The sequence below is a fragment of the Bombina bombina genome, chromosome 3 (assembly GCF_027579735.1).
Source record: "Bombina bombina isolate aBomBom1 chromosome 3, aBomBom1.pri, whole genome shotgun sequence".
NCBI classification, from domain to species: Eukaryota; Metazoa; Chordata; class Amphibia; order Anura; family Bombinatoridae; genus Bombina; species Bombina bombina.
Genome location: NC_069501.1, coordinates 258,601,790 through 258,745,968, shown reverse-complemented (window position 1 = coordinate 258,745,968; position 144,179 = coordinate 258,601,790). Strand labels below are relative to the sequence as shown.

The window sequence follows — 144,179 nt, the reverse complement described above, 5'->3', positions numbered from 1 at the left end:
ATCCTTCGGCATCTGTGACACAGCCCTTTTGTGGCTCTCTTCCTACCTGTCAAACCGTACCTTCAGTGTAGCCTTCTCTGGGGCCTCCTCTGCCCCGTCACCACTTTCTGTCGGAGTACCGCAGGGCTCTGTCCTCGGTCCCCTTCTCTTCTCTATCTATACGTCATCACTAGGTTCCCTAATTAAGTCCCACGGTTTCCAATATCATTTGTATGCCGATGACACCCAAATCTACTTCTCTGCACCAGAACTATCTCCTTCCTTGCTAACCTGTGTCACTAACTGTCTTTCTCACATCTCTTCCTGGATGTCCTCTCACTACCTCAAGCTAAATCTCTCCAAAACTGAGCTCCTCATTTTCCCCCCTTCTTCCAAAATCTCCACCCCCAATATCTCTATAACTGTCGACAACTCCATCATCACCCCTACCCCGCACGCCCGATGTCTCGGGGTCACAATCGACTCAGATCTTTCCTTCACTCCTCACATTCAGTCATTGGCTAAAGCCTGCCGCTTTCACCTTAAAAACATCTCTAAAATTAGACACTTCCTTACACAAGACACAACTAAGATTTTAATCCACTCTCTTATTCTTTCCCGCCTTGATTACTGCAACTCTGTCCTCTCTGGTCTCCCCACCTGCCGCCTAGCTCCTTTACAATCCATAATAAATGCCTCTGCCAGACTCATCTTCCTTACACGTCGCTCTTCATCTGCTGCGCCTCTCTGCCAATCCCTTCACTGGCTTCCTCTTGCCTCTAGGATCAAACACAAAACCCTCACTCTGACATACAAAGCACTCAACTGCACTGCTCCCCCCTACATCTCAGACCTTGTCTCCAGATACTCTCCCTCCCGTCCCCTTCGCTCTGCTCATGACCTCCTACTCTCCTCCTCTCTTGTCACCTCATCACACTCCCGTTTACAGGACTTCTCCAGACTGGCTCCCATCTTGTGGAACTCTCTGCCTCGCTCCATAAGACTCTCTTCTAGTTTTAAAAGCTTCAAGTGCTCCCTAAAGACTCTACTGTTCAGGGACGCATACAACCTATGCTAACCTTTCCTAATGCCAGTTCCTCTCCTCCACTGCAATCCCCTGAACCCTCTTAGCATGTAAGCCTAATAGTCCAGCTGTTTGTGGATCACCTTCTTAAGAGCTGACTACAACAGTGCAACTCTTGGCAGGGCCCTCTACCATATAATTGTTTTGTTGTACTCCCCCTTTGGTTATAGCGCTGCGGAATCTGTTGGCGCTCTACAAATAACCGATAATAATAATAATAATAATATGATCGATACCTGTAAAAACAAAATTCACATAGTGCAATACTGATAAAATAATATAAAGAATATTAGGAATAGGCTTACCCTATTTGCAGACTCGAGCAGTGACTGTCTATATCAATGCGTTTCGGCCCCACCCTGGGCCTTTCTCAAGATGTCAACTGCTGGTGTTATTAAGACTTAAATAGCCTGTAATGGCCAATCATAATCAAGATTTTTTTCCCGCCTTGAAAATTCTCTTATATATATATCATTAATTCGGATTTTTACCCTTAGTCAAAATGGTGACTTGTTAGATTGGAACCTTTCAGCCAATAGAAATGCAAGGGACGCCATCTTGGATGATGTCACTTGCATTCAAGTTCCAGTTTATGGCGGCGACCGTATTTAAGAGGAGCTCCGCGCCGGATGTCTTCAGGATGGACCTGCTCTGCGCCGGATGGATGAAGATAGAAGAGGCCGCATGGATGAAGACTTCGCCGGATGGATGAAGATGGAAGAGGCCACCCAGATAAAGACTTCTTGCTGCCCGGATGAAGAATTCTTGCCGCCCGGATGAAGACTTCTTGCCGCTCGGATGGATTCTTCAAGCGGAACTTCAAAAACTGTAAGTGGATTGTCAGGGGTTAGTGTTAGGTTTATTTAAGGGTTTTTTGGGTGGGTTTTATTTTTAGAGTAGGGTCTGAGCAGGTAAAAGAGCTAAATGCCCTTTTAAGGGCAATGCCCATACAAATTCCCTTTTCAGGGCAATGTTTTTTTAGATAAGCTTTTTATTTGGGGGGGGGGTTTGGTTGGTTGGGTGGTGGGTTTTACTGTTGAGGGGTGTTTGTATTTTATTTTACAGGTAAAAGAGCTGATTTCTTTGGGGCAATGCCCCGCAAAAGGCCCTTTTAAGGGCCATTGGTAGTTTATTGTAGGCTAGGGGGTTTTTTATTTTGGGGGGGGGCTTTTTTATTTTGATAGGGCTATTAGATTAGGTGTAATTCATTTTTATTTTTGATACTGTGGTTTGTTTGTTTTCATAATTTAGTGGGGGGGTTTTGTAACTCAGCGTTTATTTTATTTTTTGTAATTTTGTGATTTTTAATAGTAGATTTAAATAATTTGAGTAGGGTTAGGGTTTTTTAATATGCAATATAGTTAATTTAATTGCTAGTTTAATGTAATTTTAGTATAATAGTTAGGGTATGTGACGGATACCCCGGCTACCCCGACTGGGTAGCTCCGCCCAGCGGGTCCTGCTTCCTCCCTGCCAACTGCAGCTATGTAGCTGGCAAGTGACCACAGCTTTTAGCCACCCCTGATGCCCGACAGCATCAGTACCCAGGGTCCCACCCTGTGACAGACTCCAGCTACCCAGGCTGGGTAGCTCTGCCTGAGAATCCTTTATCTGCCTTGAACAGGCTGCTATGTAGCCCAGGAAAAGTGATTTTAGCTGGAGCTCACCTAAATAACTAGACAGACTAGCATATTCAGGTGAAACAAGAACTGCTTTATTGCACAGAAAACACAGCTTTTATATATTTCGAACACATGGGGGTAGTTACTACACAAATAGAAACAAATATTATACAATGAGACAAACATCAGACAATGGTTAGTTAAACAGATGCTAATCACATCCTGACTTACAAAAGGACAATGAATGACTCACACAATAACAGAAAGACACTTTACACCTAGACTAGATAACAACAGGGGTGAGGTTATAGGGGGTAGGGGTTTATTGCACATAAAACACAGCTTTTATACATTTCCAACACATGGGGGTAGTTACTACACAAATAGAAACAAATATTATACAATGAGACAAACATCAGACAATGGATAGTTAAACAGATTCTAATCACATCCTGACTTACAAAAGGACAATGGATGACTCACACAATGAACAGAAAAACATTTCACACCTAGACTAGATAACAACAGGGGGAAGGTTATAGGGGGTAGGGGTTTAACCCTTGCAGTCTGGTATCCGTGACTCTCCCCCCCTCCAGTTCGGCAGACCCAGCTAGACCCTTAACGGGTCAGCCTGGGGCTGTCCGATGGTAGCCCTCCACTTCTCCGTTGCTGGGAGAGGTTATCCCCTCTGTCCTGAGCTTGGGGCATCCTGGGGGGTTCCTGCTGACGTTTATACCCTGCACCCTAGGTGCAGGGATAGTCACATAAGGCAATGTCCCGAACAAGTTTTCTAAGGCCGGCTCCAAAACAATTGCTGTCCCACAAGTTCCAGTGTCCTTAAGTTCTATGGCCACACTGCCTCTCTCTGTGACACTCTGTGACCCACCCACAAACAAAGCTAGTGTCGGTTTCCCAGCTGTATTCCCACCCCAGACTAGAGGGGGAGGTTGCTCCTTGGTGGGGCAGGTAAAGCTTGGGTGCCCAAACATGTGGCACCAACTGTATACACTTTTATCCTCCTTGCCCAATGCAATGCCTGCCCCCTGTGAGAAATACTCTGGGACAAGAAAAGGGTAGAGACCCTGCCAAGCTACTGAGGGGAGAGTCCGTCTGTCTCTTCTCCCAAGAAGGAGATCTACCGCTGGGGAGGGAGGTCTGCTACCTTCGCTCCATGGGAAACTGTGCTGCCGCTGGGGAGAGAGACCAACTGTCTCCTCTCCCAGAAAGGGATTTGGCCGCTGGGGAGAGATATCGATACCCGTCTCTCCCTGCAAGGGCTTCTCTATAAGGGGAGGGAGGACGACTACCTCCGCTCCCGAAGGATGGATCTGCCGCTGGGGAGAGAGACCGACTGTCTCCTCTCCCAGAAAGGGGTTCTGCTTACAGGTAGGGAGGACGACTACCTCCACTCCCAGGGGATGGCTCTGCCCCTGGGGAGAGAGATCAACTGTCTCCTCTCCCGGCTCCTAGATCTGCCATTGGGGAGAGAGACCGACTGTCTCCTCTCCCAGGAAGGGGTTCTGTTTACAGGGAGGGAGGATGACTACCTCCACTCCCAGGGGATGGCTCTGCCGCTGGGGAGAGAGACGGACTGTCTCCTCTCCCGGCTCCTGGCTCTGCCGCTTGGGAGAGAGACGGACTGTTTCCTCTCCCAGCTCCTGGCTCTGCTGCTGGGGAGAGAGACTGACTGTCTCCTCTCCCAGGAAGGGGTTCTGTTTACGGGGAGGGAGGATGACTACCTCCACTCCCAGGGGATGGCTCTGCCGCTGGGGAGAGAGACAGACTGTCTCCTCTCCCAGGAAGGGGTTCTGTTTACGGGGGGACGACGACTACCTCTGCTCCCAGGGGATGGCTCTGCCGCTGGGGAGAGAGACCGACTGTTTCCTCTCCCGGGAAGGGGTTCTGTTGCTGGGGAGGGTTATTGACATCCATCTCTCCCTACAAGGGGTTCTCTGTAAGGGGAGGGAGGACAACTTCCTCCTCTCCCTGGTTTCCTGGAGCTGTTGCAGGTGCTGGACAGAGGCTGGCGGCTCTCTGCCCGGTTGCCAGCGCTTCTGCTAGGGTGGCCCCCTGGTCCAAGACCATAAGCTCGGAGCCAGATTTCTGATCAGGATCCAGCAACTCTGCATATGCCACTTCCAGTTCCCATTCCTGGACAATCATAAAATTCAGATCAGCTTCAAGCCAAGGCACTCCCGAATGATCCAACAATCTCTCTCGGTATCCGTGAATTTCAGCCAGTCTTTCGTCAGTCTTATCCCCAAAGTCGGGGTCCTTTAGCATCTTTTCAAATAGTAATCCAGGGCTGCTAAAGCCCTCTGTTGGGTAGACCTCCTCCAGCCATGACCGCACATGCATAGCATACCACTGGAGGGCTCGGTAGCCATCCTCCAGCACCATCTCTGTCTGGACCAGTCCATGTAAGGCAATCAGCTGTTCCTCCCTAAGCTGCTCTCCCAGGAAAGGCATTCGTAAATCTAGCTGGAGCCAGTACCTTTCCGTATCAGTGGGGAGGACCTTTCCTAAACAGTCCCGTTCCTGTTGGAGAGCCTTCCTCCAGAGTCACTGACGGAAAAAGTTCCTCTCTTCCCTTTCGTTCTGTGCAGAATCAGGACTATACAGTGGGGCCAGCGCCTCTGTCATTCTCCATCGGAACTCGGCCTCCATGGTTACCGGTTACTGTGGCACTTCTCCTCTGTCAGCAGGAACAGTTTGGAAGAAGCAGATCCCACCGCTGCCAGCCAATGTGACGGATACCCCGGATACCCCGACTGGGTAGCTCGGCCCAATGGGTCCTGCTTCCTCCCTGCCGACTGCAGCTATGTAGCTGGCAAGTGACCACAGCCTGTAGCCACCCCTGATGCCCGACAGCATCAGTACCCAGGGTCACACACTGTGACAGACTCCAGCTACCCAGGCTGGGTAGCTCTGCCTAAGAATCCTTTCTCTGCCTTGAACAGGCTGCTATGTATCCCAGGAAAAATGATTTTAGCTGGAGCTCACCTAAATAACTAGACAGACTAGCATATTCAGGTGAAACAAGAACTGCTTTACTGCACAGAAAACACAGCTTTTATATATTTCCAACACATGGGGGTAGTTACTACACAAATAGAAACAAATATTATACAATGAGACAAACATCAGACAATGGTTAGTTAAACAGATGCTAATCACATCCTGACTTACAAAAGGACAATGAATGACTCACACAATAACAGAAAGACACTTTACACCCAGACTAGATAACAACAGGGGCGAGGTTATAGGGGGTAGGGGTTTATTGCACAGAAAACACAGCTTTTAGACATTTCCAACACATGGGGGTAGTTACTACACAAATAGAAACAAATATTATACAATGAGACAAACATTAGACAATGGTTAGTTAAACAGATTCTAATCACATCCTGACTTACAAAAGGACAATTGATGACTCACACAATTAACAGAAAAACACTTCACACCTAGACTAGATAACAACAGGGGGAGGTTTATAGGGGGTAGGGGTTTAAATGTGTGTGCCAAATGTGTATTCGGAACATCTGTAATGACGTAAGCATCGATCTGTGTCGGATTGAGACTGGCGGATTGTATGTTACGTCACAGATTTCAACTTTTTGCCGGTCTGTAGGCTTTGATAACTCTGGCCTCGCTTCCATTGAGTCGTAATTCAGTTTGCGTGCACTCGCAAACCGATAAATATGCTGTCGGAAGCAATATCGTTTATCGACTGTTTCCAATGGCGCGTTATACCTCGATATCGGCAGCCGGACTTCGGCTGCCGAAAAGATCTTCGCGTCCCATAGAAAGTAATAGAAGCCGTTAATCGATAAATTATACCAGGTTTCCAATGAAAGCGCTAACCGTTAATACATTGTCGGAGGCTGTCGATACATTGAGATATATTACCCCCAGCTCAGCTAGGTGTAAAAGAGGAAAATTGTGCTTTTTGAGACCTATTTTCTATTGAAATTATAAAACTTGCAAATAATGCAAGTGTTTTAATGTAGAAATAAATTGTTATAAGTAATATTTATTGTTGTCTCATGTATAGAAATAGTTGAACTTATATTCTAATAGAAATATCAGTATATATTTAAATATAATAATATATGCAAGAACATATCTACAGAATGCAAACTAGACCTATGCCTAGGGCAGCAAGAAATATTACTTATAATTATGAAGTGTTAAATATAATTATATTAGAAAATAGTATTTGATTATTAAAAATATGGATAAGTGTTTTTTAATTTTTCTTGAGAGGCGATCACAGGTAAGAAGCACGGACGTTAAACGTAAATTCTATAGCGTAAGGTCGGGTTACCTTAGCAACTAATTAATTTTCAAGAAATCCGACGTCAGATGGAAGCGTTAACACAACGTTAACTTACAGCTACACGAAAAGAGCGACTGCGCGCAACACGCTAATCTTTTCAATGGAAACCTGGTACTAAAATGGAGCCGTAAATTACTTTTAGCTGTCGTCCGCTTCAGTAGCTTACGGCTCCATTTTTAACGACTCAATGGAAGCGAGGCCTAGGTCGGATGAAGCTTGCCACAATTATGCTGCAGAATTCCAGCGTATTTGCGGTTGACGGCTTGATAAATATCCCCCAAGGAGTTTACTGTCAGATTTTAATCTATTCTATTGCTATATTATTTTTTTGTCCTTAGCATCAGCGGTAAATACAATTATAAAAAAAAGAAAGAAAGGAAAGTACTAAATTCTTAATAGTCAATCTAGAATACTAAAGAGTATAATTTTAACTTTGCAGATCAAAAGAATGGCCTCATCCTCTCTTCAGCTTCATGTATAAATTCAAGTGTGTATTCAGATCTTTTAGAGACAATGAATAACATTCCTAAAGATAAGAAGCCTTTACACTCTGTAAATTATATTCCACACGATTAACAAATGGATTTTAAAAATGATCATTTGTTAAATTCACAGCAGTGACAAAAGCCTGGCAATAATTAACTACTGAATCCCAGTAATAAAAAATATAGCTGTTAAAAATAATGCTGCATTCCTTGTCACTTCGAGCAGTAAGTAGTTTTTTCTGTTGCACGTTCCCTGCTGTGACCTAGATTTCCTTCTACGTACTAATTTCTGTGATGTGTGATTCATAAAGCACTAGCACTTTACTGTATGCGTCACACATACTCCGTCTGGAATCAAACTGCAGTCTAATCTCCAGTCACAATGCCAAAATAAAATAATAAAAAAAAAAAAACATCTGCTGTCCTTTTACAAGTGAGCTAAATAAAAGGAAGAAAGACCTCGTAATTGATTCTATGGCCCCTATTTAAGAAAGTCTGACGGACCTGATCCGACAGTGCAGATCAGGTCTGCCAGACCTCGCTGAATACGGCGAGCAATACGCTCGCCTTATTCAGTATTGCACCAGCAGCTCACAAGAGCTGCTGGTGCAACGCCGCCCCCTGCAGACTCACGGCCAATGGGCCGCCAGCAGGGGGGTGTCAATCAACCCGATCGTACTCGATCGGGTTGATTCCGGCGATGTCTGTCCGCCTACTCAGGCGGACAGGTTATGGAGCAGCAGTTTTTGTGACCGCTGCTTCATAACTGCTGTTTCTGGCGAGCCTGCAGGCTCGCCAGAAACACGGGGCATCAAGCTCCATTCAGAGCTTGATAGATAGGCCCCCATAGGTGATACTATCCATGTTGAAATACCGTGAATACCTGATGAGAGTTGCAGGGGTGAACTAAATGCAACTTTGTTTGACTCTCAAAGTTAATTTTTCAATGGCAAATGGTTTTGCAGCCAAGAGTTCATATACTTTTGTTGGCTATTCTACAAAAAATAACTGTATTTAGTTTTTATGCTCTAGGCAATGGCAAAGTGTACTTCTTGAGCCTCACATATTTTCCACAACTGGGATCATGCACTTAGATTTGAAATAAATTAGTACGTAAAGGGCTAGATTACAAGTGGTGCGCTAACATTGGCCTGCGTTATACTGAAATATCGCACCCGGCGTTAACTTGCGCTGATACTATAAGTTGAAAGTAAACGTGACCTCACATGCGCAGTCTAAATTTGTACTTGTCGGGTTAGTACCACTGAAGACCTTGCGTAAAGGGTTAGGGCTAAATAAAAATTTGCACCAAACACAACATAAATACGTTAAAATAAACAGTTACACTGATATATACACTATCTAATAAAAAATTATTCACATAAAGATTAAAAACAAAACGTTTTAATGGTTAAACGTTATATGGTATATGACAAGGTATTTGAATTGAAAGGGCTATAATGTATATATGCATACAAATATATTTTTAAATATGTGTATGTATGTATATATAGATATGTACTGTATATGTGTGTATACATGTGTATATGTGTATATATGTATGTATATTCATATATACACATATAAACACACATACAGTATATACATATGTTTATATACTTTGGAGCCCTTTCCACTCAAATGTCTGAAAACATGAAAATTATGTTTTATTCAATTTTAATATTTTTTAATGTCTATTACTGTGTATATACTGTAAATATTTAACATTCAAATGTTCTTAACATAGGGGAAAATGTTCTAAGTATTTTTAAATATTTATTGCTATATATCTGTGTGACGGACCCCGGATACCCCGACTGGGTATATCCACCAAAAGGTCCTGCTTCCTCCCTGGAGCTGTATAGCTGGAAAGTAATTATAGCAAGTAGCCTACCCTTATAAGCAGACAAGACCAGTATTAAGATGAAACACGAACAGAGTTTATTGTGAAAAACACACAGCTTATATACAAAAAATGACAAGAAGAAAACAGCGCATCCACGAATCACAGCAGCGTTTATTCAGGTAAATGGCACACACAGAAAATTGCACACTTACAAGATGACAGTAATGTATGAGCGGTAATGCCCTCTGGCTAGTTGTCTTTCGCCTGTAGCAAATCTCAGCGGGAACACCTCAGACGCCGACCAGCAGCACCAAGAGACTCACTTCCTGTCACCTACGGCAGGTGCCAAAGAGAAACTCAAAAGAGCAGCAGTCCTAAACACTTTGATGGTAGGAGTTAGTTACCCTACGCGTTTCCTCTGCACACGGGCAGACTTCTTCAGGGGTATATGAAAATACAAGCCCCTGAAGAAGTCTGCCCGTGTGCAGAGGAAACATGTAGGGTAACTAACTCCTACCATCAAAGTGTTTAGGACTGCTGCTCTTTTGAGTTTCTCTTTGGCACCTGCCGTATGTGACAGGAAGTGGGTCTCTTGGTGCTGCTGGTCGGCGTCTGAGGTGTTCCCGCTGAGATTTGCTACAGGCGAAAGACAACTAGCCAGAGGGCATTACCGCTCATACATTACTGCCATCTTGTAAGTGTGCAATTTTCTGTGTGTGTCATTTACCTGAATAAACGCTGCTGTCATTCGTGGATGCGCTGTTTTCTTCTTGTCATTTCTTATACAGCTTGCTGCAACGGGATACACATAGCTGGAGTTCCGTGATTCATCAGCTGCTCCTGTAAGGATCCTTCAGCATATATTCCATCAGACCAACTGGACATTACCACGTCGGATTTGCCGTGTATGCACATTTACTGAACAAACTTTGCCTCCATCTGGTTCAGCTAAGTTAACACACCAATCCTGCTACAATCAGTCTATATGCTTTTTGTGTGACTTAAACCAGTTATGGTTTTGGGACTGTTTTATTTTGGGACTGTTGTATTTTCACATATCTGTTGTGTACGTCGGTGATTGTATTTATGTCCCATATGTTTATACTATAGGGGATTGGTTGTGTGTCTTCTGAGAAACAGATATTAGATACACCCCGTTTTTACTTTTTGATTATTTTTTTAAAGGGGAAGTTCTACGGGTGCCCCACCTGATTCAGTGTAGCGCTGTCATTATTTTCTCTTGTTTTTGTTTCTCACAGCTTATATACACATTCTTTTCTTGAGAAGAGCCTTATCTGGCCAAAAGCTTGCCGCCATTCCCGCCCCTCCAGACAAGCCGCGCCTCCATAGGAGCCATAGGAATGCAGAGATCCCACAATATCTAGGTCGTAGTTTCAGGGTGATCCCGAGGGAGCAGCGACTATTCCAGGGTGTCATTAGAGAGCTCCTGGTTCCCAGATGCCACAGTCCCAAAAGCGACATGATCCTGCTGGGGCCCAGGGATATCCACATAATGCCAAGTCCTGTCACTCAGTTCCCCAAAACAGGATTCAAAATCAGACCTCAGAATATGTGCCCACCCCCAAGCAAGCCTCACAGAGTGGACTCCTCACTCTCCCATGAAAGGCATCTGCCGCTGGAGAGAGTGGCTGATTGCCCATTCTCTCTTCAATCTGGCCAGCCACTGGGGAGAAGGCAGGGTATCTGGGGCTGCTGTAGCACAAGGTTGGGGACCTGGGCCGACTGCCCAGCATTCCCGAGGTTTACAGGTGGAGGCTGTAATCTCAATCACCTCCACTAGAAAATCTTCCTGGACGGGCATCCGCCTGTCCGGTTGCCAGCTCCACTGCTCAATGGACCACAGCTACTATTCCAGGGCTGTCCCTTCCTGGCTCTGGGATGCATAATAGTAGTAGGCAGAGGCCAGCAGCGCTCTGCCCCGCTGCCAGGTCTTCCACTGGGTTGATATGGGGACCACCTCAGCCTCCTCCAGGACCACAGGAACATACTCTGGCTTTACAGTTTCCACTGACTCTGCAGTAGAATCCAGTGGGGTTGACCATTGCCACTGGGGGGTAAGAATGCAGACCTCCATACCCTGGATCATGCCCAGCTACTGGGGAGTGGGGTCGGCTACCTCCTCTCCCTGGGAACCGATCTGCCGCTGGGGAGAGAGATCAGCTATCTCCTCTCCCTGGAACGGGTTCCTCTGCTGGGAAGAGAGGTGGGTTACCTCCACTCCCTGGGAATGGCTCTGCCGCTGGGGAGAGAGACCAGCTGTCTCCTCTCCTAGGAATGGGTTCCGCCGCTGGGGACAGGGGTCGGCTATCTCCTCTCCCTGTAAATCATCCTGCCACTGGGAAGAGAGGTGGGCTACCTCCACTCCCTGGTAATGGCTCTCCTGCTGGGGAGAGAGACCTGCTTTCTCCTCTCCCCGGAACAGGTTCCGCCACTGGAGAGAGAGGTCGGCTGCCTCATCTCCCTGGAAATAATTCTGCCACTGGGGAGAGAAGTGGGCTAATTCCACTCCCTAGGAATGTCTCTGCTGCTGGGGAGAGAGATCGATTGTCTCCTCTCCCGGGAACAGGTTCCGCTGCTGGGGAGACAGGTCGGCTACCTCCTCCCCATGGAAATCATTCTGCCACTGGGGAGAGAGGTAGCTGACCTGTCTCCCCAGCAGCGGAACCTGTTCCCGGGAGAGGAGACAATCGATCTCTCTCCCCAGCAGCAGAGCCATTCCTATGGAGTGGAGGTAGCCCACTTCTCTCCCAGTGGCAGAATTATTTCCAGGGAGATGAGGCAGCCGACCTCTCTCTCCAGTGGGCTACCTCCACTCCCTAGGAATGGCTCTGCTGCTGGGGAGAGATATTGATTGTCTCCTCACCCGGGAACAGGTTCCGCTGCTGGGGAGACAGGTCAGCTACCTCCTCCCCATGGAAATCATTCTGCCACTGGGGAGAGAGGTCGGCTACCTTTTTTCCCTGGAAATCATTCCACTGCTGGGGAGAGAGGTGGGCTACCTCCGCTCCCTGGGAATGACTCTGCCGTTGGGGAGAGAGAGACCAAATTTCTCCCTTCCCAGGGACAGATTCTGCCACCGTAGAGAAAGGTTGGCTACCTCCTCTCCCTGGAAATCATTCAGCCACTGGGGAGAGAGGTGGGCTACCTCCTCTCCCTGAAAATGGCTCTGCTGCTTGGGGGATGAGGTGATTTCTCCATCCCCTGGACCCTCGACCAGCTGCTGGGCAGATGCATCTCTCCATCCCATCTTGCCCTGTGCAGAAACAGGTTCATCGAGGTGGGCCAGTATTTGCTGTATGTGCCATAGGAGATCTTCCGTAGCTGTGGGTAGAGGGGGTACAGCCCACTGTCAATCATCCCTATTGCCAACACTTCAGCCAGGCCTTCAGAGCTTTCAGCTGTTACCACCTGATGTCCCAGGCGCTTCACCGGGCTGCTGAGTGAAGTCTAGTAGGCCACTACCAGCTCCCATTCCTGGTCACTTATAAAATCCAGATTGGCTTGCAACCAGGGTACACCCAAGAGATTCAGCAGTCTCCCTCAGTACTCTCCAATTTCCTCCGGTCTCCACTCCGCCTCACTCCCAAAGTCGAAGTCAGCTTCCTAAATAGCAATCCAGGGCTGCCGAAGCCAAAGCCCTCTGTGGGGATGTCATCCTCCAGCCATGGCCGCACTTGCATAGCATACCATCGGACGGCCTTGTAGCCATCATCCAGCATCATCTCCATCTGGACCAGTCCATCTAATGCAGATAGCCATTCCTCCCTGGGCTGCTCTCCCAGGAAAGGCACTAATAAGTCTAGCTGGAACCAGTACCTTTCCTCAGCAGTGGGGAGGGCCATTACCTGATAGTCCTGCTCCTGTTGTAGAGCCTCCCCCCAGAGTTGCCAGCAGATAAAGTCCCTCTATCCCAGCTTATCCTGTGCAAAACTAGGAACCGTTCTGCACAGCTTCCATGGTTGCAGAAACCGTGGTCCCTGTGGTGGCTTCAACTGTCCTTGTGGAGGAAGCAGATCCTACCACTGCCAGTCAATGTGATGGACCCCGACTGGGTATCTCCACCAAAAAGTCATCCTTTCTCCTTGGAGCCTGTAGCTGTATAGCTGGAAAGTGATTATAGCAAGTAGCCCACCCTAATAACCAGACAAGACCAGTATTAAGGTGAAAAGATTCCCGCCATTCCCGCCCCTCCAGACAAGCCGGCACCTCCAATGGAGCCATAGGATTGCAGAGATCCCACAATAGCTAGGTCGTAGTTTTGGGGCGATCCCGAGGGAGTGGCGGGTATTCCAGGGTGTCATTAGAGTTCCACAGTCCAAAAAGCGACATTATCCGTTACTGGGGCCAGTGCGGTAGCCTGGCAAAGGTACTCAGGAACAGTTTAAGGTGGTGTAATGTTTGTGGGATATTTCCCTATCAGACCAAACTTGGCCAGTAGTCTTCTTATCCCGGTGTCAAGTGGAAGGATAAGGAAATATCCCAGAACAAAGTGAGTTTAAGAAATATGGTAAGCAGTACTCACGGTAGACAGGGTAGTCCTTCACGGCAATAAGATTAAGGCAGAGAATAGTCAGAGACAGACAGAGGCCGGCAACAGTAAGGCAATCCAGCAGTTTAGCAGTTCAGGGATAAACCAGTAGAAAGGTCAGGAACAGGCAAAGGTCAAACCCAAAAGGTAATCCAGCAGTTTAGCAGTTCAAGGGTAAACCAGTAGAATGGTCAGACAGGTAGAGTTCAGTAACAATAAGACAATCCAGCAATTCAGGGGTTAAACATCAGAGTGGTCAGACAGGCAGAGTTCAGTAACAATAAGGTAATCCAGCAATTCAAGGGTTAAGCAGCAGAGTGGTCAGACAAGCAGAGTTCAGTAACAATAAGGCAATCCAGCAATTCAAGGGTTAAGCAGCAGTGTGGTCAGACAGGCAGAGTTCAGTAACAATAAGCAATCAAAGAAACAGCAGTTCAGAATAATAGCACACAGGGAAGCACAAACTAACCTATACTTGGGCACTGGAGGTAAGTAACGCAGGTACTTACATAGGTGCAGATTCGCGCCAAGAGGACTCACAGGCGATCTAACCTGCATCAGAGCTTCATCGTCGTGTGCCCACAGGAACCTCCGCATCCATGGCAACGGCCATAGCAACAGAACAGAGCGGCGAGAGGAGCCGAGGAGCGCCGAGGTGCGGCGTGACGGGGGGGAAGGTGTCCAAAACTCCCGGTTCCTGAGTGAGCTCCCCCTCAGCAATCACCCCAACCCATGTCCATCAAAGGCATAACAAGCCCAAAAAGAGCGGAGCTCCAGAGCAAAAGGCCTCTGGAGCGACCTAGGTTAAAGTTCTGTGGGGATCTCTAGCAAGCCCAGCTGGCAAGTAGTTCCATAAGCCCGGCAGAGTCAGGAAGGGGCCAAGCGGCCAGAGATCAGCTCTTTCCGTCACAAAGTGTAATCCTAATAACAGATAGCAGGGGAAACACTACAATCAAAATAGGACGGGGTGGCCTTGGCAGTCTGGTATCTGTGACAATCTGTATATACCTACAGTATATATATATATTCATATAGATATATAGGTATAGATATATATTTTACCAAACAATCATATATATATATATATATATATATATATATATATATATAAAAAAATGAAAAGTTGAAAGCACTCACTGGACTGTAGACAGCAATGTGAATCAAATTATCTTTATTGTGACGTTTCGGGACCAACAGCGTCCCTTCCTCTGACAAGCAACAAGTGAAAAAAACAAACATTTATAGACCCATAAATCACTCCCCTCGGTGAACTGCCAATCAAAATGTGCCGTGTGCAAAAGCAAAATGAGCCGTGTGCAAAACCGGCATAAATCTCTGTAATTAGGTTCAAATCCATACTAACATAGTGACAAATATATAAACCTGTAAATGCATATAAATACAGATATACCTCTGTAAGTGTATAGTGCTAATGTATCTGAAACTGTTTCCGATCTTATACATGCTCAATGAAATCCGTAGTGCACATACACTAATAGAGAAAGACAACAAAAACCTGATAGGTGGAAATCACACACCCCCACTGTGTGATTGGCTAGACGAATTTGTCTTACACAACCCCGCCTGTATCCACATCGCAGGCCAACTGTATCAGCAAAGGATGTCAACAACAAATGATCTGATTGGCTAAATAAGCACGTCCTTAGTGATGCATAGGGGCGTGAAATTCATCCCTCATTTATACTTAGTAAGTCAACACCTACAAAGACAACAGTCACTTAACTCGGTATCTATACCTGTATACCTGTCAAAATCATCAGCAAACTATCTGTCCATAGCGTTGCCGCAACCCACAACAACTAGTCGGAAGGTTGCCATAGCAACAAGTGCAAACAGATCCCCACACAATTGCGGCCGGGCATCACCGTGTCTGTACATTTAAATATGCAGCGTAACCACACACAATCAATATCCCTACACACCTCCAAATGTCAACACTCAAGATCTAGCTATATTATACCCCATTAGGACCGCAACAAGAAGTCATCTATTGGCGTGATTCACTACCAGTCAGCTTGCCGCAACCGCCAATATCCGATTCCGAGGTTGCTATGGCAACATGTAAACACAACTCGAACCACGATTGTGGCCGCACACTGCCCCAAGTGAGAAAGCTCTAATGTACTGAGGACCCCAACCTAGCCATTAAAGAGGACGGCTTTGCTGATCGCAATGTGTCAGTGTGTCCACCTATAAACAAAGTAAAGATTGAATATTGATAACCGTGCTAAGGTCAACCAGATACAAACACTCCAATCCGACAGCAAACCTGTCCTCTATTCATATAGAGTGTTGCCCAATATTACTATTACTAGGTATACTGTCATGAAAAAATCTTTATTACATCCATAACCCATATCTCAGTGCCCTAATAATAAAAGAAAAACAAATAAATAAACTATCAATATATATAAAGTAAAATCAAATAGGAGTATAACTGGATACTTCTGAGCGTCTGCCCAAAAGTGCTTACAACTAGCTCCCTCCGTTGAAGAAGTAAAAAAGGGGAAAAAAAACACCATATAACTATATGAATAATAATCAATTATGTGATATACAAACCGTTGCGGTCCTAATGGGGTATAATATAGCTAGATCTTGAGTGTTGACATTTGGAGGTGTGTAGGGATATTGATTGTGTGTGGTTACGCTGCATATTTAAATGTACAGACACGGTGATGCCCGGCCTATGGACAGATAGTTTGCTGATGATTTTGACAGGTATACAGGTATAGATACCGAGTTAAGTGACTGTTGTCTTTGTAGGTGTTGACTTACTAAGTATAAATGAGGGATGAATTTCACGCCCCTATGCATCACTAAGGACGTGCTTATTTAGCCAATCAGATCATTTGTTGACATCCTTTGCTGATACAGTTGGCCTGCGATGTGGATACAGGCGGGGTTGTGTAAGACGAATTCGTCTAGCCAATCACACAATGGGGGTGTGTGATTTCCCCCTATCAGGTTTTTGTTGTCTTTCTCTATTAGTGTATGTGCACTACGGAGTTCATTGAGCATGTATAAGATCGGATACAGTTTCAGATACATTAGCACTATACACTTACAGAGGTATATCTGTATTTATATGCATTTACAGGTTTATATATTTGTCACTATGTTAGTATGGATTTGAACCTAATTACAGAGATTTATGCCGGTTTTGCACACGGCTCATTTTGCTTTTGCACACGGCACATTTTGATTGGCAGTTCACCGTGGGGAGTGATTTATGGGTCTATAAATGTTTGTTTTTTTCACTTGTTGCTTGTCAGAGGAAGGGACGCTGTTGGTCCCGAAACATCACAATAAAGATAATTTGATTCACATTGCTGTCTACAGTCCAGTGAGTGCTTTCAACTTTTCATTTTTTACATACCTGGCTACAGCACCCTGGCAAGTTGTGGTCTGTTGGTGAGAGTGCATATACTACAACAAACTTTTATATATATATATATATATATATATATATATATATATTTATTTAAAAATAAATATATATTTTTTTTCTATGTGAAGAACATTGGAATATAAAATATTCATAACTACCTTCGAGTTAGCACTGTAAGTCTAACACAGTGTCAGGGAGCAAAAAGTGTCAGGAAGTTTGCCATCCATAGCCTAGTTTTTTTTCTCTTTGTGCTCTCCATTGAAGTCAATGGGGAAAAGAAGTTAGAGTGGTCGCGGTATACGAAGTCCTAAAGCATTGGCGAAATTGCTAAATAGCAGGCCACTTTAATCTGGCCCAAAATATTTGGAGAGTATATTGGAGGGAAGGCATCATACCATAGAACTACAGCTCATAGCTTACTCCCTTCATAAAACCTGCAACATTAGGCACAGACCTAGTTCAAAATACACCCCTGAAATTATATTTTTATTTTCCAATTTGTCCTCACTAACAGGTTAGCCACAAAAAGAAAAGAAATAAGTGCAGTGATACACCCACTCTATTGGACCCTCAATGCGAACTCAGCAGTAGGTAATAGTAATAATGTATATGCTGCTCTGTATAATGTTTTTGAGGATAGATGATAGATAGATAGATAGATAAATGGATGATAGATAGATAAATAGATAAATGGATAATAGATAGATAGATAGATAGATACATAGATAGATACATAGATAGATTATAGATAGATAGATAGATAGATAGATAGATAGATAAATGGATGATAGATAGATAAATAGATAAATGGATGATAGATATATATATATATATAGAGAGATAGATACATAGATAGATAGATTATATATAGATAGATAGATAGATAGATAGATAAATGGATGATAGATAGATAAATAGATAAATGGATGATATATAGATTGATAGATAGATAGATAGATAGATAGATTATAGATAGATAGATGATAGATAGATAGATAGATAGATAAATAGATGATAGATATTTTGATAGATATATAGATAGATAGATAGACAGACAGAGATAGATAGACAATAGATAGATATATAATATATAGATAGATATATTAATAGATAGGTAGATGGATAGATAGATGGTAGATGATAGATATATAGATAGATAGATGATAAATAGATTATAGATAGATAGATAGATGATAGATAGATAGATGATAGATAGATCATAGATAGATAGATAGATAGATAGATGATACATAAATAGATTATATCAAGATAGATGATTGATAGATAGATAGATAGATAGATAGATGATAGATAGATGATTGATTGATTTATAGATAGATAGATTGAAAAAGAGATAGATAGAAAATATAGATAGCGATAGATGATAGATAGATAATATATAGCTAGATGTGTCAGGGTTTTCCCCTGTTGTGTTTGCCATGTGCTGCTGGCAGCCATTTTACTCACCTCTCTTCCTGACTTGGTGCTTTGTGGGGTATGCTGCTCACTTCCTGCACTTCCTTTTATGGCCAGACTGTTGTGCATCATCCATGTGAGACAAGATGCAGTCTCAGAATTGTGATGTCATCATTTATTATTTAAAAGGCCTCTGTTCAGTATGCTTTGCCTTTGCGTTGTCTCAGACTTGTTTGTGAGAGATCCTGTGTATTACCTGGCTGCCTGACGTCCTTCCTGGTTCCTGATCCCTGGCTTGTTCCTGACGCTGCTGTTCTCCTTGTTCCTGATTCTGGCTCGTCTGACTATTCGCTTTGGCTCCTGACTCGGCTCGTCTGACTACCAGCTCTGGTTTTGACTCCTGGCTTGTTATTTGACTTGTGGACATTTTATAATTTTTTGCTATTAATAAAGGTGTGATTATTTTTGCACTTCTTGTCTCAGTCTGATTCCTGGCTCCTGACATTACGCAAAGGCCATGAATCCTGATGCTGCTTATTATCCACCTTTACCTGCCATCATTTCCAGGATGGATGTACAGGATCACCGCTTGGATCAATTTGCACTAGCCCTGCTGACTCGCACTGCACATTTGGACCAAAATGTCCCGCATGTTATGGCTGCTCCTGTTTCCGCTGCTGCACCTTTGCCTACCAGGAGCATGTCCGGTTCTGCACCTCTACCTCAGCGATATGGAGGCGATCCTATTCAGTGCAGAGGGTTTTTGAACCAGGTGGGCATTTACTTTGAGATGTTACCTCAGGCGTTTCCCTCTGACAGAGCTAAGGTGGGATTTCTCATCTTGTTACTCTCTGACACAGCTCTTGCCTGGACTAATCCCTTGTGGGAGACTAATAAACCTGTGATTTCAAATTACCCTGAATTTGTGGCCTCCTTTCGAAGGGTATTTGATGTTCCGGCTCGCTCCTCTTCTGCTGCTAAACGACTCATGTCCATTCAGCAAAGTACAAGATCTGTTGCTCAGTATGCTATTGAATTCCGTACGCTTGCCGCAGAGGTAGGTTGGAACAATGAAGCCCTTGTTGCCGCCTTCTTTCATGGGCTCTCTGATGCGATTAAAGACGAAGTTGCTGCCAGAGATTTACCAGAGGATCTCGAGGCATTGATGTCTTTTTTTATCCTAATTGACATCAGACACAGAGAGAGGCCCTCTTTCAAGGAGCGCTTGCGGAAGCCTCCTGTTCCGTTGTCTCCTACGTGTTCGTTCCCACCCATGCCTCCCTCTCTTCCCATGCCTCCTGGTCCAGAGTCACCAGGTACTGCTGAGCCAATGCAGTTGGGATTCACGTATATCTATGCGGCGGAGAGGGCCTTTAGGAGGAGTGAGGGGCTCTGCCTCTATTGTGGGTTACAGGGCCACCTTTTAAAGTCTTGTCCTACACAGCCGGGAAACGCTCACACCTAAGGTCCTGTCGGGGGCAGACCTTGGGTGGTTTATCTTTGTTCCCGGAACCGCTTAAGGAGAAACCTTTGGTCACGGTTGTCCTTTCCTGGGTGGACTCCTCCATAGTCACTCAGGCTCTTGTTGACTCCGGTGCTGCTGGCTACTTCATTGACAGTGCTTTTGTATCAAAGCACTCCATTCCTGTTTTGCCTCGGTCCGTTCTGCTTGCTATTGAGGCCATTGATGGCAGGCCCCTTCAGCCCGCACTCGTTACTCACGAAACTGCTCCGTTGTCCATGGCTGTTGGGTCTCTCCATTTGAAACCCTCCAGTTCCAGGTGATAAACTCTCCACATTTTCCAGTTGTTCTGGGTTATCCCTGGCTCCAAAAGCACAATCCCAGTCTCGACTGGCGCAAGTCCGAAATTTTGTTGTGGTCCCCGCAATGTATTTCCACTTGTCTTCGGAAACCAGTTAAAGCCTTGTGCACTTCTTCGGTATCTCAATAGCCAGAGGAGTACCGAGAGTTCCGAGACGTGTTTGACAAGGTGCGTGCCGGTACGTTGCCTCCTCACCGGTCTTACGATTGTGCCATAGACCTGCAACCCGGAGCCATTCCTCCTCGGGCCGGGTGTACCCTCTGTCTGTTGCAGAGAATCGTGCTATGGAGGAATATGTTGCTGATGCTCTGTCGCGGGGGATCATCTGCAAATCCTGCTCTCCTGCAGGGGCTGGCTTCTTCTTTGTGAAGAAAAAGGGTGGCAAGTTAAGACCATGTATCGGGGTCTTAATCGTCTTACCATTAAGAATGCTTACCCTTTTCCGCTCATTACGGAACTCTTTGACCGCCTTAAGGGAGCTACAGTCTTTTCTAAACTTGATTTGAGAGGAGCGAACAATCTCGTTAGTATTAAGGAGGGTCACGAATGGAAAACAGCATTTAACACCAGGAGCGGGCATTATTAGTGTCTTGTAATGCCCTTTGGCCTATGTAATGCTCCTGCTGTTTTTCAGGAATTTATTAATGATGTCCTACGAGATATGTTGCAACAGTGTGTTGTAGTGTACTTAGACGACATCCTCATACACTCACCCACACTTGAGGCTCATCGTTCTGATGTTACACGGGTTCTTCAGAGACTACGTGAAAACGGCCTGTTTTGTAAACTTGAGAAATGTGAGTTCCATCAGACTCAAGTAGCCTTCCTAGGTTATGCTATCTCCGTTGCAGGGTTCTCCATGGATCCTGACAAGTTATCTGCAGTTCTGCAGTGGCCTCGCCCAGCTGGTCTTCGGTCTATTCAACGTTTTTTGGGGTTCGCCAATTATTATAGAAAGTTTATTAAAAACTTTTCTTCCTTGGTCAAACCTATCACAGACATGACCCGTAAAGAGAATGATCCACTCCATTGGTCACCTACTGCCATTGAGGCCTTTGATAGTCTTAAGACTGCCTTTGCTGCCGCTCCAGTTCTGGCTCATCCTAACCCTGTCCTGCCTTTCGTTCTTGAGGTCGATGCGTCTGAGACTGGAGTAGGTGCCCTCTTGTCTCAACGTCCTACGCCTGACGGTTCCTTGCATCCATGCGGTTTCTTCTCTAAGAAATTGTCTCCAGCGGAGTGCAATTATGAAATTGGCGACAGGGAATTACTGGCCATAAATTTGGCACTGAAGGAATGGAGGCATCTTCTCGAGGGTACTAGTGTGCCAGTGCTCATTCTTACTGACCACAAGAATTTAACTTATCTATCTGAAGCAAAACGTTTGTCGCCCCGACAGGCCAGATGGTCTCGTTTTAATTATGTGGTCTCCTACCTGCCTGGTAGTAAGAATGTTAGGGCTGATGCCCTCTCTCTGCAATTTTCGCCTCTGTCCAAGGAGGAGTCTGTACCTACTCCTGTTATACCTCCTGACCATATTTTGGCTACCATACGTACTAATTTGACTTCTCCCTTGGGGGAGGAGATCCTGGCTGCACAAACCAATGCACCGCCTGAGAAACCTAGTGGTAAGTGTTTTGTTCCTGAGAATCTTCGAACTAAACTTTTTATTGAAAAAAGTTTTTTATTGATTTTTCAACATTTTACAAGTATAAAGTCAGACCAACTGTGTTACAATTTCAATTGAATTACGAATCTTCTTGCCACTAAACACTGTGACTAAAGGTATGCAACAAAAAGACCACCATACAACAAACAGAATAGATAAGCTCAGCACGACCGTTAGTTGACAGTCCTATTTCAAAAACCCTTTATTGCTCCATTTAGGACCTCTATAGAGGAGGACCCGGCTCAGCATGTACGGCCTGTAAATCATCTCCAGATTTCTAGCCCCTGCCACAGGGAAATTGGATTCAACTCTAAGAGAGGGAAATGTGTTGTGACCCACCCAGACTAGCTGGGCAGGAGCGGAGGTGGCAGGGGCTATGTCCATAACCCCTATTGTAGTCCCTCCTAGCTCTCCTATCTGTTTCTGGCCTCAATGTACATTATCCAGGGCTCCCACATTAGTAAAAACTGTTCTTTATTATCTAAAATATCTGCGGAGGCACTGCTCATTTGGTAATAATAGTCAACTTTATTCTTGATTATCAAAAAAGAGGGTACTGTGGTCTTCCACTACCTTGCAATAGTTAGCTTGGTTACAGTGCAAATCAGCGCTGCCAATTTATTTGCTTTTCAGGATAAATCTGGAAGAGGCTCATGTAACAGTGCCTGATATGGAGTTAAGTTAATTTGCTTATCCAGGATTTCACTCAGGAGCTCTGATGTTTGGGACCATATGCGTGAAACATGACAACAGTTCCACCACATATGTGCATATGTGCCGCTTTCATTGCAACCGTGTAAACAACTTGTGTTCGCGTGTGCTGCATGAATTCTCGAAGGATGAAAGTACCATCTATAAGCTACTTTGATGTTTTCCTTTAAATGTGCACAAATAGAAAAGGAAGTGCCAGACTTTAAAATATCGAACCACTTTTCAGCGGTCCATGTGCAATTAAATTCCGTCTCCCATTTTATCATAAATGTTAATTTATTTAGCTTGGGTGGGGTATTAAATAGTATATATAAGTTGGAGATCGCCCCTCTTATCCGTTCAGTAGCTAGACAGAGTCTCTCTAGATAGGAGTTAACGGTTAGCTGATTTTGTCCTAAAATTTCGTCTACTCTCGCTCTTAATTGTAGGTAATGAAACCAACTCGCTCTCTCTTGTTTATTTAATTCGGCATATTGGTGGAAGGTTAATAGCTTGGTGCCTACCAGAGTATCTGCAATGCGGTACAGGCCTTTGTTTGCCCACTTCTCCTGTGTAGTCTGGTCATAATGGGTAGATAGTGTCACTAAAGGGGTCGCCTTCGACCCCTTAGGTATCAGAGAGTACTTGGCTGTTAGTGTTTCCCACAATGCTAGCGTATGTGCTATAGTAATAAAGCTTCTCCATTTAGGGGGCCTATCTTTTTTCGCGGTCCACAACAATTTATAGTTGGGATGTATTCTCAACATATCTGATTATATTTGAACCCATTGAATTCTGTCCAATTGGTTATGCCAAAGAGAAGACTGTGCCATCCTGGCCGCGTAGTAGTACACCGTCAGATCTGGCAATCCCATCCCCCCACCTGTTTTATGTCTAAGAAGTGTTTGTTTATTATCTCTGTATCTTCGGTATTTCCAAATAAACGCCACCAGGTCTTTCTGTGTTTTCCGTAACACAGTAGTAGGAACGTTTATGGGTAATGAACGAAAGAGATACAGGATTTTAGGTAGTACTGTTATCTTAATTGACGTCAACCTGCCATACAGGGAGATATTGAGTTTGTTCCACCTTGATAATGAGTGAACATAGGTGTGTAATTTAGTTTATAGAGATGGTCCTGATTATTCGGGATTGTGATACCCAAATACTTTATGCCCTTATCAGCCCAATTAAAATCAAAATTCAAGGTCAATAATTTTTTGGTATGTTCTGGGAGATGTGTACTTATTGCCTCACATTTATCATTATTAATCTTGTATCTAGAAATGTTGGCAAATCTATTAATAGTTGAGTATACTAGAGGGAGGGAAATCATGGGCTTAGTAATTGACAGGATAACATCATCTGCGAATAGGCTGAATTTATGTTCCATGTCACCTATCTTAATGCCACTAATATCTACATTTTGCCTGATGCTTGTTGCCAGCGGTTCAATGCACAAGGCAAACAGCAATGGCGATAATGGGCGCCCCTGTCTGGTTCCATTAATGATTTTTATAGGTGAGGATTTATAGCCCGCTATTCTGATGAAGGCAGAAGGGTGGGAGTAGATGGCCGAGATTGCTGCACATTCAAACTAAACTTTTGCACACTTACCACTATCCTAAAGCCGCAGGTCACCCAGGCAAGAACCAAATGATTTGGTCTGTCACTCGACAATTCTGGTGGCCAGGTCTTCGTTCTGATGTTGCTGAGTATGTTGCCTCCGGCTCAGTTTGTGCACAGAATAACACTCCTCGACGTCTTCCTGTGGGTCTTCTTCAACCTATTGCTAATGGTGAGCGTCCTTGGACACATCTTTCCATGGACTTCATTGTCGAGCTCGCTGTTTCCAATGGCAATACTGTTATCCTTATGGTGGTTGACCGTTTTTCTAAATTGCATTCCCTTGATGAAGCTGCTTACCGCTCAGGAGCTTGCTTCAATTTTTGCCCGGGAGGTCTTCCGTTTACATGGGTTACCCAAGGAGATAGTGTCGGACCGGGGTAGCCAGTTTGTCTCCAGATTTTGGCGTTCCTTTTGTGCTCAAATGGGGATCCAGCTTTCCTTCTCCTCAGCATATCACCCTCAATCCAATGGTGCTGCAGAACGGTCTAATCAAGCTCTGGAACAGTTCCTCCGTTGCTATGTCTCAGATCACCACAATAATTGGTCTGAACTGTTACCTTGGGCAGAGTTTGCTCGTAATAGTGCTATTAATGCTTCCTCCAAGTTATCCCCGTTCATGGCGAATTATGGGTTTCAACCATCCTTGTTGCCTGATTCATTCATGTCTCAGGGTATTCCGGCTTTGGAGGAGCATCTCCGGAAACTCCGTTCCACGTGGGTGCTCTTGACCTTCCTCCTGCTATGCGCATCTCCAATGTTTTTCATGTCTCCCTCTTGAAACCATTGGTTTGTAATCGGTTTACCACTGTGTTGCCTCGTCCCCGTCCTATCTTTGTTGACAACCATGAGGAGTATGAGGTCAGCAGCATTATTGACTCTCGTATGTCCAGGGGCCCTGTACAGTATTTGGTTCACTGGAGGGGCTACGGTCTGGAGGAGCGTTCTTGGGTTCCCTCCTCTGATGTTCATGCTCCCACCCTCCTCCGTTTCCCCAATAAGCCTTTTGTCCTCCCGCGGGGCAGGGTCATTGAGGGGAGGGTACTGTCAGGGTTTTTCCCTGTTGTGTTTGCCATGTGCTGCTGGCAGCCATTTTACTCACCTCTCTTCCTGACTTGGTGCATTGTGGGGGATGCTGCTCACTTCCTGCACTTCCTTTTATGGCCAGACTGTTGTGCATCATCCATGTGAGACAGGATGCAGTCTCGGAATTGTGATGTCATCATTTATTATTTAAAGGGCCTCTGTTCAGTATGCTTTGCCTTTGCGTTGTCTCAGTCCTGTTTGTGAGAGTTCCTGTGTATTACCTGGCTGCCTGACGTCCTTCCTGGTTCCTGATCCCTGGCTTGTCCCTGACTCTGCTGTTCTCCTTGTTCCTGATTCCGGCTCGTCTGACTATTCGCTTTGGCTCCTGACTCGGCTCGTCTGACTACCAGCTCTGGTTTTGACTCCTGGCTTGTTATTTGACTTGTGGACATTTTATAATTTTTTGCTATTAATAAAGGTGTGATTATTTTTGCACTTCTCGTCTCAGTCTGATTCCTGGCACCCTGACAAGATGATAGATAAATAGATAGATTATATATAGATAGATGATAGATTGATAGATAGATAGATAGATAGATAATTGATAGATGATAGATAGATAGATAGATAGAGAGATAGACCTAGATAGATAGATAAATAGATAGATAATATAGAGAAAGATAGATGATATATAGATAAATGGATGATATATATATAGATAGATAGATAGATAGATGGATGATATATAGAAAAATAGATAAATGGATGATATATATAGATAGATAGATAGATAGATAGATAGATAGATAGATAGATAGATAGATAGATACATAGATAGATGGATTATAGATAGATAGATAGATAGATGATAGATAGATAAATAGATAGATGATAGATAGATATTTTGATAGAGATTTAGATAGATAGATAGATAGATAGACAGACAGAGATAGATAGATGATAGATAGATAATATATATAGATATATTAATAGCTAGGTAGATGGATAGATAGATGGTAGATATATAGATAAATAGATGATAAATAGATTATAGATAGATGATAGATAGTTAGATTGATTGCTGGATTATAGATAGATAGATAGATAGATGATAGATAAATAGATCATATATAGATGATAGATAGATAGATCATATATATATATATAGATTATAGATAGATAGATAGATAGATAGATAGATGATAGATAGATAAATAGATAGATGATACATAAATAGATTATATCAAAATAGATGATAGATAGATAGATAGATAGATAGATAGATAGATAGATAGATAGATAGATGATTGATTGATAGATAGATTGAAAGAGAGATATAGAAAGATAGATAGAGATAGATGATAGATAATATATAGCTAGATGATAGATAAATAGATAGTTTATATATAGATAGATGATAGATAGATTGATAGATAATAGATAGATAGATAATTGATAGATAGATAGATAGATAGATAGATAGATCATATAGAGAAAGATAGATGATAAATAGATAGATGGATATATTAATAGATAGATAGATGATATAGAGAGAGATAAATGATAGATAGATTATTGATAGATAGATAGATAGATAGATAGATAGATAGATGAGAGAGAGATAGATGATAGATAGTGTAATAACCCAAATAGATTTAGATTTATTAGCACTGTAATATTTTCTCTTCTTCAATCTCTCATAGAAAGAAAAGATGTTTATCACTTTAAATAGAAATTGAACTTGAAACACATACATGGCTAGTATTCTTATTTTGTAAAATATAATATGATGTGTACCTATATCATGTTCTGGGGTCTTAGTACTTAATGACCCAGTAACATGATTGAAGAAACTTTTCTTTAAATGAACCTCTATCAGATAATCCCATTTACTGTGGGCTCCAGATAGAGATCTTAGCATGTAATACATATGTATAGTAGGAGTATGGTAGATTGTGCATTAGTCAGCAAGTTAGTAAAATACATAAAACGGCTAACCGTATGCCAAGTAAAGGATATGGAAATTAGATAGTGGATGAGTAGGTGTAAAGCTGAAGATGTCACAGCAAAGAAGTACACAGGACTTTGTGGCTAGGAGCCAAAGGAGCGGCTGAGAGTCCTGGTAGCGTGGACCGGTAGACCGTAGTACCCGGAAGCGAGTGAGCAGCTGGAGGTGACGTCACCGTGGAGATCCGAAGTCCGACGGCAGGCAGAACTGCAAACTTCAATGCAGGAGTGAGAAAGTGGCTGGAGGGGAGATGGAGAGAGGTTCACTGGCGGAGATGGACAGCACACAGGAACAGGAGACTCCTTGTCAAGAACAGAGGTACATAGGAGATAGTATAAACGAGCAAGTTTAAACTATCTGTAAAATCCACTGTTTCTTTAAGAAGCTGTTATCTTTTCTTTCACCAAGTCCCATAAACCCCTCCTTCTCCCAGAATACCTTGCTTGGTATTCTGTTGGCATTTCCCATCCTAGTATCTAGCCTTACTGTTTCCTCTGATAGACTATCTCCTATGTAATGGTTCAAGCAAATATAGGAGTGCTTGGTAAATTCAGTTGTCTCTTCAAAAAACTGTGTAGAAGAGATCCTTACACAGGTTAAAGTCCAAATGAATGTGATAGGGGACACAAAGTCAAAATTTGTATTTAAGGATAGTCCTTACTCAACCCATATACCTCCACTTCTGCCTCTATATCGGTATAGTCCGATAATCATCCGGGCAAAGTAAGTACTTTGGATTCACTGCAGACTTCTAATCCTAGTGGATGATGAAACCCCTCCGGGACAGATATGGTCTGTGCTTCCTCTACGTTAGTTAGTCGGCTGTGCATGTAGTGTGTAGCATCTCCTAGTCAGTGCTTCCTGGTGCGTCACCAGCAGGTTGTGAGGCTATTGGTAGGAAGGAGAGGGGAGTGACTCTTTGGCAACAAAAAGGTTCTTGACAATGGAGAATCAGCTGGCAGTGAGCGGACAAAAGCGGTATACCCAATCGCGTAATAACAATATAAACGAGCAAGGAAGTCACGCTGGAAACTGCTGAAGTCAAACAGGCCTCTTGTTTATTAAGGAAAGTCCTTCATTACAAATATATCAAGGCACAGTCATGAAAACGCCTGACGCGTTTCACGCATGCGTACATGTGCTTCTTCGGAGGCTAATTAGAATCAAGGTGTGCAAGCTTATATGAGTAAGAGGAACCAATCATGAGTAATATAACATTGTAACAAAGCAACAAATGTCAATTGATGTTAGATGAAAAACCCTACATCTGGCAAACATAAAATAAAAAACATAAATTAAAATACAGTATAAATACTAGTAATTACTAAATCGTATAGGTGTGAAATCCAGGTAGAGAGGATCTTAACAAAAAAGAAAATATTTAAAATATTACCACAAATAATTAAACAGTATTAACAAACGACACACAATAATGAAAAGTAAAAGTGAAAATAAAAAATAAATAAAAATGAATGTAAAATATCGAACAATTACATAAAACCATATCAATTGTAACTAAATAATAAAAAAGTATATTAAAAGATAAATAATAAGTTGATAACTAAAAGGTTACTTTTTTTTTTTTTTTGAAGGAAGAAGATAGAAGATGCCGCCTGGATGAAGACGTCTGCTGGTCTGGATGTCCTCTTCTGCCCAGATCGGATGAAGACTTCTGCCGGTCTGGAGGTCCACTTGTGCCCGGCTGGGTGAAGACGGCTCAAGGTAGGGTGATCTTCAGGGTTTTAGTGTTAGGTTTTTTTAAGGGGGGTTTGGGTGGGTTTTAGAGTAGGGTTGGGTGTGTGGGTGGTGGGTTTTAATGTTGGGGGTTTGTATTTCTTTTTTTACAGGTAAAAGAGCTGATTACTTTGGGACAATGCCCCGCAAAAGGCCATTTTAAGGGCTATTTGTAATTTAGTATAGGGTAGGGAATTTTATTATTTTGGGGGGCTTTTTATTAGGGGGCTTAGAGTAGGTGTAATTAGTTTAAAATTCTTGTAATTTTTTTTTATTTTCTGTAATTTAGTGTTTGTTTTTTGTACTTTAATTTTATTTAATTGTAATTAGTTTTATTTAATTGTAGTTAATTTATGTAATTATTTTAATGATAGTGTAGTGTTAGGTGTAATTGTAACTTAGGTTAGGGTTTATTTTACAGGTAAATTTGTACTTATTTTAGCTAGGTAGTTATTAAATAGTTAATAACTATTTAATAACTATTGTACCTAGTTAAAATAAATACAAAGTTGCCTGTAAAATAAAAATAACCCCTAAGATAGCTACAATGTAATTTTTAATTATATTGTAGCTATCTTAGGGTTTATTTTATAGGTAAGTATTTAGTTTAAAAAAATAATAACAGAGAACTGCGCTACGTTACCAAACAACGTGTGTCCTGAAGTATTGTAGAAACAGATTAACACACTGAAGCATCCAACAGGAAAAGAATAAAGAGTTTCCACGGAGTGCAGCTGATCAGCAAACAATGGGTTTCTTATCCACCGGAAGGAAAGCCAACAGTACTGCAACAAAACAAAGACAGCGCACCTCCGACTCAAGGTATTACTTTATTAAATGCCAAGTGACACACACTAGTAACGTAACTTACTAGAAATAAGATAAAAGCAGGCTTCAATAAAAAATCACAAAGAGTTGTAATCCACAGCTGCTGGCTGATGCGGCGTTCGTGGCTATCCGAATCGGCTTCCAGCGTTCACCCAGAACAAACAGTTCCCGGCCGGTGTCAGGGGTGTGTGGCTGGTACGCTACGTCACAGGCTACTTCGCAAGACGCCCTTGCAACTGCTGCTACGGATCCACACAAAGACCAAAAGACCTCAGCGCGTTTCGCCGGTGACAACCCGGCTTTCTCAAGAGTGTCTGGTCTCAGTTGTAAGTGTCTTTAAAAACTGGAGGGCTCAAATTCAAATTAATCAATAAGAGTTCCGTTTCCATGGAAATTTGGGGAGACCTACTAGTCCAATCTCATATACAAGGCACACAGCATGCAAATATAGAAAACTTTTCATGAACTTAAAAATACAAATGTTAAATATTAAAAAACTTAATCACATCAATAAATTAATCAGCAGATAGAGAGAACCATACAGTAGTCAAAATCAGTTGATAATACAAACACAATTAATATAATCCAACATCATCTAAGATCTAAAATAAAAACCTAAAAATTTATAAAGAAATTTTGAGACTAAAATTCATTCCTTCTAATTCATGATAGTAAAATCACTATAAAAAGCCTATGCAAAGTTAATCTCAAAAAATAAGAATATCACTTATAAAAGATGTAAAACATTATTAATATGCGCTGAAACCAGCTTAAGAGTAAAAATATATAATAAATGTATAATAAAATACCTAACCTAATAATAATATGATACTAATAAGATAAGCAATTTATAGAAAAAGGGTATTAAATATATAATACATGTAAGTACAAGTAGAGTATAATACATGTATAATACATGTAAATATAAGTTTCAAATTGTATGTGAAAAATTCAGTTTATATAGAAGATGCCAGCAACAAATACTAAAATCACATAACTATATGTAAAAAACAATAAAGGTCGACCTATTTAGAACATACAATCATAAATCACAAATAATATTAAAAAAGAAAGATAATTAATATAAAAACTCCTATAGCCTAGAGTTCATGTAAAAGAAGCAGTATCCAGAGTGAACGATTTCTCCAGCTTGTTACTATGGGGACCTACGCTCACACAAGGGTGCTGATCTGTGTATGGTTGTAAGAGGAGCGTTCCCAGGACAAAAGAGGCAGTCGCAGCCGATGCCGGTATTTCCCCTACGGACAAGGAATCCTCTTAGTATATGTCACACAGTAAATGGCAAGGGAAGTTACATCCGTACTCACATAATAATAAGCAGCAACCGGCCTCCAAACTTGGACCAACGATCCGTGGACACATCTTCCAAAAGTAACGAATGGCCACTGGAAACAGAAAAGCTTTAACAGGAAAAGCAATTAGATATACTAGGCTAGAAACCCGGTGAATATTTGGCAGCTTTCTTTTACAGGATAAGCATTCTTGCTCCCAAGGCCTGTTTGTAATGGCCAATACTGCACAAAAAACACCTAACAGAGGGTTATTCAGCCACAAGATATCTACACAAATAAATACTCCAAATGTGTAGGAGTTAGTTTAAAATAGAGCAAATAGAGCAACACGTTTCAAAATGTAAATTCTAAAGCAAACTCAACTTCATCTAGTTTAAAAAGGGGTTTCTTATAGAAACTAAGGCCACGGGGAATGACATTGTGCAATACATAATTGTCAAGGAGTATTAAATCCTGCCATTCCGTGTATCTTTTTCCAATAAATCCTCAAGATTTCTAAATAAATCAAGTGGTTTTTCAGTGTTTAAAGGCACATTCTAAACTTCATTCAAAATATTGACAGCTCTTTGTCTATCTAATCTAGATGTAAAAGCACCAAATCTATTTTCTACTGCCATACTGATAAATGAATTAGCTAAAGGGAGGTTCCTGGGAAATTTTTATGAGAGAGTGCAAACGTATATATAGTGTATAATTAGAGCAAATATATAGATATCATTGATTCTATATAGTGTCAGCAATGAAATAACAAAATAATAAAATATACAGATAGGACAAGAATCATATAAATATTAAAATGTACCTTAATACGTGCTGGATTACTAAATAATCACCTAAAATCACATCCACAAATGGTTATGGCAACAAGAGCCTAGATAAGAACAATAATATAGTATAAATAAAGGAAAATACATTCACTTTAAATGTGCAAACTTACATATCATCTAAAAACAAACGGATAGGCATACAATCAGAATCCTTAAGAAACGAGCAGCAGATCAAAAAGAAACACAACAAGTACAAATAAAAAATAATAACAGAGAACTGCGCTACGTTACCAAACAACGTGTGTCCTGAAGTATTGTAGAAACAGATTAATACACTGAAGCATCCAACAGGAAAAGAATAAAGAGCTGATCAGCAAACGATGGGTTTCTTATCCCTCGGAAGGAAAGCCAACAGTACTGCAACAAAAAGAAGACAGTGCACCTCCGACTCAAGGTATTACTTTATTAAATGCCAAGTGACACACACTAGTAACGTAACCTACTAGAAATAAGATAAAAGCAGGCTTCAATAAAAAATCACAAAGAGTTGTAATCCACAGCTGCTGGCTGATGCAGCGTTCGTGACTTTTGGGCAAGGGTTTAAATTTTGCCCCGAAGTCCAAACCAAATAAGTTTGAGGTGTATATGGACATCCAAAGGTACATCAGAAAGATGACATTAAAAAGATATTTTGTCAAAGATAGGATTAATCTCAGCAAACCCAATACTAATAACTACCTTGAGGGCAAGGATATTGAAGCACTTGGGATACTGAAAAGTTTGGAAACTGAGAATATTGATACTGTTGAAAATAGTAACACTTCTTCAACAACTATCATTGATATTGACTCACTAGATTATTCATTATATGAGGAGGAACCCCAAAATAGGCACTCCCACTTTAAAGGTAAATCTCATTTCTATCCCTATCATATGCAAGGAGAGCAGTTATCATCATTTAACAAAATGGTTTGTAAAGATCTTGAGATAGAATTAACAAAGTGTAATATAAATAAATATAATGATAACCTCACAAGGAGAGAAAGAGCAGCATTAAACTCCCTAAAAACTAACAAAAATGTGGTGATCAGGGCTGCTGATAAAGGCGGAGACCTGGTGATCCAGAATCGTGAGGTATATATAAGGGAAGCCCAGAATATTCTGGGGGATCTTGATACTTATAAATGTTTGTCTTACAATCCCACTATAAGTTTTTCAAAAGAATTAGATCTTTTGTTGGGGAGAGCTAAGGAACAAGGGGTCCTCACCCAAGATGAATTTAACTTTATAAAACAAGGAGACCCCAAGGTGCCCACCTTTTATCATCTCCCCAAAATCCATAAGGATTTAACTAATCCCCCTGGACGCCCTATTATCTCCGGTATTGGCTCGTTATGCCATAACCTGTCTAAATATGTAGATCATTATCTGCAACCGCTTGTAGTAAAGACTAAAGCTTATCTTAAAGATACGGCTGAGACAATTAGAGTATTTGAGGAACGAGTTTGGGGAGATGATTTGAGGTGGGCAACCTTTGATGTTTCATCACTATACACAGTTATCCCCCACACTAAGGCCTAGATTTAGAGTTCGGCGGTAGCCGTCAAAACCAGCGTTAGAGGCTCCTAACGCTGGTTTTGGCCGCCCGCTGGTATTTGGAGTCAGTGATTAAAGGGTCTAACGCTCACTTTTCAGCCGCGACTTTTCCATACCGCAGATCCCCCTACGCCATTTGCGTAGCCTATCTTTTCAATGGGATCTTTCTAACGCTGGTATTTAGAGTCGTTTCTGCAGTGAGCGTTAGAGCTCTAACGACAAGATTCCAGCCGCCTGAAAATAGCAGGAGTTAAGAGCTTTCTAGCTAACGCCGGTTTATAAAGCTCTTAACTACTGTACCCTAAAGTACACTAACACCCATAAACTACCTATGTACCCCTAAACCGAGCTCCCCCCACATCGCCGCCACTCGATTAAAATTTTTAACCCCTAATCTGCCGACCGCCACCTACGTTATACTTATGTACCCCTAATCTGCTGCCCCTAACCCCGCCGACCCCTATATTATATTTCTTAACCCCTAACTTGCCCCCCACAACGTCGCCGCAAGCTACTTAAAATAATTAACCCCTAATCTTCCGACCGCAAATCGCCGCCACCTACGTTATCCCTATGTACCCCTAATCTGCTACCCCTAACACCGCCGACCCCTATATTATATTTATTAACCCCTAATCTGCCCCCCTCAACGTCGCCGACACCTGCCTACACTTATTAACCCCTAATCTGCCGAGCGGACCTGAGCGCTACTATAATAAAGTTATTAACCCCTAATCCGCCTCACTAACCCTATCATAAATAGTATTAACCCCTAATCTGCCCTCCCTAACATCGCCGACACCTAACTTCAATTATTAACCCCTAATCTGCCGACCGGAGCTCACCGCTATTCTAATAAATGTATTAACCCCTAAAGCTAAGTCTAACCCTAACACTAACACCCCCCTAAGTTAAATATAATTTTTATCTAACGAAATAAATTAACTCTTATTAAATAAATTATTCCTATTTAAAGCTAAATACTTACCTGTAAAATAAATCCTAATATAGCTACAATATAAATTATAATTATATTATAGCTATTTTAGGATTAATATTTATTTTACAGGTAACTTTGTAATTATTTTAACCAGGTACAATAGCTATTAAATAGTTAAGAACTATTTAATAGCTACCTAGCTAAAATAATAACAAATTTACCTGTAAAATAAATCCTAACCTAAGATATAATTAAACCTAACACTACCCTATCAATAAAATAATTAAATAAACTACCTACAATTACCTACAATTAACCTAACACTACACTATCAATAAATTAATTAAACACAATTGCTACAAATAAATACAATTAAATAAACTAGCTAAAGTACAAAAAATAAAAAAGATCTAAGTTACAGAAAATAAAAAAATATTTACAAACATAATAAAAATATTACAACAATTTTAAACTAATTACACCTACTCTAAGCCCCCTAATAAAATAACAAAGCCCCCCAAAATAAAAAATTCCCTACCCTATTCTAAATTAAAAAAGTTACAAGCTCTTTTACCTTACCAGCCCTGAACAGGGCCCTTTGCGGGGCATGCCCCAAGGATTTCAGCTCTTTTGCCTGTAAAAAAAACCATACCATACCCCCCCCAACATTACAACCCACCACCCACATACCCCTAATCTAACCCAAACCCCCCTTAAATAAACCTAACACTAAGCCCCTGAAGATCTTCCTACCTTGTCTTCACCATCCAGGTTCACCGATCCGTCCTGAAGAGCTCCTCCGATGTCCTGATCCAAGCCCAAGCGGGGGCTGAAGAGGTCCATGATCCGGTCAAAGTCTTCATCCAAGCGGGGCAGAAGAGGATCTTCCATCCGATTGAAGTCATCATCCAGGCGGCATCTTCGATCTTCTTCCATCCTGAGCGAAGCGGCAGGATCCTGAAGACATCCAGCGCGGAACATCCATCCGGACCGACGACTGAACGACGAATGACTGTTCCTTTAAGGGACGTCATCCAAGATGGCGTCCCTCGAATTCCGATTGGCTGATAGGATTCTATCAGCCAATCGGAATTAAGGTAGGAATTTTCTGATTGGCTGATGGAATCAGCCAATCAGAATCAAGTTCAATCCGATTGGCTGATCCAATCAGCCAATCAGATTGAGCTCGCATTCTATTGGCTGTTCCGATCAGCCAATAGAATGCGAGCTCAATCTGATTGGCTGATTGGATCGGCCAATCGGATTGAACTAGATTCTGATTGGCTGATTCCATCAGCCAATCAGAAAATTCCTACCTTAATTCCGATTGGCTGATAGAATCCTATCAGCCAATCGGAATTCGAGGGACGCCATCTTGGATGACGTCCCTTAAAGGAACAGTCATTCGTCGTTCAGTCGTCGGTCCGGATGGATGTTCCGCGCTGGATGTCTTCAGGATCCTGCCGCTTCGCTCCGGATGGAAGAAGATCGAAGATGCCGCCTGGATGATGACTTCAATCGGATGGAAGATCCTCTTCTGCCCCGCTTGGATGAAGACTTTGACCGGATCATGGACCTCTTCAGCCCCCGCTTGGGCTTGGATCAGGACATCGGAGGAGCTCTTCAGGACGGATCGGTGAACCTGGATGGTGAAGACAAGGTAGGAAGATCTTCAGGGGCTTAGTGTTAGGTTTATTTAAGGGGGGTTTGGGTTAGATTAGGGGTATGTGGGTGGTGGGTTGTAATGTTGGGGGGGGGTATGGTATGTTTTTTTTTACAGGCAAAAGAGCTGAAATCCTTGGGGCATGCCCCGCAAAGGGCCCTGTTCAGGGCTGGTAAGGTAAAAGAGCTTGTAACTTTTTAAATTTAGAATAGGGTAGGGAATTTTTTATTTTGGGGGGCTTTGTTATTTTATTAGGGGGCTTAGAGTAGGTGTAATTAGTTTAAAATTGTTGTAATATTTTTATTATGTTTGTAAATATTTTTTTATTTTCTGTAACTTAGATCTTTTTTATTTTTTGTACTTTAGCTAGTTTATTTAATTGTATTTATTTGTAGCAATTGTGTTTAATTAATTTATTGATAGTGTAGTGTTAGGTTAATTGTAGGTAATTGTAGGTAGTTTATTTAATTATTTTATTGATAGGGTAGTGTTAGGTTTAATTATATCTTAGGTTAGGATTTATTTTACAGGTAAATTTGTTATTATTTTAACTAGGTAACTATTAAATAGTTCTTAACTATTTAATAGCTATTGTACCTGGTTAAAATAATTACAAAGTTACCTGTAAAATAAATATTAATCCTAAAATAGCTATAATATAATTATAATTTATATTGTAGCTATATTAGGATGTATTTTACAGGTAAGTATTTAGCTTTAAATAGGAATAATTTATTTAATAAGAGTTAATTTATTTCGTTAGATAAAAATTATATTTAACTTAGGGGGGTGTTAGTGTTAGGGTTAGACTTAGCTTTAGGGGTTAATACATTTATTAGAATAGCGGTGAGCTCCGGTCGGCAGATTAGGGGTTAATAATTGAAGTTAGGTGTCGGCGATGTTAGGGAGGGCAGATTAGGGGTTAATACTATTTATGATAGGGTTAGTGAGGCGGATTAGGGGTTAATAACTTTATTATAGTAGCGCTCAGGTCCGCTCGGCAGATTAGGGGTTAATAAGTGTAGGCAGGTGTCGGCGACGTTGAGGGGGGCAGATTAGGGGTTAATAAATATAATATAGGGGTCGGCGATGTTAGGGCAGCAGATTAGGGGTACATAGGGATAACGTAGGTTGCGGCGGTTTACGGAGCGGCAGATTAGGGGTTTAAAAAAATATGCAGGGGTCAGCGATAGCGTGGGCGGCAGATTAGGGGTTAATAAGTGTAAGGTTAGGGGTGTTTAGACTCGGGGTACATGTTAGAGTGTTAGGTGCAGACGTAGGAAGTGTTTCCCCATAGGAAACAATGGGGCTGCGTTAGGAGCTGAACGCTGCTTTTTTGCAGGTGTTAGGTTTTTTTTCAGCTCAAACAGCCCCATTGTTTCCTATGGGAGAATCGTGCACGAGCACGTTTTTTATGCCGGCCGCGTCCGTAAGCAACTCTGGTATCGAGAGTTGCATTTGCGGTAAAAATGCTCTACGCTCCTTTTTTGGAGCCTAACGCAGCATTTGTTTGAACTCTCGATACCAGAGTTAAATTTATGGTGCGGCCAGAAAAAAACCCGCGGAGCGTTAACAGCCCTTTTACCGCCGAACTCCAAATCTAGGCCTAAGGGTCTTATAGCTGTTGAACAAGCATTCAGTGGGTATGACATCCCAGAATTACATTTAAAGTTTATATTGAACTCTATATCTTTTATTTTATCCCATAATTATTTTGAATTTTTAGATAAATTTTATCTCCAATTAAAGGGGACTGCGATGGGGACGACATTCGCCCCATCATACGCAAACCTATTTATGGATAATTTTGAGAGAAATATGATATGGAAAAACAACCCATTTAGGAGTAATATTATTGATAATTTTCGACACATAGACGACGTGATTGTGCTATGGAAAGGGACAGAAAACACTCTATTAGAGTTTACTGATTATATTAATCAAAATAGTTTTAACCTCAAATTAACTGGAAATAGTTCAACTAAAAGCATTGAATTTTTGGATATCATTCTCTTTGTAGATAAAACTAACAATACAGTATCAGTTAAGAATTTTAGGAAAACAGTAGACAAGAATAGTTTTATAGATGCCCAGAGCAGCCATTTAAATAGCTGGAAGAATAATATTCCAACCAGCCAGTATGTTAGACTTAGACGTAATTGTACTAACCTAGATGATTTTGAGAATGAGGCTACTCTGTTGGATGAGAAGTTTATTAGAAAAGGTTATAGTGTGGAAATTTTAGATAGGGCAAGAACTAGGGCGACAAATCTAGATAGAAATCAACTATTAAATAAGTGAAAATATGAGTTGCAGAATAAATGCAATAATCCTATAGATAATACATCGAACATGGAGCCAATACGTTTTATTACCAATTTTAATGAGGGGGCACCAGCTATTAAAAAAGTTCTAAATAAACATTGGGGTATATTAAAATCGGACCCCATTCTGGGTAATATAATAGGAGATAGACCTATGATGACCTTTAAGAAGAATAGGAATTTGAAGAACTATCTAGCACCGAGCAAACTTAATAATATTAATTAAGTCCACTTGCAACGGTAGCCTACAAAATTGGCTTTCTGCACCCAGAGGGACTTTTAAATGCAATAAACCAAATTGCTGTATGTGTCCCTTCATAAGAAAGGGAGACACCTGTTTCAACCATAAAGGTTCTGAGTCATTTAATATGAGACATAGATGTAATTGTCAGACAATGTATACAGTCTATCTCTTGTCCTGCAAGTGTGACCACATTTATATTGGGCGTACAAAAAGGAAAACCTCCAAAAGGTTCAGTGAACACCTATATAATATTAAAACGAACTTTGATAAGCATAGTGTTCCGGTACATTTCACAACAGTACATGGGGGTAGTAATAAAGATTTAAAGATACAAATTATTGATTGGGTACCCCCTGGAACTAACAACAGACTATTATGCCTAAGGAGAAAAGAGACAGAATGGATCTTTAGATTAAAAAGCCTAGCACCCCTTGGACTCAATATTGATTTAGATGTACAAGCGTTTATATGATGTCTTTTATTTATGTGTATATTTAAGTATTCTTACATAGGCTCCTTGTAGATAACGTCTGTAGATAATTCTTGCATATTAATAATGTTTTACATCTTTTATAAGTGATATTCTTATTTTTGAGATTAACTTTGCATAGGCTTTTTATAGTGATTTTACTATCATTAATTAGAAGGAATGAATTTTAGTCTCAAAATTTCTATATAAATTTTTAGGTTTTGATTTTAGATCTTAGATGATGCTGGATTATATTAATTGTGTTTGTATTATCAACTGATTTTGACTACTGTATGGTTCTCTCTATCTGCTGATTAATTTATTGATGTGATTAAGTTTTTTAATATTTAACATTTGTATTTTTAAGTTCATGAAAAGTTTTCTATATTTGCATGCTGTGTGCCTTGTATATGAGATTGGACTAGTAGGTCTCCCCAAATTTCCATGGAAACAGAACTCTTATTGATTAATTTGATTTTGAGCCCTCCGGTATTTAAAGACACTTACAACTGAGACCAGACACTCTTGAGAAAGCCGGGTTGTCACCGGCGAAACGCGTTGAGGTCTTTTGGTCTTTGTGTGGATCCGTAGCAGCAGTTGCAAGAGCGTCTTGCGAAGTAGCCTGTGACGTAGCGTACCAGCCACACACCCCTGACACCGGCCGGGAACTGTTTGCTCTGGGTGAACGCTGGAAGCCGATTCGGATAGCCACGAACGCCGCATCAGCCAGCAGCTGTGGATTACAACTCTTTGTGATTTTTTATTGAAGCCTGCTTTTATCTTATTTCTAGTAAATTAAGTATTTAGTTTTAAATAGGAATAATTTAGCTAATAATAGTAATATTTATTTAGATTTATTTAAATTATATTTAAGTTAGGGGGTGTTAGGGTTAGGTTTAGGGGTTAATTACTTTATTATAGTGGCGGCGGTGTAGGGGGGCAGGATAGGGGTTAATATGTATAATGTAGGTGGCGGTGGGCTCCGGTAGCGGCGGTTTAGGGGTTAAACAATTTAGTTAGTTGCGGCGGGGTACGGGATCGGCAGGATAGGGGTTAATAACTTTATGTAGGTGGCGGCGGTATAGGGGGCGGCAGATTAGGGGTTAATAGGTATAATGTAGGCGGCGACGGGGTCCGGGAGCGGCAGTTTAGAGGTTAATATATTTATTATAGTTGCGGCGGGGTCCGGGAGCGGCGGTTTAGGGGTTAATAAGTATAATGTAGGTGGCGGTGGTGTAGGGGGGACAGATTAGGGTTTTTTAGACTCGGGGTACATGTTAGGGTGTTAGGTACAGACTTTTCCCATAGTAATCAATGGGATATCGGGCAGCAGCGAACATGAGCTTTTGCTGCTGTCAGACTCCCATTGATTCCTATGGCATCCGCCGCCTCCAGGGTTGAAAACCAGGTACGCTGGGCCGGAAAAGTGGCGAGCTTACCTGGTAGTTCTTTGATAACTTCCAAATGTAGTCAGATTGTGCCGAACTTGCGTTTGAAACATCTGGAATGACGTAACCATCGATCTGTGTCGGACTGAGTCCGGCGGATCGTATGTTACATCACTAAATTCAACTTTTGCCGGTCTCTAGCCTTTGATAACTAAGGCGAATCAGGCTCGCCACAAATACGCTGCGGAATTCCAGCGTATTTGCGGTTGACAGCTTGATAAATAGAGGCCTATGTCTAACCTCCAGATAGGTACTTACGGTTCCTGAAGTCTGGCCGGTGAAGTCTTCTTCCAAGCGGCAACATCTTCTTCCATCACGGCGACCTCTTCTATCTTCATCCAGGACCACAGAACTGAAGACCAGAGCCAGCGGAACTGAAGACCGGGCAGTAAAAGGGCTGAATGCCCTTTAAAGGGCAATGCCCATACAAATGCCCCTTTAGGGGCAATGGGTAGTTTAGGATTTTTTAGTGTTATGTTTTTTATTTTGGGGGTGTTTGGTGGGTGGGGGGTTTTACTGTTAGGGGGAATTAGTATTTTGTAAAGGTAAAAGAGCTGTTTAACTTAGGGCAATACCCTAAAAAAGCCATTTTAAGGGCTATTGGTAGGTTAGTATTAGATTAGGGGGTGTTTTTATTTTCATAGGGATTAGGTTTAAATTTTTTATTTTTGATCATTTGATTTATTATTTTCTTTTTTTTTTTTAAATAGTTTATTTACATATCCAACAATGAGTACAGTCAAATAAATTTCCACCTTTACATACCACACAAGGTCAGGTGTCACAAAAACAGAAAAACATGAGACATAAAATGAACAAAGAAAGGGATTACTTTTCCATGAGTGAATTAACTGACAGAAAAGAAAAAATTCTCATATAGCAAAAATTGTACAAAGTGTTGGACTTTTATAAAGCTAAATGGAACACCATATATCCTACCCGCATACTAACCATTCATACAAACAAAAACAAAACACAAGAGAGAAAAAAAAAAAAGGGGGGGGGGGAACCCACTAATTTCTCTCTCAGTAATTTAAATCTTTCAGTTATCCTATATCCCACCAACACAGTTCACCTTATATTTCTCTATAGTTAGTTATCCATGAATGTGGAAAAAGATCTAGGGCTACAAAGTCCATAAAAGAGCTTGAAGATAAAAATGGGGTCAGAATAGCTTTTTGTATAGCTAAGGGGTAGGATTTGATAATTGGTAGCCATCCAGCCATAAAAGTTTTTATTCTCTTTTCTGATGTAGTTTCTAGATGGGCTGATTCATATATAATTTGGGTTTGAATCTCCTGCAGGATCTGGAGTAATCCAGGAGCTGCAGAAGCTTTCCAATGTTTGAGAATTTGATATCTGACAGCTAGTATAATGGTATTTAAGATGTGGACCTGGAAGCCCCTATTGCCAGCAACATCTAACCAGATTATCTCATCAAGTGATAATATGATAGTTGTCTTGTACTGTATATTGAACCAATATTCCACCTTACGCCATAGTTGTATAATTTTTGGGCAATACCAAAACATATGTAAAATATCCGCCTTAGGTTTATTGCAGCGGGGACAAGTCCCGTTGCAGGTAGAATAAAACTTAGCTAATCTTATGGGGGGTATATAGTAATTATTAATAAGTTTTAAATGAGATTCTCTCCAACTCCTAGGAATTTCACATTTTTTTACATTTATCATGCTACGTTTAATTTTACCAAGATCAATTAAGGGGAAAGAGCGGGTCCAAGATAATGTCAATTTGTCTAAAACCATTAATGTTTGTTTGGATAGCATAATATCATACATAAGAGAAATGGACGAGTTTCCTGATGCAAATTTTTGAAAACATAAATTGAGAACCGACCATGCATTCAATCCACTCATATCCCACTTTCGAGTATTAATAAAATGACGCACCTGTAGATAGGCGAAGAAATTAGATCTAGCTAACTGAAAATGTTGAGAAAGGATCCCAAAGGAGATTAGTTGCCCGTCTTGAGGAAGGATCTGACAAATGTATTTGAGCTCTTTTTCAGCCCACTCTCTAAATACTGATTGTTTAAGCCCTGGAGAGAATTGAGGATTTCCCCTAATCGGTAAAAATGACGAAAATGTAAAATCTACTTCCAATATTGTACAACACTTCTGCCAAGCCGCCACAATATTTCTAATAGAGATTAGAGAATATATCTTATTTGGTAAAAGTTGTAGAGGACAATGTAATATTGCTTTTAAAGCACAGGGAGAAACCATGTAAGTCTCCATCTCTAGAGATGACACTAGCTCCTTTTCAACAATCCAGTCCACCGCCGTTTTAATTAGACAAACCCAATTATATAATTTAAAGTTAGGAAAAGCAAGGCCTGCTACTTCAAAGTTTTGCATGAGTCTATCTAGAGAGATGCGTGATTTCCTGTTATTCCAAATAAATTTGGAACAGCAGGAATATAATTTACGCAAATCCTTACTAAGAATAAAGAGCGGAAGATTCTGAAGGGGGTAAAGTAAGCGAGGAAAAATAAATGTCTTTATTAGATTAACGCAATCCGTAATGGATAGTGGAAATGCCGTCCATAACTCCAAGTCCGATTTAACCTTTAAAAGTAGTGGCGAGAGATTAAGCCGTTACCAATTCTTCGGATTTTTATGTAATATTATACCTAAATATGTAATTGCTTCAACCTCTTTAAATGGATGGTCTTGTAAACTGTTTCTGGATTTATTAATCCACATAAGTTCACTTTTATTAAAATTGATTTTGTAGCCCGCAAATGAACTGAACTCGTCTAAACATTGTAATGCAGCTGGGATTGAGTAAGATGAATTCTTTAAAAATAACAGTAGATCATCTGCGTACAGCAGAATCTTAAGAGTATAGGAGCCCATACTGATTCCCTCTAGAACATTTCTTAGACGAATAGCTAAGGGTTCCAATGCCAGGTTAAATAGGAGGGGGGACAACGGGCAGCCCTGCCTTGTTCCACGACCTAAGATGATTTTTTGAGAGAGATGACCATTAACAATAAGAAACGAAATCGGCTTTCTATAGATTTTCTGGATAAATTGCAAGAACTGATTCTTAAAGCCAAATTCCTGTAATACTCTAAATCAATGGGTCCATGAGATAGCATCGAATGCCTTTTCGGCATCTAAAGAAAGAATCGCACAATCATTTACAAGATTCTCTTTTTCCTTCTCATTTAAATAATGAGAATAATCCAAAAAAGTCACTATTTTCCGTATATTCTTTATGGATGTCCTAGATTTCATAAAACCAGTTTGATCTGTATGAATGATGTTACCCAGCAATAAGGAGAGCCTATCAGATATAATAGCCATCAAAATTTTATAATCTGTGTTCAACACAGATATAGGCCTATAAGAGGCTGGTTCTTCTGGGTTTTTGCCTTTTTTAAGGATTAAAGTAATATTGGCAGCTGAAAAATAAGAAGAGATGGGACTATCCGAATGAAAATAGCTATTAAACAACCTTCCCAATATAGGAATGATTTCCGGGGCTAATATCCTATAAAATTCTATCGGAAGGCAATCTGGGCCCGGAGCCTTATTTAATCACATCTTATCTATCATTTTTTTCATTTCATCTGGCTCAATTGGAGCATTAAGAGATATTAAGTCCTCTTCCTGAATTTGGGGTAGCTTTATTTTTGACCAGAATCTATCTTGGATATATCTATTACTATCCTGACTAGAATAGAGTTTCTGATAGTAAGAAAACAGGACTCTGCTAATTTCCCTTGAATCCGTATGACATACATCGTTTTCTTTCATAGCCAAAATATAATTCTTTTTCTTTCTATTTTTTATTAGTTTCGCTAAATGTTTAGTTGAGTCGCCATAAAGACCTCTAAATTGACTGTTAATTTTTGATTCTTCAATTTGAGATTTCTGTTCTAGAAAGACATCTCTTTCTCTTCTCGCCTCCTGATACTTGTTCCAGTTACTTATGGAACGATCCTCGGAAAGTTTTCTATAAGAGTTTCTGACCCTGTTAGATAACTGAAGTTCTTGAGCCCTAGTCTTTTTTTTACTATTTATTAGGTAACTCATAATTTCACCTCGTAGGACAGCCTTAGCCGCTTCCCAAAAAATCTCAATTCTATCGAGGTAAGAAATATTATGTGTACAGTAGTCCTTCCATTTTTGCTTAAGCCAATTAGAAAATCTGGGATTATTCAAGAGATACCGCGGAAAAAATAGAGATTGCGTTTTTTTTTAAAAATTGAATGAGGAGGGAAAGGTTAAGTAAATTATAGCATGATCGGATATCAATATGTCACTAATTCCTGAGATAGTTTGGACAATCGATAGAGATTCGGATATTAAAAACAGATCGATCCTAGAAAAGGTTCTATGAGCTGTGGATTCACATGTAAATGTCACAGAATCTGGGTGTTTAACTCTCCAGATATCAACCAGTTTTAGCTTTGAACAAAAAGTTCTAAAATATTTGGCAACTTTTTTATATTCTTTAGCATCTATATTACAGAACCTGTCTAATTCTGGAAATAGTGTCATATTAAAATCCCCCGCTAGGATGAGATTCTCCCCTATGAAGGGAAAGATTTTAATTTTAATTTTTTCCCAGAAACTTTTACTATTTTTATTGGGCCCATACACATTGCATAGGACATATACCACCTGATTGATCTGAATTTGGAGTATAATATATCTAGCCTCCGGATCTTTCTCTGTATGTAAAATTTTGTAATCAAGGTCTTTATGAAATAAAAACGCTACTCCACTTTTCCTGTCTAGGCTTGCAGCGGCTACAACTTCACCCACCCATTTAATTTTAAGTTTTGCAGCTTCTATATCAGTAAGATGGGTTTCTTGAATATAGACGATATCTGGTCTCTTTTTAGCAAGGGTTTTAATTATAAGTTTTCTCTTCATAGGGGAGGATATACCTCCTACATTCCAAGACAGTATATTTACTCCAGTCATTTCAAAAAGAGAAAAGAAAATAAAAAAATTTTTTTTAGCTTAGTCATTTCTCCCTTTCCTAAGATCTGTTTGACCTATATCTTAGATAATTTAGCAATGTTCTCATAGGCTCCTGTGCAAGAAAAGGAGAGAAAAAAGCAGGGGAGAGAGAAAAAAAAAAAAAAATACCCCATTCACATACCTCATTCATCAACATACATACTACACACGTCCTGGCAAACATTAACCTAGTCATGGTAGAGCATAGATCCGTTTTATCAATTTTCAATTTGGAATTTTTAAACTAATAAATTTTTGATATCTGCGACTTCCTGAAAGGTAAGTATAGAATCCCTTATCTCTACTATAACCTTAGCCGGGTAGACCATACGGGCCTTAAATCCCTTATTTATTAGCTGTAAGCAAAAAGGGGCCATTAACTTCCTCTTCATGGACGTCTCGTTAGAGAAGTCCTGGAAGAGTAAGATCTTATTGTTACCCAACTGAAGAGGACTATTCTTTCTAAAAAGTTTCAGTAATTCCACTTTATCTTGGAACTTTAATTCTTTAAATATGCACATTCTGCTCCTTACTACACTGTCGGACTGAGCTCTTTTAGAGCCTATCCTATGTGCTCTTTCTATTATTAAAGGAAGAGACTCTGCTGACATTCCTAACGCTAGAGGTAGGTCAAGGGAGGTGAATTTCATTAAATCCTCATATTCTATAGTTTCCGGAAGACCCACAATACGTATGTTATTGCGCCTGGAGCGATCTTCCATGTCCTCCAGGCGCAATTGCATATTTTGGATTGTGGTATCCTGTTTTTGAATAATTACTTCCTGAGCATTTACACGATCTTCAAGGTCCGAAATTCTGTCCTCTGCTTCACCAATTCTAGCAGAAAACTGCCTGACTTCGGTGGAGAGAGTCGACAATTCAGTGGCCATACCCGCAATTTCATTTTTGATCATTTCAAATTGAGGTGAGAACACAGCTGATAGCTGTGTTATCAACATCTGAATATCAAAAGAGGGGAGAGATGACTCGCTTAATGTGGAATCAAGACTGATATCACTTGGTTTAGATTTTTTATCCTTTACTTTGGCAGGCATTACAGGTGAATTTTTTTTTGTCTGTGTGACAAATTTTTCCATTAATTAAGTGTACAAGTGAAATTTTAGTACTAGAACGTGAACCAAACTACTGGCAGCCTTGCCGCAGCGAGGAATCATAAAACAGAACTAGTGAGTAAAAAAAACTATACAAAAATATAAGTGTAGGTCCTCTGGATTTCTTTTTTTTTTTTTTCTTTTTTTTTTCTTTTTTTTTTAAGTGAATGTGAATATCTGAATTTATAAAGTGTACCCCCTGACTAGGGGGAAAAAAAAATAAAAAATAAAATAAAAAATGAAATAGGCCTGTCAAAGTGTTTATAAAAGCTAAATTTTCCACTGGAGAAACACTCTTCCTTTTATATCTTTATATATTGATCTATAAAGAAGGTTAATATGGGTAAGATATTTTCTAGTTTGGCCGCTAGAAAAGACAGACTATGCACAGTGTTTAAAGACAAAGATCTCAACAAGAAGAAAAAAAAAACAATATGTAAATCCTGGAGAGCAATGAACCACAGTATCAATTTTAAAGTCAGCTGTGTTTTTCACCCTTATGTATCAATACAGAAAGGAAATTTGCAGGCTACAGAGTTATCAGAATCATAGCGAGTCAGCCTAACAAGAAAATATAGCTTCATTATTATCAGGCTCAGCATGAAGAAACAGAAGTATAACCTGAATTGACATTTGTAACAAATTCTAGCATATAGATAAACCCTGTGTTTAGCATGCATACATTGCAGAAGGTGTAAAAGTAACGTATAACAATAACATGCAAACACATGAACTATGTTCAAGCAGGCGCCTTAGGATTTTACATATGTCAGAGGGATATTCTTAAGACCTTCAAGGAAACCAGTTCTTATGTCTCTTAATTAGCAGCCTGCGGGTTTAGAAAGCAGAATATCGGATTTCCCTCTTTGTTTCACCTTTATCGTTTACTTTTTCCTTTTTCTCCAAACTTTACTTTTCCCATTAAGTATAAAGAGAAAATCATCTCAGAATAGATAGGTTACCGAAAGTTTTACTAGAGTTAGCAAAGTAACCAAGTGGGAAAAGCACACACACCAAAGAAAAAAGACCAAAGTGACCTGTATCACTATGCGAGCCTTTACAGTTTATCCGGTAAAAAGCATGGTAATGATAAACAGTTAATCCCTATGATAAGTAACTGTCTTCAGACCTGCCGGCCCAGTATAGCTATAGATAGCAAGGAGATGCAATAACAAAAAGCAAATAAAGAGAGCGATACTTGCGGCAGCAACAGTTCTGCAAGTTTCAGAGCGTCTTGATGCTGGCACCCAGATTTCTAAATACGAGCTGTGTTTGCTCCTAACGGAGCACAGGAACCCGGTCCACCGCTTGGATACTTTCGCTTATGCCCTGGTGAAGTCGGTCGGCCCAGCACGGATCCCTCCGCGAAGCGACGAACCTCCTCACCGGCACTGGCTTCTACACCGGCTTCCTGTCATGTGCTACAGGAAGCTGTTCTCTGCGTATCGGGTCTTCTCCTCCGCACAGGGACAACTTGCCGTGCACTGGTTCCGGAACTTCGGCAATCAGGTAAGGGGTGCCAGGATAGTTTTACCCCAATATGTTGCCTGTGAGACTATGCCTCTGTCAGGTACTCACTGCATTCAAGCAGACATCCACATCCAAAATGGCGACTTTCCAGCTTTCTCTTCAGCTAGAATATCCTAGCTGCGTGTACCACCACACCGAAAACCCCACATAGTTGCTGGGATAAGTGGTAGGATAGCTTGGGTAGTATTTTCAGCGGTGGTTGGTCACCGCACAGATCTGGAGCATGCTGTTTCCAAGCTCCACCCCAAACGGAAGTCCTATTATTTTCTGTAATGTTAGACTTTTTTTTATTTTTTTTTATTTTAGATTAATTTAATTTAGTCTTATTTTTTTTTAAGTACTATTTTTTATTTTAATTGTAATTTAGTATTTTATGTAATTTGGGGTTAATGTAGGGGGTGTTAGGTTAGGGGACTTAGTAATTAAATTAGTTATTTGCGTGGTGGGGGGTTTGGCAGTTTAGGAGTTTATAGATTAATTAGGTTTATTGTGATGGGGTTTGGCAGTTTAGGGGTTAATAAGGTAATTAATTACTTTGCGATGTGGGGGTTTTGCGGTTTAGGGGTTAATAAGCTAATTAGTTACTTTGCGATGTGGGGGTTTGGCGCTTTAGGGGTTAATACATTTATTAGGTAGTTTGCGATGTTGAGGCTGGCGGATTTAGGGGTTATACTTTTATTAGGTAGATTGTGATGTGGGTGAATGGTGGATTAAGAGTTAATACACATATTAGGTAGATGTGATGTGGGTGAATGGTGGATTAGGGGTTAATAGTTTAATTAGGCATATTGCGATGTTTAATTCAGCTTAAACCTTTCTTCCCCTCCCCACTCAATATGCAAAATTACAATGCATCCAGGGGAGGACAAAGGAATGAAGCATTTGGTCTAATTAGTTCACGCAGTCATTTGGTTCAATTAGAAAAAGGCAAGTTATTTCAAAGAGAAGCATATGTCAACAGACATGTGATAATTTAACACTAACAGGCCCATTTATCAAAGGGCTTGCGGACCTGATCCGACACTGCGGATCAGGTCCGCAAGACCTCGCTAAATGCGGAGAGCAATACGCTCTCCGCATTTAACATTGCACCAGCAGCTCACAAGAGCTGCTGGTGCAACGCCGCCCCCTGCTGACTCGCGGCCAATCGGCCGCCAGCAGGGAGCTGTCAATCAACCCGATCGTATTCGATCGGGTTGATGTCTGGCGATTCCTGTCCGCCTGTTCAGAGCAGGCGGACAGGGTTATGGAGCAGCGGTCTTTAGACCGCTGCTTCATAAGTTGTGTTTCTGGCGAGTCTGAAGACTCGCCAGAAACACGGCCCTTCAAGCTCCATACGGAGCTTGATAAATGGGCCTGCATGGGTCACTGGAACTCCTTTGAAGCCTAATTGTATGCAAGAGTTAAATATCTCCTGCTGACTGAATACACAAAATATCCCACTTTCCAGACTTGGTAAAAACGTAGATTTTAAATAGCAGAATGTGTACTTAAAAAAATCATATAACTGATTTGTCTAGAATTTTGAAATCTATTTAAAATACTCAAATGAACATGCATATTCAGACACATATTAAATATAAACATGAAAACCTGAGAGTTGAGATTTTAATATATCTTAACCTATGTATTTTTTTTTAAAAAGAATAGAATGTCTTAAGGATTCAAAATGTCTCAAAAATAAAAACACTATTCTTTTCATTTCAGACCTGCATTTGGTGTTCTGTGCATTCAAAATTTATTAGAAATATGAAATATATGGCATTCATATTGAGATGCAATGCAATGCCAGGATGTTAAATGCTATGATTCTGTGGGAGAGCAAATGATTGATAGTGTAATTGTTTATTAATATGATCACTAGAAACATAATTGTATTTGGTATTGGAGTAATCAGAAAAATTACATTATATCATCCCATCTATAATTAAAATTGTAAATGATTAATACAAGGAAGTAAAGTGGTTTAAATAATCACTTTGTAAGGATGTATTAAATTGTTAGCAATATTGATGGTGAAGATATTTGCGGTTTTCTGCTGCCCCCTAGGGGTTTAAAACTGTTATGACAACCAAATGAATTATCTATTAGAACACATGCAAATCCAAATAGCCAATTAAATGTTTCAACTCTAAGGGTGGACCAGGGACAAGCTCCGTTAGAGCCAATCCAAGACAAGCACCGTGTGTATAACCAAAACCAGATCACCAATGATTAGATATAAGAAAAGCTAAATGCAAGGGAGAGGACAGTCTTGAGTCTTTTGTCTGCTGAAACTGGTCTGATTGAATAACTGGCTGCCATACTTGGGACACAATCAACTTAAGCAAAAAGCTGAGACTAACTTCTTGATCTATGCCATAACTTTTCTTCATATGAGGTGAATTGAAAATACTTGGAAAATATTGAAATCCTAAATTGGCTCATGTTGGTAATGTATGAATTCTATAAGTTGATATTTTGAAGCAAATACATTCATTATTGTTACAATCAAATTGCAGTTAGTAGATTTAAAAAGGGCATTTTGTATTTTAACTTGCATTCATAGTCATTATTGCTAAATAATTTATTTACTAGACATGTTTTTCTACTCCAGATTTATAAGTCAGTTATTATAGTGAACTCTTTCAGAACTATACGTAAACTGGTTATTGTGATTATATCCCTGGTAGTTATTAATTAAGCATAGTAAGTGGGTAATCCATATTGAGCATTGAACTAGAGTTATTGGCTAATAACAAAAGATTCTGGTATCTCATTGTGATATTTAAATTCAACTCTGATTTGGGAGATTATTGTGAATAAGGTAATTTTTGTGATCTTTGTATAGCATATTATAACAGTTTAAACGTGTATAGTTTGATTCATATCTGGTTTTCTATAAATATAATTCAATGTGTCTATCTATTTTAACTAATATAAAGAATTTAGGAATTTACATTCATTTTATTGTTTTGTATATGCATTTTATTGGGGGTTTGTTTTTAAAGAATAATTATTAAATATATTGTATTATAACCTGGCCATATACTGACAGGGGATTGCGGATATAGGGGTTTTTACGTGTCGGGTTTATTTTTGGGAGGCGGGTTAGAGACAACCTTTAACGCCCACACAAGCGACGCCAAGTACTTCTAGTGCATCTAATTCCTTTACTCTTCAGGAGATGGCTGCAGTTATATCAACTACCCTTACAGAGGTATTGTCTAAATTACCAGTGTTGCAGGGTAAATGCAGTAGGTCAGGTATTAATGCAAATACTGAATCCTCTGATACTTTATTAGCTATTTCCGATGTTCCCTCACAGTGCTCTGAGTTGGGGGTCAGAGAATTATTGTCTGAGGGTGAAATTTCTGATTCAGGAAATGTTTTAGCTCACACAGATTCGGATGTTATGTCATTTAAATTTAAGCTTGAACACCTCCGCCTGTTACTTAGGGAGGTTTTAGCGACTCTGGATTATTGTGATCCTATTGTGATTCCTCCAGAGAAATTGTGTAAAATGGATAAATATTTGGAAGTACCTATTTACACTGATGTTTTTCCGGTTCCTAAGAGAATTTCGGAAATTATTAGAAAGGAATGGGATAGACCAGGTATACCGTTTTCTCCCCCTCCAAATTTTAAGAAAATGTTTCCCATATCAGATACCATTCGGGACTCATGGCAAATGGTCCCTAAGGTAGAGGGAGCTATATCTACCCTAACTAAGCATACTACTATACCCATTGAGAATAGTTGTGCTTTCAAAGACCATATGGATAAGAAATTAGATGGTCTACTAAAGAAATTATTTGAAAATCAGGGGTTTCTTTTACAACCTACGGCTTGCATTGTTCCAGTTACTACTGCAGCAGCTTTTTGGTTTGAGGCTCTAGAAGAGTCTCTTAATGTTGAGACTCCATTAGATGACATTTTAGATAGAATTAAGGCTCTCAAGCTAGCTAATTCTTTTATTACTAATGCCGCTTTTTTAAATTGCTAAATTAGCAGCAAAAAATGCAGGATTTGCTATTTTAGCACCTAGAGCATTGTGGCTCAAATCTTGGTCTGCTGATGTGTCATCAAAACATAAGCTTTTAGCTATTCCCTTTAAAGGTAAGACCCTTTCCGGGCCAGAATTGAAGGAAATCATTTCTGATATTACAGGATTTAAAGGCCATACTTTACCTCAGGATAAGTCGGTTAAAATGAGGGGGTAAACAGAATAATTTTCGTTCCTTTCGGAACTTTAAAGAAGGACCCCCCGCTTCTTCTTCTTCCTCAAAGCAGGAAGGGAATTTTACCCAATCTAAGTCGGTCTGGAGACCTAATCAGAACTGGAATAAGGGTAAACAATCCAAAAAGCCCGCTCCTGCTCCTAGGACATCATGAAGGGGTGGCCCCGATCCGGGACTGGATCTAGTAGGGGGCAGACTCTCTTTCTTTGCTCAGGCTTGGGCAAGAGATGTTCAGGATACCTGGGCACTAGAAATAGTGACCCACGGTTATCTATTGGAATTCAAGGACTTTCTCTCAAGAGGGAGATTTCATCTTTCAAAGTTATCTGCAAACCAGATAAAAAGAGAGGCGTTCTTACGCTGTGTAAAAGACCTTTCTACTATGGGAGCAATTTGTCCAGTTCCAAAATTGGAACAGTTACAGGGGTTTTACTCAAATCTATTTGTGGTTCCCAAAAAAGAGGGAACGTTCAGACCCATTTTAGATCTCAAGTGTCTAAACAAATTTCTAAGAGTTCCATCATTCAAGATGGAGACAATACGAACAATTTTACCAATGATCCAGGAGGGTCAATATATGACTACCGTGGACTTGAAGGATGCTTACCTTCATATTCCTATCCACAAGGATCATCATCAGTTTCTAAGGTTTACCTTTCTGGACAAACATTATCAATTTGTGGCTCTTCCCTTCGGATTGGCCACAGCACACAGAATCTTCACAAAGGTTCTAGGGTCTCTTTTGGCGGTTCTCAGACCGCGAGGAATAGCGGTGGCACTTTATCTGGATGAAATTCTGATTCAGGCGTCAACATATCATCTGACAAAATCTCACACAGACACAGTGTTGTCTTTTCTGAGAACTCACGGCTGGAAGGTGAACATAGAGAAGAGTTCACTTGTTCCACAGACAATAGTTCCTTTCTTGGGAACTCTGATAGACTCTGTAGCCATGAAAATATTTCTGACGGAGGTCAGAAAATCAAAGACTCTAAATACTTGCCGAGCACTTCAGTCCATTCCTCGGCCATCAGTGGCTCAGTGTATGGAAGTAATTGGATTAATGGTAGCGGCAATGAACATTGTTCCGTTTGCTCGCTTTCATCTCAGACCACTGCAACTGTGCATGCTCGGACAGTGGAATGGGGATTATGCAGATTTATCTCCTCAGATAAATCTGGATCAAGAGACCAGAGACTCTCTTCTTTGTTGGCTGTTTCTGGATCTTCTGTCCCAAGGTACTTGCTTCCGCAGACCCTCGTGGGTAATAGTGACAACAGATGCCAGCCTTCTGGGCTGGGATGCAGTTTGGAACTCCCTGAAGGCTCAGGGTGTTTGGACTCAAGTGGAGTCTCTTCTTCCAATCAATATTCTGGAACTGAGAGCAATATTCAATGCGCTTCAGGCATGGCCTCACTTGGCTTCTGCCAAATTCATCAGATTCCAGTTGGACAACATCACGACTGTGGCATATGTCAATCATCAAGGGGGAACAAGGAGTTCCTTAGCGATGATAGAGGTATCCAAGATAATCAGTTGGGCGGAGGCCCACTTTTGTCATCTGTCAGCGATCTACATCCCAGGAGTAGAGAACTGGGAAGCAGATTTTCTAAGTCGACAGACTTTTCATCCGGGGGAGTGGGAACTTCAACCGGAGGTATTTGCCTCATTGATTCTCAGATGGGGCAGACTGGAATTGGATTTGATGGCATCCCGACAGAATGCCAAGCTTCCAAGATACGGATCTCGGTCAAGGGATCCTCAGGCCGAACTGATAGATGCCTTGGCAGTGCCTTGGTTGTTCAGCCTAGCTTATGTGTTTCCGCCGTTTCCTCTCCTCCCACGCGTGATTGCTCGAATCAAACAGGAGAGAGCTTCAGTGATCCTGATAGCGCCTGCGTGGCCACGCAGGACTTGGTATGCGGAACTAGTGGACATATCCTCTCTGCCACCATGGAAACTTCCATTGAGACAGGACCTTCTTATTCAAGGTCCTTTCCAAAATCCAAATCTAATTTCTCTGCAGCTTACTGCGTGGAGATTGAACGCTTGATTTTAGCTAAGCGAGGATTCTCTGATTCAGTTATCAATACTTTGATACAGGCTAGAAAGCCTGTCACTAGAAAAATCTATCATAAGATATGGCGTAAATATCTTTATTGGTGTGAATCCAAGGGTTACTCATGGAGTAAAGTTAGGATTCCTAGGATTCTGTCTTTTCTCCAAGAAGGATTGGAGAAAGGGTTATCAGCGAGTTCCTTAAAGGGACAAATTTCAGCTTTGTCAATTTTGTTTCACAAACGTTTGGCAAATGTACCAGATGTTCAGTCTTTTTGTCAGGCTCTATCTAGGATTAAGCCTGTATTTAGACCTATTACTCCTCCCTGGAGTTTGAATTTAGTTCTTCGAGTTCTTCAAGGGGTTCCGTTTGAACCTATGCATTGCATAGATATTAAACTGTTATCTTGGAAAGTTGGTTGCTATTTCTTCTGCTCGAAGAGTTTCTGAGCTTTCAGCGTTACAGTGTGATTCGCCTTATCTCATATTTCATTCTGATATGGTGGTTTTACGTACCAAACCTGTTTTTCTTCCTTAGGTTGTTTCGAATAAGAATATTAATCAGGAAATTGTTGTTCCTTCCTTGTGTCCTAATCCTTCTTCTAAGAAGGAGCGTATGTTAAATAACTTGGATGTGGTCCGTGCCTTAAAGTTTTACTTATAGGCAACTAAGGATTTCCGTCTATCATCTTCATTATTCATTGTTTATTCCGGAAAGCATAGGGGCCAGAAAGCTACGGCTACCTCTCTTTCTTCTTGGCTGAGAAGTATCATCCACCTGGCATATGAGACTGCTGGACAGCAGCCTCCTGAAAGAATTACGGCTTATTCTACTAGGGCTGTGGCTTCCACATGGGCTTTTAAAAACGATGCATCTGTTGAACAGATTTGTAAGGCTGGCATTGGTCGTCCCTTCACACTTTTTCCAAATTTTCCAAATTTGATACTTTTGCTTCTTCTGAGGCTATCTTTGGGAGAAAGGTTCTTCAAGCTTGATATGACGAGTCCACGGCCCACCCTGTTCTTTTTAAGACAGTTTTTCTTTATATTTTTTGTAAACTTTCACATTCACCTCTGCACCTTTTAGCCTTTCCTTTTTCTCTTCCAATACCTTCGGCCGAATGACTAAGGGTGGAGGGGAAGGGGAGGGGCTATATATACAGCTCTGCTGGACTCGTCATATCGTAAAAGAAAGTAATTTATCAGGTAAGCATAAATTTAGTTTTTACTGGAGATTTAACTTTTTTTTTTTTTTCTTTTTCTTATGCGCCGGCAGTTTCAAAAGTGCCGTAAGTCACTGGCAACTCCAGAAATGTGTATTTCTGCACATTTCTGGACATTGCTAGATTATCCGACTTATGACACTTTATGAACTGTCGGCAGGGTTTATGTGATTCCCTAATGTGTGAGGTGAAATTACGGGTGGCGTGGGTTTCAGAAGTTATGCTGAAGCCTGCACCGTATATGTAAAGTCCCCCCTAGTGTCTGATGGAACAGCTGTTACTGAGGTCAGTCTGTGTGTTTACAATGCACCTATCTCTCGTCCTAGGTGCATCACTAAGTGCTGCTCATAGGGTCTGAAACACAAGATTGTTTTGGGACATCTCATTTACCCATAGATAGAAATATTCATAAACACCACACATATACACACACCACAAATATACAAAGACACAAATATACACACACCACACATATAAGTATCAGCAAGAGACAAACCAAGGCTGCTTGGGTTTAGAGCATGTCGGACATAGATCTACGTTATGCGATACAATGGGCTATGTACCGCATGATGTAGATCAGCGTCTGAATGTGTTAATTTCCTCTTGGATGTCTTCAAACTACCTCCAACTCAATCTGTCCAAGACTGAGCTAATTATTATTCCCCCCTATTCGAGACATCCAACACCTGACATTTCTCTGATGGTTGGAGGCTCTATTCTCAACACCTCACCCCAGGTCCCATGTCTTGGGGTCACACTTGAACTCACATTTAACCCACATATACAAACGCTTACCAAATCCTGCTGTTCATACCTACGCAACGTTTCCAGCATTCGTCCCTTCCTTACTCAAAAAAACTGCAAAAATACTAATTCATTCCCTCATTTTGTCATGCATTGATTACTGCAATCTACTTCTAAATGGCCTTCCAAAACACCGCCTTTCCTCCCTCCAATCTGTTATGAATGCTTCAGCTAGACTCATCCACCTAAGTCGCTGATCTACATCAGCGGCTACGCATACACTCCAGAATACAATTTAGTATTAACCCTAACTTACAAAGCACTCAACAATCTAACTCCCAATTATATTTCCTCTCTCATCTCCAAATATTCCCCATCCAGTCCTCTTCATCCAACCTCTGACCTACGTCTCTCTCCACTCCTATTATCTCTACGTCCCACTCTCTTCTCCAAGACTTCTAACATGCCGCTCCAGTCCTCTGTAACTCTCTACCCCCCTCCATAAGACTGTCTCCAACCTTGTATAGCTTTAGACGCTCCTTGAAAACTCACCTATTCAGAGAGGCTTACCATCTCTCCTCCATCTCTCATCCTAACCAAAATAATTCTTGAACTGCCTGACTCACTGCCGCAACTACAATCCATGTGACGAGCTACCCCAAACCTTATGTCTCTGCACTCTAAACCTGTAGACTGTGAGCTCTCCGGAGCAGGGCCCTCTTCCTCCTATACTAGATTTGTTATGTAGTTTGTTATGTTTTGTATTTTATCACAAAGTCTTGTCATTGTATACCCCTATCATTTTACCCAGTGCTACGGAATTTTCAGCGCTATACAAATAAAAGATAATAATAATAATAATAAGCGATTAAAAAAGACTTTTGCCTAACTAGTATTCAGGAAAATAATTTTGCATGTTTTTTCAGCTTTTAAATACTTTTTGCCTAGGGGGAGAGGATGGTAGCACGCTTAGGGAATATTTTAAACTAGGCAAAGGGGGGAGGGTCAGTCCGAAACATAATAGAACAGAAAGATCAGTTTGTAAATATATCACACCTAGAATATCTCAAGGAAGGGATGACTTAGGAAATGTCACATTAGAAAGTTAGGAGGAATGCACACCAAGTAACAGTAGAAAGCACATGAAAATTAAATGTACAACAGCAAAAGCAAGAACCATGACGGGTAAAATGGGGGAGCTGGAGGACTATGATATTATCAGTATAACTGAAACTTGGTGGGATGATTGACATGACTGGGTGGTTAACTTAGAGGGTTATACTTTATTTAGGAGGGACAGGAATAATAAAAGAGGTGGAGAAATCTGTATGTATATTAAACCTAACCTTAAACCTAAAATAAGGGAAGATATTTATGATGTTACAGGTGAAAATGTAGAGACCCTGTGGGTTAAAATAAGGAGTGGGGGAAAAAATACTAAAAAATATTACTAGGAACATGCTACAAGCCCCCCAACATTAGTGACATAGGGGAAACTCAACTACTAATACAAATAGGAAAAGCTGCTGTAATTATGGGAGATTTGAACTACCCTGAAAAAAACTGGGCAAATGAAACTAGTAATTCCGCTAAGGGAGATAGATTTGTAAATGTTCTCAGTGATAACTTCTTGTCACAATTAATAGAGGAGCCAACTAGGAATAAAGCTATATTGTATTAAGTGCTATCAAACAATACAGATATAATATCAAACATAGAAGTCAAAGAACATAAGCAGTGTCTTAAAGGTTTAACTAAGAATTTTTTTTAATTTTTTTTAATTCTTTTTATTGAGAGTATCACACATGAAAACACATAGTTACATCAGGTATCAAAAGAACATCAGAATCAAGCACCAACACAGTTGGGCACATTGTCATATCTTAATCTTATAACATAGTCATACATCCAATGGTTGTAACATGGTTATGTTAAGAATATAATCCGAATGTGTTCACCTCTCACTGATTTTTATTTTTTATAACACCCCACACCCCCACCCCTCCTCCCCCCCTGACCTTTACCCAAACTGTTAGAATTCCCACCCATACCCTGTAGAACTGAACTTATAGGACCTCTCAAGCTAGCTTTTTAATATGCTACGTAGTGAACAGCGTGAAGAGGGGAGGTGGGAGAGAGAGAAAAAAAAAAAAAAAAAAACTCCAAAATATACAGTTTTTAGGAGTTCCTCGGATAGAATATGTGTGCCCACTCGCCCCTCAGGGAGTCCTCCAAGAATATCTCATTTGGAATGGTAGTAAAATCTGTCTTTGGATCTGGAGTTCAAAGGTCAAAATCAGTCTGCGCCATTTCTTTAGAAATAAGTTAAGCCTATTTCCGACATCTACCCTGGTGTCAACCTGTTCTATAAATAAGTGAGTTTTCAGGATGTTACGAAAGTAGGCTACAGTAGGTCTTGTCCTCTTGGTCCAGTGATTTAGGATACATTTTCGTGCAAGTAAGATAGTCATGGTCAGTTCTATGTCACAGTGTTTATATTGGGCACCCCAATTTAGAAACAGAACATCTGTGGGGCTGATGGAGATAGGGATCTTCAATTTCCTATTAATCCAGTATTGCAATTGATGCCAGAATTGTCTAATCACTGGGCAATCCCATATACAGTGTAACAGGCCCGGGGCCTCTGCCGCGCATTTAGAGCATTTATTAGGGCAATTAGGTACCCATTTGACCAGTCTTTTAGGGGTCAGGTAAGCTATATGTAGAAATTTCGTTTGGGTCTCTCTGAGGTTCACTGAGAGAGTCGCCTTTCTAACCTTCTCTAACGCCCTCCGGGTCTCTTCCACCGTAATCCCCGGGATTCCCTCTCTCTCCCATCCCATCACAGCAGACGACTGTACTTTTGTCAGTCTATCCTGTAGGAAAGTTTGATATATCTCTGATAGGGAGAATCTGCCCATTTTAAAGAGGGATTGGGTAAGTCGAAAAGGGGAACCATCCCAGAAGTCCGGATTATCCCTAATCAGTGTGTTCAAGTAGTGACGTGTCTGCAAGTAGGCATAAAAGTGGGCCCTCGGAAGATTGAACTCCCTTTGCAACGTAGAAAAAGATTTGACCGAGCGAGTTAGAGGCTCCAGTAAGGATCCCACCGACTTCAGGCCTAGCTTCTCCCAGCAGTCGAAGGGTCTCATATCTAGCCCCGCTGGGAAGTCCAGATTATTATGGAGGGGGAGAAAGACAGAGCTGTGACAGCTTTTTTTTAAGAATTTATGTGCCTGGTGCCAGGCTTTTAATGGGTCACGATATAACAAGTTCATGCCTACCAATTTAGCTGCTCCAGATTTCGCTGTGTGGCAAATATGCCAGGGAGATACCTCCAAGGGCTGCACGTTCCAAGGTAGGTCTATAGAAGTGTTGTGTATCCACCTGCCAATCAAGAACCAAGCGGATCAGCGCTGCCCAGTTGTAAAGTTTAAAATCTGGTAGGGAGAGACCCCCTTTTAGGAAGGGTATAGATAATTTGTCAGCCGATATGCGTGGTTTACCCCCTCTCCAGACAAAAAGTCGTGTTGCCGCATTCAATAATTTCACATCTGATTTCGTCAGTAATAGAGGCAGCATAAGTAGCGGGTATAGGAGACGGGGAAGAACCACCTTCTTCACTAAGCTGATCCTGCCCGCTAGTGACAAGGGGAGAGATTTCCAGCTTCTCATTAAACTACAAAGCTTGGCACACAGGGGGGTTAGATTCATAGAGTATATCTTATTAGGATTAACAGGAATATGAATTCCAAGGTAAGTCAGACTCCGAGAGGCCGTTACAAACGGGTATGCATGCACACTGCCTTTTTTTTTTATTTAACCACAGAATCTCCGATTTTTGCATATTGACCTTGTACCCCGAAAAGGAGCCAAAGTCACTCAAGGTTTGCAAAATCGAGGGGATATGCAGCTTCAGATCCTGTACGAACAACATCATATCGTCCGCATATAATGCCAATTGTTGGGGGGCCCCTCCTATGTCGATATCTGGGAAGATCTGGCGCAGCTTGATTGCCAGAGGCTCTAGAGCCATATTGAATAGGAGAGGCGACAGGGGGCAGCCCTGTCTGGTGCCTCGTCCCAAAGTCACGTTGGGGGAAAACGTATTGTTTACACATATGTTCGCCACAGGAGAGGAGTATAGGTTTTTGAGGAAGGCTGTGAAGGGGCCCGAAATATTGAACTTGGTCATAGTATGAAACAGGTGACTCCATTCCACCCTATCAAAGGCCTTCTCTGCGTCCAAGGACAGCAGGAAGGCCTCCGGAAGCGGTTTGTTCACTCCATTGTGATTTCCATCCCAGAAATACCGAAGCAAGTGTAACACTCGTCGGATATTGACTACTGATGATCTCGCATGCATAAAGCCAGTTTGATCTTCATGGATCACATCTGGCAGGATGAATTTGAGGCGCTCCGCAAGTAATTTCGGGGGAATCTTATAGTCTGCATTGAGCAGCGATATTGGTCTATACGATTCAGGGAGGAGAGTGTCCTTTCCCGATTTAGGGATAAGAGTAATATAAGCCGCTGAGAAAGCACTGGACGGCATGTCAGCCGTCGAAAAGTATGCCGTGAACAGGTCTGTCAGCACTGGGACTACTTGTGGTTTCAGCATGCGATAGAATTCGATGGGCAATCCATCAGGGCCCGCCGCTTTACCTAATGCTAGTGATGCTATTGTTTTACCCACTTCTTCCCTGGAAATAGGCGTGTTCAGCTTGTCCAGTTGCTCATCTGAGATCCGTGGTAAGTGGATTGAGCTCCAGAAGTCTCTCAGGACCTCCTCAGAACAGCTTTGGTCACTGGTGTACAGCCGAGAGTCATAGGAGGCGAATGCCTCTGCTATTTTCTTGGGTTCCCTGACCACTTTATCACCCTCTTTGAGAGCAGGTATAAAGCGTTTTGAGGTTTTTAAATTGACCAAGGAGGCCAGCAACCTACCTGACCTGTCACCATACCTGTAATATTTACCTCTGGTCCTTAAAAGGGTCTGAGAGGCCTGATAAGCCAGGAGAGTGTCATACTCGTTTTTGACAGCAATATATTTCTGGTGGTGTGACCTCGAAGGTCCATTGCGATAGGTTGAGTAGGCGGTAGCTAAGCTGGTTCTAAATGCTTCCAGTCTTTCTGCATGTATTTTTCGTCTGCGGGAGAGAAAAGCCAAGATGTCTCCTGCTAACACCACCTTCGCAGTTTGCCAAAAAAGTTCAGGCGTTGACAGATGTTGTGCATTGTTTGAGTGGAAATCATCCCAGCATTTAACCATGTACTGCTGGAATTCCTGAGATGTGATTAGGTATTGTGGGAACCTAAGAGTTCGCCTCTGATTTGGTGGATCTACCGCATCAAGGAAGAGCCCCACAGGGGCATGATCAGACACCATTACCTCACCGATCTTGGCATCTATGATCCGTGGGATCAAAGAGTTAGAGGTCAGGAACATGTTAATACGGGACATCGAGGGCAGAGCCCGGGAGACACATGTATAGTCTCTTCCATCCGGATAAAGTTTGCGCCAGATGTCGACAACATCCAGAGAGGCAGTCAGAGCTTGAAAAATTTCAAATTCAAATTTACCGTCCGATGTAATTAGCGTTCCAGGAGCCGCCCTAGATGCGTCCCTGAGCCTGTCACACCTCGGATTGGGAGCCAAATTGAAATCCCCTCCGATAATAAGGGCAGAGCCCAGAAAAGGAGTCAGGACTCCAATCAGATTTTCCCAGAATGTCCTATCCCTCTGGTTGGGGGCATAAACATTACATAGAACATATTTTTTATTGTCTATCGTGGTTTGTACAATAAGGTACCGGCCCTCTGGGTCTTTAGTCACTGTCTATGAGGTCTAGTTTCTTCCCAAACAAGATTGCCACCCCTCGGCTAGCACTCTTATATGAAGCAAACTCAGCTTTACCCACCCAGTCTCTCACTAACTTAGCGTGTTCGACGTCAGTCAGGTGCGTCTCTTGCAAGAACGCAACATCAGCTCTTTTTTTCCTCAATTGAGTAAGTATAGTCTTTCTCTTTATAGGGGAGTGGATACCTCCTACATTCCAGGAGTATATATTAAATTATAGCATTAAGTGAGATACTCCGTGAGAAACACAAAAAAAAAAAAAAAAAAAGGGGAACCGGGTGGGGGAGGGTAGAGGGGGTAAAGGGGGTCTTCACGCTGTCACCTACCTCTTGATAAATTTCAGTCCTCCAATGCAATACAGGGTCTTGCAAGCTACAAAAGAACAATAGGATACAAAATGTCAACCAAACATCAACACAGCATATATCAGTGAGCAGCTTATTACAACCTAAGTTGCTGAATGAACATTGTACACCAGATTTTAAGAGCCCCTGCTGCAGGGCCAGGGGGAGGCTGCTCCAGCCCCTTGGTAGTAGTTGTAAATGCAATATAAAAAGATCAGTGGGTAAACCCACGTTTTTTAACATACAATATTCAGCGATCTCAGTAGAGATAAATATAAGCAGGATAAGCATCAATATGTTAAACCTTGCATAAGAGATGAGGCCCGTATTGCTGGGCATTAGTCTCGGTGTTTTAACTATAGGCACTTTCAGAAACTCAAACATCAAACTTATACACAATCTAAACTTATATAATATCAACCTGGGCGTCCAAGAATTGGGCCACCATCTTCTTGATTTGGCTACTGCAGCCATTTAACACATTATAATGGATAAAATATAAGCGTTGCAAGTGAGTCAAAATCTTCAACCCTCCCCACCCCTTGCTCTCCCTGGGCTCATTCCTCCCCGTTCTACTTCTAGAAAAGCTTGTGCCATTTCTGGCGAGTCAAAAAATTTGGGTCCCCTCGGGGTCGAGATTTTCAATTTGGCCGGGTACAGCAAGAAAGCCTGTCTACCTTCACGGTGTAATCTGGAGCATAGCGCAGAGAATTCCCTACGCCTTTTCATCAAGTCTACAGAATAGTCCTGAAACAGCAGGAGCCTGGAGTTATCATAAGTTAAGTCCTCAACTCTTCTATATGCCCTCAAAACTATGAGTTTAGTTTGGAAATGGAGGAACCTTATCATTATTGGGCGAGCCTGAGCATCGCGATCCATGGCGGGTCTTCCTGGGCCTACTCTATGTGCCCGCTCAACACTCCCCGCCAACTTATCAGGTGGGATATCTAGTAGTGTCGGGAGAACAGTTTCTACAAATTTTAAAAGCTCCGTTGGTTTAGCAGACTCAGGGAGCCCCAGTAGGCGAACATTGTTGCGCCTCGAGCGATTCTCGAGGTCGTCAATTTTTTGCTGCAAGATCAGCGAGTGTTTTTCTAGGGCTTCTAATTTACTAGTGGTGGTAACCTGCGTGTCCTCGAGATCAGAGATCCTGTTCTCTGCCTCAGTTACTCTAGGGGAGAATTGTTTCATCTCCTCCGCCAGGGTATCTACTCCCTTTTGGAGGTTCTCTATTTTGGGCAAAAACAGGGTGGAAATCTGCTTGACTATAGGGTGTGGATCAAGTAAAGTGTGGTCTTGCTGGACCTCAAAGGAAGGCCCTTGTGCTACAGCTTCTGAGCCCTGCCTGGCTCTACGCTCAGCAGTCTTATTGCGGTTCGCCATTGGGTCTGGTATGAGATATTTCTCCATGCACACACACAACTATATTTTAGGATACACCATGCATCAAACTTATTGCCAAAAGAGTAACGGGTTCTAGAAATTCCCCCCAGATGTACCCGTACAACCACAAATATAAGGGCTAGCAGAACACACTTCCTGTTAAAACAACAATTTAACAAGTACACCTGTAGGAAATAAAGGGAAGGTTAGATACATCAACCCCATCAAAAGTATTTGTAATCAAAGGTCCTTTTCAGTCTTCGTCCACTTGTATGGCCCCAGAACAACTGAGTCAAGGTCCCATAGTATGTTAAGCAGAGTTGCCCTTGTATAGGGTAAGATATCACCAGCTGAGCAGAGAAGTGAGTCTTTAATTTAGCAAGAGAGTTTATGCTCCCCCACTCTAATACTTTGTTTTGCCTCACAGGCACCTGCAGCTGCTGAAAATCCTTAGGGGGTGATAAAAAACAAAGCTTGCTCTTTCAAGGCTATACACAAGCAGGGATCTGCAACCACAAATAACTGGATGTATCACACTTCAATTCTGATGTAGCCGGATTTTAGTAGCTCCCAAGTAAAGGCCTCAGTAGTATGTGGTTAAGAAACGCTGGAGGCCCTCCCACGTGGCTACGCCACAGTTATACAATATATTGTTATTTCCCAGTCATATTATGAATGCTGCGGGGGGCACCCTTAACTGTGTGTCCCAGGCTTAGGGCCTTCTTATTTATTCCAAGTCTCAATACTCCCAAGAGTCAGGGGGGCCCCAGTGCAATATATTGAACCAGCAAGGTGGCACTGAATCGTAGGGACTTTAAATCAGGCTGTGTTAAAGGCTTACCAACCGCCACCGTGAAAGTCGTCACCATCCATGTGTCCTCATTGGCCCGATAGTGCCTAGGTGTAGGCCAGGAAAGCCCCTTGCCAAGATTTGACCCAATTCCAGGTTGGGTATCGATGCTTGTCTCTTAGGTGGCAACAAGGCGTGGGACGAGTCTGCAGGGCCCCTTGATGCTTATCGCTGAGTTCCCCACCGATCTCCGGTACTGCAATGCATCCTGGGAGTCTGGATGTGCGAATGTGCTCCTCCGGAACCTCCTCCGATATTACCGCTACAAGCGGCACTTATTGCAGCCGCAGTAATCCCTTTTCTTGGCCGATCCACTATGTCCGCTTCGTCCCGCGGCAATGTACACAGCTCTGTTCCTCTCTACTTTAAGGCGCCAGTATGGCCGCCGTCACTCCCGAAAAGAGAGCCAATGTTCTTTACGGACCTCCGTGGGGGAAAGTTGTTCTATTTCCGCCTCTTCAGTGCCCAGACACGATGACTGTCAAGGGCAGTTAGGCTCGGGCAAAAATTGAGGCTGAAATCTGCAAAAAACACTCAATTTAGGGGTAATGTGCGCGGAGCTCCACACACACGCTGCTGCTCTCAAGCCCGTCCCACCGGAAGTTCAAGAATTTTAATTTTAAGAAAACAAAATTCAATGATTTAAGGAAATCATTAAATAACATAAATTGTACAGACTCAAAATACCAAATTTATAAGGATTGTAACAAAGCATGCAAAAAAGCAATCAAAATCTAAGAAGGACAATATAGGTACATTAAAATGCATGGAGGGTAGCATGATTAACAGCGAGAAGGCTAAAATACTAAACCAATTATTTTCTTCAGTATACAAGACATGAACCAATGGAGGATAATTTGGAACAACCTAGAACATGCCAGCTCATACCATTAACTGGGTTATGATTAGAGCAGAGCTTTCCAAACTTTTTATGTTGGCGACACACTTTTTAGACCTACATCATTTCGCAACACAGTAATTCAGTTGTACTGGCAAACAGGAGGTTAAACTAACTTGTTTTAAGAGATACGGACACATACATAAATGATATAATAACGAAATGTATTTACAAGTAACAGTATGTATGGGCAAGAATTAAAAATTTGGTGGATTATTAGATAAAGACACTCGCATTTCATCATCAAGCATTTTTAAGCTTCCCCTTCCTATCCATATATCAAGAGCAGGAGCAGCAATGCACTACTAGGAGCAAGCTGCAAAAAAAAGCAACAACTCTGACTTCAGCTCAGCTTTTAAGCTGCCGCCCTCAGAGCTTGGTGAGTCCGATTGACTGCTGCCCGCGCTGCAAACACACTGCTGTCCCACTCACTGACTACACATGCAGTCACAAGCCGATTGAGGAGACTACATGTGCAGTCACGAGCCTATTAAGGAGACTACACGTGCAGTCAGGAACCAATGTGCTGCCAATGGGAATAGTTTCAGTTCCCACTGAGCTGTGCCAATAGGTTAAAGGGACACTCAATCAAAATTAAACTTTCATTATTCAGATAGAGCTTGCAATTTTAAACAACTTTCCAATTTACTTCCATTAACAAAATGTGCACAGTCTTTTTATATTTAAACTTTTTGAATCACCAGCTCCTACTGAGCATGTGCAAGAATAAGCGTGTATGCATTTGTGAATGGCTGATTGCTGTCACATGGTACGTGTATGCCTTTGTGATTGGCTGATGGCTGTCACATGGTACAGTGGGAGTGGAAAAAGACATAACTTTTAAAATTGTCAGAAAAAAAATCTACTACTCATTTGAAGTTCAGACTAAGTGCTATTGCATTGTCTTGTTATCTTGCATTTGTTGATTAAGCAAATCTACTGTGTTGACTGGTCCTTTAAGATGATCTGTGACCCCCTAGGTATCAATCATGTGTCAACCATGTGATATGCGAAGCAGGCAGGCGGAAAGTCAGAAACCAAATAAAAAATGTAAAAAAAAAAATTTGAGCTGAAGCAGGGACACACCTACACACTGCTGCCGACACACTAGTGTGTCCCTACACACAGTTTGGAAAACACTGGTCTAGAGGATATCAGGAAAAAAATGGATAATATTAAGGTAAATACAACTCCAGGGTTTTATGGGAACTTAGCACTGTTATAGACAAACCTATACTCTTAATTTTTCAAGACTCATTATCCTCAGGCATAGTACCCCAGGACTGGAATAAAGCTGATGTGGTGCCACTCTTAAAAAAGGGAAGCAGGGCTGATCCAGGAAGCTATAGACCAGTTAGTCTGACATCAATAGTGGGGAAGATACTTGAAGGGATTAAGTTGATGAGTATATTCGTGTAAACAAGATTATGAGGTTAAATCAGCTTGGTTTTCTGAGAAATAGATCATGTCAAACTAATCTTATTAGATTATATGAGTAACTAAGTAAATATATAGGTAAAAGGGAATCAGTTGTTGTTATATACTTAGATTTTGCAAAGACGTTTGATACAGTGCCACATGAGAGATTAATGTACAAAATTAAGGGACTGGGAATAGTTTAAAATGTTAGCTCATGGATGAATAACTGGATAAAAGACATGGAGCAAAGAGTAGTAGTAAATGGATCATACTCAGATTTGACAAAGGTAATCAGTGGAGTCCCCCAGGGATCAGTACTGGGCCTTGTTCTTTTTAATATTTGTATTAATGCCTTGGAGCAAGGATTAAATAGCAACATCTCTATTTTTGCAGATGACACAAAGTTGTGTAAGGTCAATAGGTCAAAGAAGGATGAACTTGCTTTACAAGGGGATCTGCACAAATTAGAAGTTTGGGCAGGTAAAAGAAAAATTAGATTTAATACGGGAAAATGCAAGGTTCTACATTTTGGAAGAAAAAATAAGCAAGCAATGTATTATTTAAATGGGACTAGACTTAGCCAAACAGAGGAGGAAAGGGATTTGGGAGTAGTAATAGATAACGGCTAAAGATGGGTGCACAATGCAGGGCAGCGGCTTCTGAGGCTAATAAGATACTAGCATGTATTAAAAGAGGCATTGATTCAAGGGAGGAAAGAATAATTCTGTCACTATATAAATCCCTGGTAAGACCTCACCTTGAGTATGGAGTGCAGTTTTGGGGACCAATCTCAAAAAAAGACATTGCAGACCTTGAAAAAATTCAGAGAAGGGCCCCAAAGCTAAAAAGGGGAATGGAGAATTTAAGCTAGGAGAGGTTAGCCAAACTGGGTCTGTTTTCTCTAGTAAAAAGTTGCTTGAGAGGTGACATGATTACTTTATATAAATATAGTCAAGGCCCATATACAGAGATGGCAGAAGCTCTGTTTATTCCAACAAAATTGTTTGTGACAAAAGGTCACAATTTAAGGCTAGAGGAAAGGCGATTTACTCTCATGCAACGGAAACATTTTGTTCACTGTAAGAGCAATACAATTGTGGAACTCATTACCAAAGGAGGTAGTGAATGCCAATACCTTAGATACATTTTAAAATTGTTTGGATACGAGGCCTTTGCATGAAGCAGGCTTCAGCCATGCGTAAGAACATGGTAGAACTGGTGTGTCTATATAGATCCATCTCTGCTATTCAAAAAACAACCTTACTGTCTCTGGTTTAGCGCAACTTGAGAAAGTTCGCACAGACATCAAACAGTTAGAGTTCTTGAAAACTCAACGTATGCTCAGCAGGTTTCGACAGTTATACTACTCTCAAAGCAAAGCAATAAGGCAAACGCCTTACTAGCAAGCAAGCTCAGACAAAGGCGAGCACAGAGGTGCATTCCTGCATTTAAGACTGATAATGGCCTTGTTAATTCTCCTAAGGCTATTGGTGTGGCGTTTCGCTCCTATTATGCTGCGCTTTTTAACTTGAAGAGCTCACAGAGTGAATATGTCAGTAACAATCTTAGTAGTGGAGAATATCTAAAAGCATTACAGCTTCCGAAGTTAGATTCAGAGCAGGCTGATCGCCTGAGAGCTCCCATCTCTATGACTGAACTCACGAAAGTTATTAAGCAAGTTAAACCGGGAAAATCCCCGGGTCCTGATGGGTTTACCGGAAAGTTCTTTAAGACCTTCATGGATATCCTTAGTCCTTTATTGCTGAAGACCTTTAATGATTTTGCAGCCTCTGGCATTATCCTGAAATAATTCTTACAAGCTGATATTGTTACTATTCTTAAGCCGGATAAGGACCCCCAGCTCTGCCAGAGCTACAGACCCATCTCTCTTATTAATATTGATATCAAATTATATTCGAAGATCCTTGCAAACAGGTTGGCGAGAGAAATTCCGAGTATAATCCATAGGGATCAGGTTGGGTTTATGCCTGGCAGGGAGGGGCCAGATAATACGCAACAGATTCAGTCGATTCTATTTGAAGCGAAAAGACAAAACATTCCCCTCCTGGCCCTGTCGTTAGATGCCGAGAAGGCTTCGATAGGGTCAGGTGGGATTATCTATGGGAGGTATTGAAGACCTTTAGTCTACCTCAGCAGTTTATTATGGCAATTTGTGCATTATACTCTCAACCTATAGCTTGAGTTATGGGAGAGGGGTTCATGTCAGAGAATTTCTCTATTACTAATGGGACTCGACAGGTGTGCCCGTTGTCCCCTCTCCTGTTTACACTCGTCATTGAACCCCCTAGCCCAGGCAATTAGATATAATCCTGACATTTCAGGAATGATGTTTGGCACTTCACAGCATAAAATTGCGTTATTCGCAGATGATGTGACTCTTCTGTTAACCTCACCTGAGACATCTATGCCAGCAGTATTTGATGTTATAACTTCCTATAGCGAACACAGCTGGTACAAACTTAATTTTACAAAGACAGAAGTCTTACACATTAATATATCACAGCATACACTGGCCAAACTAAAGCGTAAATACCCGTTTAAATGGTCCTCTCAGATACTTAAACATCTCGGAATATATTTAAGTGCAGATTTAAACACGACTATCTCGAAAAACTTTTCTGAGCGTCTCCCGGAATTTCAGAAGCTCCTAGATGGATGGGAGAACTTTCGTGGACTGGCAGAATTGACGCAATAAAGATGGCTTTTTTGCCTAAACTGACATATATGTTTCGTTGTATACCCCTCATGATCCCCAGGACCATCCTTAATAGGCTACAAAATATAATTTCTGTTTACGTTTGGAGAGGGGAGCACCCCCGCACTGCTACTACGACGATTCAGAAACCAATAAGTAGAGGGGGACCTTCCTACCCCAGCATTCTGTTGTATTATGATGCTGCTCGCCTTTCCCACCTAGCGAGCTGGTCAACGCCGGCGGCCAGCTTCAGGTGGCAGGAGGTAGAGCAACCTTTGTTGCCTAGAGGTATCTCCCAGGGAGACTTGCCCTGGATCCCTTCCCATTTACGTAAAGGCCTTCACATTGATCATTCATTGATTTTAACGAAACTCACGCACTGGGACTCGAAAAAGCACCTACCTGAAGTTGCTCCTCATCCCTCCCCTGCGTACAAGATACGTACCATACTAATATCTCTCCCTGAGACCCATCTCTCAGCATGGGCTGATACTGCGGATCTTCCCATTTTGGTTTTGTACCGAGAGGGGGAAATAATGGATTTCCATTCTGCTATGGAGAAGTTTTCCTTCCCCAGTCACTGCATTTTGAATACATCCGCCTAACAGCCCTGCTCATCTCTTGGGGCCTAGATGGTCGCAACTTGAGAGCACCCTCTAAGTGGGAAAACAGGTGGTTGCTGAATAGACCTCTTAGAAGTTCCCTATCTTTTCATTATAGTATTCTAACAATTCCTTCAACCCTGACTAAGCACAATCAATACCGTGCTTGGGATAGAGATCTGCACGTTGAGACCACCCCAGAGGGATGGTTTCGAGAGCTAGTGTTTGCTAAGAAGTTCTTACATTGTACGACATTGTGGGAAGTATATTATAAGGTCACTGTTCGATGGCATTTGGTCCCCACCACATTGTATAAATTTTACAAGTTCTCACCCCTGTGTTGGAGAGACTGTGGAAACCTAGGAACTTATTTGCACATTTGGTGGGAATGCCCTAAGATCAGGGGTTTGTGGAGATTGGTGTTTCAAACACTCAATGATGTAGGCATCTCGGTACAAATGTTTCCTTCCCTGGGCCTTCTTCATCATGGAGCGTCTAACATTAGTGAAATGGATAGAACCCTCATGATATATTTACTAGTGGCCACTAAACTGGCGATAGCTAGAGATTGGAAGCAAACATACCCACCCTCCTTCCCTAAGATAGTGGCTATCATGGAATTTATAAAGGAAATGGAGTTATACGCTTTCAGGATGCTGAATAAATTAGACTTTTATTATAGTATCTGGACTACATGGGACACACGCCGGGATGGGTGGGGACCAATTCGATAGATGTGTAAAACCCTACATTTGGAGGACCACTCTGAAATCCCTTTTTTTTTTTTTTTCTTCTCTCTCTCCCCCAGCGTTTAGATAATTCAAATAATAAATTGTCTTATCATATCTCCCTTCTCCCTTCTCGGTACTTATACATGATGGAGTTATAGGTGTCAGGAAAATCCAGATTGCCTTGTGGATTAAGCAAACAATTATTTCAATTTTATAAGTTATGTTATCCTTTTTTCTTATGGTTATCATTGTTATTGTTCCTTGGTGCCTATATCAATTGGTTTGATTCTAAACCATCACATTAACCATTAATTATTCAATGTTATGTTTGTAATGAAGAAAACGAGATTCTCAATAGACTTTCACAATTAACAGTTTTTCATATATGTATACCCATGTATTGGACTGTAACCTATGATTTGCAAACTAAGATGTAACCGTTAACTTTATGTTATTTACTGTACTTTCTTTGTCACAGTTATATTGTGTCATATTATTTTTTGTTGTAACTGCACTAAGAATCTCAATAAAAGAAATATTTAAAAAAAAAATTGTTTGGATACATTTCTGACTAGAAACTGAATTCATGGATATGATTGCATGTGTTAAATGGGTCACCTTTTAATGGGATTAATTTTAAGCTTAACTGGAGCTTTTTTGTAAGTATATTAGTTATGTATAGGTTGAACTTGATAGACTTCTGTCTTTTTTCAACCTCTACTATGTTACTATGTAAATAGGGGCTAAGGCAACCTGTGAAAGTGGCCCCTACTCACCAAAAGCTGTTCAGGCACCCTGGCCCCTGATCACCAATAAGTGCCCAGGCACCCCAGGAAAGTAGTCCTTGCTCACCAATAAGATGCCCAGGTACTCAAAAACAGTAGCCCTTGTTTGCTAATAGGCAGGGACAGTGGTCCCTGCTTGCCAATAGCTGTTCAGGCACCCCAAGAAAGAGGCCCTGATCACCAATCTGCACTTGTTCCCCTAAGAAAGTAGCCCCTGCATGCCAATAGGTGCCTAGACATCTCAGGAAAGTTGCCCCTGCTTTTGTATAGGCACATTGGCACCCCATGAAAGTGGCCCTTTCTTGCCAATAGCAGCCTAGAAACTCTTAATGAAAGTGGCCCCTGCTCACCAAAATACACCCAGGCACCAGGGGAAAGTGGCCTCTGCTAGACAAAACTGCTCAAACACCCCGGGAAGTGGCCCTTACTCACCAAATAAGAACACAAGCATCCTGAGAAAGTGGCCCTTGCTCGCTAATAAACTCACAGGCATTCCAGGAAAGTGGCCCCTCCTCACAAAAACACACCTAAGCACCACAGGAAAGTGGTCACTGCTTGCCAAAACATGCCCAAGCACCCTGGGAAAGTCATCCCTGCTCACCATTAGGCACCCAGGAAACCTAGGAAAGTAGCCCCTGTTCACCAATAGTTTCCCAGACACCCCAGGATAGTGGCCCCTATTCATCAATATGTCAGCTCACACCCCTAAGAGGGTGGGTGTGCAATTTCTACATAAAATTTGATATTTTATCACATACAAGTGTCTCTGTATTTTGTAAAAGAGTGCTGTATTCCCTGTCTTTAATAATGTCACGACCATGTGCCATTTTTCTTCTTTTTCTAGATAGTAAATAATATTTAAAGGGTCTGCACCAGGACTAAATAGTCTTATTCTCAAGCTATCTTGAGAGTTGGTATTTGAGTATTCTCAATACCATATATTTACACTTGTTATACTTGAATATCACAATTTTTTCCATCCACCAACTTTAATAATTTTATATATATATATATATATATATATATATATACACAGTACAAGCCTTCAAAATTACTAAGGGCTTATATGACACAAGTTCTAGTCACCATTTAATAGAGTGAATTTGTAAATGTGAAAGAGATATTCTGGGGCCTAGTTATCAAGCCGTCAACCTCAAATACGCTGGAATTCCGCAGCGTATTTGTGGCGAGGCTGATTCGCCTTAGTTATCAAAGGCTAGAGACCGGCAAAAGTAGAATTTTGTGACGTAAGCTTCGATCCGCCGGACTCAGTCCGACACAGATCGATTCTTACGTCACTCCAGATGTTCCGCACATAAGTGCGGCACAATCTGACTACTTTTGCTAGTTATCAAAAAACTAGCAGGTACGCTCGGCACTTTTCCGGCCCAGTGTACCTGGTTTTCAAACCGCCACCCTGGAGGTGGCGGATCCCATAGGAATCAATGGGAGTCTGACCATAGCGAAAGTACAAGTTCGCTGCTGCGAGATATCCCATTGATTCCTATGGGAGCTGTCTACACCTAACACCCTAACATGTACCCCGAGTCTAAACACCACTAATCTGTCCCCCCTACACCGCCGCAACTAAATAAAGTTATTACCCCCTAATCCGCGGCTCCCGGAGCCCACCGCAAGCTACATTATACATATTAACCCCTAAACCGCCGCTCCCTGACACTGCCGCATCCATAATAAATGTATTAACCCCTAAACCGCCGCTCCCAGAGCTCACCGCCACTTACATTATACCTAGTAACCCCTATCCTGCCCCCCTATACCGTCACCACCTATAATAAATTTATTAACCCCTATCCTGCTGATCCCGCACCTCGCCGCAACTAAATAGTTTAACCCCTAAACCGCCGCTCCCTGACCCTGCCGCAACCTATATTAAATTTATTAACCCCTATCCTGCCCCCCCTACACCGTCGCCACCTATAATAAATTTATTAACCCCTATCCTGCTGATCCCGCACCTCGCCGCAACTAAATAAATAGTTTAACCCCTAAACCGCCGCTCCCTGACCCTGCCGCAACCTATATTAAATGTATTAACCCCTATCCTGCCCCCCCAACCCCGTCACCACCTATAATAAATGTATTAACCCCTATCCTGCCCCCCACTACACCGCCGCCACTGTAATAAAATTATTAACCCCTAAACCTAAGTCTAACACTAACCCTAACACCCCCCTAACTTAAATATTAATTAAATAAATCTAAATAATATTTCTATTATGAACTAAATTAATCCTATTTAAAACTAAATACTTACCTTTAAAATAAACCCTAATATAGCTAGAATATAAATAATAATTATATTGTAGCTATCTTAGGATTTATTTTTATTTTACAGTGTAGTTAGTGTGGGTGCTTAGTGACAGGCTAGCAAGAAAGCTGTAAAAAGCCAAAGAGCAGCAAGATCGGATGAGTGATAACCCTCACAGTCCGCTGCTCATTTTTTTTGCAGGTCCGCGGCAGCGATGTGAGGCGAGCTTAGGCGGGCGTATTGGGCCGGCGAAGGCAGGAAAAGTAGACACGTTGATAACTACCCCCCTCTGTCTCTGTATATAGGTGCAGTGTTATGGTCTCATGATCTCCTCTTCCCAGTGACATAAGGTGTGATATTCCCATTAATAAGAACTGTTAAGTTAAAAATAAATGTCTAGTCTAGGGTTCTATATTTGTCATGTCACATGTATATCTTTTCATCAACTGTTCCATCACGTGATTTATTTGTGGTACATCTTTTCTGGTAATGTCACATCCATCATTGAAGAAACTTTAAAATGCTTTTAGTTTTAAATTCTGACACAGGAATGTCTGCTTTGTTAGTAAACTGGTTGTGGCGGACTGGGCGCTGTTATTTTTCAGTTTCTATACATAAAAATTAAAAGGTGGCACTCCAAATCCGGTGAAAAAAAACTTCTTTACAGTGCTAAAAACATCAGCAACATTTTGGGGTTCCAGGCAAATCAGCTAAGGTTCGTAGTGATTGATCAGGCCCATAGGAACTCTAGAGGGGGGATAGAAGTAAAGATTTGTTATATAAAGAGAGTAAATGGACATGGCGATTAGATACCATGTACCCCAAAGGTTCAAATCAGGAGTTTAATTTGCTCCCTTTTATTTAAGGAGGTTAATAAGAAAACACAGGAACAAAACACTGAAAATGTGAATGTAGTGTTAGTTGGTTCCTATTTAGCCTAGTTTCCCTTCATTTACAAGCTATTTCTTTCATTTGTTTTCAAATGAGAGGTATGATCTTTTCCAATTTAAGTATGGTTTAACAATGGATAGACATTAGAAGCCTGTGTGATGTCATTGAGGTATATGCCCACTTGAAAGTAATTGGCCTCTTTTTTAGTGATATTGCTTTATGTGGTGTCTTGTAGTCACTTATTTTTAGCTTGATAAAGGGGCAGGAGCCCCCAAACATTGCTGATGTTTTTAGCACAATAAATAGGTTTTTCTTTCCAAAGATATGGTGAGTCCACGGCTTGAGTAATTACTGTTGGGAATATCACACCACAGCCAAACTGTTAAGTATCACTCCCTTACCCACAACCCCCAGTCATTATCTTTGCTTTCGGTGCATGGAGGAGTTGAAGTTTATGGCCTCTAGTTATCAAGGTCTGGAGCTTGATACATATGCCCCTATGTGTCTAAAGAAAATGTTTGATTTTATCTATAAGCAAGTTTTGGGGTATAACTGTATTCCACGTCATTTCTTGCAGTCAGGTAGTGGTGACTTTAAAGCAGCTAGGAATTTGTAAAGAGGTACTTACTGTGTTTTCCTAACAATTGCTGCCCTAGTTTAGAATGCCAGAGTTGGCTACTCTGTTCTTTCTTTTTCAAAGGTCTCTGTGAGGAACTGTGTCCTCTCATACCTTGTAACTGTCTACATGCGGACAGTGGAGCAGGTAAGTGCTTTTTCTTCCAGTTGGGGAGACCATGCACTTAACAAATTAAAATACACTGTTTTTTTATTGAGACATAGATAATCCTGTTGTATGGGTTACACTGAGGCATGAAGCAGGCACTGTAGCATGTGTGAGACTAACATTTAAACTCTTTTAAAAAGAAAGGGTAAAATGTTTTTATTAGGCTTTATTTTCTGACACATATTTACTTGATAAAACAATGCAAGTTTAAACTGAAAGTAAGGCTAAATTTTCTATTTCAGCAGCTTATTCATTTCCCCTTTGCTTTAAATTAAACAATGCAACATTTTATGGTTAAATCATTTTTATTAGCATATTTGTCAAACAAATAATAACATGTTACAGATGGGAATGAGATGGTCGCCCTTTCCCTAGTGATACCTATTGCAATATGGAGAGAATAAATTGTCCCAAACAAGTATGGTCCTGTATATGCTTTGATTACAGTCTTTCTACTATCATTTTAAAGAGTCTGTTTCCTTATCCATCGCTAGAGGCAAAAAAAACCCCTGCGTTCTGGACTTACTTTAGCAATCTCTCTCTCCTCCTTACGATGCAACATTTTAAACTGTCAGGTTTGAAAAAAATGGTTATTTCTGGTACTCAGTGTACCAGGAAGCTATTTTTAGTGCCTTTCTGTGTTGCAGCAGTAATTTGAAAGTCAGACAACATAACGGCAGTTGCGGTCACATGACTGGCTTTACTTCATAACGTTTCTGAAGAAAAAGTAGTTTTTCTCCATTTGTGGGTAATCCGGTCTTAATTGGTAGCGGTAAGGCACCTTAATAATTGAGCTGTGGGATTGCCTGAAGGGTATTTTAGAAGGTTATTTGATGTCTAGTAAATGTTTTTCTCACATAATTTTAGCTGGGGATCGATCCTAATTTGGGATAAAATGTAAAGTGTATTTTTTCCTTGGCTTATTTTAATTGAATATTAAAATGTTTGAAACTTATCTGTACAAGTTTATTTACTGTTTCACAACATGTCTGATATGGAGCAAGAGCCTGCTCTCATGAATTCATGCTTATTATGTTTAGATGCACAAATTGCAGCTCCTATGCAATTTTGTTCTTCATGTGTCAAGAAAACCTTGCAAAAAAAGTTAAATTTTTTGAGCCTGTCTCTCAGGATGATGCTGTTAAAATAATATCTCAGCTTTCTCCTGTTACGTCCCAAGCCTCAATGGCATCACATGCAGTGCCCTGCGGTTCCTCTATAATTCCTAGTGGAGTTTAATTAAAAGCAGAAATTGCTGCCCAGGTATCTTCAGTGGTATCTGCGGCATTAGTTGCCATTCCAAGATTACAGGGAAAATGCAAGAGGAAATCTATAAATTCAAAAAGTAAGGTGTCTGTCCTCAGTTCTGCTTCCCAAGTCACCATTTCTCATAAGTCTGATGAGGAAGATACATCTGGAACTTTCTGAGGGTGAAATCTCAGATTTGGACAGTATAATTCCTTCTTCTGAGACTGAGGTGGTATCCTTCAGATTTAAGCTTGAACACCTTTGTGTATTGTTAAAGGAGGTTTTAGCTACTTTAGATGACTCCGATACCACTGTCGCTGTCACTCCTAAGAAATCTAGTAAACTTAATAGTTTCTTTGATGAAACTTCCACTTCAGAGGTTTTTCCTGTGCCGGACAATGCTAGGGAGATTATCTCACAGGAATGGGAGAAACTAGGGGTGTCTTTTTTCCCATCTCCCATTTTTAAGAAAATGTTTTCTGTCGAGGACTCCATTAAAGACCCTTGGTATACTGTACCCAAAGTTGAAGGGGCCATTTCCACTCTGGCTAAGAGAACCACTATTCCTATTGAGGATAGCTGCTCTTTTAAGGATACGATGGACAAGAAGCTGGAGGCTTATTTGAAAAAGATATATGTTCATCAAGGTCTCCAATGGCAACCTGCAGTGTGTATTGCCACTGTGACTAGTGCGGCATCTTATTGGTTCGATGCCTTGTTTGATTCTCTTCAAGTAGAGACTTCCTGGGATGAAATTCAAGATAGGATTAAAGCTCTTAAATTGGCCAATTCCTTTATTGCAGATGCCATTTTACAGGTTGTTAGATTAGGAGCTAAAACTGTCCTAGCCCGCAGGGTGTTATGGTCGAAATCCTAGTCTGCGGACGTTTTCTCTAAAGTCAAGCTTCTGGCGATTCCTTACAAGGGCCAAACCTTGTTTGGCAGAAATTATCTCTGATATTACGGGTGGAAAAGGGTCTTTTCTACCTCAAGATAAGAAGAATAGGCCTAAAGGACGTCAGAGTAATTTTCGTTCCTTTCGTAACTTCAGAGGAAAGCCTTCCCCTTCTTCTTCAAAGCAGGAACAATCCAAGTCTTCTTGAAAACCCAATCAGTCTTGGAACAAGGGGAAACAATCAAAGAAACCTGTAGCTGATTCCAAATCAGCATGAAGGGTTTGCCCTCGATCCGGGATCAGATCAGGTGGGGGGCAGACTTTCTCAGTTCTCTCAAGCCTGAATATGAGATGTCCCAGATCCCTGGACTGTGGACATAGTATCCCTGGGTACAAATTGGAATTAAAGACTTTTCCTCCCAGAGGCAGATTCCTTCTCTCAAGATCATCTGTAGACCAGATAAAGAGAGAGGCGTTCTTTAAACGTATACAACATCTTTCCTCCCTAGGAGTGATAGTTCCAGTTCCAGTGCAGGAATAGGGTCTCGGGTTCTACTCCAGCCTATTTGTGGTTCCCAAAAAAGAGGGAACTTTCTGTCCTATTCTAGACTTGAAGTGTCTAAACAAGTTTCTCAAAGTTCCATCCTTTAAGATGGAGACTATACGCTCCATTCTTCCTTTAGTACAAGAGGGTCAGTTCATGACAACCATAGACCTAAAGGATGCGTATTGTCATGTTCCTATTCACAGGAACCATCACAGATTCCTGAGATTTGCTTTTCTAGACAAACATTTCCAGTTCCTGGCCCTTCCATTTGGTCTAGCCACGGCTCCCAGTATTTTTTCAAAGGTTCTGGTGGCTCTTTTGGCAGCGATCCATTCTCGTGGAATTGCTGTGGCACCCTTCCTCTACGACATATTGGTCCAGGCGCCATCTTTTTAACAAGCAAAATCTCACACAGAGATATTGTTGTCTATTCTTCGTTCCCATGGATGGAATGTGAATCTGGAAAAAATCTCCCTTTCCCCTGCTATAAGAGTATTTTTCTGACAGAGGTCAGGAAAAACAAAATCATTTCCTCTTGCCTCTCTCTTCAGGCTACTGCTCATCCTTCAGTGTCTCAATGTATAGAGGTAATCGGTCTGATGGTGGCTTCCATGGACATCATTCCTTTTGCTTGATTCAATTTGAGAGCTCTTCAGTTGTGCATGCTCAGACGATGGAATGGTGACCATGCGGATCTATCTCAGAGAATAGAGTTAGATCAGTCATCAAGGGATTCTATCCCGTGGTGGATTTCTCAGGAACATCTGTCTCAGGGCACATGCTTTCGGAGACCTTCCTGGATGATCGTGACCATGGACGCCATGCCTGCTGGGCTTGGGAGCAGTCTGGAACTCATTAAAAGCACAGGGCCTTTGGACTCGGGAGGAGTCTGCTCTTCCCATCAATATCTTGGAGTTGAGGGTGATTTACAATGCTCTATTGGCTTGGCCTCAGTTGTCCTCAGCCCAGTTTATCAGGTTCCAGTCAGACAACATAACCCCTGTGGCTTACATCAATCACCAGTGAGGAACTCAGAGTTCATTAGCCATGAAGGAGGTTACTTGGATTCATCAGTGGGCAGAGACCCACAATTGCTGTCTATCTGCCATCCACATTCCAGGAGTAGACAACTGGGAAGCGGATTTTTTGAGCAGACAGACTTTTCATCCCGGGGAGTGGGAACTCCATCCGGAAGTGTTTTCCAGCTTAGTCCTCAAATGGGGGGTGCCAGAGTTAGATCTGATGGCATCCCATCAGAACGCCAAGTTTCCAAGGTACAGTTCAAGGTCAAGAGATCCGCAGGCCGTTCCTTCTTCTTCCAAAGAACGTTTGTTACACAATTTGGATGTTGTACGTGCTCTTAAATTCTACTTTCAGCCGACTAAGGATTTTCGCCAGTCCTCTGCCCTCTTTGTCTGTTTCTCTGGGAAACGTAAAGGTCAGAAAGCTACTGCTACTACTCTTTCTTTTTCGGTACAAAGTATAATTAGTTTGGATTATGAGACTGCTGGACAGCAGCCTCGTGAGAGAATAACGGCTCATTCCACAAGAGCTGTTTCCTCTTCTTCTGCTTTCAGTCTTGGAACAAGGGGAAACAATCAAAGAAACCTGTAGCTGATTCCAAATCAGCATGAAGGGTTTGCCCTCGATCCGGGATCAGATCAGGTGGGGGGCAGACTTTCTCAGTTCTCTCAAGCCTGGATATGAGATGTCCCAGATCCCTGGACTGTGGACATAGTATCCCTGGGTACAAATTGGAATTAAAGACTTTTCCTCCCAGAGGCAGATTCCTTCTCTCAAGATCATCTGTAGACCAGATAAAGAGAGAGGCGTTCTTTAAACATATACAACATCTTTCCTCCCTAGGAGTGATAGTTCCAGTTCCAGTGCAGGAATAGGGTCTCGGGTTCTACTCCAGCCTATTTGTGGTTCCCAAAAAAGAGGGAACTTTCTGTCCCATTCTAGACTTGAAGTGTCTAAACAAGTTTCTCAAAGTTCCATCCTTTAAGATGGAGACTATACGCTCCATTCTTCCTTTAGTACAAGAGGGTCAGTTCATGACAACCATAGACCTAAAGGATGCATATCGTCATGTTCCTATTCACAGGAACCATCACAGATTCCTGAGATTTGCTTTTCTGGACAAACATTTCCAGTTCCTGGCCCTTCCATTTGGTCTAGCCACGGCTCCCAGTATTTTTTCAAAGGTTCTGGTGGCTCTTTTGGCAGCGATCCATTCTCGTGGAATTGCTGTGGCACCCTTCCTGGACGACATATTTGTCCAGGCGCCATCTTTTTAAAAAGCAAAATCTCACACAGAGATATTGTTGTCTATTCTTCGTTCCCATGGATGGAATGTGAATCTGGAAAAAATCTCCCTTTCCCCTGCTATAAGAGTATTTTTCTGACAGAGGTCAGGAAAAACAAAATCATTTCCTCTTGCCTCTCTCTTCAGGCTACTGCTCATCCTTCAGTGTCTCAATGTATGGAGGTAATCGGTCTGATGGTGGCTTCCATGGACATCATTCCTTTTGCTTGATTCTATTTGAGAGCTCTTCAGTTGTGCATGCTCAGACAATGGAATGGTGACCATGCGGATCTATCTCAGAGAATAGAGTTAGATCAGTCATCAAGGGATTCTATCCCGTGGTGGATTTCTCAGGAACATCTGTCTCAGGGCACATGCTTTCGGAGACCTTCCTTGATGATCGTGACCATGGACGCCATGCCTGCTGGGCTTGGGAGCAGTCTGGAACTCATTAAAAGCACAGGGCCTTTGGACTCGGGAGGAGTCTGCTCTTCCCATCAACATCTTGGAGTTGAGGGTGATTTACAATGCTCTATTGGCTTGGCCTCAGTTGTCCTCAGCCCAGTTTATCAGGTTCCAGTCAGACAACATAACCCCTGTGGCTTACATCAATCACCAGTGAGGAACTCAGAGTTCATTATCCATGAAGGAGGTTACTAGGATTCATCAGTGGGCAGAGACCCACAATTGCTGTCTATCTGCCATCCACATTCCAGGAGTAGACAACTGGGAAGCGGATTTTTTGAGCAGACAGACTTTTCATCCCGGGGAGTGGGAACTCCATCCGGAGGTGTTTTCCAGCTTAGTCCTCAAATGGGGGGTGCCAGAGTTAGATCTGATGGCATCCCATCAGAACGCCAAGTTTCCAAGGTACAGTTCAAGGTCAAGAGATCCGCAGGCCGTTCCTTCTTCTTCCAAAGAACGTTTGTTACACAATTTGGATGTTGTACGTGCTCTTAAATTCTACTTTCAGCCGACTAAGGATTTTCGCCAGTCCTCTGCCCTCTTTGTCTGTTTCTCTGGGAAACGTAAAGGTCAGAAAGCTACTGCTACTACTCTTTCTTTTTCGGTACAAAGTATAATTCGTTTGGATTATGAGACTGCTGGACAGCAGCCTCGTGAGAGAATAACGGCTCATTCCACAAGAGCTGTTTCCTCTTCTTCTGCTTTCAAAAATGAAGCTTCTGTGGAACAAATTTTCAAGGCTGCAACTTGATCTTCTCTACATACTTTTTCCAAATTTTCCAAATTTGCATCGGCTGAGGTTTCTTTTGGAAGAAAGGTTCTTCAAGCAGTGGTGCCTTCTGTTTAGGACTGCCTGTCTTGTCACTTCCTATTTATCCATGTTTTCTAGCTTGGGTATTGGTTTCCAACAGTAATTACTCAAGCCGTGGACTCACCATATCTTAAGAAAGAAAAACAAAATGTACGCTTACCTGATAAATGTATTTATTTCCGGATATGGTGAGTCCATGGCCCCACCCTTTATTTTAAGACAGTTGTTCTTTTGACTATAACTTCAGGCACCTCTACACCTTGTGTTACTCCTTTTTCTACATTTCCCTTCGATAGAATGACTGGGGGTTGTGGGTAAGGGAGTGATACTTAACAGTTTGGCTGTGGTGCTCTTTGCCTCCTCCTGCTGGCCAGGAGTGATATTCCCAACAGTAATTATTCAAGCCGTGGACTCACCATATCCATAAAGAAAGAAATTTATCAGATAAGCATAAATTTTGTTTTTTTTTAATGGATTTGAAGTGCCACCTTTATAGTTTTATGAATATTTTGATACATTATTACAAGACTGTGAGAAGAGTGTGGTCTATATATGCAAATCTTATTTTTCAGTTTTTTTACCTTGCCTTCTCCTTGTCTTTTGGTACCTCTCTTTGCCTTTCTTGTCTACTGTTGCTAACCCAGAACTATTTAACAGATACATACCTTATTTTGCCCCTCTTGCTACTTTGCTTAATAAGTTGCTTTCTGTTGCCGGCCTTGAAATGTTTAAGGATACTAAACCTGTCTGCTTCTTTTGTTAACTTGCCTGGCCTACTGTTACTAGTTGCTGACCTGGAATTGGTATATTCTCCTGATAAGCTTGGTTGCTGAGCCTCTTCCTCCTTGTCTCCAGACTCCAGCTCCAAGGATTTCTGGTGCCAACTAACATTTCTTTCTGTTATCTTCAGTCAGCTCCTGGAAAGTATCTGGAGCCCTAGATAGGTTAAATTTAACCCCTACCACAGTCTTCTAGAATAGACCGTTTTCTACTTTTTTGTACTGAAAAAAATGTACAGATGTATCTAGGCTCTCACAACATGCCCTGTACATTAACAGAAATAGGGGTGGTGTAGGTGTCCCCAACCTACATAACTACAAGATATCAATTGTTTTCTAAAGAATAATAGATTTTCATCTACAATCAGGAAACAAGGTATGAATAATAACAGAGAACCGATTACCTAACCATATCTCCTTAGCCAGTTTTGTCTTAGAAAATTATACAATCTACCAAGAATTTCAAAATACCCAATTTCAGAATATGGTCATAAAAACTCTCACACATATCAACTGCATTTAAACGTTAACTCCTTTACTCCAAAATCCTGACTTCCCTTAGGATGGACATTGCAACTAAACCTCTTTAACCCCTTAACTGCTGTGCCATTTCCACCCCTGCACTGAGCTATTTTGGAGTTACTAGATGCTGCACACATTTAACCCTTAATTTAATTTTTTTCAGCAGATTCAAAATATACCATTATTTTATGATTATATCATGAAACATGGGAACTATACACAAGGTTGTAAACAATAGTGTGTGTGTGTGTGTTTTAAAAACTCTATTGTAGAAGAAAGGGTTAAACCCTTATAAATAAGGGACTTAGGGGTCTATTTATCAAGCTCTGAGGCGGTGGACAGACATCGCCACAAATCAACCAGATCAAATACGATCAAGTTGATTGACACCCCCTGCTAGCGGCCGATTGGCCCCAAATCTGCAGGGGGCAGTATTGCACCAGCCGTTCACAACTGCTGGTGCAATGATAAATGCTGACAGGGTATGCTGTCGGCATTTATCGATGCACGGCGGACATGGTTCGCTATAGCAGATCATGTCCGTCCGCACAATGATAAATGGACTCCTTGTCTATAGTTATATTACTTTGATGCACATGTAGGGGATCCCATGAGTATCTACTCACATGAATGCACATTTTATCACACAGAGTGATCACCTGGTTATTAAAAACTATATAGAGGTTTTATTTTAAAGTAGGGCTTTTGGGCTTTAAAACAGGGGAGTTTGGTGGTATCTAGGATGATATAAGTGCCTAGAGACCCACTCATTAAAAAAAAAGGTTTTATTTTTTTTAAATGTGTTTATACTATATACCCCAAGTAGCTGTGGGTCTTTGGGGTTTCTAGGGCTTAAGACATGAGATTGAGGGGTTTGAATACTTACCCCAAACATCTCTGCTGTACTTCCTGGTTTCCAGGTTGGTGATGTCACCACACCCATGTATGGTGAAATTATCAACATCTCTGGATTTCACAGGTGATGCTGAAACCCTTTGGAAAAAAGAATTGCCTTAGTTACTCAAGCAACCCATTAACCAAATTGAATTGATCATTGAAATAAAATCAACAGACACACCAGACTTGCTTGCTGTCAGGCCTGTTTAATCATGACTATATAATCTTACCCTCAATGTGAAGAAGCCTACAAGATCTCAACAAGCAGAACACAATGGCACAAGCTAAAGGAATTCTTGAGGTGATGAGAAAAAAGTTGTTGTGTGTTGGATAACTTTTTTTTCCCCTAAAATAGATCAAATTATCAATTAAAAATCAAATTTAGTGTTAAATCAGGTTCTCTTTGTATTGCATTACATTTTATATAAAGATCTGAAACCACTCAATGTGACAAATATGCAAAAATAGAAGAAACTAAAATGGAGGCAACTAATTTCTTGACACTGTCACTCCTGGATTGTAGCCTGTTGCCTTATCTTTGAGTTCTTAGTGGGCTCAGGTTTATAATGATGTTTCTTTCATGTAATTAGCAAGAGTCCATGAGCTAGTGACGTATGGGATATACATTCCTACCAGGAGGGGCAAAGTTTCCCAAACCTTAAAATGCCTATAAATACACCCCTCACCACACCCACAATTCAGTTTTACAAACTTTGCCTCCGATGGAGGTGGTGAAGTAAGTTTGTGCTAGATTCTACGTTGATATGCGCTCCGCAGCAAGTTGGAGCCCGGTTTTCCTCTCAGCGTGCAGTGAATGTCAGAGGGATGTGAGGAGAGTATTGCCTATTTGAATGCAGTGATCTCCTTCTACGGGGTCTATTTCATAGGTTCTCTGTTATCGGTCGTAGAGATTCATCTCTTATCTCCCTTTTCAGATCGACGATATACTCTTATATATACCATTACCTCTGCTGATTCTCGTTTCAGTACTGGTTTGGCTTTCTACAAACATGTAGATGAGTGTCCTGGGGTAAGTAAATCTTATTTTCTGTGACACTCTAAGCTATGGTTGGGCACTTTGTTTATAAAGTTCTAAATATATGTATTCAAACATTTATTTGCCTTGACTCAGAATGTTCAACATTCCTTATTTTTCAGACAGTCAGTTTCATATTTGGGATAAATGCATTTGTTTCAATCATTTTTTCTTACCTTAAAAAATTTGACTTTTTCCCTGTGGGCTGTTAGGCTCGCGGGGGCAGAAAATGCTTCATTTTATTGCGTCATTCTTGGCGCGGACTTTTTTGGCGCAAAAATTTTTTTCTGTTTCCGGCGTCATACGTGTCGCCGGAAGTTGCGTCATTTTTTGACGTTTTTTTGCGTCGTCATTTTTGGCGCCAAAAGCATTTAGGCGCCAAATAATGTGGGCGTCTTTTTTGGCGCTAAAAAATATGGGCATCACTTTTGTCTCCACATTATTTAAGTCACATTATTTATTGCTTCTGGTTGCTAGAAGCTTGTTCACTGGCATTTTTTTCCCATTCCTGAAACTGTCATTTAAGGAATTTGATCAATTTTGCTTTATATGTTGTTTTTTTCTTTTACATATTGCAAGATGTTCCACGTTGCAACTGAGTCAGAAGATACTTCAGGAAAATCACTGCCCAGTGCTGGAGCTACCAAGCTAAGTGTATCTGCTATAAACTTTTGGTATCTGTTTCTCCAGTTGTTGTTTGTATTGCATGTCATGTCAAACTTATTAATGCAGATAAAATTTCCTTTAGTACTGTTACATTACCTGTTGCTGTTCCGTCAACATCTAATTTTCAGAGTGTTCCTGATAACATAAGAGATTTTATTTTTTAAATCCATTAAGAAGGCTATGTCTGTTATTTCTCCTTCTAGTATACATAAAAGTCTTTTAAAACTTCTCTTTTTTCAGATGAATTTTTAAATGAACATCATCATTCTGATACTGATAATGGTTCTTCTGGTTCAGAGGTTTCTGTCTCAGAGGTTGATGCTGATAAATCTTTGTATTTGTTCAAGATGGAATTTATTCGTTCTTTACTTAAAGAAGTATTATTTGCATTAGAAATAGAGGATTCTGGTCCTCTTGATACTAAATGTAAATGTTTAAATAAGGTTTTTAAATCTCCTGTAGTTATTCCAGAAGTGTTTTATCTCCCTGATGCTATTTCTGAAGTAATTTCCAGGGAATGGAATAATTTGGGTAATTTATTTACTCCTTCTAGACGTTTAAGCAATTATATCCTGTGCCATCTGACAGATTAGAGTTTTTTGGGACAAAAATCCCTAAGGTTATGGGGCTGTCTCTTCTCCTGCTAATGTACTACTATTCCTACGGCAGATAGTACTTCATTTAAGGATCCTTTAGATAGGAAAATTGAATCCTTTCTAAGAAAAGCTTACTTATGTTCAGGTAATCTTCTTAGACCTGCTATATTTTTAGCGGATGTTGCTGCAGCTTCAACTTTTTGGTTAGAAGCTTTAGCGCAACAAGTAACAGATCATAATTTTATAGCATTATTATTATTCTATAACATGCTAATAATTTTATTGGTGATACCATCTTTTGATATCATTAGAGTTGATGTCAGGTATATGTCTCTAGCTATTTTAGCTAGAAAAGCTTTATGGATTAAACTTGGAATGCTGATATGTCTTCTAAGTCAACTTTGCTTTCCCTTTCTTTCCAGGGTAAATAATCATTTTCGTTCCTTTCCTCACAACAAGGAACAAAAGCCTGATCCTTCATCCTCAGGAGCGGTATCAGTTTGGAAACTATTTCCAGTTTGGAATATATCCAAGCCTTATAGAAACCTATAGCCAGCTCCTAAGTACCTATGAAGGTGCGGCCCTTATTCCAGCTCAGCTGGTATGGGGCAGATTACGTTTTCTTCAAAGAAATTTGGATCAATTCCGTTCTCAATCTCTGGTTTCAGAACATTGTTTCAGAAAGGTACAGAATTGGCTTCAAGTTAAGGCCTCCTGCTAAGAGATTTTTTTCTTTCCCGTGTCCCAGTTAACACAGCAAAGGCTCAGCATTTCTGAAATGTGTTTCAGATCTAGAGTTGGCTGGAGTATTTATGCCAGTTCCAGTTCTGGAACAGGGGCTGGGGTTTTATTTTATCTCTTCATTGTACCAAAGAAGGTCAATTCCTTCAGACCAGTTCCGGATCTATCATTATTGAATCGTTATGTTAGGATACCAACATTCAAGATGGTTACTGTAGGACTATCCTGCCTTTTGTTTAGCAAGGGCATTATATGTCTACAATAGATTTACAGGATGTGTATCTGCATATTCCGATTCATCCAGATCACTTTTAGTGTCTGAGATTCTCTTTTTAGACAAGCATTACCAGTTTTTTGGCTCTACCGTTTGGCCTAGCCTCAGTTCCAAGAATTTTTTTCAAAGGTTCTCGGTGCCCTTCTTTCTGTAATCAGAGAACAGGGTTTTGGTATTTCCTTATTTGGACGATATCTTGGTACTTGCTCAGTCTTCTCATTTTCGAAGAATCTCATACGAATCGACTTGTGTTGTTTCTTCAAGTTCATGGTTGGAGGATCAATTTACCAATCAATTCATTGATTCCTCAGACAAGGGTAACCTTTTTAGGTTTCTAGATAGATTCAGTGTCTATGACTCTGTCCTTGTCAGACAAGAGAAGTTTAACATTGATATCAGCTTGTCAAAACCTTCAGTCACAATCATTCCCTTTGGTAGCCTTATGCATGGAAATGTTGGGTCTTAGGACTGCCGCATCAGATGCGATCTCCTTTGCTCGTTTTCACATGCGACCTCTTCAGCTCTGTATGCTGAACCAATGGTGCAGGGATTACTCAAAGATATCTCAATTAATATCTTTAAACCGATTTTACGACACTCTCTGACATGGTGGACAGATCACCATCGTTTAGTTCAGGGGGCTTCTTGTTCTTCCGACCTGGACTATAATCTCAACAGATGCAAGTCTTACAGGTTGGGGAGCTGTGTGGGGGTATCTGACGGCACAAGGGGTTTGGGAATCTCAGGAGGTGAGATTTCCAATCAATATTTTGGAACTCCGTGCAATTTTCAGAGCTCTTCAGTCTTGGCCTCTTCTGAAGAGAGAGTTGTTCATTTGTTTTCAGATAGACAATGTCACAACTGTGGCATACATCAATCATCAAGGAGGGACTCACAGTCCTCTGGCTATGAAAGAAGTATCTCGAATTTTGGTTTGGGCGGAATCCAGCTCCTGTCTAATTTCTGCGGTTCATATCCCAGGTATGGACAATTGGAAAGCGGATTATCTCAGTCGCCAAACGTTGCATCCGGGCGAATGGTCTCTTCAGCCAGAGGTATTTCTTCAGATTATTCAAATGTGGGAACTTCCAGAAATAGATCTGATGGCTTCTCATCTAAACAAGAAACTTCCCAGGTATCTGTCCAGATCCCGGGATCCTCAGGCGGAGGCAGTGGATGCATTATCACTTCCTTGGAAGTATCATCAGGATCTGAAATCCTTAAATTTAAAGGTATGGGGATTGAACGCTTGATTCTTGGTCAAAGAGGTTTCTCTGACTCTGTGATTAATACTATGTTTCAGGCTCGTAAATCTGTATCCAGAGAGATATATTATAGAGTCTGGAAGACTTATATTTCTTGGTGTCTTTCTCATCATTTTTCTTGGCATTCTTTTAGAATACCGAGAATATTACAGTTTCTTCAGGATGGTTTAGATAAGGGTTTGTCCGCAAGTTCCTTGAAAGGACAAATCTCTGCTCTTTCTGTTCTTTTTCACAGAAAGATTGCTATTCTTCCTGATATTCATTGTTTTGTACAAGCTTTGGTTCGTATAAAGCCTGTCATTAAGTCAATTTCTCCTCCTTGGAGTTTGAATTTGGTTCTGGGGGCTCTTCAAGCTCCTCCATTTGAACCTATGCATTCATTGTACATTAAATTACTTTCTTGGAAAGTTTTGTTCCTTTTGGCCATCTCTTCTGCCAGAAGAGTTTCTGAATTATCTGCTCTTTCTTGTGAGTCTCCTTTTCTGATTTTTCATCAGGATAAGGCGGTGTTGCGAACTTCTTTTGAATTTTTACCTAAGTTGTGAATTCCAACAACATTAGTAGAGACATTGTGGTTCCTTCATTATGTCCTAATCCTAAGAATTCTAAGGAGAAATCGTTGCATTCTTTGGATATTGTTAGAGCTTTGAAATATTATGTTGAAGCTACTAAGTCTTTCCGAAAGACTTCTAGTTTATTTGTTATCTTTTCCGGTTCTAGAAAGGCCAGAAAACTTCTGCCATTTCTTTGGCATCTTGGTTGAAATCTTTAATTCATCTTGCCTATGTTGAGTCGGGTAAAACTCCGCCTCAGAGGATTACAGCTCATTCTACTAGGTCAGTTTCTACTTCCTGGGCGTTTAGGAATGAAGCTTCGGTTGATCAGATTTGCAAAGCGGCAACTTGGTCCTCTTTGCATACTTTTACCAAATTCTACCATTTTGATGTATTTTCTTCTTCTGAAGCAGTTTTTGGTAGAAAAGTACTTCAGGCAGCGGTTTCAGTTTGAATCTTCTGCTTATGTTTTTCATTAAACTTTATTTTGGGTGTGGATTATTTTCAGCAGGAATTGGCTGTCTTTATTTTATCCCTCCCTCTCTAGTGACTCTTGTGTGGAAAGATCCACATCTTGGGTAGTCATTATCCCATACGTCACTAGCTCATGGACTCTTGCTAATTACATGAAAGAAAACATAATTTATGTAAGAACTTACCTGATAAATTCATTTCTTTCATATTAGCAAGAGTCCATGAGGCCCACCCTTTTTTGTGGTGGTTATGATTTTTTTGTATAAAGCACAATTATTCCAATTCCTTATTTTATATGCTTTCGCACTTTTTTCTTATCACCCCACTTCTTGGCTATTCGTTAAACTGAATTGTGGGTGTGGTGAGGGGTGTATTTATAGGCATTTTAAGGTTTGGGAAACTTTGCCCCTCCTGGTAGGAATGTATATCCCATACGTCACTAGCTCATGGACTCTTGCTAATATGAAAGAAATGAATTTATCAGGTAAGTTATTACATAAATTATGTTTTTTTAAGAGCTGATGCCTACACTGACTGTGCTCTTAAGCTCCACCTACCTGCCAGCTGCAGGCAGTTACCTTATCTACACAACTATAAAAGGCTGCCTCTCAGACCAAACCCTGCCCTGACATAATTTGTGCCTCAGTTCTGCCATCCTGTTGTTTTGGTGAATCTAATGGCTTCTAAACTTGGCTCATCTGCAGACCATTCTCCTGGACTTCCTCTGTGTTTGGCATATGATTGGACTGCTTCTCTGGTATAATGAACCTGGCTTGTCTTCAGACTATTCTCCTGTTACCAGCCTGTCACAGCAGTACCTGTGTATTTAGTGTCACTAACCTGTCACAGCAGTACCTGTGTATCCAGTGTCACCAACCTATCTCAGCAGTACCTGTTTATCCAGTGTCACCAACATGTCACAGCAGTACCTGTGTATCCAGTGTCACCAACCTGTCAAAGCAGTACATGTGTATCCAGTGTCACCAGCCTGTCACAGAAGTACCTGTGTCTCCAGTGTCACCAACCTATCTCAGCAGTACCTGTGTCTCAAGTCCTTGGGCCTAGAGTGGGTACTTTTCCAGGCTTCTGCTCTGGTATGGATATTACTCTTGATAAGTCATTTGGCTCCCACCTAGGCTCCAAATTCTGTGTCCAGTATTCAACTTGACTATAGATTCCATTCCAATAAACTTGCTTTCTCTGCCTTTGAAGCCATGCCTAAAAGGGGTAATTCCTCTAAGAAACCCACTCTTACTGGCCCCTTTCAACACCCAAAATGGGCTTAAGCCTGACCTCTACTTCTGAGCTCCAAATCCCTGAACCCGTTCCTCCGAGTGTGACATACACTGTACACTAGGGATGCGCATTCAGATCTTTCGTGTGGATCCAAATATGAAAGTAAGCAGCGGCTCGTGCCTTTCGGATATTTTCGTAGCCAGATCGATTCCTGTAAAAGATCCCCAGACTAAGATCTCTGCAAATCCAGATCTTAAAGTGGGGATATTTTACAAGAATCAATCAGGCTACAAAAATATCCGAAGGGAATGAGACGCTGCTTACTTCAACATTCGGATCCTCATGAAAGATCTGAATGTGCATCCTACTGTGCACTACTGATTTAATTTTACCATAGAAGGATGCAGAAACATAAGGTTGATTTTTTTCTAATGCTATCCATGTAGAATTATTGTTTCTCCAGGACCTTCTATAACTGATCTAGACTCTCCAGTCATTGTACTCTGAAGGCTTACAACCCATGTTTGATCTATTCATGCTGGGATCTATTGTGTGCAACCTGTTTTATGTCCTGTAGGTAAGCTTCCTAACCCATTGGTCCAGTGTCCAGTTCAGCTATGTTACTGTCCCCATTGTGGTCAAGTCAAGTCTCCACAAGAACATATGTACTTCTGTGCTCCAGAATTGGAATATTTCCAGCTCATTCCTCTTCAGTTGTGGGATTTCTGTTCTACCACAGGAGACAGTGCTTAAGCTGTGTATACCATAGTTGAGATTCAGTAGAGGTGAGAGGCTATATCAAGGGTTCCCCTTTAAAAAGCAGCATGGATGGGGATATATTTGAGATGTTGTGATTGCATATCATGAGCATTGTATTTTGCAAGTGCCTTTATTCACACACAATAAATAAGGGAAGCTGTATCTACAACTTTGGATTTTATTTTATGGTGAATTATTTTTATTTAATTGTATAAATATTGCTGACAATTATCTGTCAATAATGGATACAGACATTCAATTTGATTGCCAACCACTGACCATGGGAATGTTGTAGGCAATAATAACAACCCTGCTGAAATCTTGCTACACACTAGATGTGGCAGCAACACTGTTTCTGATGCAGTCATTTGTCATTGATAACAGGGAATAGGGTTAGGAATTTTAAGCATTTGCCTACTGGATGAAGTTTATATGGATTAGGGGTGGTATCTGGATGTACGACAGGGCTACAGTTTTTGCTTTGCATCTCAGGCTTAAAAAAAGAAGAAGAAGAAAGTAGCAATGTTACCTGCATCTTTCTGGCTTCTATATTTTTTCACAGCACGATTGCTACAAAAAATCCTATAAGAGTGCAATATAGCACAAAAAATCAGTGTGTTGCTTAGCTCTAGCCTATACAGTGTGCCTGGACTTTAGTGGTTCAAAGGCATGCAGCACACTTTACTTTGGAACTGATAGCAGAAAAGAAATTTCACTTTCAATTTACTGGAAAGAAGGCAACTCCCGAAATAAGAAATCACCCTAGTTTACTATAGTTCTCTGTATCACTGGGATCTGAATAACAAAGACACTAGTAATACTTGCTTTCATTTTCATCAAACAAATTTGTTTGTTGCATGTAAAATTAGACACTGATATTACTAGTATAAGCTATGTGCTGTTTGTTTTAGCAAAAAATACATATGTAAATAAATAAACATCTAAAAAAATGCAAACTGATCTGTAATTTTCTAATGCAGATTCATAATGTAGCTTATGTTTTTTTGTGTTTTTTTAAAGAATCTTTGGTCTTTACAGCCAACAAAAGGCTGTATTGGCTAGTAATTAACTAATCAAGTAATTATCAGGCTTATAACTCACAGACAGGTAGATTACGAGTTTTGCATAACGGCTTTTAACGCTGAAAAAATGGCAATTCCAGCATAATGGCACTAACGCATATTACAAGTTGTGTCGGTATAGCTATACCGCAAGCATTTTAGCCTGTATCGCAACGTCCATTCCACACTCAAAAAAATGAAGTTTTTGCGTGGGATTTTTATAGCGCCAGTATTACAGGTTGTGTGGTCCGGCTAACATTACAGAATATACCGACACGATCCATACCGCCATCTGAGGCAAGTAGTTATGAGTTTTGCGCAACAAAAATGTTTCACAAAACATAACTAAACTGTTACAAAGTGACCTTCGGACTTCCGGGGAGGAGCGTGAGAGGACACATGCGCGCTCTGAGTTCTGCGCACCAAGCAGCAAAAACACCCTTTCAACACCCCAGCTCCAGGTCCCCGTCGGCGGTTCAGATTGCGGACGCCTTGGGGAGATAGAGATTGTGGAGCTAACGGAAGCCGGCACACACTGCCAGGGTCAGGTGGTACTGACCGAAACCACTCACTCCTTGTATGCAGAGGAAAGGCTGTGGAAATCCCCCTTCAGCTGACACGGAGCAGCAACAGAAGTGGAAGGCGTGGATCCTTCTCTTGGTTCTTGTGAAGGAGCGACAGTTACAAGTGCGGCAGGGTCGGGATCTATCACGGCCCCACGGGAGGTCGGTGCGTGCGGGAGGTGTCTCGGGTGGATCGACTTCCTAGTGAGAGTGACGGAGCCAGCCCATAAACCACAAGCCCTGAACTACACATAGAGGAGAGCTAAGGACTGATGCATTAAAATCGCAAGTACAAAGCTTTGATAACACGGCATAAAAGCCGGTATTATGTGTTGCAAACCCACCATACACTGAGAATCTGTGCAGCTGAAGGAGGTATAAGGAGGCATAAGTTACATGAAGATATAACAGGCATAGTGTCTTTTGTATATGGTTCAAAGTGGTATGTTTTGATAGATACATCTATACAAGTATTGGCATATCCGAAGCACTGCTGATTAACCGTCTTGTGAGGAGGCCTATATCCAGTAAGGCAATTTAAACAGACGAGTGCTTATACAAAGTTACTCCTGCCTCTGGGATTTCATTGCTACAACTGGTCAAGTTTAGAAAGGCTTGTTATATAACATTTGAAGGAGACTGTGAAACCAGCTTTACTTGGAGTATAAATAGAGTATCCAGAGAGTAAACTGCTGGGACGTTAAAAGGACAGCAGAGAAAGCCAAATAATTATCTCTTAACCCTTAGTAAGCAAGAACAAAGTAATATAAGAAAGAGGGTACTCCATTACAGAAGTATAAGCAAGCGGAGAAAGATTAACACAGGATAGCTACTTGCCTTATATAAAGTGAGGCAAAGGAACTTGGATCTGCTATACGGCTTGCCTGGTTGCTGGTACATCTATGTCTGCTGTCCTGGCCAAGATATGTAGATACAAAAAGTACATGGCATTTGAAGGAGGCAGAGAATTTAACTTTATTTGATGCAAAAGTAAAGGGTCTAAGGAGTATACTGCTAAATTGCTAAAAGACATTTATTAGCTAAGCATTGGCTATTGCAGGTTTGCCTTTTGGCCCTTAGTAAAAAAATATCAAGGCATTCTGAGAAAGAGAGTACATATTGGCAGTAATAAAAGCAAAACAGTAAACCCTCAGTATCTGAAGTGAGGCAAAGGACTTTGACCCTGTTAAATTTGCTGTTATGTATTCTGCTTTTTTTTGTATATCTTTGCTTTGTGTCTGCAATTGCATGTATGTATGGTTAACTATAGCAGCTACTGTATCAAATTCTAAAATCAGGTCTGGGTACAGATAATTACTGATCTTTACCAGAGAATGCTATTGTAGAGTAGACCTGTTTAAGTTTGTGTTTGTTTTTCTCCTTCCTTTTGAAGAACAACATATTTATCTGACGATATTAGTATAACAGGCTCAATAGGCGTTGGGGACTGAAAACATAAGATCCCTTTAAATATATAAATCACTTTTTTTTTTCATATCTATGCACTAGAGTGTTTGAAATTGTATAGGTTTTGAAGGGTAGAGTTGTCCTGACTTTTGTATTGTAGGAGAGAGGTCACACAACCTCGTCAAATTTTTTTTTTTTTTTTTTCTAATTGTTTTTTTTTTTTTTCCCACTCGCACTCTTTTTACACTTTTTATGTGTATATATATATATATATATATATATATATATATATATATATATATATATATATATACAATATACACTATTTGTTGTATTTTCTACTCACGACACTTAATGGAAAGGTATATGACTAATATGAAACAAAGATCCCCAATTATGCCCGTCAAGAGAGATAAGAGAGATAACAAATCAATACAAGATTCAGTGGCTGATACTCTGCCGGAGACGTCCATGATGACCACCGCCAGCCCAGATATACAGATTACGAATAACCAGTTGGCGGAACTGATTGTACCACAATTGGAGTCATTGAAAAAAGATCTGAATGGGCTGACGGCGGAAATTAGGCAGTTCTCCAGCAGACTGACAGAGGCAGAGACTCGGATATCAGAGTTAGAAGACCTATATACTGTACAGGAGGCAAATAACCAGAAACTCACAGATACTATTAAATCTCTGCAAAGCAAAGTTGACAATCTCGAAGACAGATCGCGCCGAAACAACGTGAGAGTGGTGGGCTTGTCAGAAAATAGCGAATATACAGATCTGATACAATTTGCCTCCACTGTATTGCCTAGGCTATTAGGCTTGGAGATACAGGGAGATAAATTGGAGGTAGAAAGAGCACACAGGGTTGGCCCAATCAGGATGGATGCAGATAATAAAAAACGTCCTAGAATGATAGTCATTAGATATCTGTGTTTCCAAGATAAAATAAGGGTTATGCAGCAATACCGTAAGATTAAGACACTTACCATTGAAGACAAACAAGTGTTATTATTCCAAGATTTCTCTACCGACACGACGGTTAGGAGAAGAGAAATGTCACCATATTGCTCTGCCCTTATTAAAGCAGGTATAAGGGCTAGCCTCAAATACCCAGCAAGAATAGTTATAGAAGGAAAAGAAGGGCAAAGTCTGCTAAATACGCCAGAGGAGGCTAAAACATTCTGTAAAACAAAGAATATTACGGTGTAACTATGTAAAAATAATAGCATACCCAAGGTTAAACCCATAACGAGATATGTAATGAGTGGCAGTGAAGCAAAAGTGCAAGATTGTACTTATGCAGTTAGCTTGGATAGTGAATGGTTTCAGGTTCTACTTGTTATATGTTGTGTTTTCCCCCTTTTCTTTTCCTTTTTTTTTTTTCCCTCCACCCCCTGGTTACCCTCCAGATACAGGTAGGCCCAGGTAACAAAATAGTTATAATTCTTAGATGAATAGTAATTTAAATTTTATTTCGTGGAATGTTGGAGGTGTATCATCTCCAGCAAAACGCAAAGGCATTTTAAAGTCTATCAAGAAATTAGATCCAGATATAATACTTCTACAGGAATTGCACCTGAAGGAAGATGAGATAATTAAACTTAGAGCGAACTGGATGAATGAAATAATAGCTACACCAGGTACACATAGAAAGCGGGGGGTTGCAATTATATTTAGTAAAAAGATTACATATAAAATAATCAGCAAAGAAGTTGATATATTCGGTAGATTTTTCATTGTTCAAATTGAATTAGCGCAAAAAATATGGACAATTTGCAACGTTTATGGGCCAAATGAATTTGACAGGGAATTCTGGGGCAATATCAAGCAGAAATTAATCCCTTACTTAGAGCAAAATATAATATTAGCAGGGGATTTCAATATGGTCTTACACCCTGAAATAGACAGGCTCCGTCAAAAAAGTTCTTTAAAGTATAAGAAGGAGGCTAAATTTTTCAGAGAATTTTGCACATCTTTAAAATTAAAAGATATTTGGAGAACACAGCATCCAGATATGAGAGAATACTCCTGTGAGTCAAAATCATATAGGAATTTCTCTAGAATTGATCTCTTTCTAATAGAGGAGCAGTTGCTGAAGATAGATATTATATCTCAGATACACGACTTCTCGTTATCAGACCATGCAATTATTAGTATTAACTTTAAATTAAAAGTACAGGAAGGGCCGAACTCAAATACATTTAGCTTCCCAAGATATATGATCAATAATATTAGTTTCTGTAACTGGTTAAAAGACAGGTGGAAGGATTATCAAAACCTGAACAGTACATACAGACACAAGATAGAGATATTCTGGGAAGCGGGCAAAGCGGTCCTGAGAGGGGATATTAAGAACTATATGGTAAAATTGAAAAGGAAACAGCTAGCTAGAGAAACCCAATTATCCAATCAAGTGCAAAATACATATAGAAAATATATAAATAATCCCTGCAACAACACATGGAATAAATATACACAGGCTAAAGTAGAGAGCGAGGCTTTTTTAAACAATAAATGGACACTAGAAGATATTAAATCTAGAAGCTATTTCCAGGGGTTCCAAGGAATTTCTGCCAAACATCTGGTTAAAATTAGAAAATTTAGGAAGAATAGGAATATGATTCCTTTGATAAAATATAAAAATGAGACTTATACAAAAGCCTCAGAAATCAGAGAGGCGTTCTTCAAGTATTACCAGACTATATATTCTCAGGGAAAAATAGACAACGAGGCAAAACAAAGTTTTTGGAAGAAAGTTAAATTGCCAAAAATTACTAAAGACGCATTGGTTAAATTAAACTCAGAAATAACCACTGCAGATGTAGTTACGGCCATAGAGAAGACTAAAGCAGGGAAAGCTCCAGGTCCGGATGGACTCTCTGCAGAGTACTATAAAATAATGAAAATAGAAGTGGCAGAAACGTTAGGCAACTTGTTCAACTCTTATTATATACAGAATGAGAAGCACTCATTATACTTCACTGATTCAATAGTTTCGCTAATCTATAAGAAGGGGAAACCTCCAGAGGATATGGGTTCATATAGACCCATATCCCTTCTTAATCAGGACTATAAAATATTCATGGCCATCATAGCTGATAGACTCAAGAAGGTTATCGGAGACTTAATTAGTCCGGACCAGACAGGCTTTATGCCTGCAAGGAACCCGGCAAAAAATATGCGCTGAGTCCTCACACTGCTTGACTATTATTATAGTAAAACTCACAGAACAGGATCACACTCTATACCAGATTTGGCCTTGATAATGATAGACGCAGAAAAAGCGTTTGATTCCATTATATGGGCTCACATGCTTACCTCACTTGCCCAGTTTGGATTCCAGGGCAACTTTGTTGATACAATTAAACTAATATATAAGGAACCCAGGTCACAACTTCTAGTTAATGGGGAGCTTTCACCGTATATAACACTACAGAGAGGAACTAGGCAAGGTTGCCCGCTATCCCCCTTACTTTTTAACATCTCGCTTGAACCGCTGGCAGTACTTTTCAGGAAAGAAATAGAGGGTATCAAGATGGGCAAGCAGAACATAGTTATATCATTATATGTGGATGACATCATGCTTTTTATTAAAGACTCTATTATAAATATCCCAAAAAGTATGGAGATAATTATGCATTTTAGTAAGTTTACCGGATACAAGATTAACGCTCAGAAATCTGAGATTCTATGGATTAATAAAAAGAAGTATAGTTATAACCTTCATCCATTTAGGGAGGTGGACAATATAAACTATCTTTGGATAGTTATGGGAAGAGATCCACGGGATTGGTATGGGCTTAACTATACTAAGGTGTTTGCTGATCTTGAGGCTGAATTTCAAAAATGGAATATACTCTATCTTTCTCTCTCAGGAAAAATTGTGTTGATTAAGACAATCTTTTTCCCTCGGATCCTATTTTTACTGCAAAATCTACCGCTGTTTATTCTTAAAAGAGATATTGTCTTATATAATCGAGCATGCGCATCATTTATTTGGGGTAAAAAGAAATCACGCCTGTCAATTGAGAAATTGTCTATATCTAAGAAGTATGGTGGTATGGCGTTACCAAACCTAAGATATTATAACTGGGTCACGTTGGTTAAATATGGTGTAGACTGGTTGACAGAAGCACAGTATGTCACATACTTTGATATTGAGTCTGATTTAATTGCACCTTTTAGCTTAAAATCAGTTCTACACCATGCATACGCCAAACTACCCTCTAATATTAAACAACTTATTACATTTTCAAATATTATATTAGCATGGCAGAAATATTGCAGGATAATGGAAGCAGATTTTAAGAAATCCCGATATCTACCCATTATTGGGACCCCAGCGTTTTCTCCAGGTATTTATAATGTGGTTTTCAAAGAATGGCATACTAAAGGTATAATATACTTCTCACAGCTCCTTAGAACAGATAGCAATATAATACAAATATACAGTCGGATATCAGACAAATATAATCTTCCCTCAAATAATTTCTTTGCCTACCTCCAGGCTAGGAGTTTCATAACATCAATAATGTGTTCGGGCACACAAGATTGGAACCTACATGAGATAGAGACAGGACTCAAATGATATAAAGCTGGTATTAGATCAGTTACTTTCTGGTATGACGCCCTATATTCTAAATTAGGGGATAAACACCTACTTAGAATTAAAGAGACTTTTCAAAGATATTTCACTAACATACAGGAATCAGATATAAAGAAAAGTATAAGTCTATGTGAGGCAACCACAACCAAGATTGGTTGGAGGGAAGCTCACATGAAGCTATTAAATAATTTTTATCTAACCCCAGATAGAATGAATAAGTGGGTGTGCAATGAACCAAGATATGGGTGCTTCAAATGTTGTGCTGATAAGGCAGATATGTTACACTGCTTATGGTCATGCCCTATAATTAAACAATTCTGGGGGAAGATTAATTTCTGGTTGAACAAACACTTGCAGCATAACTGTGAACTTACGCCCAGAAAGATATTCTTTTTGAGTCTGGATCACACATGTCCTGGGGATCAACAGTTGATTAATACAGTTATTTTAGCGGCTCGTATGTTAGTGTTTAAAAAATGGAAGTTAGCAAAATCCCCTGGTATAGCTGAATTTGTTAGTGCAATTAGATTGCAAATGAGGATAGAACTATACGACAAAAAAACTATTATCAGAGAAATATCTCAAAAGATATTTCGCCAAGTGGCTAAAGTTAATTCAAAAGTGGCCGATGGCATTACAAAAGGAATTCATCGCCCCAAATTCTACATCATTTTTGTCACTGGTTGGGGGAGAGATTCTCCCCCAACAGTGGGTAGAAGTTTAAAAATAGATGAAGTAGATTATTGCCATTAGGAAAGTGAGGGGGGTCCAGGGGTGTGGTATGGTGTTTTTTTTTTATTTTATTATATTTTCTTTTCCCCATTTGTTATTATTTGTTTGTGTTTTTTCTTATAATAAAATTTGAAGTACGAGAAGACAGAAGGTGATATTCTACCATATTTAATTTCATAAAAGCTTGTTAGTATCTTTCAAGTGGTATATGCATAACCATATCTAATGATGTATTTTATGTTTTTTCATGTATGAAACTATGTACTTCACCAATAAAACATTTAAAAAAAAAAAAACTGTTACAAAGTACACTAACACTTATAAACTACCTATGAACCCCTAAACCGCCACCCTCCCGCATCGCAAACACTATTTAAAACTTGTTAACCCTAATCTGCCGCCCACATCGCGACTATTAAATAAACCTAATAACCCCTAATCCGCCGCCCCCTGTCATTGCCGACACTAAATATAATTATTAACCCCTATTTCGCTGCTCCCTGACATCACTGCCACTATAATAAAGTTATTAACCCCTAAACCTATGGGCCTCCCACATTGCCGCCACTATAATAAAGTTATTAACCCCTAAACCTCCGGCCTCCCACATCGCCACCATTAAATAAACATATTAACCCCTAAACCTCCGGCCCCCCACATCGCCGCCACTAAATAAACCTATTAACCCCTAAACCACCACCCCCCAACTTTGAAAAACACTAAATTAAACTATTAACCCCTAAACCTAACACCCCCTAACTTTAAATTAAAATTACAATATAACTATCTTAAAATAAATAAACATTTACCTGTGAAATAAAAAAACTAAGTTTAAACTATAAATTAACCTAACATAACTATTCTAATAAAATTTAAAAAAACTACCAATTAAAAAATCTAAATTACAAATTTAAAAAAACCTAACACTACGAAAAAAATTAAAAAATCTAAACTTACAAAAAATAAGAAACACTAAATTACGAAAAATAAAAAACACTAAGCTTACACAAATAATAAACGAAATTATCAAAAATAAAAACAATTACACCTAATCTAATAGCCCTATTAAAATAAAAAGCCCCCCCAAAATAAAAACACCCCCTAGTTTACAATAAACTACCAATAGCCCTTAAAAGGACCTTTTGTAGGGCATTGCCCTAATTTAAACAGCTCTTTTCCCTGTAAAAAAAAGTACAAAGTCTCCCAACAGTAAAATGCACCACCCAACCAACCCTCCAAAATAAAAAAACCTAACTCTAAAAAAAACTAAGGTACCCATTGCCCCTAAAGGGGCATTTGTATGGGCATTGCCCTTAAAAGGGCATTGAGCACTTTTTCATTACCTTTAAAAGGGCATTCAGCTCTTTTAAAAAAGCCCAAAGCCCGAATCTAAAAAAAAAAGCCCACCCAAGAAAAAATAAAAAAAACCTAACACTAACCCCAGAATATCTACTCATGGTTTCTGAAGTCCGGACATCCATCTCCATTAAGGCGATGAGAAGTCTTCATTCAGGCGGCAATATCTTCATCCATCCCGGGGGGGCGTCTTTTAACTTCATCCCAGCAGGGTGGAGCCATCCTGGAAGCCTAAGACATCCTGTGCGGAGCGTCCTATTCATAGGGTCACCGCCATACACTGAAGTTGAATGCAAGGTAGCCGTTTCAAAATGGCGTACCTTGCATTCCTATTGGCTGATTTGATTCTTCAAATTCAAATGAGCCAATAGGATGAGAGCTACTGAAATCCTATTGACTGATTTGAACAGGTGAGGCAGCTATAATATCTGCCACATGGGGGGTTCATGTCTTAAACCAGTATTAGTGTAAGAGAGCATTGCAGGAGCTACTAGCTGATGGAGCCTGCCACTCCAGCCCCAGCACTGCCTAGCCCATCTACTTCTGGTCTCTCAGGCCCCGGGGGCAAGTTTCAGCCTTTACCCAGTCTACTCTGTATTGCAGGTAAGGGGCTCTGACTCTTGGGGACATGTACCTCTCTGCCCCATTTTTAAGTCCATCTCTCCATCCTTCACTCCCTCTCTACCCCTCAGGATTAGAAAAGCCAGCAGTGCCACAATATTTGCCCCTAGGCTGTATTCCGGCCCGGGACCTGCAGTGACAGTGAGTAACATGCATCATGATTCATGAGAAATTAATTGTTTACATGGCAGTAGTCTGCACTGATGCCTGCTACTTATTTAGCACATGAACTTTATCCTATTAAATAAATAGTGCAGACTGCCGCCATTTAAAAAAAAAAATCCCAGTTAAAATAACCCTGTGCCAGCACTTCCCTGTAAGTGTCAGTGACAATAACAGAAAAACTGAAGATGTCCCCTCTCGCCCGGCCCCACCAAGGACAAGACCATTCAATGCTTACATGAAATGCTTATGAATATACTGTATATAAAAAAGTAAATTTAAACCATGTTGCAATGTTTATATTAATGCTAGGCATATTTTGCAATGCACTGGATTGCAAAATATGCCTAGCATTAATATAAACATTGCACCAGTATTTAAATGGACATTTTTATGTATATGCATAAGCATTTAATTTTCCATGGCTGACCCTAGATAACTATACGCTTTCTGCTTTTGATGAGTACTGTTATAGGACAGTGCAGGAACAAGCATGTGGTCTGGGTGGGTGGGGTTATTTGGGGCAAGGATGGACAACTCTGGTCAGTGTTTTAAGGGTTCCTGGGCAGATTTTGGGAGGTTCAAGATGTTTCCATAAGGAAACTAGGGCAGAAATATGCAAGAAATAGAAAAAGGTTAGAAATTAGGCAAGAGCTCCTATTTTAGGATTTTTCTACAAATTGCTTTAATATTGCAACTTGCATAACCTCTGCCTTCCCCTGGCTACATGATATTATGTGCACCTGCTGTCAGCCAATAGGCAGACAACACAGTTACACCAATCAGGGAAGATTGCAGGAGGAAGAGCACTGAAACTATATGATGTTCTGAGAGGGCGGTGAATTTAAGTTACTTCTATCAGGTTTATATGTGTGTTTATCTGGCTCTGATACAAGCCAGTGCCTCACCAGCCACTGACCTAACCAAACTGTCTTTGGCTGTTGCTAATGGACTGGGGGCATACCTTCACTGCCTCCTAGCAGCTAAAGCAGTGTTTCCCAAAGTGGGAGGTACTGCCTATGGGGGTGTGGTGGGATTTCTGAACGGGGGCACTGATAGGCATTATATATGGAAGGTGATGCTGGGATTACCATAGGGTGCACTAGTAGGTAAGGAGTGAAAGATGATGTTAGTGGGTCCCCTCAAGCACAATGATCATAAAAAGTTGTACTTTAGTCTAGATCAGTGGTTCTCAACACAAGTCATCAAAAGACTGGATTTAGGAAACACTGGTCTAGATGTGTAAAGCAAAACAATTTTCTTGATTTTATTGGGCATTTTACAGATCTCTCTGCGTTTAAGGCTTTTCCTTTATGATATTTTAGGTTTATCCCCAACTTGCACTATTTCTGATTGCACATCTGATTGACATCTACATTAGCACATTTTGTTAACATTTACTGTACAGTTCTGAATTACTGTGTAGTAGCAGGAAACATAGCAAAAGGCCTATTGTGCCTGTCTGAGTAGCTGATGATGGTTTTCTAGTCTTCTTTCACCATAAATAGACTGTGCAGTGTGCACTACATAACACTTAAGTAAGTAGAATACTTTGTCCATAATGTTTATTGGTGCAGTTGTACAACTATATTCCAAACAAAGAAATCATCTACAGATTTCTAAACATGGTGATTTAAGATTCCCTCTGAGTGGCATAAAACCATATAATGAGGAACTGGTATAACTATATCAAGCCCAACCATCACATTAACACATTTTGAATAGTTTAGTAATTACTATGGGTCAGATTACAAGTGGATCAGTAGTTAATGCTCACTTTCGCAGACTAACTCTACTAGAAGTAAGCTATTTGCAGGTGTCGGGTAGCACTTGTATTACAAGTTGAAAGTAAAAGGTTTTCACACTCATGCTAACCAGATGCGTGTAAAAAGCTGAACTGAGAATATTGTGTAACGTATTCCTATACATATATACAGTATATATATATAATGTATAAGAACCATCAGACATATATTTAAATATATTTTTAAGAATTAATAGAACATATGCTATGTGCAGAACATTGGATTATAAAATATATGTAATATTATCTTCTTATGTTGTGCTTTTAAATAACTGCGAACGTGTTTGCGCGACTTTTGTGTGTTAGGTTTTTTTTCCCTACTTTTTCAGCTCCAATGAAGTATATGGGGAAATGCGACTTCTCAAAATCTGTTTGTTACCATGACATTGCAAATGCGAGAGTGTAAACTTTTTAATTTCAACTTGTAATACGAGCGCAAATCTCAGAGCACAAAAAAATGACTTCTAGTGGTTTTAAGGTAAACTACCACTCCATTCGTAATCTGGCCTACAGTTTGCAAGACTATTCAGAGATAAATTATAGAAGCCTAAACATACCGTACATTTTAATTCTTAGAAATTTGGAACAGCCAATAGAATGCCAATAGAATGCCAATCAACCAATAGGATTTTTTCTACCTTAATTCCGACTGGCTGATAGAATTCTATCAGCCAATCGGAATTGAAGGGACGCCATCTTGGATGACGTCACTTAAAGGTACCGTCATTTAGTAAGAAGACTACGGATGAAGAGGATGCTCCGCGTCGGATGTCTTGAAGATGGACCCGCTCTGCGCCGTCTGGATGAAGACTTCTGCCCGTCTGGAGGACCACTTCTGCCCGGTTGGATGAAGATGTCTCCCCGTAGGGTAATCTTCAGGGGGTTAGTGTTAGGTTTTTTTAAGGGAGTATTGGGTTGGTTTTAGAGTAGGGTTGGTTGTGTGGGTGGTGGGTTTTAATGTTGGGGGGGGATCTGTAATTTTTTTTACAGGTAAAAGAGCTGATTACTTTGGGGCAGTGCCCCGCAAAAGGCCCTTTTAAGGGCTATTTTTAATTTAGTGTAGGGTAGGGCTTTTTTTTTATTTTGGGTGGGCTTTTTTATTTTGTTAGGGGGATTAGATTAGGTGTAATTAATTTAAAAATCTTGAATTTTTTTTATTATTTTCTGTAATTTAGTGTTTGGTTTTTTTTTGTTGTACTTTAAATAATTTAATTTAGGGAATTAATTTAATTATAGTTGTAGTGTTAGGTGTAATTGTAACTTAGGTTAGGTTTTATTTTACAGGTACTTTTGTATTTATTTTCGCTAGGTAGTTATTAAATAGTTAATAACTATGTAATAACTATTGTACCTAGTTAAAATAAATACAAACTTGCCTGTAAAATAAAACTAAAACCTAAGCTAGATACAATGTAACTATAAGTTATATTGTAGCTAGCTTAGGGTTTATTTTATAGGTAAGTATTTAGTTTTAAATAGGAATAATTTAGTTAATGATAGTTATTTTATTTAGATTTATTTAAATTATATTTAAGTTAGGGGGTGTTAGGGTTAGACTTAGGTTTAGGGGTTAATAACTTTAATATAGTGGCAGCGACGTTGGGGGCGGCAGATTAGGGGTTAATAAGTGTAGGTAGGTTGCGGCGACATTGGGGCGGCAGATTAGCGGTTAATAAATATAATGTAGGTGTCGGCGATGTTGGGGGCAGCAGATTAGGGGTTCATAAGTATAATGTAGGTGGCGGCGGTGTCCAGAGCGGCAGATTAGGGGTTAAAAATATAATGTAGGTGTCGGCGATGTCGGGGGCGGCAGATTAGGCATTAATAAGTGTAAGATTAGGGGTGTTTAGACTCAGGGTTCATGTTAGGGTGTTAGGTGTAGTCATAAATGTATTTTCACCATAGGAATCAATGGGGCTGCGTTAAGAGCTAAACGCTGCATTTTTGCAGGTGTTAGGTTTTTTTCAGCCGGCTCTCCCCCTTTGATTCCTATGGGGAAATCGTGTACGAGCACGTTCAGCCAGCTCACTGCTAATGTAAGCAGCGCTGGTATTGAGGTGAGATGTGGAGCAAAATTTTGCTCTATGCTCACTTTTTTGCGGTTAACGCCGGGTTTGTAAAAACCCGTAATACCAGCGTTGTCTGTAAGTGAGCGGTGAGCATAAACTGCTCGTTAGCACCGCACCCCTGTTAACGCAAAACTCGTGATCTACCCGATAGTTTGCAATGTGGGGGGATGGTGGTTTAGAGGTTAATATTTTTTTTAGATAGTTTGCAATGTAGGGGTTAATAGTGTAGTTTATGGGTGTAAGAGTACTTTGTAATGTATTTTTAGTTTTGCAAAACACTTTATGATAGCAGTATGGATTGATGCGGAAAGGACTATTGCAGTAGCACAATGGCAATTTCTCCCGACTTGTAATATCAGCGGAAGAAAAATGGATCACAAAAACGCTGTTTCGCTAACACAAAGTCTGTTGCACTTCAGTGTTAATTTCGCTGACGAAAATATTTTCGTCAAAGTTTTCGTCAGCAGCATGTTTTAGTGACAAACACTTAACGATAATTAAATTAGTATTTAGTCAACTGACGAAAACTATGACGAAAACCAATTCCAATTTTCGTTAAGGAACGAAACCAAAATGAAAATGGGAGGGACGTCACCTGAACTTCCGCTTTCCTCAGAGCTCCGCCTGTCTGTTAGAGATTGAGATAGTGTGAGACGCAATGCGCACACATGGGAGAGAGAGTGAGAGACGCAGGACTTCTGGAAGAAAGTCCTGTGTCTGGAGACTGGAATTTGGATGTGATTGTTGTGACGTGGTGGTGAGTTGAGTTTTTTTTTTCTCCTAGTAGCAGCGTGAGCGCAGCAGTACTGGTTAGCACTGACTGAAGCAGCAGCCAGCCACGTGGTTATGCCATTGATTGCAATGCATTGCAAATGCAGTAATGCCCTACTCCCTCCATCTCCTATTGTGTCAGCCTCCTCTTGTGATTATACTTAGTAGTTAGTACAGTGACTCAGTCCGTTAACTCTAATGACCACTGACCACCACTCCCTGTCCCATCTAATTTTTCTAAAAGGTGAATTTATAATGGGCACTGATCTGATCCATGATCTGATGGGCCTGAAAACTAGGAGCAGAGTGGGGGGATGTCTGCCTGCTCTGCTGCTGCCCGTGCCCACTGCCCAGTCCCACCAGCCGTACGAAGGTTGCTGAGCTAACTGACTGACCCCTCCCTTACACATACACACAGCAATTTTCTGTTTTCTGTATTACAATTTTGACTACTAGTAATATCTTTCTTTTTGTGTAACACCAGTCACCACCAGGTAGCAACATGCACTGCTGCACAAACTGTACAGAAATGTTAGCATCTGGGAGAAAGAGAAGAGAAGATCTATGGATGCATTTTACATTTAATGCTAAGGAGAACAAGACCCTTTGCAAACCATGTGCATGCTCCAGTAGATAATCCCTATACATTTTTGCATTCTACCAACAAAAACACAATAGATATAGAAACAGCCATAGAGCTCTGGCTCTTGGGAACATGTACTTCTCTGCCCCATTTCCCAGTCCATCTCTCCATCCTTCACTCCCTCTCTACCCCTCAGGATTAGAAAAGCCAGCAGTACCACAACATTTGCCCCTGGGCTGTATTCCAGTCCAAGACCGGCAGTGACAGTGAGTGACATGCATCATGATTCATGAGAAATTAATTATTTACATGGCAGTAGTCTGCACTGATGCCTGCTACTTATTTAGCACATGAACTTTATCCTATTAAATAAATAGTGCAGACCGCATCCATTTTTTTAAAAAAATCCCAGTAAAAATAACCCTGTGCCAGCACTTCCCTGTAAGTGTCAGTGACAATAACAGAAAAACTGAAGATGTCCCCTCTCGCCCGGCCCCACCAAGGACAAGAACATTCAATGCTTACATGAAATGCTTATGAATATACTGTATATAAAAATGTAAATTTAAACCATATTGCCTGTTTATATTAATGCTAGGCATATTTTGCAATGCACTGGACTGCAAAATATGCCTAGCATTAATATAAACATTGCACCAGTGTTTAAATGGACATTTTTATGTATATGCATAAGCATTTAATTTTCCATGGCTGACTCTAGATAACGCTTCCTGCTTTAGATGAGTACTGTAATAGGACGGTGCAGGAACAAGCATGTGGTCTGGGTGGGTGGGGCTATTTGGGGCAAGGATGGACAACTCTGGTCAGTGTTTTCAGGGTTCCTGGGCAGATTTTGGGAGGTTCAAGATGTTTCCATAAGGAAACTAGGGCAGAAATATGCAAGAAATAGAGAAAGGTTAGAAATTAGGCAAGAGCTCCTATTTTAGGATTTTTCTACAAATTGCTTTAATATTGCAACTTGCATAACCTCTGCCTTCTCCTGGCTACATGATATTATGTGCCCCTGCTGTCAGCCAATAGGCAGACAACACAGTTACACCAATCAGGGAAGATTGCAGGAGGAAGAGCTTTTTAACATTTAGCACTGAAACTATATGATGTTCTGAGAGGGCGGTGAATTTAAGTTACTTCTATCAGGTTTATATGTGTGTTTATCTGGCTCTGATACAAGCCAGTGCCTCACCAGCCACTGACCTAGCCAAACTGTCTTTGGCTGTTGCTAATGGACTGGGGGCATACCTTCACTGCCTCCTAGCAGCTAAAGCAGTGTTTCCCAAAGTGGGAGGTACTGCCTATGGGGGTGTGGTGGGATTTCTGAACGGGGGCACTGATAGGCATTATAGATGGAAGGGGATGCTGGGTGAATGATGATGTTAGTGGGTCCCCTCAAGCACAATGATCATAATAAGTTGTACTTTAGTCTAGATCAGTGGTTCTCAACACAAGTCATCAACAGACTGGATTTAGGAAACACTGGTCTAGATGTGTAAAGCAAAACAATTTTCTTGATTTTATTGGGCATTTTACAGATCTCTCTGCGTTTAAGGCTTTTCCTTTTATGATAATTTAGGTTTATCCCCAACATGCACCATTTCTTATTGCAACAGATTGCAGCCACTTATAGGGAAGGCTTGCATTCTTTTTTTTACATCTACATTAGCACATTTTGTTAACATTATTTAACATTTACTGTACAGTTCTGAATTACTGTGTAGTAGCAGGAAACATAGCAAAAGGCCTATTGTGCCTGTCTGAGTAGCTGATGATGGTTTTCTAGTCTTCTTTCACCATAAATAGACTGTGCAGTGTGCACTACATAACACTTAAGTAAGTAGAATACTTTGTCCATAATGTTTATTGGTGCAGTTGTACAACTATATTCCAAACAAAGAAATCATCTACAGATTTCTAAACATGGTGATTTAAGATTCCCTCTGAGTGGCATAAAACCATATAATGAGGAACTGGTATAACTATATCAAGCCCAACCATCACATTAACACATTTTGAATAGTTTAGTAATTACTATGGGTCAGATTACAAGTGGATCAGTAGTTAATGCTCACTTTCGCAGACTAACTCTACTAGAAGTAAGCTATTTGCAGGTGTCGGGTAGCACTTGTATTACAAGTTGAAAGTAAAAGGTTTTCACACTCATGCTAACCAGATGCGTGTAAAAAGCTGAACTGAGAATATTGTGTAACGTATTCCTATACATATATACAGTATATATATATAATGTATAAGAACCATCAGACATATATTTAAATATATTTTTAAGAATTAATAGAACATATGCTATGTGCAGAACATTGGATTATAAAATATATGTAATATTATCTTCTTATGTTGTGCTTTTAAATAACTGCGAACGTGTTTGCGCGACTTTTGTGTGTTAGGTTTTTTTTCCCTACTTTTTCAGCTCCAATGAAGTATATGGGGAAATGCGACTTCTCAAAATCTGTTTGTTACCATGACATTGCAAATGCGAGAGTGTAAACTTTTTAATTTCAACTTGTAATACGAGCGCAAATCTCAGAGCACAAAAAAATGACTTCTAGTGGTTTTAAGGTAAACTACCACTCCATTCGTAATCTGGCCTACAGTTTGCAAGACTATTCAGAGATAAATTATAGAAGCCTAAACATACCGTACATTTTAATTCTTAGAAATTTGGAACAGCCAATAGAATGCCAATAGAATGCCAATCAACCAATAGGATTTTTTCTACCTTAATTCCGACTGGCTGATAGAATTCTATCAGCCAATCGGAATTGAAGGGACGCCATCTTGGATGACGTCACTTAAAGGTACCGTCATTTAGTAAGAAGACTACGGATGAAGAGGATGCTCCGCGTCGGATGTCTTGAAGATGGACCCGCTCTGCGCCATCTGGATGAAGACTTCTGCCCGTCTGGAGGACCACTTCTGCCCGGTTGGATGAAGATGTCTCCCCGTAGGGTAATCATCAGGGGGTTAGTGTTAGGTTTTTTTAAGGGAGTATTGGGTTGGTTTTAGAGTAGGGTTGGTTGTGTGGGTGGTGGGTTTTAATGTTGGGGGGGGATCTGTAATTTTTTTTACAGGTAAAAGAGCTGATTACTTTGGGGCAGTGCCCCGCAAAAGGCCCTTTTAAGGGCTATTTTTAATTTAGTGTAGGGTAGGGCTTTTTTTTTATTTTGGATGGGCTTTTTTATTTTGTTAGGGGGATTAGATTAGGTGTAATTAATTTAAAAATCTTGAATTTTTTTTATTATTTTCTGTAATTTAGTGTTTGGTTTTTTTTTTGTTGTACTTTAAATAATTTAATTTAATTTAGGGAATTAATTTAATTATAGTTGTAGTGTTAGGTGTAATTGTAACTTAGGTTAGGTTTTATTTTACAGGTACTTTTGTATTTATTTTCGCTAGGTAGTTATTAAATAGTTAATAACTATGTAATAACTATTGTACCTAGTTAAAATAAATACAAACTTGCCTGTAAAATAAAACTAAAACCTAAGCTAGATACAATGTAACTATAAGTTATATTGTAGCTAGCTTAGGGTTTATTTTATAGGTAAGTATTTAGTTTTAAATAGGAATAATTTAGTTAATGATAGTTATTTTATTTAGATTTATTTAAATTATATTTAAGTTAGGGGGTGTTAGGGTTAGACTTAGGTTTAGGGGTTAATAACTTTAATATAGTGGCAGCGACGTTGGGGGCGGCAGATTAGGGGTTAATAAGTGTAGGTAGGTTGCGGCGACATTGGGGCGGCAGATTAGCGGTTAATAAATATAATGTAGGTGTCGGCGATGTTGGGGGCAGCAGATTAGGGGTTCATAAGTATAATGTAGGTGGCGGCGGTGTCCAGAGCGGCAGATTAGGGGTTAAAAATATAATGTAGGTGTCGGCGATGTCGGGGGCGGCAGATTAGGCATTAATAAGTGTAAGATTAGGGGTGTTTAGACTCAGGGTTCATGTTAGGGTGTTAGGTGTAGTCATAAATGTATTTTCACCATAGGAATCAATGGGGCTGCGTTAAGAGCTAAACGCTGCATTTTTGCAGGTGTTAGGTTTTTTTCAGCCGGCTCTCCCCCTTTGATTCCTATGGGGAAATCGTGTACGAGCACGTTCAGCCAGCTCACTGCTAATGTAAGCAGCGCTGGTATTGAGGTGAGATGTGGAGCAAAATTTTGCTCTATGCTCACTTTTTTGCGGTTAACGCCGGGTTTGTAAAAACCCGTAATACCAGCGTTGTCTGTAAGTGAGCGGTGAGCATAAACTGCTCGTTAGCACCGCACCCCTGTTAACGCAAAACTCGTGATCTACCCGATAGTTTGCAATGTGGGGGGATGGTGGTTTAGAGGTTAATATTTTTTTTAGATAGTTTGCAATGTAGGGGTTAATAGTGTAGTTTATGGGTGTAAGAGTACTTTGTAATGTATTTTTAGTTTTGCAAAACACTTTATGATAGCAGTATGGATTGATGCGGAAAGGACTATTGCAGTAGCACAATGGCAATTTCTCCCGACTTGTAATATCAGCGGAAGAAAAATGGATCACAAAAACGCTGTTTCGCTAACACAAAGTCTGTTGCGCTTCAGTGTTAATTTCGCTGACGAAAATATTTTCGTCAAAGTTTTCGTCAGCAGCATGTTTTAGTGACAAACACTTAACGATAATTAAATTAGTATTTAGTCAACTGACGAAAACTATGACGAAAACCAATTCCAATTTTCGTCAAGGAACGAAACCAAAATGAAAATGGGAGGGACGTCACCTGAACTTCCGCTTTCCTCAGAGCTCCGCCTGTCTGTTAGAGATTGAGATAGTGTGAGACGCAATGCGCACACATGGGAGAGAGAGTGAGAGACGCAGGACTTCTGGAAGAAAGTCCTGTGTCTGGAGACTGGAATTTGGATGTGATTGTTGTGACGTGGTGGTGAGTTGAGTTTTTTTTTTCTCCTAGTAGCAGCGTGAGCGCAGCAGTACTGGTTAGCACTGACTGAAGCAGCAGCCAGCCACGTGGTTATGCCATTGATTGCAATGCATTGCAAATGCAGTAATGCCCTACTCCCTCCATCTCCTATTGTGTCAGCCTCCTCTTGTGATTATACTTAGTAGTTAGTACAGTGACTCAGTCCGTTAACTCTAATGACCACTGACCACCACTCCCTGTCCCATCTAATTTTTCTAAAAGGTGAATTTATAATGGGCACTGATCTGATCCATGATCTGATGGGCCTGAAAACTAGGAGCAGAGTGGGGGGATGTCTGCCTGCTCTGCTGCTGCCCGTGCCCACTGCCCAGTCCCACCAGCCGTACGAAGGTTGCTGAGCTAACTGACTGACCCCTCCCTTACACATACACACAGCAATTTTCTGTTTTCTGTATTACAATTTTGACTACTAGTAATATCTTTCTTTTTGTGTAACACCAGTCACCACCAGGTAGCAACATGCACTGCTGCACAAACTGTACAGAAATGTTAGCATCTGGGAGAAAGAGAAGAGAAGATCTATGGATGCATTTTACATTTAATGCTAAGGAGAACAAGACCCTTTGCAAACCATGTGCATGCTCCAGTAGATAATCCCTATACATTTTTGCATTCTACCAACAAAAACACAATAGATATAGAAACAGCCATAGAGCTCTGGCTCTTGGGAACATGTACTTCTCTGCCCCATTTCCCAGTCCATCTCTCCATCCTTCACTCCCTCTCTACCCCTCAGGATTAGAAAAGCCAGCAGTACCACAACATTTGCCCCTGGGCTGTATTCCAGTCCAAGACCGGCAGTGACAGTGAGTGACATGCATCATGATTCATGAGAAATTAATTATTTACATGGCAGTAGTCTGCACTGATGCCTGCTACTTATTTAGCACATGAACTTTATCCTATTAAATAAATAGTGCAGACCGCCGCCATTTTTTAAAAAAAATCCCAGTAAAAATAACCCTGTGCCAGCACTTCCCTGTAAGTGTCAGTGACAATAACAGAAAAACTGAAGATGTCCCCTCTCGCCCGGCCCCACCAAGGACAAGAACATGCAATGCTTACATGAAATGCTTATGAATATACTGTATATAAAAATGTAAATTTAAACCATATTGCCTGTTTATATTAATGCTAGGCATATTTTGCAATGCACTGGACTGCAAAATATGCCTAGCATTAATATAAACATTGCACCAGTGTTTAAATGGACATTTTTATGTATATGCATAAGCATTTAATTTTCCATGGCTGACTCTAGATAACGCTTCCTGCTTTAGATGAGTACTGTAATAGGACGGTGCAGGAACAAGCATGTGGTCTGGGTGGGTGGGGCTATTTGGGGCAAGGATGGACAACTCTGGTCAGTGTTTTCAGGGTTCCTGGGCAGATTTTGGGAGGTTCAAGATGTTTCCATAAGGAAACTAGGGCAGAAATATGCAAGAAATAGAGAAAGGTTAGAAATTAGGCAAGAGCTCCTATTTTAGGATTTTTCTACAAATTGCTTTAATATTGCAACTTGCATAACCTCTGCCTTCCCCTGGCTACATGATATTATGTGCCCCTGCTGTCAGCCAATAGGCAGACAACACAGTTACACCAATCAGGGAAGATTGCAGGAGGAAGAGCTTTTTAACATTTAGCACTGAAACTATATGATGTTCTGAGAGGGCGGTGAATTTAAGTTACTTCTATCAGGTTTATATGTGTGTTTATCTGGCTCTGATACAAGCCAGTGCCTCACCAGCCACTGACCTAGCCAAACTGTCTTTGGCTGTTGCTAATGGACTGGGGGCATACCTTCACTGCCTCCTAGCAGCTAAAGCAGTGTTTCCCAAAGTGGGAGGTACTGCCTATGGGGGTGTGGTGGGATTTCTGAACGGGGGCACTGATAGGCATTATAGATGGAAGGGGATGCTGGGTGAATGATGATGTTAGTGGGTCCCCTCAAGCACAATGATCATAATAAGTTGTACTTTAGTCTAGATCAGTGGTTCTCAACACAAGTCATCAACAGACTGGATTTAGGAAACACTGGTCTAGATGTGTAAAGCAAAACAATTTTCTTGATTTTATTGGGCATTTTACAGATCTCTCTGCGTTTAAGGCTTTTCCTTTTATGATAATTTAGGTTTATCCCCAACATGCACCATTTCTTATTGCAACAGATTGCAGCCACTTATAGGGAAGGCTTGCATTCTTTTTTTTACATCTACATTAGCACATTTTGTTAACATTATTTAACATTAACTGTACAGTTCTGAATTACTGTGTAGTAGCAGGAAACATAGCAAAAGTCCTATTGTGCCTGTCTGAGTAGCTGATGATGGTTTTCTAGTCTTCTTTCACCAGAAATAGACTGTGCAGTGTGCACTACATAACACTTTAGTAAGTAGAATACTTTGTCCATAATGTTTATTGGTGCAGTTGTACAACTATACTCCAAACAAAGAAATCATCTACAGATTTCTAAACATGGTGATTTAAGATTCCCTCTGAGTGGCATAAAACCATATAATGAGGAACTGGTATAACTATATCAAGCCCAACCATCACATTAACACATTTTGAATAGTTTAGTAATTACTATGGGTCAGATTACAAGTGGATCGGTATTTAACGCTCACTTTCGCAGACTAACTCTACTAGAAGTAAGCTATTTGCAGGCGTCGGGTAGCACTTGTATTACAAGTTGAAAGTAAAATATTTTCACACTCATGCTAACCAGATGTGTGTAAAAAGCTGAACTTAGAATATTGTATAACGTATTCCTATACATATATATATATATATATATATATATATATATATATATATTGTATAAGAACCATTAAATATATATTTAAATATATATTTAAGAATTAATAGAACATATTCTGCTATGTGCAGAACATTGGATTATAAAATATATGCAATATTGTCTTCTTATGTTGTACTTTTAAATAGCTGCGAACAGGTTTGCGCGACTTGTGTGTGTTAGGTTTTTCCCCCAACTTTTTCAGCTCCAATGAAGTATATGGGGAAATGCAATTTTGTATTTGCTACTACTCAAAATCTGTTTGTTACCATGACATTGCAAATGCGAGAGTGTAAACTTTTTAATTTCAACTTGTAATACGAGCGCAAATCTCAGAGCACAAAAAAATTACTTCTAGTGGTTTTAATGCAAACTACCACTCCACTCGTAATCTGGCCTACAGTTTGCAAGACTATTCAGAGATAAATTATAGAAGACTAAACATACCGTACCTTTTAATTCTTAGAAATTTGTCTCTTTTAATCTGAAATTAAAGGGACATTCAAGTCAAAATGAATCTTTCATGATTCAGATAGAGCATGCAATTTTAAAAAACTTTCCAATTTACTTCCATTAACATAATGTACACAGTCTTTTTATATTTACACTTTTTGAGTCACCTGCTCCTACTGAGCATGTGCAAGGATACACAGAATATACGTATATGCATTTGTGATTGGCTGATGTTTGTCACATGATGCAAGGGGAGTGGAAATAGACATAAATTTAAAATGTGTTAGAAAAAAAATCTACTACTCATTTGAAGTTTAGATTAAAGTGAATGTAAATTTTAATGATTAAGTGCCCGTTATTTAAAAATACTATTAAAAACAAGAGCACTTTGATTCATTAAACTTTGCATTGAAGCGTTTTTTTAAATACTTACCTTTTTTCTGTAGGAAAATCAGACCGGCGATCCTCCGCCCGCGATCCTCTGCCCGCTTCTCCTGCTGTACTTGTACATATTGATGACGAATCTGGCTTCCTCCAATCGTTGTGTGGTCTCACGAGCCGTACGCCTTGGAGTGCACGCAATGATTGGAGGAAGTGGGTTTCATCATTGCTGTGCTAAGTACAGCAGGAGCTGCGGGCGGAGGATCGCCGGTCTGGTTTTCCTAAAAAGAAAAGGTCTTTTAAAAAAAATGCTTCAATGTAAAGTTAATTGAATGAAAGTGCCCCTGTTTTAAATAGTATTTTTAAAAACCGGGCACTTATTCATTTAAATGTACATTCACTTTAAGTGCTATTGCATTGTATTTTTATCATGCATTTGTTGATTGAGCAAATCTACTGTATTTACTGGTCCTTTAAGTATGTGTGAAGCGTATTGCAAGTATTTTAAGAACACAACTCAGTGGCGAAAACCTTAATTGAACTTAGTAAATCAGTGATCTTAAACCACAAAAAACGCTGACACACTCAAGACGTGCAGCTGATATTTCTGTGTTTGTCACTTTGTGTAGTGATAAAATATTGCACTAGTTAAACTATACAGGAAGGGAGGAGAGCACACTTTCCTTAGATTTCTGCTAAAAGCCTGCCGTAAAAAAGAATATATATAAAAAATAGTATCCTTAAAAAGGGTCATAAAAATGAAAGAGTATGTAAGGACAGCCCAGCACACAATTTGAATGCACTTTGTAATATGTGTGCATTAAATAGGCTGCATTAGCCTTTTTTAAACTCTAAGATCAGCATCTTGCGTATGTACTCAATGCCAGTATCAGTTTCTGGCAGCTACTCCATTTGCTTGCCTGTCTGTCAGCTTGGGCACCAATTGGTAACTGCATATAATCTGAGACTGGTACTAGGGGGCTTGTAAAAGGTGCTGGCTTCTAGTTTTATATTTAAACATAAAGCATAATGGGCCAGATTACAAGCTGTGCAGTAAATATAAATTTACTATTAGCTAAAACACTGCTAGCAATATGTGTTTTTCGATTCTCAGGATCCGCTCGTATTACAAGTTGAAAAAATATGTTTTTTTTGCTAGCAGTACACCTGAGAATCGCATACTTCGCTAGCAGAGTTTTGGTGTGCTCGTGCGTGTGTTCTCCCATATAAATCAATGAAGAAAAAAAGTTAAAAGAACCTTTACATTTACACATAAAAAAACTACCATTACAAAAAATAACAAAAGCTACTCTTACAAAAAATAACAAACAAAAGTACCAAAAATAAGAAATAAATATTCATATTCTAATACCCCCAAAAATAAAACCACCCCAAAATAAAATAAAAAACTATTCTTTAAATAAACTACCAATAGACATTAAAAGGGCCTTTTGCAGGGCATTGTCCGGAAGCTAACAGCTCTTTTGCATTAAACAATTAACCCCTAACATTACAACCCCCCAAAATAAAAAAAACTAACTAAAACTAAACTAAATATAAAAAAAACTAACTAAAACTAAACTAAAAACCTAAACTACCCATTCCCCCGAAAAGGGCATTTGGATGGGCATTGCCCTTAAAAAGGCATTCAGCTCTTTTTCTGCCCATAAAAAAACTGTGCATGGGGGGGTGGCAGTTTAGGGGTTAATAATTTATTTAGATAGTTTGCACTGTGGGGGGATGGTGGTTTAGAGCTTAATAATTTATTTAGATCGTTTGCAATGTGGGGGTTAATAGTGTAGTTTATGGGTGTAAGAGTACTTTGTAATGTATTTTTAGTTTTGCAAAACACTTTATGATAGCTCTTAGATCACAGTATGGATTGATGCAGAAAGAACTATTGCAGTAGCACAATGGCAATTTCTCCCGACTTCAGCGGAAGAAAAATGGATCACAAAATCGCTGTTTCGCTAACACAAAGTCCGTTGCACATCAGTGTTAATTTCGTTGACGAAAATATTTTCATCAAAGTTTTCGTCAGCAGTATGTTTTCAGTGACGAACACTTAACGATAATTAAATTAGTATTTAGTCAACTGACGAAAACTATGACGAAAACCAATTCCAATTTTCGTCAAGGAACAAAACCAAAACGAAAATGGGAGGGTCTGAGGGAGGGACGTCACCTGAACTTCCGCTTTCCTCAGAGCTCCACCTGTCTGTTAGAGATTGAGATAGAGTGAGACGCAATGCGCATGCATGGGAGAGAGAGTGAGAGACGCAGGATTCCTCTGTCTGCCTGGGACCTCTGGAAGAACACCCCATGTCTGGAGACTGGAATTTGGATGTGATTGTTGTGACGTGGTGGTGAGTTGAGTTTTTTTTCCCCTCCTAGTAGCAGCATGAGCGCAGTAGTACTGGTTAGCACTGACTGAAGCAGCAGCCAGCCACGTGGTTATGCCATTGATTGCAATGCATTGCAAATGCAGTAATGCCCTACTCCCTCCATCTCCTATTGTGTCAGCCTCCTCTTGTGATTATACTTAGTAGTTAGTACAGTGACTCAGTCCGTTAACTCTAATGACCACTGACCACCACTCCCTGTCCCATCTAATTTTTCTAAAAGGTGAATTTATAATGGGCACTGATCTGATCCATGATCTGATGGGCCTGAAAACTAGGGGCAGAGTGGGGGGATGTCTACCTGCTCTGCTGCTGCTTGTGCCCACTGCCCAGTCCCACCAGCCGTACGTAGGTTGCTGAGCTAACTGACTGACCCCTCCCTTACACATACACACAGCAATTTTCTGTTTTCTGTATTACCATTTTGACTACTAGTAATATCTTTCTTTTTGTGTAACACCAGTCACCACCAGGTAGCAACATGCACTGCTGCACAAACTGTACAGAAATGTTAGCATCTGGGAGAAAGAGAAGAGAAGATCTATGGATGCATTTTACATTTAATGCTAAGGGCTAGATTTACCAAAGGCCTACGGCTGCAAGTTCTCACAAGAACTTGCTCGCCGTAATTTATCAAGTAGCGGTCACCAGACCGCCGCTTCCTTAACCTCTTCGCCACCAAATTCAATCTCTGTGGTTGAGTCCGACCGAGGAGATTGACAGCTCCTGCCCGCGCTGATTGGCTGTGCGCGGGCAGGGGGCGGGATTGCACACGAGCACAAAATTGCGCTCATGTGCAATGTTGATTACCTGCGGGTAATTTCGCCCCGCCACAGGCGAGCTGAGGCATACAGGGGTGCGTATACGTGCCCCTGTACGCCTCAGCTTTGATAGATCTAGCCCTAAGGAGAACAAGACCCTTTGCAAACCATGTGCATGCTCCAGCAGATAATCCCTATACATTTTTGCATTCTACCAACAAAAACACAATAGATATAGATATAGCCATAGAAGGAAATGTGTGGGGGGAGTTAGAGGTTTACAATTCAGAAACTAAAAAGGAAGGGTTAATGGCGAGGCACTGCAGTATAAAATTGCAGGTAAAGTAATTAAAATACGTAGTATTATATTTTGTCTCTCTCTATCCCATTCCATTCACAACTTGTTTATGTCCCTTTAATAGAATCCTAAAGAAACCACTGCTGTCTGTACTGATTAGATCACTAACGCTTTGATATATTGTAGGAGTAAGGGACATTGTAACAGTACTGTAGCTTTAAGCAGGTTACCACCCCCTTTTCACATTACTTAACATCTGTTTTACCTACAACCTGTGCTTGAATATTTTGTTCTATCTAGTAGCTAGTCTCTAGGTTTAACTCCTCTCCAAGCCTAACTTCAGTGTTTTCAAAACTATTCTCAGATTTATTCAACCCACGTTGCTAATATTACTAACCTGTATCTTATCCTAGCATTCACACTGGATTTTTCGTCTGTGCTAAGCAGTCTCATCCTCTCCTGCTTAGCCTGTCAGCCTCATTAGCTCTGAGCTGAATTCACCTGTGCCATTACTGGAACACAGTCTGCAGCTACACACTTACCTGAGAAACTTCCAAACATCAGAGCCTGTGGAAACCGCAAGTATAACAGTATTTACCTCAAAGTTGCTACTTTGAATACCTGCTTTAGTGCAACCTTAATATCATTTATCTTGGACTGTGTGTAAATTGTCAGCATCTTAAAATCTAACTTCTATCAACGGATATTGTAGGAAATCTGAGTTACTGGGAACTGCACTAAATGTACAATTGTTCCATAAGTTCCGATAGATTGTATATCTTACTCAGTTCTGAGCATTCCTTTAACCCTGTTGCCCCTCATATTGCTTCCACACAAAATATTGTTTAACCATTTAATAGTATTATCAACTACTTGATAAACTTGCTGACATTTGTGCTTTACTAAGGTTGTTACAGCATCCAATCTTAGATACAAAATCAGCTACAAAATATATTTTAGAAAGTGAAATTGGAACTGTGTTACATTATTACAGACATAAATGTAGTATATAGAGACAACTGAACTTCGAGCTGTGGATGGGTGAGATATAAAGAAAAATTCAGAATAATTTTATTTCTTCCCCCTGATTCAACCCCACAGATACAGAAAAGATCCAATGATGGGCCAAGTCAAGCCAGTTTACCACAGCAAAATATTTACACATCTCTTATAAGTGCTTCAAAATACAAAAATTACTCTAATGAACAACAGGCCAGGGAGTATGCCATAGCAAAATGGATTGGGCGCTCTGGATTTCCAGTCAGAACGATTGAAGATGAGGACTTTGTTAACATGATGGAGACCGTAGCTAGGAGACTGAGTGTTCCAAAGAAAACTAAAATAAACAATCTGATTGACAAACATTATGAAGATAAAAAACAAAAGTTCAAAAGGAAACTGGCTGCTGCCCGGAGAGTATCTGTTTGCACTGGTTTATGGACAAAAAAAAGGACTAACAGCTTCATTCCTTGGTATAAGTGTGCGTGTTATTTTTGTGTTGACCAAAATAAAGCGGAACACATATTGTTGGCCCTTGAACAAGTAGCACACCCACACACTACACAGTTAATTAAATCATGTGTGGACAAATGCTTGTAAGAGTGGGATATACCAAAGAGGAAGATCCTTACAGTCATAACAGACAATGGCCCATATTTATCAAGCTCCGTACGTAGCTTGAAGGGCCGTGTTTCTGGCGAGTCTTCAGACCAGTAAGTTTAGTTACAGAAGCTTTCAATTAGATGCACATTGTTGCTAATATGAATGAATGATGTAATGTCAATTAATCTAGCAGTGAATAGTATTCACTCCTGCTATTGACAGTACTTCCTAATCCTATAGTATACACATGGCCAGATTTCTTTGTATGTTTAAACCTTAATACCATATACCTGTAGCCCTTTGTCATTTTGCTGCGAGTATTGACTGCACTTTGCCCTTTGCTCAGCCCTGTATCACATGGTAGTGAGAGCCAATCAGAGGCTGACAGTTTCAGAGACTTCCTGTGAGGAGATTTGTAATCAGAGCTGTTCAGGGCTGCTGAAAGATGTGTGTGTGATTCTGCCTGGGATGATAAAGGCTGCATCCAGGACCCTGCATGCTGTGATCACTCAGCCTGATGTCATAGTAAGAAGCAGCTACATTGGGACTAGAGTGAGCTGTCACTTCAGACTGTCAGCACTTAAGTGGAAAAGCATCCAGGACCCTGCATGCTGTCAACACTCAGCCTGCCATTTTGTAGAAGGTTATTCCAAGATAGCCAGAAGTCTTCACAATCTTCTGAAATTGGAGCCTGGAGAGAATGCCAAGCAGAAGAGCCTGCATTCCAAGAAACCCATAGGAGATAAGTGGACTAATTCATGTGAAGAGGCTTTTCAGCTACTTAAAAGTAAGATGTCTGAAGCTCCTGTACTGGCATATGCAGATCTTGAGAAACCATTTGTGCTTCATGTAGATGCCAGCATGGAAGGGCTTGGAGGTATTCTCCACCAGGCACATCCTGAGGGGCTGAGGCCTGTTGCCTACATTAGTCGGAGCTTGTCTAAAGCTGAAAAGAATTACCCAGTGCATAAACTAGAATTTCTGGCATCGAAGTGGGCTATAGTAGATAAACTACATGATTACCTGTATAGTGCAGAATTTGAGGTGAGGACCGACAACAATCCCCTCACCTATATCTTGACCAGAGCTAAACTAGATGCCACTGGACATCGATGTGCTGGCTTGCAGCTTTGTCCAACTATAGCTTCTCATTGAAATACAAGCCTGGATCTACTAATGTGGGAGCTGATGCTTTATCTCGGGGACCTGGACTTCCTCCAGATACAGATAAAGAAGATTGGATTGAAATTACTGGCCCTGGAGTAAGGGCATTGTGTCAGACCTCTATCACTGAAGATGGGTGGGTTAACTTTTCTGAATTGAGATGCATCGACTCACTCAGTTGTAGTGCTGAGGCAGTTCCAGAGGCTATGTGTTACCCAAGTAGTAAGAAGTGAATACAGCGCCAACAAGAGGCCAAGGGATAAATATACTCACAGAGAGATAAAAGAAGATTATTTAATGAACCATGTTAAAAAGCATCAGTAATAAAAGACTATATATAAAAAATGTAAAAAGCACATATAAATAAAATTACAAATACAGGAATATCTTACAGAAGCGGCTCAAAGGGCCAAAGCTGATAATTACAATAAAAACAGAGGTAATAACAGGTGATCAGTGTGAGTGGTACACCAGAATAAGAGTGTATACTGATAAAACAGAATTAGCCTAAGTACAACTGTAGCAAGTGCATCAAGCAAAAAACTAATAAACAATAATACAAACAATAGTGTTCAAAATTAGTGTTAGAAAAATAGTGTTCCAAAAAATAGAAAAATGCACTGCAGTGCAAAAAAAAAAAAAGGGGGGTAGCAAAATAATTGTATAGATACAATCAAATAGTGAGTGAGTGCAAATGGATATAAAAATGCTAGCTACTTAATCCAGTGAGGTTAAGATATAATTAAATAAAATACACAATATGCAATAACATAAAAAATAAAATACACAATATGCAATAACATAAAAAATAAAATATAAAATATAATCCAAAAAAGTGTTCAAAAAGTTGATCAACAAATGTTAGTGAAGAACAAAAATAAGTCAATCAAAACTAAAAAATGGAAAAAATGGGTGATGAAAAGCAAGGTGAAAGTGAGGAAATTGATTCCTTCCAATGTTAGTTACTTTAACAGATCCAAATTCCTGAGTTTGGTTGCTGAAGTAGCTGATTGGATCCTAGCACCTGTCAGCTGCTCCTATGGTATCCTAAAAAGTGTCCCTGTAAAAAAAAAGAAATTCACAACATAGTGTATCCAATATGAGAATGAAGTAAAGATTAAAGTAATGCTTACCAATATGTCAACGCGTTTCTGCCCTCAAAAAAGGGCCTTTCTCAAGACTAGCTACTCAGCAATACCATAGGAGCAGCTGACAGGTGCTAGGATCCAATCAGCTACTTCAGCAACCACACTCAGGAATTTGGACAAAACTTTTGGATTGGTGCAAGATCGTTTCTTCTGGCCAAAAATGAGAGAGTCTGTGGAAAGGCATTGTCATAATTGCCGAAGGTGTATCCAGAGGAAAACTCTACCTACCCGAGCTGCGCCAATGGGCCACCTAAAGAGCTCTGGCCCCATGGATCTTGTCTGTATAGATTTTCTGTGTATTGATACTGATTCAGCAGGAGTAAGAAATGTACTGGTAGTGACTGATCATTTCACCAGGTATGCTCAAGCTTACCCTATTAAAGACCAGAAAGCCACTACAGTTGCCAAAGTGCTATGGCAGACGTTTTTCATTCACTACGGGTTACCTAGCTGAATTCATTCTGATCAGGGTCGTGACTTTGAAAGCCGACTCATAAAAGAACTTTTGAAACCCTGTTGGACATGTTAGGGACCCTTAACGATACAGAGAAAAGAGCCTGGAGTAGGCATGTTGAAGCCATGGTTCACGCATACAATTGTACAAGACATGAATCTACAGGATATTCTACTTATTACTTGCTTTTTGGTCGAGAAGCAAGGATTCCAATAGATCTTCAGTTTGATGTCTCCTCTGATGAAATGGCCCATGTCCCACATTACCAGTATGTTTGCAACTTGAAACAGAGTCTACAAAGAGCCTATGACCTGGCAGAGAAGGCTAGTTCCCGGGTTAACGAAAATAACAAAAGACGTTATGACACTAAAGTCAGGCATAGTGAAATTCAGCCAGGAGATAAGGTTCTCCTTAGAAATCTAGGTATTATCGGAAAACACAAACTCGCTGACCGGTGGAAAGGCACCCTTTTTGAAGTGGTTTCCAAGCTTCCAGGACTTCCTGTATACAAAATAAAAGGGCCTGAAGGGCGAATTAAAGCATGGCATTGAAATCATTTGTTACCTGTTGATCAACCAGAAGTGAAGGAAGCAGATAATTCTAGTGAAGGAAACCATGACAATTAAGGTTTAGATCAAGAGTGGTGGACACCTCCTGATGCTCAGCCAGAAGCTTCTGACCCTCCTGTTGTTTCTCCTCAGTCAGATCTTAATCCTGAAAGCCCCAACTTCATCCCTAGATCTACTGACACAGATACATATTCTATGGGAAGACCTAGGCCTCAAGCTATAGCACCTTTTCCAAACAGACCAGTGAGAAGATCTACTTCTGGAGGAATTCAACAGTTGCCACAAAGAGACTCAAGAGGAAGTCAAAGACATAGGCATCCACCAAGATTATTCACTTATGACCGAGTAGGGGAACCCACATACTGGCAAGAGTCCCACTCCAAGGTCATACAAGTATTACATGCCCTTGACACCTTGAATACATTGTTAGGTACAGGAACACAACTTTATTAGATTAGTTTGTTACTTGTGCCGGAGTGATGTTTAATTATTTAATGTATCTGCCCTGCCAGTGGAAGGCAGGAATTTTACAGGGGGGAGAATGTAGCCCTTTGCCCTTTGCTCAGCCCTGTATCACATGGTAGTGTGAGCCAATCAGAGGCTGACAGTTTCAGAGACTTCCTGAGGAGATTTGTAGTCAGAGCTGTTCAGGGCTGCTGAAAGATGTGTGTGTGATTCTGCCTGGATGATAAAGACTGCATCCAGGACCCTGCATGATGTGATCACTCAGCCTGATGTCACAGTAAGAAGCAGCTACACTGGGACTAGAGTGAGATGTCATTTCAGACTGTCAGCACTTAAGTGGAAAAGCAAGCAGCAGATAAAGCAGCCAGACCTTTTCTAGAACATTCTACAGGAGGATTCAGGTAGTGGAACAGTTACAGTTATCCCTCACACTAAACAGATATCTGAATCTTACTAAGGGCCCCAACGTGCACCACCACAAGGGACTTTACTTAGCAGTGTATTTTGGGAAAAAGGGTACCCTGCAAAGTGTAGGACTGTTATGTTATTTATATGTTGTTCTATTTGCATTTAAATATATTCTGTGTTACTTTATTATCTGCTTGTTTTTATTATTGCATGTTGTGGGAAACTCATTGTTTCAGTGTTGTGGGTTCCCTGAGAATTGTTATCACTGAGTGGAGGCACTGTATGTTACATTAATCAAGATGTCCCAGACTCCCTACTCCAGCTGAGACTTAGGTCACTCCTGTGAAGCCACAGCATCAAAGGTGACCGTCCAACCTGTTTCATTCTCACCAAAGATAGATAAGGAAGGGGTTACATACCAATACCATAAATAATAATTTGTCATTAGATTTCTAACCCAGGAGTATATATATATAACGAGTTTGGATTGGAAATTCTAGAGAAATGCTTAAATAATGCACAATTTAACTGATTAGATTTTAGTTTTTGTCGACTAAAACCGCCAGTACGATTTTAGTCAACTAAAATTTGACTAAAACAATTCAGATGACTAAAATATGACTAAAACTAAAATGGCATTTTAGTCAAAAGACCACGACTAAAACTAAATAAAAATTTGCTGCCAAAATTAACACTGTTGTGCATCACTTGTAATCTTGCCCAAGAGTTGCTCTCTATCTATTTCACGCTCAAAAGCGTTTAATCATATATAATTAAAACCTCAGACACAGCTGATATTTAAAGTGGCATCAACCAATCAAAATTCAAATTCCAAATCATTGAATTTTTAACTCTTTAGTTGATGGTGACAATGTCAAATTCCTCATTACATCAATTCTAAATATCAGAGGACTGTAATTCTTTACACCAAAATAAGAATAGACCAGATTAAATGAGAAAAAAAATTAAAATAATCGTGACATAAGGACTGAAAAAATATTGTATCTCTAAAAACTCATTCATTATAATTACCTCTAGCGCACTAAGGAGCCGTGCTAATCCTGACCCTTCTTCACAGAGCCCTGTGCCTTACTAATAGGTGGTTTAGTGCAACGGATCCCAGGGACTGCATTATAGGACCTTCTACTTTAACGCAGGCTTTAGGCTCTAGCATGCTAGAGGTAAGTGTTTAACACTCAAGGCAATTTAATGGAAATGAATGACTACTGTTAAATTTCATCAGTATTTCTTCCTTTTCTTTAAATTCAGTTGGTGCATTTGTTCGGATATTCATTTTGTAGCAACAAAACAAATATCTGTGTTTTTGTTACAAATTCACATTTGAGATGAAATGAATGTACAGGGCTATTTTTTTTTCTTCAGTGTTCATCCTCAGAATTACTAGTAGGCTGTTTAGAGTACTAATGTGGGTATTTTTAGGAAGCCACTACTGATATGAGGAAGACTAATTCTTTGTTTACTATCCTGGTTCTGTGAAAGGGAAAATGATTCCAACTTCTTTGATAAAAGGAAGACAAAGGTTGCTGGTGTTGCAAGTTTATCTTAGACTATAGCCATTGAGACTTCAGTTGAATAGAGCTACAAGCCAATCACTTGATCTTCTTTATATACATTTTAGATACATTTACCAGGTCTTATGAGTTCAATGTGTTTGCATCTTCACAAGCAGCTATTAAAAGACAGCTTTTTCTAAGAACTAGATGTATTTTTGTTCCAGTCATGACTTAAAAGGGCAGGGGTGCGGTGACGTCATCCACATGGAGACAATTAAGTGCTTGGAAGAGTTTAAGGGAGCGGGATGGCGGGTAGTTATTTAAACCCCTCAATCTCAGCTCCCTTAAGCCCTAGAAACTCCTAAGACCCACCATTTGAAAAGCACCCAAATGGTGGGTATATAGTGCATACAACATTAGGACCTCCTTTGGGATATCAACACAGTGGTGTTACTAGCTTGACACAGGGCCGCCACTAGAAATTTTGGGGCCCCTGACTTAACCATTGATCAGCCCCCCCCCCCTTTGACATGTGCAATTTTTGACCAAGTGACTAAAATGCACTTTATTCTTAAGTGTCTATTTAAACTTGGAAATGTTGTAAAGGTAGTAACATACAAACACACAGACACACTCATACACTGAAACACACACTCACACATAAGGCTTCACATATAGACACTCTAGCAGACATGCAAAGAAACACACTCAGACACAGACACCCAAACAGACACTCAGCACTTTATTACATTGACCTGACAAGTAATGAGGTAAACTACAGTTTTGTAAAAAAACATAATTTATGTAAGAACTTACCTGATAAATTCATTTCTTTCATATTAGCAAGAGTCCATGAGCTAGTGACGTATGGGATATACATTCCTACCAGGAGGGGCAAAGTTTCCCAAACCTCAAAATGCCTATAAATACACCCCTCACCACACCCACAAATCAGTTTAACGAATAGCCAAGAAGTGGGGTGATAAGAAAAAAGTGCGAAAGCATAAAAAATAAGGAATTGGAATAATTGTGCTTTATACAAAAAAGTTATAACCACCACAAAAAAAGGGTGGGCCTCATGGACTCTTGCTAATATGAAAGAAATTAATTTATCAGGTAAGTTCTTACATAAATTATGTTTTCTTTCATTTAATTAGCAAGAGTCCATGAGCTAGTGACGTATGGGATAATGACTACCCAAGATGTGGATCTTTCCACGCAAGAGTCACTACAGAGGGAAGGATAAAATAAAGACAGCCAATTCCGCTGAAAAATAATCCACACCCAAAATAAAGTTTAAATTATAAGCAGAAGATTCAAACTGAAATAGCTGCTTCAAGTACTTTTCTACCAAAAACAGCTTCAGAAGAAGAAAACACATCAAAATGGTAGAATTTAGTAAAAGTATGCAAAGAAGGCCAAGTTGCTGCTTTGCAAATCTGATCAACCGAAGCTTCATTCCTAAACGCCCAGGAAGTAGAAACTGACCTAGTAGAATGAGCTGTAATCCTTTGAGGCAGAGTTTTACCCGACTCGACATAAGCATGATGAATTAAAGATTTCAACCAAGATGCCAAAGAAATGGCAGAAGCCTTCTGACCTTTCCTAGAACCGGAAAAGATAACAAATAGAATAGAAGTCTTTCGGAAATTCTTAGTAGCTTCAACATAATATTTCAAAGCTCTAACTACATCCAAAGAATGCAATGATTTCTCCTTAGAATTCTTAGGATTAGGACATAATGAAGGAACTACAATTTCTCTACTAATGTTGTTAGAATTCACAACCTTAGGTAAAAATTTAAAAGAAGTTCGCAACACCGCCTTATCCTGATGAAAAATCAGAAAAGGAGACTCACAAGAAAGAGCAGATAACTCAGAAACTCTTCTGGCAGAAGAGATGGCCAAAAGGAACAAAACTTTCCAAGAAAGTAATTTAATGTCCAAAGAATGCATAGGTTCAAACGGAGGAGCTTGAAGAGCCCCCAGAACCAAATTCAAACTCCAAGGAGGAGAAATTGACTTAATGACAGGTTTTATACGAACCAAAGCTTGTACAAAACAATGAATATCAGGAAGATTAGCAATCTTTCTGTGAAAAAGAACAGAAAGAGCAGAGATTTGTCCTTTCAAGGAACTTGCAGACAAACCTTTATCCAAACCATCCTGAAGAAACTGTAAAATTCTCGGAATTCTAAAAGAATGCCAGGAAAAATGATGAGAAAGACACCAAGAAATGTAAGTCTTCCAGACTCTATAATATATCTCCCTAGATACAGATTTACGAGCCTGTAACATAGTATTAATCACAGAGTCAGAGAAACCTCTTTGACTAAGAATCAAGCGTTCAATCTCCATACCTTTAAATTTAAGGATTTGAGATCCTGATGGAAAAAAGGACCTTGTGACAGAAGGTCTGGTCTTAACGGAAGAGTCCACGGTAGGCAAGAGGCCATCCGGACAAGATCCGCATACCAAAACCTGTGAGGCCATGCTGGAGCCACCAGCAGAACAAACGAGCATTCCTTCAGAATCTTGGAGATTACTCTTGGAAGAAGAACTAGAGGTGAAAAGATATAGGCAGGATGATACTTCCAAGGAAGTGACAACGCATCCACTGCTTCCGCTTGAGGATCCCTGGATCTGGACAGATACCTGGGAAGTTTCTTGTTTAGATGAGAAGCCATCAGATCTATTTCTGGAAGACCCCACATTTGAACAATCTGAAGAAATACCTCTGGGTGAAGAGACCATTCGCCCGGATGTAATGTTTGGCGGCTGAGATAATCCGCTTCCCAATTGTCTATACCTGGGATATGAACCGCAGAAACTAGACAGGAGCTGGATTCCGCCCATACCAGAATTCGAGATACTTCTTTCATAGCCAGAGGACTGTGAGTCCCTCCTTGATGATTGATGTATGCCACAGTTGTGACATTGTCTGTCTGAAAACAAATGAACGATTCTCTCTTTAGAAGAGGCCAAGACTGAAGAGCTCTGAAAATTGCACGGAGTTCCAAAATAATGATCGGTAATCTCACCTCCTGAGATTCACAAACCCCTTGTGCTGTCAGAGACCCCCAAACAGCTCCCCAACCTGTCAGACTTGCATCTGTTGAAATTACAGTCCAGGTTGGAAGAACAAAAGAAGCCCCCTGAACTAAACGATGGTGATCTGTCCACCACATCAGAGAGTGTCGTACAATCGGTGTTAAAGATATTAATTGAGATATCTTTGTGTAATCCCTGCACCACTGGTTCAGCATACAGAGCTGAAGAGGTCGCATGTGAAAACGAGCAAAGGGGATCGCGTCCGATGCTGCAGTCATAAGACCTAGAATTTCCATGCATAAAGCTACCGAAGGGAATGATTGTGACTGAAGGTTTCGACAAGCTGATATCAACTTTAGACGTCTCTTGTCTGTCAAAGACAGAGTCATGGACACTGAATCTATCTGGAAACATAAAAAGGTTACCCTTGTCTGAGGAATCAATGAACTTTTTGGTAAATTGATCCTCCAACCATGATCTTGAAGAGCCACAAACTGGTAATGCTTGTCTAGGAAAGAGAATCTCAGAAACTGATAGTGATCTGGATGAATCGGAATATGCAGATATGCATCCTGTAAATCTATTGTGGACATATAATGCTCTTGCTGAACAAAAGGCAGGATAGTCCTTACAGTTACCATTTTGAATGTTGGTATCCTTACATAACGATTCAATATTTTTAGATCCAGAACTGGTCTGAAGGAATTCTCCTTCTTTGGTACAATGAAGAGATTTGAATAAAACCCCAGCCCCTGTTCCAGAACTGGAACTGGCATAATTACTCCAGCCAACTCTAGATCTGAAACACATTTCAGAAATGCTTGAGCCTTCGCTAGGTTTACTGGGACACAGGAAAGAAAAAATCTCTTTGCAGGAGGCCTTATCTTGAAGCCAATTCTGTACCCTTCTGAAACAATGTTCTGAATCCAGAGATTGTGAACGGAATTGAACCAAATTTCTTTGAAAAAACGTAATCTGCCCCCTACCAGCTGAGCTGGAATGAGGGCCGCACCTTCATGTGGACTTGGGAGCTGGTTTTCTAAAAGGCTTGGATTTATTCCAGACTGGAGATGGTTTCCAAACTGATACCGCTCCTGAGGATGAAGGATCAGGCTTTTGTTCCTTGTTGTGACGAAAGGAACGAAAACGATTATTAGACCTAAATTTACCTTTAGATTTTTTATCCTGTGGTAAAAAAGTTCCTTTCCCTCCAGTAACAGTTGAGATAATAGAATCCAACTGAGAACCAAATAATTTATTACCCTGGAAAGAAAGGGAAAGCAGAGTAGACTTAGAAGACATATCAGCATTCCAAGTTTTAAGCCATAAAGCTCTTCTAGCTAAAATAGCTAGAGACATATACCTGACATCAACTCTAATGATATCAAAGATGGCATCACAAATAAAATTATTAGCATGTTGTAGAAGAAGAATAATGCTATGAGAATTATGATCTGTTACTTGTTGCGCTAAAGTTTCCAACCAAAAGGTTGAAGCTGCAGCAACATCCGCTAAAGATATAGCAGGTCTAAGAAGATTACCTGAACACAAGTAAGCTTTTCTTAGAAAGGATTCCATTTTCCTATCTAAAGGATCCTTAAAGGAAGTACCATCTGCCGTAGGAATAGTAGTACGCTTAGCAAGAGTAGAGACAGCCCCATCAACCTTAGGGATTTTGTCCCAAAATTCTAATCTGTCAGATGGCACAGGATATAATTGCTTAAAACGTTTAGAAGGAGTAAAAGAATTACCCAAATTATTCCATTCCCTGGAAATTACTTCAGAAATAGCACCAGGGACAGGAAAAACTTCTGGAATAACTACAGGAGATTTAAAAACCTTATCTAAACGTTTAGATTTAGTATCAAGAGGACTAGAATCCTCAATTTCTAATGCAATTAGGACTTCTTTAAGTAAAGAACGAATAAATTCAATTTGAAATAAATATGAAGATTTATCAGCATCAACCTCTGAGACAGAATCCTCTGAATCAGAAGAAACAATATCAGTATCAGAATGATGATGTTCATTTAAAAATTCATCTGAAAAATGAGAAGTTTTAAAAGACTTTTTACGTTTACTAGAAAGAGGAATAACAGACATAGCCTTCTTAATGGATTTAGAAACAAAATCTCTTATGTTATCAGGAACACTCTGAGTATTAGATGTTGACGGAACAGCAACAGGTAATGTAACAGTACTAAAGGAAATATTATCTGCATTAGCAAGTTTGTCATGACAAACAGTACAAACAACAGCTGGAGGAACAGATACCAAAAGTTTACAGTAGATACACTTAGCTTTGGTAGCTCCAGCACCAGGCAGGGATATTCCAGAAGTATCTTCTGACTCAGCTTCAACGTGGGACATCTTGCAATATGTAATAGAAAAAAATAACATATAAAGCAAAATTGATCAAATTCCTTAAATGACAGTTTCAGGAATGGGAAAAAAATGCCATAGAACAAGCTTCTAGCAACCAGAAGCACAAAATAATGAGACTTAAATAATGTGGAGACAATAGTGACGCCCATATTTTTTAAGCGCCAAAAAAGACGCCCACATTATTTGGCGCCTAAATGCTTTTGGCACCAAAAATTACACCACAACCGGAACGCCGACACCTTTGGCGCAAAAAAACGTCAAAAATGACGCAACTTCCGGCGACACGTATGACGCCGGAAACAGAAAAAAAAATTTGCGCCAAAAAAGTCTGCGCCAAGAATGACGCAATAAAATGAAGCATTTTCAGCCCCCGCGAGCCTAACAGCCCACAGGGAAAAGTAAAATTTTTAAGGTAAGAAAAAATGATTTATTCATATGCATTATCCCAAATATGAAACTGACTGTCTGAAATAAGGAATGTTGAACATCCTGAGTCAAGGCAAATAAATGTTTGAATACATATATTTAGAACTTTATATAAAAGTGCCCAACCATAGCTTAGAGTGTCACAGAAAATAAGACTTACTTACCCCAGGACACTCATCTACATGTAGTAGAAAGCCAAACCAGTACTGAAACGAGAATCAGTAGAGGAAATGGTATATATAAGAGTATATCGTCGATCTGAAAAGGGAGGTAAGAGATGAATCTCTACGACCGATAACAGAGAACCTATGAAATAGACCCCATAGAAGGAGATCACTGCATTCAAATAGGCAATACTCTCCTCACATCCCTCTGACATTCACTGCACGCTGAGAGGAAAACCAGGCTCCAACCTGCTGCGGAGCGCATATCAACGTAGAATCTAGCACAAACTTACTTCACCACCTCCATAGGAGGCAAAGTTTGTAAAACTGATTTGTGGGTGTGGTGAGGGGTGTATTTATAGGCATTTTGAGGTTTGGGAAACTTTGCCCCTCCTGGTAGGAATGTATATCCCATACGTCACTAGCTCATGGACTCTTGCTAATTACATGAAAGAAAAGGAGATTTAGAAAACAAAATATGGAGTTCTGATTATCTTTTTGTAAAGGAAGATGCCAACTAAATGATGACAACAGCATGCAATGACTGAAAGGAAGGGCCCTGCACTGCCTAAACAATAATTGATGTGAATAATCAGTAGTAAGGTCAAAATGTCCTAAAAAGGAACAGACAATTGCAGGCATTAAGATATCACTTTTTAAAGAATCATATTTGTAAATGTGTAAACAAAAAATAATTCAGTGAATTCAAAATTGTACATTAATGATCTGGGTAGATGGCTAGATGAAGAAAAGTACTTTTAAAAGGTTGACATATGTTTGTTTGTTTGTTTTCCCCCCATTTTCCCCAAAAAAGAGCACCACTTCAAATATAGTGTACAAATGTTCCCATCTGTCAGCTGTACTTATGGATTTTGAAAATGCTGTATTCTATATGGTCTTGGTGAAACCATAATCTGTGGTACTCATACCATTAGATCTGGTTAAATGCAGGATTTAGGCTTGTTGGTATGTATTTCAAAATTAAGTCAGCTGTAGTATAAACTGAACAGTTTTAAGTTAACCTGTCTCATTTCAAACAAAGGGGCAGTAAACTGGAATGATATATATAAAATGCATATCTGCCAAAAGGGCACCTACCATTTGTTTATTGAGGAGGAAACATTTCTGCATGGTTTTAAACATAGAATTTCTACAGCATTGTCAAATAATCATAAATACACTGCTGCTAAAAAAATTGTTTTTATGGACCCCTGGCCCCACCATACAACTATTGCCACACTGAAGTTACAATCCAAAACTGCACAAAGAAATAAAAAACATTTGCTAAGTCCTTCCTCCTCTGCAAATGACAGTGATCTGCCGTCTGACTCAGGCACACACTGTACAAACAAAGTGCCAAGTCTGTCTCACTCTGTGCATAGTGGTTTCGTGCACACTCATAAATCCTCTCAAATGCTAATACTTTACTCCTTGTACTAACATCTCCCATGCTCGATTAGCACTCTGCTATAGTACCCACTGGTCTCTGCCAAAATGTAAAAAAAAAAAATATATATATATATATATATATTTTTTTTTAGTTCTTACCTCATGGGGGCCCCTTGGCCCATTGGGCCCCTGACAGGAGTCACCCCTATCACCCCCTGATGGCGGCCCTGGCTTGACATTTGGGAACATTTGAGAAAGATGCCAGTAGGGCATCGGAAGGTCATGTTTCTTCCATGTTTTTAATTTTTTTAAAAATAAAAGTTACTTTTTATGGAACTCCAGAGAGTGCAGTCGTTTACTGGAAAACTGTATTAACATTGACTTTTTGCACCCTGGGTGTTGACCTTTAAGCTGTATACTGGGTGTGCAGATAACTTTGGAACTATATATATATATATATATATATATATATATATATATATATATTGCTAAAAATAAATACACAGAGCGCCTCCTAAAAGGCTAAGACACTAGTAGTGACAAGATTATTTAAATAAAAAATATATTGAAATTCTATAGGGGTATATAAAATATTTTATAAGCTACTTATAGCTAAAATATACAAACAAGATACAAAAGTGGATCCACTTAAAATTAACAATAAAATATGCATATATATATATAAAAAACAATACAATTGTGGTTAAAAACCACAACAAAATACAATCTTAATCACAAAATAAATTACAATAAAACAGCTGTTAACTGATAAGCTGGTTGAAGGTTGGATAAAAAATATAAATATATAAAAACATCAATTTACTGAGTAGGTGTCCATAAATATGTAGGTCCCAAACTTTAAATTCTTTCCAGAGAGTGAATGTCCAATATGAAGATTCTATTTTAAAACAATTATCCTTATATATCCCTCGATAAACGGTGAAATGATGAAGTGTGTAAAAAAGAAAAACGTAGTGGTTTTCAAATCAAATTTCAAAAATTATTGTGGACATAAAATACATTAGTAAGATTACAAGAAACTAATAATAAAAACATAAAATAGAAACTAATAGGACAATGAGTGGCGAAACCGGAAGTTGATGTATGAACACACACTTCCGGTTTGACGATTTTAGGCAAATATTATCTTCAAATATAAATGAAACAAATAAAAATGAACATATACTTTATTTGAAACATAGCATGAATTTACCATGAAACTAGGAACATATATACAAAAACAGAATAAACTCAATAGTACTTCCAGGTCATCAGGAACAGGAAGTAGAGGTTATTTTTTTACTTCCAGGTCATCAGGAACAGGAAGTAGAGGTTATTTTTTGGCGCCAAAACAACACTGGCACTTATTGGCCAGTAATAGCTATAAAAGGAGCTACCATGCTAATCGATCTATAGTCTTGATAAAGGCCCAGTTCTTAGGGCCGAAATGCGTTGACATATATGGTAAGCTTCTTTTCAATTACTGACTAAGTTTGAATAGCAGTTTTGCACTATGTTATATTTGTTTTATTACAGGTATATCTTTGAATGAATTGATCCCTGAGACATAGGATCCATTTCTCTATTTTTTCATCGTTTACACACAGGAATAACTTTTTAGGAGCATCTCTTCACATCTTGTATTCACATAAGGGTCACTTTATAAGTGTGTTATTCACTTTAACACATCCTAAATATTAATTTGGATTATTTTTTCACATTTTTTCCTTTTTCATTTTTGTGTACACACATTTTTGCACTATGTTATATTTGTTTTATTACAGGTATATCTTTGAATGAATTGATCCCTGAGACATAGGATCCATTTCTGTATTTTTTCATCGTTTACACACAGGAATAACTTTTTAGGAGCATCTCTTCACATCTTGTATTCACATAAGGGTCACTTTATAAGTGTGTTATTCACTTTAACACATCCTAAATATTAATTTGGATTATTTTTTCACATTTTTTCCTTTTTCATTTTTGTGTACACACATTTTTGATTATTCACGCCCACTTCATCACATTATCTTTTCAGGATTTTTTGGATATTCACAATAATTTTTGAAATTTGATTTCAAAACCACTACGTTTTTCTTTTTTACACACTTCATCATTTCACCGTTTATCGAGGGATATATAAGGATAATTGTTTTAAAATAGAATCTTCATATTGGACATTCACTCTCTGGAAAGAATTTAAAGTTTAAGACCTACATATTTATGGACACCTACTCAGTAAATTGATGTTTTTATATATTTATATTTTTTATCCAACCATCAACCAGCTTATCAGTTAACAGCTGTTTTATTGTAATTTATTTTGTGATTAAGATTGTATTTTGTTGTGGTTTTTAACCACAATTGTATTGTTTTTTTATATAGATATATGCATATTTTATTGTTAATTTTAAGTGGATCCACTTTTGTATCTTGTTTGTATATTTTAGCTATAAGTAGCTTATAAAATATTTTATATACCCCTATAGAATTTCAATATATTTTTTATTTAAATAATCTTGTCACTACTAGTGTCTTAGCCTTTTAGGAGGCGCTCTGTGTATTTATTTTTAGAACTAAATTCACCTTTTTGGGGGCGCTGGTACACACAATACTAGGAGCTACAGACACAAGGTTGAGCGCTGTCAGATTTTAACAGATATATATATATATATATATATATATATATATTCATGTGTGTGTGAGATGTTCTTGCACTGATTGGCACCTGAATATTAAATGCTATGAAGCCCACAGGGGCTTATAGTTCTGATCTGTGCCAGGTCCAACCAATCACACTCTGAATTTTCTGATAATAGTGAGTGAAATAAGTAGGGTGACTTATATCCTTCGCTACCTTTGAACTTCCAAAGAACCTCCTCCCTCTCATTCTCGTTAATGAGGATAGCTCTGTTACTTTTTTAAATACGGTAACTGATACTGAGTGCCCAGGGACAATCTAACAGATCTCTCTATCACCAAAGTATCTTGGCCTAAGCACTAATTGTCAGTTACTGGATTAAACAAGTAAAAGAGCTGTCTTTATTAACTCCCTTCACCTCCTGGCTCTTTTCACCAGATAGAGTCTCCCTGATGCACCATCATAGTGGGTTAATCATCCTCTCTAGCATGGTCACCCTTAGCATTTGCGGGGCCATGGGCTAGACAAATTTGTAGGGCTCCTTAGTCCACCAATCTTATGCCTCTCTCCCTGTATGTACTGCCCCTTGTATAGCCCATCCTTGTGCAACATTCAATGTTAACTATATAAAGAATAACACTCAATATGACACCTCCTTATACCTTAAACACTTTTTCACAAGGTAAATACAGGATGTATATTGCACCTTCTCCTACACTCAACTTTTACATTTGGGTAGATTAAAAGTGGAGAAGTATTTAGCGCTTGATGTAAGCTTTTTGTGTGTGCAGATTAGTATGCATATTACAAGTTGAAAATAATTGTTTTTGTGCTTGAGCAAAACCCGATGCGCACAAATTTTAGGACTTTGGAAACCGCGACCGTGTTAACTTCTCCCCATAGACCTCAAAGGTGCTGGATTTTCAGAAAAACCCTAACACTTATTGCTTAAATGCTAACCTGACCAAGTTTAACCAAATGTGCTAAATCCAACATGAATTATGAGTATTTTACATTCCAATGTTTTTCACATAGAAGAAAATGTTCTATTTATTTTTATATATATATATATATATATATATATATATATATATATACACACACACATACACACACACCTATGTGTATATTTATGTTGTGTTTAGTGCACATTTTTTTAACCCCTTACCCTGTAAATTAGGTCTTCAGTTGCGCTAATCCAACCAACACAAAATTAGTTTGTGCTTGAGAGGTCGCGCTTACTTTTCACTTGTAATACTGCGCTAAAGTTAGCCCAGTTGTGATATTGATATTGGGACTCGCGTTACTCTTACCATGCCACTTGTAATCTAGCCCATTGTGGGGTGATGTCCCTCTTGCCCTGCACAAGGGCAAGCTTGCTCTCTAGCTCCCTTCACCTCTTGACTCTCTGCATCAGATAGTCTTCCTGTTATACACATAAACCTTGCTCCTACATTTTTATGCTAGATCCTAGATTTTGGACATATTTGTCAAGCGCTGATAAAAAAAAAAGATACCCCTGTGGGAGGATTTACATGGCTTTTAAATTATCTAAGAGAAAAATTGTCACAGACCATTTAATTTAAATAACTCTCATACTCTAGCACAGGGGGTATACATTTGTGAAAATGTTTTAAAATTTACAACAAATGCATTCACAAATGGATAAACCCTGTGTTAAAGAGGTGTCCTTGATAATATATATATATATATGTTTTAAAAATGGAAACAAACAATGATTTATAAAAAAACAATTTTTAAAGGGATAGTGTAATGGTTATGAATGAATTCATATTACAGATAAGCAACGTCCATGCTTATAGTGACTTATGTGACTTATAAATGTGTGTAGTGGGATGACCCCCCCCCCTTTGAAGTATGTATGAGAGGGGGGTTGAAGCTGCTTTTGTTTACCTGAAGGTGTAGTTTGGACACAAACTATGCTGCTGTACTGCAGATGGCACAGTGGATATCTCACCAGAGACTTAAGGGAGATTTTTACATATTGAAAATTATTTTCTTTAAATGTGTATCCATGTATTCTTTATGTTTCTATATTAATAGTTTTCTATTTTCTTTTCTATAATGTTACATTGAGATTAAACACTAAGAACATGTGGTTAGTTTGTGAAGGTACTAGTCATGAGACCTATGAAGTTTGAAAAGGTAGACGTTGCATTTGTTAAATGAATCAAGAGGTGAATTGTAATGGTTATGAATGATTTAATATGATTTATATTACAGATAAGCAACGCCCATGCTTATAGTGACTCATGTGACTTATAAATGTGTGTAGTGGGATGACCCCCCCCCTTTGAAGTATGTGTGAGAGGGGGGTTGAAGCTGTTTTTGTTTACCTGAAGGTGTAGTTTGGACACAAACAACTATGCTGGATGAGGGAGGAAGCAAGGAGTTAAACACAGCACATGGAGTCTCCATTTTGGGAAGGACACGGAAAGTCGTGCAGACTTGGTGCTCTGTGTTTGGAACTAAAGAACTCTTTGTTACTGGACTGAACCAACACCAGAAACTGTTCTATAAGTTGTTCAGACAAGAAGTTCCCTGGACAGAAGTATTCCTGAGTATTGCTGTAACCTGAATGCACTGGTGTATTGAAACCTGAAGCCATCACTCTTAGCTAAGTATTATCTCAGTGTAACATAGTTATCTATAATTCTTGTAATTACACTTTTTGGTATATTGCTAACATTACTAGAGATTTAGATAAAATATATCATTTTATATTACAATTGTGTGTGTGTATTTCTTTCCATATAATCAATCGTAGAAAAAAATATTATATATATATATATATATATATATATATATATATATATATATATATCATTTTTATATCAAGATACCAGATACATATATAAACAAATATAAATGTAATGTTGTAAAGTTTCTCTGATTACCTTTAAGGGACACTGAACCCAAATTTTTTTCTTTCGTGATTCAGATAGAGCATGACATTTTAAGTAACTTTCTAATTTACTCCTATTATCAAATGTTATTCATTCTCCTGGTATCTTTATTTGATATTCAAGAATGTAAGTTTAGATGCCGTCCCATTTTTGGTGAACAACCTGGGTTGTTCTTGCTGACTGGTGGATAAATTCATCCACCAATAAAAATGTGCTGTCTTAAGTACTGAACCCCCAAAAAGATACCTTCTTTTTCAAATAAAAATAGCAAGACAACGAAGAAAAATTTATAATAGGAGTAAATTAGAAAGTTGCTTAAAATTGCATGCTCTATCTGAACCACAAAAGAAAAAATTTGGGTTCAGTGTCCCTTTAAATATAAGAATCAAGCCACGGTCACAACATTTGGCGACGAGGATTATGGGATTACGATTTTGATTATTGGAAGAAATACAGTTGAATCTGATGTCTGTTTAAAGTTATAGTGGTGTGTAAACTTAGCAAGCAAAATACATTCATTGTTTGTAAAGAAGGCAGCAGCAGCTGAAGTTTCTAAGTATGGGTCTATCCCTGAGTGGACAAATTGTGATTTATGGAAACCTATTGCTGATGAACTGATTAAATATGCTGCACCTATTTCCCCAGAATTAGACATTCAAACTTTACATTTAGACCTTTATGTGTACAATAAAACTGAACGGAAAATTGCATGTTCTATAGGATGGAAAATCATGCATACAGTTCAGAAAGAAGTACAGGAAAGGTTTAAATTGGGAAAGGAACTGGCATTAGTACAGGATAAACTGGAATGTTTGAAATCTATGGAAGCTGGCACAAAACTGATGGAAAAGTGTAAAGCGAATGTTAGTAGTGAGAATGAGAAAACAGTCTGAGACTGAGAAACGCGTCGCAACTTTTATTAAAGTGATTTTAACTTTTTACTAAAACACTTGCTGCCTGAGAATTGGTTATTTTTTGAGATTATGCCTGAGGAAACAGTCTGAGAAACGCGTCGCAACTACCTATATTTTTTATTAAAGTGATTTTAACTTTTTACTAAAACACTTGCTGCCTGAGAATTGGTTATTTTTTGAGGACCTTACTGACCTATAGACAAGCAAAGAGGGCTGCTGTATGCCATGGTATTAAGTCTGTTGGGTGACTGAATTGATCCCAGCTTGCCTCTATAGCATCATTGGAGATGCTTCACCAAATGTGAGTCTAAACTTTATATCTTACTGGTGTGGTATTACCCTAGCCATACAATACTAGGCCATATAGGCTTTTTTGTGCTTTCTATCTTATACAGACCCTGTATCAATTTGGGAGGTCGGTCTGCTGGGTGACTGTTATAGATCCCAGACTGTGCCATTTGCACCATTTGGGGTGCTTCAATACATGTGAGTGCAATAATTCATCATATAGATCATCCTCTGGAACCTGCAATATTGGGCCATGTGGCGCATCTGTTTTTGTTTGTTGTTTCAAACTGTATAGAGCATGTCCTATTATCACCCAGGAAAGGAAAAGGAAACTACATAATGATCAGACAAGTCAGACTGGTGTGCAAGAATGGGTATGTGACAAAGTGAATGAAGTAGTTAGGGGATACACTCAAGCAGAATTAAATGAACTTTCTAAACAATTTAAGCAGAAAATGGGTGACTCTTTGTCTGAGTGGTTGCTGAGATTATTGGATGAGGGTGCTGATGGTGTGTTTTTAAATGCCACAGAAGCTGTGAGAATAGGTCATTTCACTATACATCCCCAAGTTAGACAGGTTTTGAGGAAAGTTAGATTAGAGGAAATGTTTCACTGTTAGACATGATTAGACATGCAGTCTTAAAAGTGTTCCCTTCATGTGAAGACATAGAACCCACAACCCCCTGGGTTACAATTGATGATGCAATTAATCAGGTACGAATTATGGGCTGCACAGCTGGGTTGAGTGTGAATAACTGGGAGGGACCTGATATGGAGCATTTCACTGCAAGCATGCAATCTCGCTTCATAAGAACACCACCACTGTCAATGAAAGCATCAATGCTAGGTATTCTCAGTGGTATGGGTAACAAAGCAAACAATCACTAACTGACCTCATTGCTGACTGAAATAGGAGAATCATAAAAGGTTATTCCACCTGAGAAACTGACAGACCAATTGGGTGAGGAGGTGAAAAGGAAATACACAAGAAATAGTAATCCACAGATATCTAGAAGGCAATTGTGGCTTAATTTGCTTAGAATGTGTGTGCCTAGGGAAGAAATTGATGGTATTCCAACAGCAGAGTTAATGAAAACATGGAAATCAGATATAAAAAAGAATCCACAAGTACGCAATACAGATAGTGACTATTTACATTTGTATTCTCTGACTGAGCCCCTTCAACTCCAAATCAGACCTAACAGACAAACCAAGCCCTATTATCCCAAACATGAATTGCCCCCATATGAACAGAGCAATTGGTGGAGGACTTTGCCATCACAACAAAATGAGGGATTTCTGGAAGTACGCAAAGCAAAACAAGCTGCCAGAGACCAACAGAGACATGTAGTCAAGGGATGTGGGAAGTACTGGGGACAGAAACACAATAGGGTGTTAGCAACAGTAGACAAAGTGCAAAAAATGCATGTGACAACATCAAAGGACATACCCATAGGGCCTACCATGAGAGAAAGTCTGAGGGGGAGGAGCACAAGGGCAGTTCCTGTTATAGTAGCCCCTTCCACTAATGCAGGCCCCAATTATAATAAAGAACAGATTTTGGGACATTATAATTGTGGTAGAGACAATACAACCAGAGATAGTGAGGGGTGTTCATCTTCATGTTCCCCAGATAAAGATGTCCTAAGGGAACCTGCAACATGGACCTCAGTGGTGGTTGCTCCCTCTCCCTACACGCCGGTTTGCCAGATGCAAAACCGACTGCTTGGGGGACAGGAAAAGGCAGAAATTCGACTCACTGAAAGTGCTATTAAAACACTAGTCTGTCTTGTAACTGAGTTAGATGGCTTTGAGCACATGCCACTTAACTACCGGGAGGTGGATGAAGTAGCGCCTCATTTGAGCGCTACACTCCTGGATATAGCCAAACAGGCAGACACGTTGCAGGTGGTGATCGACCTAGCGAATGCATTCCTTTCAATTCTCTTTGCACCAGAAAACAAACAACAGACCACCTTTGTCTGGGCGAAAAGACTATATACCATACAGGCAGTGAACCATGGATCAGTGACTAGGGGTGAAAGCAAAGAAATCCCTAACAATTTCATATTGAATAGTGGCATCACAAGCACAGGTGCTAAGGATGAAGAGGAAGAGACACTTTCTGAACAGGAGCTAAAAGTCGGGTGGGCCAAAGACAGGCAAATGTTCCAGAGAACTGCCACAGCAATGGATACAGTATTGGCAGGTCCTACACATGGAACACCCCTATCAGTGATAGATAGACAGCAGATACCAATAAAATGCTTTAATGTGAAAGACATTCAGGATGACCACGAATTATGATAATGACTCTATTCTGGTGAACCATGTGAATAAATATTTGGAAGCAAAATTAACAGATGCAGAACCTATCAAAAAGAAGAAAGACCTAGCCAGAGTACATAAAAATTCTGCACTAAATCT

General features: G+C 40.0%; 1 long non-coding RNA gene across 1 annotated transcript; it reads left to right on the top strand.

Moving 5' to 3' along the window:
* The first annotated feature begins 27,806 nt into the window (after positions 1-27,806).
* LOC128651588 (uncharacterized) lies at positions 27,807-120,909 on the top strand. The gene is made up of 3 exons (XR_008401131.1): positions 27,807-27,895; positions 29,170-29,299; positions 120,654-120,909. It is a non-coding gene; the product is annotated as an uncharacterized LOC128651588 (long non-coding RNA).
* Positions 120,910-144,179: the final 23,270 nt, after the last annotated feature.